The 101,592-nt window shown below is 42.9% G+C and overlaps 2 protein-coding genes and 1 pseudogene across 8 annotated transcripts; 2 read left to right on the forward strand and 1 right to left on the reverse strand.

Annotated features, from left to right (window-relative positions):
• The first annotated feature begins 11,545 nt into the window (after positions 1-11,545).
• On the forward strand, positions 11,546-14,061 carry LOC147913369 (uncharacterized; annotated as a pseudogene).
• LOC101400836 (heparan-alpha-glucosaminide N-acetyltransferase) lies at positions 13,707-46,499 on the forward strand. Of its 4 annotated transcripts, none has more exons than XM_087418618.1 (18): positions 13,707-13,798; positions 19,153-19,262; positions 25,353-25,489; positions 25,961-26,082; positions 28,717-28,786; positions 32,200-32,269; positions 32,921-33,030; positions 34,945-35,021; positions 35,742-35,772; positions 37,378-37,538; positions 38,674-38,789; positions 41,065-41,186; positions 41,529-41,655; positions 42,571-42,657; positions 44,375-44,452; positions 45,068-45,138; positions 45,233-45,345; positions 46,078-46,499. In XM_087418618.1, exons 2-18 carry the CDS (start codon positions 19,179-19,181, stop codon positions 46,257-46,259), a joined length of 1,758 nt encoding a protein of 585 aa, XP_087274744.1. In that variant the 5' UTR covers positions 13,707-13,798; positions 19,153-19,178; the 3' UTR covers positions 46,260-46,499. The 4 variants fall into 4 exon arrangements, with proteins under 4 accessions (XP_087274744.1, XP_087274746.1, XP_087274743.1 ...); XM_087418617.1 differs by lacking the exon at positions 13,707-13,798 and adding an exon at positions 15,266-17,620; XM_087418620.1 differs by lacking the exons at positions 13,707-13,798; positions 45,233-45,345 and adding an exon at positions 14,872-17,620 and having other exon boundaries at positions 46,078-46,263.
• Positions 46,500-52,178: 5,679 nt separating this feature from the next.
• On the reverse strand, positions 52,179-92,373 carry INTS10 (integrator complex subunit 10). 4 transcript variants are annotated; one of them, XM_014795920.2, is made up of 18 exons: positions 92,210-92,373; positions 91,713-91,780; positions 89,958-90,061; positions 89,121-89,260; positions 86,823-86,904; positions 85,879-86,019; positions 85,273-85,444; positions 84,638-84,807; positions 83,490-83,623; positions 70,460-70,613; positions 69,196-69,278; positions 68,356-68,508; positions 65,211-65,319; positions 60,799-60,878; positions 59,470-59,632; positions 57,956-58,049; positions 54,668-54,745; positions 52,179-52,573 (listed from the first exon to the last, which is right to left on the reverse strand). In XM_014795920.2, exons 1-18 carry the CDS (start codon positions 92,336-92,338, stop codon positions 52,417-52,419), a joined length of 2,211 nt encoding a protein of 736 aa, XP_014651406.1. In that variant the 5' UTR covers positions 92,339-92,373; the 3' UTR covers positions 52,179-52,416. The 4 variants fall into 4 exon arrangements, with proteins under 4 accessions (XP_014651406.1, XP_004444183.2, XP_087274741.1 ...); XM_004444126.3 differs by lacking the exon at positions 54,668-54,745; XM_087418615.1 differs by lacking the exon at positions 91,713-91,780 and having other exon boundaries at positions 92,210-92,278.
• Positions 92,374-101,592: the final 9,219 nt, after the last annotated feature.

The following is a 101,592-nucleotide window of genomic DNA, read 5'->3' on the forward strand; positions in this document are numbered from 1 at the left end:
GCCCAGGACCTGTAGGCTTTACTGGTGAATTTACCAAATATTTAAAGAAGAATTAATACCAGTCCTTCTCAAACTCTTCCAAAACATTGAAGAGGAAGTAACACTTCCAAACACATTTTATGAGGCCAGCTTTACTCTAATACCAAAACCAGACAAGGACACTACAAGAAAAGAAAACTATAGGCCAATATCCCTAATGAATATATGAACACGAACCAAGGATGGTTCAATATACACAAATCAATCAATGTGATACACCATATTAACAGAATGAAGGATGAAAATCATATGATCTTCTCAATAGATGCAGAAAAAGCATTTGACAAAATTCAACATCCTTCCATTTAAAAACTCTCAACAAATAAGGTATAGAAGTAAAGTATCTCAACATAATAAAGGCCATATATGACAAGCCCACGGCTAAGATCATACTCAGCAGTGAAAAGCTGAAAGCTTTTCTTCTAAGATCAAGAAAAAGAAATGCATTCTCATCACTTCTATTCAACATAGTCCCAGCCAGATCAATTAGGGAAGAAAAAGAAATAAAAGACAATCCAAATCCTTAGAGAAGTAAAACTGTCTCCGTTTACAGATGACAGATCCTATATATAGAAAACTCTGAAGACTCCACCAAAAAAAAAACTGTTAGAACTAATAAATGAATTTAGTAAAGTTGAAGGATACAAAATCAACATACAAAAATCAGTTGTGTTTCTATACACTAACAACGAATTATCCGAGAATTAAGAAAACAACCCCATTTACAATAGCATCAAAAACAATAAAATACTTAGGAATAAATTTAACCAAGGAGGTAAAAGACTTGTACACTGAAAACTATAAGACATTGATAAAAAATTGAGGAAGACATGAATAAATGGAAAAATATCCCATGTTTATGGATTGTAAAAATTAATATTGTTAAAATATTCATACTACCCAAAACAATCTACAGGTTAAGTGCAATCTCTATCAAAATTCCAATGGCATTTTTCACAGAAATAGGAAAATCCTAAAATTCGTATGGAATCAAAAGATCCCAAATAGCCAAAGCAGTCTTGAGAAAGAATAAGAAAACTGGAGGCATCACAATTCCTGATTTCAAAGTACCTTACATGGGGCTGGCCCCGTGGCTTAGCGGTTAAGTGCGCGTGCTCCGCTGCTGGCGGCCCGGGTTCGGATCCCGGGCACGCACCGACGCACCGCTTCTCCGGCCACGCTGGGGCCGCGTCCCACGTGCAGCAACTGGAAGGATGTGCAGCTGTGACATACAACTATCTGCTGGGGCTTTCGGGGGAAAAATAAATAAATAAATAAGATTAAAAAAAAAAAAGTACCTTACAAAGCTATAGTAATCAAAACAGTAGGGACTGGCATTAGAATAGATACATAGACCGATGGAACAGAATTAGAGAGCTCAGTTATAAGCTCAGTTAGGTATATATGGTCAACTAATCTTTGACAAGGGTGCCAAGAATATTCAATGAGGAAAGGATAGTCTCGTCAATAAATGGTGTTGGGAAAACTGGATATCTACATGCAAAAGAATGAAAATGGACCCCTATTTTACACCACTCACAAAAATTAACTCAAAATGCATTAAAGACTTAATCATGAGACCTGAAACTGTAAAACTCCTAGAGGAAAACATAGGTAGAAAGCTCCTTGACATTGGTCTTGGCAGTGATTTTTTTTTGGATTTGACACCAAAAGCACAAGCAACAAAAGCAAAAATAAACAAATGGGACTACATCAAACTAAAAAGCTTCTGCAGAGCAAAGGAAACAATCAACAAAATGAAAAGGCAACCTATAGAGCGGGAGAAAATATTTGCAAACCAGATATCTGACAAGGGGTTAATATCTAAAATATATAAGGAACTTATGCAACCGACTAGCAAAAGAACAAATAATCCAATTTAAAAATGGGTAGAACAGACATTTTTCCAAAGAAGACATACAGATGGCCAACAGGTACATGAAAACGTGCTCAACATCACTAATCATCAGGGAAATGCAAATCAAAACAGTGATTGGGGGCCGGCCCCATGGCATAGTGGTTAAGTCCAGCTTGCTCTGCTTTGGCTGCCTGAGTTTGTGGGTCTGGATCCCAGGCACGGACCTACACCACTCATCAAGCCATGCTGTGGTGGCAACCCACATACAAAAAATAGAGAAAGATTGGCACAGATGTTAGCTCAGGGCTAATCTTCCTCAAGCAAAAAAAGAGGTAGATTGGCAATATATGTTAGCTCAGAGCAAACCTTCCTCACACAGAAAAACAAAACACAAAAGAACACACAATGAGATATCACTTCATACCTGTTAGGATGGCTTTTTATAAAAAAGACAATAGATAACAAGTGTTGGCGAGGATGTGGAGAAACGGGAACCCTTGTGCACGGCTGGTGAGAATGTAAATTGGTACAGCCACTCTGGAAAACAGTATGGAGGTTCCTCAAAAGATTAAAAATAGAACTACAGTATGATCCAGCAATCCCACTTCTGGGAATATATCTGAAGGAAATGAAATCAGTATCTTGAAGATATTTTCGGACTCCCATGTTCATTGCAGCATTATTCAAAATAGCCAAGATATGGAAACAGCCTGTCTGTCGAGTGATGAATGGATAAAGACTACACACACACACACACACACGATATTATTCAACCATGAGAAAGAAGGAAATCCTGCCATTTGCAACAACATGAAGCTAGAGAACATTATGCTAAGCAAAATTAGCCAGACAGAGAAAGACAAATACTGTATGACCTCATTTATATGTGGGGTTAAAAAAAAAATTAAACTCATAGAAACAGAGTGGAATGGTGGTTACCAGGGGCTGGGGGTGGAAGAGATGGGGAGATGCTGGTCAAAGAGCACAAGTCTTCAGTTATAAGGTGAATAAGCTCTGGAGATCTAATGCACAGCATGGTGAGTATAGTTAATAATACTGTATTGTGTACCTTGAACTTTCTAGGCGAGTAGAACTTAAGTGTTGTCTCTACAAAAAAAAATGTAACTATGTGAGGTGATGGATATGTTAATAAACCTGATTATGGTAATCATTTCACAAAGTATATGTATGTCAATCACGTTGTACACTTTAAATATATACAATTTTATTTGTCAATTATACCTCAATTAAGCTGAAAAAAAAGTTAGAACATTTTCACCATCATCTCAAAAAAAAAAACAAACAAACCCATATCCATTAGCTATCATCCCCTTTCCTCCCAGTCCTCCTCCTTCCCTTCCAGCCCTAGACAACCACTAATCTGCTTTCCGTCTTTATAGATTTTTCTATTCTAGACTTTCATATGAATGGAATCATATAATATGTGGACTTTTGTGACTGGCCTCTTTCACTCAGCATGTTTTCACAGTTTATCCAAGCTGTAGCATGTATCAGTACTTCATTCCTTTTTTTTTTTTTAATTAATTTATTTATTTTCCCCCCAAAGCCCCAGTGGATAGTTGTATGTCATAGCTGCACATCCTTCTAGTTGCTGTATGTGGACACGGCCTCAGCATGGCCGGAGAAGCAGTGCGTCGGTGCGTGCCCGGGATCTGAACCCAGGCCGCCAGCATCGGAGCACGCGCACTTAACCGCTAAGCCACGGGGCCAGCCCCTTCATTCCTTTTTATAGCTAATATCCCAGTGCATGGATATACTGCATTTTGTTTATCCCTTATTCCATTGATGGACACTTGGGTTGTTTCCACTTTTGGATATTATGAATAATGCTCGTATAACCATTTGTGTACAACTTTCTGTGTTTTCATTTCTCTTATTATATACCTACAAGTGGAATTACTGGGTCATGTGGTAATTCTACGTTTAATTATTTGAGGAACTGCCATTAAACAGACAGTTTTCCAAAGCAGCTGCACCATTTTACATTCCTATCACCTATGTCTGAGGGTTCTGATTTTCTACATTATCTGACTTTTTGATTATAGCCATCCTAATAGGTGAGAAGTGGTATCTCATTGTGGTTTTTCTTTGGAGTGAGTTTACTTTTATATATTGTTACATGGGGCTTCTGATACTTGCTGTTAAAATTAGTCTCACAGATCCTCTCTTTCTTATATGCAAAATAGGAATGACAATAGCTTTCTTCTAGAGTGGTTTTCTCCTCTTTTTAAATTATGGTAAAATACACATAAAATTTACATTTCACTATTTTTTAGTGTTCAGTTCAGTGGCATTAAGTACATTCATATTGTTGTGCAACCATCACCACCATCCATCTTCAGAACTTCTTCATCTTCATCAAGTGAAACTCTGTACCCATTTAACACTAACTCCCCATTTACCAAGCCCTACACACACACACACACACACAGAAGTCCCTGGCAGCCACCATAATGGGTGTACAAATATTTCTTTTGAGTCTCTGCTTTCAATTCTTTTGGGTATATAATGAAAAGTGGAATTCCTGGATCAATATGTCAATTTTATGTTTAATTTTTTGAGGAATAGCCATACTGTTTTCCACAGTGGCTGTACCATTTTACATTCCCACCAGCGATACACAAGCGTTCCAATTTCTCCACATCCTCGTCCACATTTGTTTCCTGTTTGTTTTTTTTTAATAGTAGCCATCCTAATGAGTGTGAAGTGGTATTGGTATGCATTTCCCTAATGATTAGTGATGTTGAGCATCTTTCCATGTACTTATTGGCCATTTGCATATCTTCTTTGGAGAAATGTCTATTCAAGTCCTGTGCCCATTTTTGAATCAGGTTGTTTGTTTTTGTTGTTGTTGAGTTGTAGGAGTTCTTTATACATACTGGATATCAATCCCTTATCAGATATATGATTTGCAAATATTTTCTCTCATTCCATGGTGGTCTTTTCACTGTTGATAGTGTCCTTTGATGAGCAAATTTTTAAATTTTTCTGAAGTCCAATTTATCTTTTCTTTTGTTGTCTGTGCTTTTGCTGTCATATCCAAGAAATCATTGCTAAATCCATTGTCATGAAGGCTTTCTCCTGTTTTCTTCTAAGACTTTTATAGTTTTAGCTCTTACATTTAGGTCTTGGATCCATTTGAGTTAACTTTTATTTACAGTGTAAGACAGGGTCCAACTTCAGTTCTTTGCACGTGGGTATCCAGTTTTCCCAGCATCATTTGTTGAAAACACTGTCCTTTCCCCATTGAATGGTCATTGCACCCTTGTCAAAAACCATTTGATCCTATATGCAAGAGTTTGTTTCTGAGTTCTCTATTTTATTTCATTGGTCTCTATCTCTGACTTTACCACTCTACCAGTACCACATTGTTTTGATTACCATAGCTTTGTACTAAGTTTTGAAATCTAGATGTGTGAGACCTACAACTTTGTCCTTTTTTTTTTCCAAAATTATTTTGACTATTCAGGGTCCCTTGTGATTCCATATGAATTTTAGATGGCTTTTTCTATTTCTGCAAAAAACTCCTTTGGGATTTTGATAGATATTGAATTGAATCTATAGATTGCTTTTGGGTAGTATTGACATATTAACAATATTACGTCTTCCAATCCATGAACAGGGGACTCACTGTGGCTCTGATTTGCATTTTCCTGATGACTAATGATGTTGAACATCTTTTCCTGTGCTTATTGGCTATTTGTGTATCTTCTTTGGAGAAATATCTATTCGGATCCTTTGCCCATTTTTTTTTCTTTCCACATTGTTAAATCAAGTTGTTTGTTTTGTGTTGTTGAGTTGTTGGAGTTCTTTATATATTCTTTATTCTTGTCCCTTATCAGATATATGATTTGCAAATATTTTCTCCCACTCTGTGGATTTTCTTTTCACTTTCTTGACAGTGTCTTTTTTTTTGTTTTGTGAGGAAGATCAGCCCTGAGCTAACATCCAGGCCAATGCTCCTCTTTTTGCTGAGGAAGACTGGCCATGAGCTAACATCTGTGCCCATCTTCCTCCACTTTAAATGGGACGCCACCACAGCATGGCTTGACAAGCTGTGCGTTGGTGCGTGCCAGGATCCAAACCTGCGAACCCCAGGCCGCCAAAGTGGAGCGCACGCACTTAACAGCTGTGCCACCGGGCTGGCCCCTTGACAGTGTCTTTTAAAGCACAAAAGTTTTAAATTTTGATGAAGTCCAATTTATGTATATTTTTCTTTTGTTGCTCATACTTTTGGTGTCCTACCTAGGAATCCATGGCCAAATCTAAAGTTGTGAAGAATTACCCATTATTTTTTCTTCTAAGAGTTTTATAGTTTGTGATCTTACATTAAAGTCTTTGAGAGCCAGCCCTGATGGCCTAGTGGTTAAAGCTAAGCACTCTCCAATTCAGCAGCCTGGGTTTGGTTCCCAGGTGTGGAACCACACCACTCGCCTGTCAGTAGCCATGCTGTGGTGGTGGCTCACACGGAAGAACCAGAAGAACTTACAACTACACACAACAATGTACTGGGGCTTTGGCATGGGGGATGGGGAGGAAGAAAAAGGAGGGAGATTGGCAACAGATGTAGCTTAGGGTGACTCTTCCCCTGCAAAAAATAAAAATAAAGTCTTTGATCCTTTTTGAGTTAACTTTTGTGTGTGGTGTAGAGTAATGTATAGTAAGTTCAACTTCATCTTTTGCATATTGCTCTCCCATTGTCTCAGCTCCGTTTGCTCAAATGTCTGAGCTTCTTTACATTCCTGACTCGTCCACCCACTGCTGTCTGACCTTTGCTGCTGCTGCTCCCCTGAAACTGCTGTCGCCAGGCCATAATAACCTGACAGCTAAATTGAATGGAAACTCCTCACTCCTTTCCTTCTGGAAATACCCCTTGACCTCTGTAATATCACTCTCTCCTCCTGCCACTCCAGCTTCTTCTCAGTCTCCTCCGTCCTAAGGGCTCCTGGATGTTCTATTCTCAGCCCTACACACATTGCCTGGGTGATCTCATCCTCTTCCATGATTTCACTTGCCATCTTTGTACTGATCTTTTTCCAAATACTTAACTCTCCTGACCTTTATATCAATTTTATTTGAAAATCATATATCTGATGAGGGAGTGATATCCAGTACATTTAAAGAACTCCTGGGGCTGGCCCTGTGGTGTAGCAGTTAAGTGCGCGCACTCTGCTTCAGCTGCCCAGGTTCGCAGGTTCAGATCCTGGGCAGGCACCAAGGCACCACTTGTCAGGCCATGCTGTAGTGGCATCGCATGTAAAGGAGAGGAAGATGGACACGGGTGTTAGCCCAGGGCCAGTCTTCCTCAGCAAAAGGGAGGAGGATTGGTGACAGATGTTAGCTCAGGGCTGGTCTTCCTCACACACACAAGACAAGAACAAGGGGCCAGCCCTGTGGCACAGCAGTTAAGTGCGTGCACTCCGCTGCGGCGGCCCGGGGTTCACAGGTTCGGATCCCGGGCATGCTCATGCACTGCTTGTCAAGCCATGCTGTGGCAGCGTCCCATATAAAGTAGAGGAAGATGGGCACAGATGTTAGCTCAGGGCCAATCTTCCTCGGCAAAAAAAAAAAAAAAAAAAGAGGATTGGAATTGGATGTTAGCTCAGGGCTGATCTTCCTCACAAAAAAAAAAAAAAGAACTCCTGAAGCTGGGTAGCTGAGGGTTACTGTAAATATTCAATAAAAACATGATTACCCTTCAACCTTCTTCCCAACACAGACACAGATGAAAAGAAGTTAATCTTGTTAATTTGCTGTTTTCTTGTTTAACCTGAGGGGTGACTCAAGGGTCACAAGGATTTATGAGCTTGTTTTGCAGAAGAAAAAGAATGTCTTCAAAGAAGTTACGACCACCAGATAACCAGCCCCCAGCTGCCATTGATGCCCAGAAGTCAGATTGCCCAAGGGCATGTCTGGAGTGAAAGGAACATGGATTTCCCCTTTGTTTCTCTGAAACTTCTCCTGTGAAGCCCCTTAGCTCTATAAAACCCCTTGCTTTCTTCTCCTGTTAAGGTGGATGTGAGAGACCCTATCCTCCCGCCTTCTCATTTTGGCCAATTCAAATAAACCTTTCTCCATCTCCAAACACCATGTCTCAATAATTAGTTTATTGTGCATTGGGCACATGAACTTGAGAGTAAGAGGTTTGGTATCACTTCTACAACTCAGCAAGAAACCCACAAACCATCCAATTAAAAAATGGGACTTGAAGAGACATTTCTCTAAAGAAAAACATCTGAAACTCAACATTTCTCAAATAACTCTTCTCTGCTCCAAATTTGCTTCTTTTCTAGTTCCTACATCTGTAAATGGCACACCATCCATCTGATTTTCCAAGGCAGAAAACTGGTTTATATATAATGAAGTACAACATTTAAAAGATACATTTCTGGGGCCAGCCCAGTGGTGTGGTGGTTAAGTTTTCACACTCAGCTTTGGCAGCCCAGGGTTTGCAGGTTTGGATCCCAGGTGCAGACCTATGCACCATTTATCAAGCTATGCCATGGCAGGTGTCCCACATATAAAGTACAGGAAGATGGGCACGGATGTTAGCCCAGGACCAATCTTCCTCAGCAAAAAGAGGAGAATTGGCAATGGATGTTAGCTCAGGGCTAATCTTCCTCACCAGAAAAAATAAAATAAATAAAATAAAATATATATCTTGATGAGTTTTGATACAGTTATATACTGGTGTCACCTCCCCTACAGATAAAACACAAAGCATTCCTATTTCTCCCGGCATTTCCTATGTGTCCCATCCCATTCAATCCTTTCCCCACTGCTGGCCCCAGGCAATGACTCCCTGCTTTCTTTTTAGAAAGATTAGAATTTCTTTTCCAGAGTTCCATATAATTGGGACCATACAGTATGGTATATACTTTTTTGTGTCTGTCTTCTTGCATTCAGTGTAATGTTAGTGAGATCCATCCATGTTGTATATATCAGTAGTTTATACCTTTTTATTGGTGAGTAGTATTCCATTGTACATATGTACCACAATCTGTTCACTCATTTATTCTCTGATGGACATTGGGTTGTTTTCAGTTTGAGGCTATTATGAATAAAACTGCTGTTAATATTCAAATACAAGTCTTTGTGTAGACATGTATTTTCATTTGTCTTGGGTAAATACCCAGAAGTGGTCCTATCATCATATGTAAGTGTATGTTTAGCTTTATTAAAAACTTCTAAACTGTTTTCCAAAGCATCTGTACCATTTTACATTTCCATTAGCAATGTATAAGGGTTGCATTTGCTCCACATCTTAGCCAACACTTGTTATTAACAGCCCATTTAATTTTAGCTATTCTAGTGGGTGAATAGTAGTATCTCGTAGTTTTAATTTGCATTTCCCCAAAGATAAATGATGCTAAGCACCTTTTCATATGTTTATTGGCCATTCACATATCTTCTTTGGTGAAGAACTCAAATCTGTTGCCCACTTTTATTTATTTATTTATTTTGAGAAAGATCAGCCCTGAGCTAACATCTGTTGCCAGTCCTCCTCTTTTTGCTGAGGAAGACTGGCCCGGGACTAACATCCATGCCTATCTTCCTCCACTTTATAGGGGATGCCGCCACAGCATGGCTTGACAAGCAGTGCCTCAGTGTGCACCCGGGATCCGAACCCCAGGCCGCTGCAGCGGAGTGCACGCACTTAACTGCTACGCCACCAGGCTGGCCCCTGTTGCCCATTTTTTGTGTGTGTGTGAGGAGGATCGGCCCTGAGCTAACATCTGCCAATCCTTCTCTTTTTGCTGAGGAAGACTGGCCCTGGGCTAACATCCATGCCCATGTTCCTCCACTTTATATGGGACACCGCCCCAGCATAGCTTGACACGTGGTGCCTGGTGCGCACCTGGGATCCGAACCGGCGAACCCCGGGCCGCCTCAGTGGAGCACACGCACCTAACCGCTTGCGTCACTGGGCCGGCCCTCCTGTTGCCCATTTTTAAAGTCACTTGCTTATTATTGAATTGTAAGAGTTGATTACATTTTGTGTGTGTGTGTGAGGAGGTCTAGCCCTGAGCTAACATCTGATGCCAATCCTCCCCTTTTTTCTTGAGGAAGATTGGCCCTGGGCTAACATACATGCCCATCTTCCTCTACTTTATATGGGACGCTGCCATAGCATGACTTAACAAGCAGTGTGTCGGTGCGTGCCCAGGATCCCAACCTGTGAAACCCTGGGCCGCCGAAGCAGAGTGCGCGCACTTAACCACTGTGCCACCATATTCTGGAATTAAGTCTGTTATCAGATACATGTTTGGCAAATCTTTCCTCACAGCCAGAGGCTTGCCTTTTCATTTTCTTAACAGTGTCTTTTATTAAGTGTTTTTTTAATGGTTTATTTGCTATTTAAGAAATTGTTGTCAAACCCAAGGTCATGAAGATTTTCTCCTACATTTTCTTCCAGAAGTTTTATAGTTTTAGCTTTTATATTTAGGTCTATAATCCATTTCTAGTTCAGTTTTGTGTATGATATGAGGTAAGGGTCAAGGTTTATTCCCAAATGTTCTAGCATCATTTGTTGAAAAGAGTATCATTTTCACCATTAAATTGCTTTGGCAGCTTGGTGGAAAACCAGTTGTGTGGGTTTATTTCTAGGCTCTCTATCTTATTTTATTGATCTATATTGCTATCCTTATGCCAGCAACATACTATCATGATTACTATAGCTTTATAGTAAATCTTGAAATCAGGTAGTACAAGACCTGCAACTTTGTTCTTTTGTCAAAATCATTTTGCATTTCCATATAAATTTTAGAATCGTCAATTTCTACACACACACACACACACCCTCCTAGAATTTTGATTTGGATTGCACTGAGTCAATACATAGATCAATTTGGGGAGAACTGGTATCTTAGTAATGATTCTCCTAATCTATGACCATGGTAGATCTCTCCAACTATTTAGGTCTCCTTTAATTTCAACTGATTTTGTATGTTGACTTTGAGTTTTTATTCTGAATGAATAAGTTCTAGTAGCTTTTTTTTTTTTTTTTGGTATATTCCTTAAGATTTTCCACATATACAGTCATGCCGTTTGAATAAAGCCAATTTGTATGCTTTTTATATCTTTCTCGTGCCTTATTGCACTGATGAGGACCCCCGGGACAATGCTGAGTAGAAGTGGTAAGGGCAGATATCCTGTCTTGTTCCTGATCCCAGGGCGAAAGCATTCAATCTTTCAACTGTCATGTTAGCTGTAAGTTTTTCATAGATGCCCTTTATCAGATTGAGGAAGTTCCCTTCTAGTCCCAGGTTGTTGAGAGTCGAATAGGTGTTGCATTTTGTCCGATGTTTTTTGCTGCACGTGCCTTGGCCAGTGAACTGTGAATCAGTCACAGGCATCTCTTCTGGGCTGCAGCTTGAAGATCCAGCCTGGGATTTGCTCCATCATCTGCCCACTGCTGCAGTAACGGTAGAAGCTCTTGTCGAGACGAAGCATTGTATATGAATGTGAGCAAGAAATGAACTTTTGTTGGGATAAGCCACGAGATTTGGGGCTGTTTTTTAGTGCATTATAGCCTAACAGAGAAGGTTCTTGCCCTCAGGACAAACTTTTTGCCTTCATGGAGCTTACACTCTAGTGCAAGGGAAGGATGAACAAATACACATTGTAATGTCAGGTAGAGATGAGTATGATGAAGAAAACAAAGCAGATACAGCAGGATATGGGCATGAAGAATGTTTTAGTTTAGCTAGGGGTACTGGGGAAGGCCTCCTTGAAGGAGGTAACAGTGGAGCTCAGAGCCAAATGAAGTGAAGGAGGGGGCCTTGAGGTATCTGGGGGAAGGGTGTTCCACGTAGAGAGAACAGCCATGCACAGCCCTAAAACAGGAACTACAGACTCTCCAGGGCATGGAGGATTGTGACAAAGTGGAAAGAGCTGTCCTCTCACAGGGAACAGAGAAGGGCACATCCACCCAATCACCCCCGTGGCCCCTTCTGGTTCTGTGGGGACCAGAAGTGGCTGTCGGACAATAGACAACTAGTTGGCAATGGTCTTGCCAGACTGCTTAGACACCAGTGTCCCCAACTCCTGGGATTTTGAACAGTGGGGCAGGGGCAAAGGGGAAAAAGGGGGTAACAACTTCCTCCTGACATAGCAGCATAGAGGCTTGTTTTCTCTGAGAAAAATCACGTGACTGACCTCTGTGAGTTCATGACCATTACTTTCCTGGAAGTTATTCTCCACCTTAACGCTCATCAACAGCTTGCTGCTGTCCTTAGGAAGAAGCCGAAACGCTACCCTGTGGTCTTGCTCACCTCCCCTCACATCCCTCCCTTCACAGAATTCTGCTTCAGTCACGCCGGTTTCTTTCAGTTCCTGCACTGAGCTCTGCTTTCTCTGAGCCTTTGCAAAGGCTGTCCCTTCTGTTAGGAACACTCTTCCCGTGTCTCTGTGGCACAGTCGTTTTGCACGTTCACTGTTAACTGAAAGGAACACTCTTCCTCCTTTCGCCTGGCTAACATCCCTCAGGACTCAGTTTAAATATCAGTCCTCCTGGGAGCCTTCCCAGACTAGCTTAGATGCTTCTGTCAAATGCTATCTTAGCATCTTGTTCTTCTATGAACATAGCACTCATCACCCTGTATTGTAACTTTAAAAAATTATCAAGTAATTCAGACACTCAAAGAAGTATAAAAAATAATATAGGGAGCACCCATATACCTATCACCCTAGTTAATCAATAAAACATTACCAGCTGAAGCCCACTGTGAAGTTGGCCCTAACAGCCTGCTCCCTCCCTACTCCCAACCATTACTTGAATTTAGTGTTTCTCTTTCCATGTGTCTTGATACTCACATATGCATACATCGCTAAACAACATACAGTATGGTTTTGCTTCGCTTTACACTTTACATATAAGTTATTAGGAAGGTATTTCTGTAACTTGCATTTGCCCCTCAGCCTTATTTTTGAGATCATCCATGTTGATTCATGTAACTCTAGATCATTTCTACTGTTATATATATTGACCACATTTATCAATTTTCCCCAGGGTGGACATTCAGATTGTTTACAGGTTTTTGCCATTTCAAGCGACTCTGCTACAAGCATTATTGTACATGTCCCCTGATACTATGATAGTTCCTCCGGGTATATAGGTAGGAATGGAACGACGGGGTCATCGTGCCCGCGCGCCTTTATCACTTGATCAGAGACTGGCAAGAGCTCTTCAGAGTGGTGGTACCACATACCGGCTTTTAAGTCCCATCTCTCCCTCTGGATAGTAAACGCCTTGGAGGCTGGAACTCTGCTGGTTTTGCCTACCAGGGCATTTCCAGAACAGTGGACAGAGGACACGACACCCGATTGCATGATGAATGGCTGGACGCAGGAATTAGCAGAATGTTGCTCAGGGGAGTGGTCGGGGATTGGGGAGCAGCGGCTCGCGGCCTGCAGGAGGCCTCTCTTCTGGATGTTTCTCTTCCCGAGGACAAAAAGCACTGCGCAACTGGACGAGAATCTTGGCGCTCTACTTAGGCAGCCTGCCCCCGCGCGGGGCCGAGAGGGGCCCTCCCGCCCGGCCGGCGCCGCCCTCCGCGGCCGCGTTCCCCCGCCCCCGCGGGCGGCTCAGGGGCGGTGACGGCACCCGAGAGGCAGGCGATGACGGGCGCGCGACCGAGCGCCGCGGAGGAGCGCAGGGCCAGGGAGCGCGGCGGCGCGGGGCCGGCGGCGGCGGCGGCGGCGGCGGCGGCGGCGGGGCGGCGGCAGCGGCGGCTCGGGGCGGCGGCGGGCGGCATGAGCGGGGCGCGGGGCGCGGGCCGGGCGCTGGCCGCGCTGCTGCTGGCCGCGTCCGTGCTGAGCGCCGCGCTGCTGGCCCCGGCCGCGCCCCGGAGCGCGGCGCCGAGCGCGCGCGGCCGCGAGGTGAGTGCGCGCCCGGCTCGGCACGGCGGCTGGGCGCCCCGGCGCCGCTGCGCCCCTCCGGCTGTGGGGCTCGGACCTGGCCGCGCGACCGTGCCCTCCCCGGGGCGACGCGCCGTCTCCTCGCGGCTCGGGACGCGCGGCGGGCGGGCGCTCGGGGCAACAGTCCTCCGGAACTGGAGTTTTCCTTTCCGCCGGCTGGTGGGCGCCGCGGGCCGGGAGTCCGTGTCAGCAGCGCGCGGGCCGCATCGCGGGCGGGGGCCTAGCGCAGTGGAGGGGCCCGGCCGCGCTCACCGGGGAGAGCGGGACGGCGGCGGGGGCACCTGGCGTCTTCAGGCGACTCACGTCCACACAGTGAAGTGCCTCTGATCGGGAGGCCTGCTGCTCCCCAAGGCGAAGCTAAAGGAGAGAGGGACTGGCCCAGAGGCGTGTGCCCGACAGCCATCCCCCTGCGCGAATGCAGGCCGTGCCCAGCGGCCCGCTGCACGCGGCACGCTGCGGGCGGGACAGCGGCGCCGGGCACGCCCGCCCGGGTCCGAAGCTGGACCGGGCAAGGCCTCCCGCCCGCTGGGATTCAGCTCCCGAGTCAGTGTCCGACGTGCAGTAAAAACTGGGCCGGCGGCGGGGAGGGCGAGGGCTGCAGGAGCGGGTCGTTAGAACTCCACGTCCCAGCTCGAGCAGAGCCCCGCCCCCGCGCCCCGCCTCCCTGACGCGACTCTCCCCGGTGACGGTTCGCTGGCGCCCTGCGGTTTGCTGGGAAGCCGCAGACTGAGGTTCGCGGCCTGGGAGGGGCCGGGCGAGGTGTTCTTGCCGGCGGTGATTCTAGGGTGCGGCCGGGAGGAGAGGCGCGCACTCGTCTGGGTTGCCCTAGCTTCCCCGGTCTCCCGGGTCACCAGAGGAAATGGGGAAAGATACACGTTCCAGGGCCTCTCCCGGGACCCCCGGAACGAGGATCCCAGGGCCCTAGAAGATCTTAGAAGCAAGGCCCGCCCCAGGGGATGCTGTGGGATCAGTCAAGTGCAGCAAACGCCGTTGGATCAGTTTGGGGGAAGGTGTGACTGTCACCTGCCTCTCTTCTGCCTCCTCCCACCCCCTTTTTGGTATCAGAATGCGGGGGTTTGGGTGTCAGTGTGTGTAGTTCAAACTGTCCCTCCTCTCCCATCAGAATCTTGTCGGGCGACGACTAAATGAACTGGGAAAAGACAGCTGAGCGCATTCGGCTGTGTGTGCTGCTTCCCCCTCCCCCCACCTCAGTGCCTACCTTTATGGTTGAGGAGACAGACCCCCAGAGGGTACCTCACCTGCCCGGTCACAGCTTGTCAGCGCCAGAGCCCGGACAAGGCTCTTTCGTTGTATTTTAGTGCCAATTAATAACCATGATTATTTTAGGAAAAAGGTGCTTTGTAAATAGTAATTCTATGTAGTGAGGGAGAACATACGAGTACCATCCACCCTGGAACCTTCAGGAGGCTGTGTTGAGAGGACAGCCAGGCTTTTAGTGCCACCTGGAGTCAAGGTTTGGGGTGGACAACTTCCTACTAAGAAGTCTATCTTCATATGATTTGAGGACTCAAGTTTACTTGAAAAAAAAAATTAAGTAGAATATGTCTTTTAAAATATTCCCAGCAAAGACATTCATAAGCAGAGACTAGAACCAGAAATTAAATGTTTGGAAATGAAATAAAAGTCTAACACAAACAGCACGGTTACCCCAGGACTATTGAAAGGTGACTTTATTTGGTTTATTTCCTCAGGAAGACATTGTGGACAGGGAGAGGAGGAGGGAACTGTTCTTTCTATATGATGCTTCTTGAGTGGTGTCCTGGTATTTCTAAGAGCAACTGCACCAGAAGTTGGCAGCTTTTTCTTGAAACTGAGCATCGGGTTCAATTTCTAATGTCATATTGGATGCCTTAGGAATTGCTTCCTGTGTGTGTGTGTGTGTGTGTGTGTGTGTGTGTGTGAGTGATACAGACTCATTGATTTAAAAAAAAATGTTCAAATGATGCAGAAAAGTACAAAGGTGTCAGAATGCCCTGGCCTTGCCCTCAGAGTCTCTCTGGTTGTTGTCTTCAACCTTGGCTGCACATTAGAATTATTTGGGGAGGGCTTTGTTGTTGTTGTTTTGGGGAGGAAATTTTAAAAATCATGATGATTAGGCAGAGATTCTGATTTAATTGGTTTGGGATGGGACCAGGGCATTGGTATTTTTTGGTTTATTTTTTGGCTTCCCAGGTAATTCTAATATTCAGCTAGGGTTAAGCTCCTCCACACACTCCTATATAAAATAATTAGTATTGATGACAATTAAGAGCTTTCAAAGTCTGCAATTAATATGGAAAATCTAAACATAAAATAAGAACATTACTCAACCCACCACTAAAGACTCATAGAAATATGAATAAAAACAGTCGTTATACAGAGGGATGTTGATGTACACTCATCCCTTTATCCGCAGTTTGAATCCTGATGGCTGGTGTGCTTGAACTCCAGGCCTCGGATATGTCATCCAGCGAATGGAGACACCCACAGGTCTTTCACAGGGCTCTTGGGGCGTGGCACACAGTGAGTGTATAGTTATTTGTATCACCTGGGAACTGACAGGCACCACAGCTGTTATAAATCAGCACAAATAATTGGGCAGCTATTTAAAAAGCTATTTTTGGTTAAAAATTTCACTCCTGGAAGTTCCTTCTTTGGGAACTATGTGAAAAGAAGAACATGTTAATTTTCAGATATATATAGCATCATTTCTTTCTTTTTTTTTTTGTGAGGAACATCAGCCCTGCTAATCCTCCTCTTTTGCTGAGAAAGACCGGCTCTGAGCTAACATCTATTGCCAATCCTCCTCCTTTTTTTCCACAAAGCCCCAGTAGATAGTTGTATGTCATAGCTGCACATCCTTCTAGTTGCTGTATGTGGGACGCGGCCTCAGCATGGCCGGAGAAGCAGTGCCTCGGTGCACGCCTGGGATCCGAACCCTGCCTCCACGCGCGCACTTAACTGCTAAGCCACGGGGCCGGCCCTATAGCATCATTTCTTATGATAGGAAGAAGTAGGAAATGGGGAGAAATTGGAAATAAGGCGACATGAAAAAGGGAGAAACAGCTTTTAAAAATATTTAAGCAAATGTTCCTAATCCTAACGAAGCCCCTGTTGTGCCTGCATTGATTGGATGTGTCCTGGGTCACTTGCATCATTTGTGTCAGGCTTTGTGCCAAGCACCTTGCATATGTTTCAGTTTTAGCCCTCCCACCAATGCTATGAAGTACACACTGTTATGACCCCTAATTTATTGACCAGGAAACTGAGGCAGGGTGGGATTCAAATTCAGGTTGGTCTGATTTGGAGTCCACGTACTTAGCTCACCATGTTATTATACTCCTGGTCCCAAACCCTGCTTCCACTGGAAGCTGTCCAGAAGGACGCCAAAGAACAGAAACAGTGGTTGGTAAAGCTTTGTTGAGCCCTGAGGAAAAAAAGCTTGAGTAGATTATTAAGAGTTATACACGGTGTGTTTTAGCTAGCCCTAGCGGTCTAATGGTTAAGATTCCACCACCACGGCCTGGGTTCATTTCCTGGTCAGGGAACCACACCACCCATCTGTCTGTTGTCATCCTGTGGCAGCTGCGTGTTGCTGTGATGCTGAAGGCCATGCCACTGGAATTTCAAATACCAGCAGAGTCACCCATGGTGGACAGGTTTCAGCAGAGCTTCCAGACTAAGACAGACTAGGAAGAAGGACCTGGCCACCCACTTCCGAAAAAACTCATCGTGAAAACCCTATGAATAGCAGCGGAGCATTGTCTGATACAGCACCGGAAGGTGAGAGGCTGGAGCGAAAAGACCGGGCGGGGCTCTGCTCTGCTGTGCACAGGGACGCTAGCAGCCGGAGTTACTCGCCGCACTGACAACAAACTGTGTGTTTTGTATTCACTAAGAACTAAATAAGGGTAAATTAGGATAGACTTAAAAATGAAGGATTTAGGGCCGGCCCCAGGGCGTAGCGGTTAAGTGCTCGCGATCCGCTGTTGGCAGCCCAGGTTTGGATCCTGGGCCGCACCAGCGCACCGCTTGTCAGGCCATGCTGTGGCGGCGTCCCATGTAAAGTGGAGGAAGATGGGCACGGATGTTACCCCAGGGCCAGTCTTCCTCAGCAGAAAGAGGAGGCTTGGCATGGATGTTAGCTTAGGGCTGCTCTTCCTCACAAAAAAAGAAAAGAAAGAAGGATTTAGGCTGGCTACAGTGAAGAGTTTTCTGAATTAACCCTTCAGATGAGTTACTGGGAGCCCTGAAGGAAGCTTTCATGTTACAAAATAAAAGAGGCTAGATTATTACCTTTCTAGTTGTGTTATTAAATAGTTTCCCTATTTTTCTTTTGCCCAGAAGCTAGAGGGTAAATTAATTTCTCTTTCATATAATATAATAGAAATGGCCTAGTTGATCTAAATGAAGCATTTTGCTTTAACTTTAGCCAGTAATCACCGAGGTGATTGCTTTATATCACTTTGATGTGGAGTTCTAAATCTTCTGGTTTCTGTGGCAGTTTTGAGAGGGCTAGGGAGGGAGGTTGAGCCTCAGTCTGAAGGCAGAAAGACCCACTGCTCCGTGTTCCCTTGGCTTAGCGCTCACCCCATCACCAGATGCTCTAGGAGGCCACATAGATGGTGCACATTCTAGATTTGTCTGCCAATTTGGTAGGAAAACAAAGTCAAGCTTCTCAAACTTGAAAGGTGGTGCAAACCCCCCCGGGACCCTGCTGACCTGCACGTCCTGACCCAGTAGGTCTGAGGTTCTACAGGTCTCACGAGCTGCCCACGCCATGCTCAGAGCCGAGGAACACGGTCGAGAAAGCTTGGGCTTTGGAATCACACAAATTCAGTGATTTCACAGAAAACTCTGTGGCCATGGGCAATTATCTGAGCCAGTGAGCCCTAATTTCTTCATCTGTGCAATGGAGCAAGTGCCTAGCTCATGAAGTTGTCATATTATCAAATAGAGGCTATGTGGAAACTGCTGAAGTCAGTGCCCATCGCTCCTCTGCTTTGATGATGTGAGTTCCTTACGTGGTCCTCGTACATACTGTGTGTGAGTGGGGTTGACCGAATCCTCGCTTGTAGGAGAGGCACCTGTGTAAAAGGGGACCTGGGTGTGTGTGCGTGCGTGTGCATGCGCGTCCGTGTGTCACCGAGTAAGGGATTAGAGACCCTGGAGACCCTGGAGACTGAGTGCAGGCATCCGGGAACACAGCTGTGAAGCCACTGTCACACAGGTGCACTTTGTCTCCAACACAGCTATCGAGGGCCTTGTTTTTCTGGTTTTTTTTAAAGTATTTTTCTAATTCTTTTCAAACTTAGACAAGAAACGGCATGTAGAGCTGAAGATGGACCAGGCTTTGCTGCTTATCCATAATGAGCTACTCGGGACAAACCTGACCGTCTACTGGAATTCTGAACGCTGTTATCATGTAGGTATTGACTTCCTGCTCACACTTTTGTGTGCTTTGGGGCTGGTTTGATATGATCCTTGATGCTCTCATACCTGAAGCCCTTCACCTGTTAACTTCAGTTTTATAGATAAGGAAACAAATAAGCTACATAGTCAGGAGAAATATAATCAGGAGAATGCGTAGCAGTGAGCAGCATCAGTTTCTTATCTTTTCCCCTACGCATCTTTTAAAAATCCAGTTCTCAGTGATGAGAAAAACTGATAGACCGTGTTTTATTTTACTCCTCTGCCTAATGCAGAACCTTCTCGCTGGACCAGAGAAGAAGTGAGACGTCTGGGTATTCTCCAGGGGCGAAGGTAGTGAGGACAGTGAGGAGGCTCAAGTTGAGGCCGGGGCCGTTCTCCCAGGATCTGCCCTTCTGATGATAAAGAATTTATTTTTATCTGAGGTGTTACCCCTATTCTAGGCCTCGTTGCTTTTTAAGGACAAGGCTGTTCTTCCATGTAAAATAAAATGTTCGTTATTTTCAAATTAAGAGCTTCAACGTGCCTCCTTCAGAGGAGGAATTTGAATGTATAGGGACCTGTTTACTGTAAATAGCTTTAAAAAACAAACAAATCCCCAGTATGGATGAAAAGATTCTGGAGCAATACATGATACCTCCTCTGTAATTTGATTAAACCCATTGAAAGCTCTGTAAAGTAATGTGAAACAAAGAAAATCTATAATATTAAAAAAGTAGCTCAAGACAAAGAAAAGATTTATCAGCCTTTAAGGAGGACCTAGAAGAATCCTGGAAAAAATCAACAACAAGTGAATTAAAAAGCCACAAGAATCACACGTAACTCTGAGAATGGGAAAAACATTTTCTGAAAAGACTTTAATAAAGGTCCAAAATCCTCAGGAAAACACGCTGAGGGGGAAAAAGATGCATTGTCAAGGTATTAGCCGTAGGGCAAGTAAGAGCGTCTTTAGAATTAAAAAAATGTAGAATCATTGGTACAAAACAGGGACGCTGGTGACATTAAAAAATCAAAAACCAGGAAGAATTGGCTACAAGACACCAGTTCAAGGAAGAAATTGCTAATTTATTTAAAAGAGCATGGAGATGATTATGTCCTAGGAAAATGTGTAAAGGAGAGGTACAGAGTCTGTACTTAAACGTAATTGTAAAAAATGTCTCTAACTGCAAAAAAGACCTTAGCTTGGAATTTGCGAAGAAGACACATATGATCCTCTAGAGGTTAAACACCCAGAGAATGATGCCTAGACGCGAACTGTTTTAAAGTTTGAACTTTAATGATAATTTAAAATCTTTAAGCAAGTATAAAGAGAGAAGTATTCAAAGGAATGCCAATTATAATAACTTCGTATTTAGTAAACCAAGTAATAAAAATCTGGGAAGGGTGGACTAACATCTATAAGATATTTAAAGGTGACGGTACCCCCTAGAGATCAGTTACCTCGCTGCATTGAAAATGTCCTTTCCTCTTTGTCTCGCGTCCCTTAAAGTAGAAAAACCTAGAGATACATAAACATTGAAAACATGGGTAGACCAGATGTCACAGCTTCAAAACAGAGATCCTTATAATGTGTTAACAAGGTCTTTGGAAAAGAGAACAAGAGTTGGAGAAAAGTTATTACTGTAATGTTAACTATAAGTAATTATTATAATTGACTAATAAAAGTAAGATGTAACTGACAAAAAAACCCAGAAAATTGCTTCTTAGAATACTCAACAAAATTCCTTAGGGGATCTAGATCTGGAGGTGGAGAGCATGGAAAAGTGGTGAGTGGGAGAGGAAAACAGAAATACTGCACTTTCATTGCCTGGAAGGCATCCGAAGTGGTTATCTGTTACTTTTGACTGTTTATTATTTTTAGACATAAATTAGAATAAACAAGGACATTTCTTTTTTTAAGTAGACATGTTCTAAGTGTGATAAATATAATAGTTAATGTTACTGTATCTTTAAAATATTAAAAAAAGAATATGCAATATGGAAAATATATAAATGAGAAAAGAAGACAAAAATAGAGGAGGAACTTCAGGGTAGGTAAGTCTAGACTAATTATAATAAATGCAAATAGACTAACTTGTATAAGAATAAGACTCAGAGAGCCAGCTCTGATGATCTAGCGGTTAAAGTTCGGCATGCTCCACTTCAGTGGCTCAGGTTCGGCTCCTGGGCAAGGACCTACACCACTCATCTTTAGTAGCCATGCTGTGGTGGCAACTCACATAGAAGAACTAGATGGACTTACAACTAGAATATACAACTACGTACTAGGGCTCTGGGAGGGGGAAAAAAAAAGAGGAAGATTGGCAACAGATGTTAACTCAGGGCAAATCTTTCCCAGGAAAAAAAACAACAACAAGACTCAGACTGTATTAAAAATTGTGAATAGGGCCGGCCCCGTGGCTTAGCGGTTAAGTGCGTGCGCTCCGCTGCTGCCAGCCTGGGTTCGGATCCCGGGCGCGCACCGACGTGCCGCTTCTCTGGCCATGCTGAGGTCGCGTCCCACATACAGCAACTAGAAGGATGTGCAGCTATGACATAACAACTATCTACTGGGGCTTTGGGGGAAAAAATAAATAAATAAAATTAAAAAAAAAATATTGTGAATAATTTAAAATTCCTTTTGGAAAGAGGAAAGTTATACATACATACATTGATTAGGCTGAAAGAGACTAAGTAAATACAAAACACAGAGATTATACATTCTACGATCTCACATCTCTGCACAACAAAAACAAACGACTGTAATAGGAATATAATACAAATTTTTCACAGAAAAGTCATTGACCTGGACAAAGCAATTCTTATGAAAAATTTTATTTAAATGTTTCTAATAATAAAGACGATGAGGGGCTGGCCTGGTGGTTTAGTGGTTAAGTTCATGCACTCTGCTTCAGTGGCCCGGGGTTCGTAGGTTCGGATCCTGGGCGCGGACCTACACACCACTTATCAAGCCATGCTGTGGCGGTGTCCCACATAAAGTAGAGGAAGATGGGCAAGGATGTTAGCCCAGGGCCGATCTTCCTCAGCAGAAAAGAGGAGTATTGGCAACAGATGTTAGCTCAGGCCTGATCTTCCTCACACATACACAAAATAAAGATGATGATAGTAGAAGTTGCAGCTACTGCTTAGTGAGGGCCGGCTCTGTGTCTGAGATATGTTGTATCAGCAATCCAGTAGAGAGGAGACATCTGGATATGTCTTCAAGTTGGGGTACTGATATTACGAGAAGTCAACTGGCTTCTCCTGAGTTCCTCGTAACAGGTTACCTGCTGTTCTGTGGTAGTGCTGGGACTCGTGCCCCTCGCTCTGGCTTCAGGACTGTCAGGATCTGCTTTCTGTTAATCAGGAAGGAAAGGGACATGCAGAACTACTGCAGAGAGATCTCAAAGTTTTGGAAAAAGCATGTCATCATCCAAACCAGAAGAAAAAAGGAAGCAATAAAAATAATAACTAAGTAAACTGGAAGATGAGAGAAAAATTGAAATAAGAATGAGTCAAGACATGATTTTTTAAAATAAAAGTCACACAATTGATAAATTACTGATAAATTTAAGAAAACAATGGAAAGTAATAAAATTAGGAATTAGGATATATATAACCACTGTAATTAAAATAGTTATGGTCCGATGAACAGTTATAAGGTGATAAATTTGATATTCAAAAGTTGATTGATTTTCTTCAAAAAATATGGAGTGATTCAAGAAATTGAGAGCACAAATAGATCAGCAACCGATTAAGAAATCTAGAAAGTTATAACAGATTTCTCCACCTAAAAATAGTTAATGTTTTCCTACATTTTTCAAATAAATGATTCTCAGTCTGTATAAACTGACCCTAAATATAATTTCCCCTCCCCCCCAAAAAAGGATGGCTTGACATCTGATTTGTTCTGCAGTATAGATAGGATGTTAATCTTAAAATCTTGCAAAGACATGAAAAGAAATCTGACAAAAACATGAAATTCTAATTAGTATGGGCGCAAAAATCTTAAAATTCTATCAAGTAGAATAAGTTAGCATATTGAAAGATTTATTTATGATGACTTGTGTTTTTATTCTTGTGGAATCTATAGAACTTACATATTAAGAAAATGAGGGGCCGGCCCAGTGGCGCAAGTGGTTAAGTACACGCCCTCTGCTGCAGCAGCCCGGGGTGCGCTGGTTGGGATCCTGGGCGCACACCTACGCACTGCTTGGCAAGTCATGCTGTGGCGGCGTCCCATATAAAGTGGAGGAAGATGAGGCAAGGATGTTAGCCCAGGGCCAGTCTTCCTCAGCAAAAAAAGAGGGGGATTGGCAGATGGTAGCACAGGGCTGATCTCACAAAAAAAAATAAAAAAGAAAATGATAAAATTTTAATGGGAAAAATATAGGTTAAATGGAGAAATAGCCAATTCACTCTGGTATTAGGCTAAGCATCGGAAAATGACAGTACTTCCCAACTTCATACATTTAACACAGTTGCTGTTAATATGTCAATGGATGCTTTGTAGAATCTGTGTAAATGATTCCAAAATTCACATGAAAAAGTAAATGAGCAAAAGAATCAAAGGATGGCCCAAAATGAGAGTGGGCAATATGGAGACTTGCTGTACTGGACAAGCTATATTACAAAGCACAGTCATTTATGTAGCCACAAAAGAGAACCGAAGACCAACGGACCAAAATAAGTGTAAGAAGTACCATCTAATTTACATAAGAATTTAATGTATTACAACTAAAACTGTGGGGAAAGGTATTTAGAATTGTATACCATCTATCACATACGCCAAGTGGATTCAAGTTAAAAAAACCTCCGCAAACTTGAAAAAGACTAAAAAAGGCAGAATACATTTTTAAATTAATGAAGCAATAGAAAAAATAACAAGCCAAATTAGTACGACTATATCAAACTTTAAAAAAACTTGTAATTACAAACAGCAGAATATAACAAGATGAGAAAGAAAGCACTAGAATGGGGAAATATTTGATATAGTTAAGAGTTTAATATTACAATGTATGAGGACATATTTCTAAGATTATGTTCAAGGGAATTGGGTGTCTAACAGATGGTTCACACCAAAGGAAACGTAAAATAGCAAAAGAATATTGAATTATTTCATCTACTGATAATTTAAAATGTAATCTTAATGCTGTGATATTATAAGTATCTAGTACTAAAAGAAGAATGATTTTTAAATTCTAGTAAGACTAATGAGAAATAAATATATTGTAATTTTTCTTATTTGAGTACTATTTGGCCACATGTAACAAGAAACATTAAAATGATTATTTTTTGTCCAGTAATCTCATTTTTGGAAATTTATTTGAGGGAAAGAATTTAAAGGAATAAAAACATCATGTGTAGATCTTTTAAAACAATATAATTTATATAAATTATATACAGGGCCGGCCCCGTGGCTTAGTGGTTAAGTGTGCGCGCTCCGCTGCTGGCGGCCCGGGTTCGGGTCCCGAGCACACACTGATGCACCGCTTCTCCGGCCATGCTGAGGCCGCATCCCACATACAGCAACTAGAAGGATGTGCAACTATGACATACAACTATCTACTGGGGCTTTAGGGGAACAAAAAAGGAGGAGGATTGGCAATAGATGTTAGCTCAGGGCTGGTCTTCCTCAGCAAAAAGAGGAGGATTGGCGTGGATGTTAGCTCAGGGCTGATCTTCCTCACAGAAAAAAAAAAAATTATATACAAAAGGATGAAAAATTGAGAGCAACCTAAATAGTCACAGTTATAGTATTTGACGGAATATAATGCAACCCTTAAAAATTATAAATATGCAAATTGGGTAGAATCATAGAAATTTATTTGTTAAATAATATTAAGTAAAACAATAGAATGCGAGATTTAAGGTATGCTGTATTTGTTAATTATGTGAAAAATTTACCTATGAATAAAGATTGTACGGTTCCTTAGCACCACATAGTTATGTAGGCAAATTTTATCTAAATTATTGAAATTTAAAAGCATTTTTGTAAGTATGAAGGAAGAGTTGTCTCAGGATCTCCAGTTGGATGTTCATGCCCTCGGGCAGCCTGCAGACATGGGGACGCCTCTGACAGTTGGCTTGTGCTTTTGTCTTGTAGTGCCTGTTTCAGGTTCTGGTAAAAGTCTCCCAGAGTCCAGGGCCCGGGGAGCCCGGCGTGGCCGCCGTGGGCGTGAGCACTCAGCACAGCGTCGTCCTGCAGCTTAATGCCACTGCGGAGGAGAAGGAAGTGTGCAGGTTTGTGCCTGTTTCCATGCGACCTGCTGAAGGCTGCATTTTCTCTCTGCTCTTCTTCCTGTTTGGTTACTAGCTTTTCCTTCCCTTTTTTTTTTGTGAGGAAGATCAGCCCTGAGCTAACATCTGCCAATCCTCCTCTTTTTGCTGAGGAAGACTGGCCCTGGGCTAACATCTGTGCCCATCTTCCTCCACTTTATATGGGACGCTGCCACAGCATGGCTTGCCAAGCGGTGCGTCGGTGCGCGCCCAGGATCCCAACCGGCCAACGCCAGGCCGCCGCAGCGGAGCGCGTGCACCTAACCGCTTGCACCACCAGGCCGGCCCTAGCTTTTCCTTCCAAACTTTAAATATTTTTCTGTATTTTGCCTGGTCTGCACCTTCGCCTGTCACTCTGTCTCGATGACATTACCAAAATCCAAACTCTTATTTTCTAATCTAACCATTTTTCTTAATTTTACCTAATCTTCCTAGGCTGGAATACAAATTTGGAGAATTTGGAAACTATTCTCTCTTGGTAAAGAAGGTCCAAAATGGAGTCAATGAAATTGCGTGTGACTTAGTTGTCAATGAGAATCCAGTTGACAGTAACCTTCGTACGTATATGTTCTTTGTTGATTTTTATATTTGTGTTTTCTTTTTTTTGTGAGGAAGATCATCCCTGAGCCAACATCCATGCTAATCCTCCTCTTTTTGCTGAGGAAGACCGGCTCTGAGCTAACATCTATTGCCAATCCTCCTCCTTTTTTGTTCCCCCAAAGCCCCAGTAGATAGTTGTATGTCATAGCTGCACATCCTTCTAGTTGCTGTATGTGGGACGTGGCCTCAGCATGGCCGGAGAAGCGGTGCGTTGGTGCGTGCCCGGGATCCGAACCCGGGCCGCCAGTAGCGGAGCACGCGCACTTAACCGCTGAGCCACGGGGGCGGCCCTATATTTGCATTTTCTGAAGTTTAGTTTTTAAGTACTGTTTGCAACACTTCATGCAATTTAAAATCTGGGGTATAGGTTATCCTATTTAGTTATGGTGTATTTATAGTGTGTTTATTGTGTCATTGGAGTATACCAAGAAAATTATGTGATATATAAAAAATCATATGATATATCATTATATTCTCATGGTTGTTATTTAGTTTAATTATGAAGCATAAATAAGCCAAAAAAGTTAATGCAGTAGAAAGAAACTAGAAATAGGGAAGTTGACTGTCAAGTATCTTTCCTTGTTTTAGGATTTAGGGTGTAATATTTCCCATATGTGTTTGGTTGACAGTCCAGAGGTCCCCTTATGTTAAGGAGGGACCATTTATTCTCTAATAACTCCACTGAAGAAAATCTGTCCCCCTGAGTCCTCCATTAGACAATATAATAAATCCCTAGGGCATTAGTAAGTTACTGTTCACGGTGAAGCTATTGAAGACATTGGGCCATGTCAGAAGAACGAAAGAGCTGATATGAAAGGGCCAATGTGGGATAATTTAAGCATTAAAAAGAATAATGCATGTAATTGATGGAAACGCATTGAGTATACACAAGCCAGTGAGTTCATTATGAAACTAAAAAGAGTGAGTCCCCTCCCCAGACAGAAACAAAAGCAGTACTTTGGTTGCCTTTGGAGATAACAGGGGCACCTCATGGTAACTAGCGTGATTTAAAATTGTCAGTTGAAAGGAAAGATTTAAGCATTTATCCTGCCCTTCCTGTTTTAAGTGTATTTTAGGATAACCAAATAGTCCTAGATGACGAGAAGAATTGCAGCTAGTAAATGTGGCAGCGTGGCAGAATATTTGCAAGCCCTAATGAAATAATTGAGTTAGGCAAAAATCATGAGTGGATGAAACCATGAGGTGAAAGGGGAACTTGACACGGGAGGGGCGGGCTTTCACAGCTGAGCACAGGCATCGGCACGAGGTCAGTCGCCAAGGTGCTCCTGACGTCATGCAGTGGGAAGGCACAGCACCACCTGGGAAGCATTCTTGCTGAAACAAGTTGAACTTTCTTCGTCAAGCCTTTACAGCTAATTTCCCGTTTGGAGGTTATAGCAACAAGTTTGGTGACACCACGAGGAAGCAAACAGACAGATCTAGAACGTGAGACATACTAATTGAGGAAAACTGACTAAAACAAGTCAGTGGCTGCTTACGACTGAATGAGACTTGAGGGACATAATAAGCAAATGCAAGACATGAACCTTGTTTGATCCTGACTTAGACACACTAACTACAAACAATGTTGTTGAGACAACTAGAGAAATTTGAATATGGACTCTTTTAGGGAATTACTGTTAATTTGGTATGACATTGTGGTTATATAACAAAAGGTCCATTTTTAAGAAACTTTTAATTTTGAAATAGTTTTAGACTTATAGAAATGTTGCAAAAAAGAATTCCTATACACCCTTCACCCAGCTGCCCCCAAACCCCTAAGCTATATAATCATGGTACAATTATCCCATATACAGCTATTGAAACCAGGAACTTAACATTGAGACAATACTAATAACTGATCACAGACTTTTCAGGATTCTCTGATCATCCCTTCTAATGTCCCTTTTCTGGTCCAGGATCCAATCCAGGGTCCACGTTGCATTTAGTTGTCAGATCTCCCTCATCTCCTCTACTCTAGAACTGTTCCTCAGCCTTTCTTCATCTGTCAGGACCTTGACACTTCTGAAGAGGACAGCCAGTTATTTTGTTATTTGGATTTGCTTGCTGTTTTCTCAAGACTAGATTAAGGTCATGCATTTTTGGTAGATTACTGCAGAAGTGATGTTGTGCCCTTCTCAGTGGGTCTTGTCAGGAGTAAGATGATGCCAATATGTCTTTCACGAGGCCCATGCTTTAGACACGTATTGAAGATGTACAGGTGAAATAACATGATGTCTGGGATTTGCTTAAAAATACTTTGGGCAAAAAAACAGAGGGGAGAGTAGTAATAGATGAAGCAGGAGTGACAATACCTTGATAATTCTAGCACCTAGGTGATGGGTATATGTGGGTTTATTATACAATTCTCTGTACTTTTGTTTTTGTTTGATATTTTTCATAGTGAAAATTAGCACTCCCCTCATGAAGAGTATCCTCAATTATAGGAAATTTAGTATAAGAACATAGGCTTTTCCCTCATCTGTTTCCATTTTTGTTTGCATTTTTCATTTATGGATTAAATGTAATGTGACAACTTTGATGCTTATGATGACATTTTTGGTGATAACGTGTTTCTTTTGTTTATATAGCTGTGAGTATTGCGTTCCTTGTTGGTCTGGCGCTCATCATTGTGGTGTCCTTTCTAAGGTTCTTGCTGAGGTAAGCAGATGTTCAGGAAGGACACAATTGAGTAAAATAGAATACAGAGGTAATATATTCAGAAAGGTAGTTTGCCCCTTCAAATGACCATTATTCTTTGATTAAATGAATACTTCTTGTGTCCACCATGCCCAGTCCAGTCCTAGGCAGTGGGGACTAAATGTAGAAAAAGAGATGGTCCGTGACTTCAGGGAAATGATAACTTGGTTCTAATGGATCTTTGCCTTCAATCCTCCCACATGGCTGAAAAAGTAGAAGAAAATGCTTGAGAAATGATTATTTCTTTAGAGGATCTCACATCCTGCTTCGAAGAGAGTGGAGGTGGCCTGTGATGATTTTGGGAGGCGGCTGCTGTACTGGACCCTCTTCATCATCTCGGGCTCTGAGCCCGGAGGCCATCCCCTCTAGCCCCAGCCTCCCAGCTCCTCCCAGCTCCTCCCAGCCCCTCCCAGCCCAAGGACCTGGCAGCAGAGATGGAGGAGGAGATGTGGTACCTCCAACCTCAGCGTGGACTCGCTTTTCCTTGGTTAGGGTTAGCTGGGAGGGGGAATTCCTTCTCCTCTGCCTGATTAACAGCAATTCTGGGGAGAATGAATTAGTAGCCTGGAAAAGAAAAACAAAGTAAAGTAGATCAGGCCTGGTAAATCACCTTTCAAAGGAAAATTCTTTCATGTTTTAAAGGGAATAAGATTGATTGAATTTTCATATGCCCAGCCTGTTAGGGTCTCAGGAAAGATCGTAGATTTTATTGATGAGCTGTATCCAAGTTGGATGAAAGAACCTAGCCTTTAAGTCTGCTAGCATGGGGAAACCCTGTGACTTTGGGGAGTTTAGGCACTCTGACCCTCTACCTTGTGTGTCCTAGAAATAGTGTAATTCCTATAGCACAGGAGAAGCCTGACTGTGTGAGGGTAAAAGAACTACTTGCCGCTCAGCAGACGTTTAACCTAACTGCTTTTTAGGGAGAGAGCATAAGCCTAGCAGAGGAGTTTCATTTCTTTGAATTAAGATATTATCTTGTCAATCTTTTGATAAGATGCAAATGATGTTCAGGTTCATTAGGGTGTTTTCATTTGGTGCTTTTAAGATGAATGGATCTATTCCATCATGTTTTAAAGTAACTGGTAGCTGATATCAAGCTCTTGCTAAGGGAAGAATTCCACCCTTCTCACTGTGGAATTGAAACGCCTTTTTGCATGTGATTCTGCCTTGGCAGCCTGCTTGGCAGCCTTGCTTTGTTGGCAAAGCAAGAGTCCCTTGTACATTGCCCTGTCACTTTCCAGCATGCCCACGAAAGTCTGGGGAAGTTCAGATTTGTCTGAACCAGAAAAGAATCTGAAAAAGTAGTAAGAATAAAGCATCTCTTTCCTTTTCACTTGGAGAACAAGCATGTTCAAGAAAATTAACTGCTTTTTTTTCCATTTTAATTTTTAAATATCTTAACTTCTCCTTTTAACTCTTCCTTAGATGGCTCTATTTTAACGTTTTTCATGTGATGGTGATGTTATTAGTGCTGAATAAACTAGAAATGGGAGTTGAGTTGTGGGGAGAAAAACAGAAGAAATTAAAAATGTATGCATTGGATATACGGATCACATCTGGATACTGATTTGAACAATTAAACTGTAAAAAATCTATGAGACAGGGAAATTGAACTGGCTATTTGATGATATTAAGGAATTATTAATAATATTTTAAAATGCAGTAACAGTATTGTAGGTATGTTTAAAAATGAAAAGAGTCCTTATCTTTTACTGATGCATACTGAGGTATTTATGGATGAAATTATGTGATGTCTGTGATTTTCTTTAAAATGATCCATCCAAGGCAGGACAGAGGGCAGTGGGTGGGGTATAGACGAGGTCAGATGGACCGTGTGTAGGTGCTTGTTGAAGCTGGGTGATGGGTCCATGGCGGCCCATTATACTAGCTTGTCTACTTCTGCGTATGCTTGAAACTTTGCAAGACCAAAAAGAAAAAAAGGAAAGAAAATCCTATGTATTGGATAATTTAAATGTGCAAATTTTATGCAAAACATGTTTTTCCTGGGCTAAAATATACTTTTTTTTAATTAGAAATTTATTTTCGACTTCCTAAAATCTTCCATAGATGAGCATGAAATTGATTGCACTTTTCAGTATGAAGAGAGCTGGAAACACAGAACATAAAAGAACTTGCATTAAGTTAGAAATGTTATATTTGATTTCCACTAGAAAGTCCTTGATGATTTACAACCAAACTAAGATGTGCATTCTCTTGATTTTCTAATCAAAGAATTGTACTTACCAAAACTAAACATTTAATTATTCTCATATACCAAATAAAAAATACTAAGTATTCATTATTATTTGAAAAATAATAAATTGGCCTATGAGTTCTGAGTCCAAAAACACCGGTTTGCCGAGGTTGTTGGGTTGAGAAAGGGTTCTCTGTGGACTTCAGTAATCAAAGGTGGGGACATAGACCTAGAAAAGTTCTTGTTCTTATCGGCACGACAAACAAAAGAAAAGTGAAACCATCCGAGAAAATTTCGGGATTGTGAATAACACACAATATTATCACATCAAATCATTCAACAATCTGTAATGTATTGAAAATCAGGATCATTTCCACTTAAAAATGAAAAACAGGGTAAGTGAACCAAATCAGAATATAAATATTATGTGAAAGAGCTAAGATACACTTTTTTAAAGATTTTTTTCCAGGTATAAATCTCATTTTAAAGAAAAACCAGTAAATATATTTATCTTTTGTTAATCATGTAAATCAATTTTATATCATCTGGATATCATTTTGAACTAAAGCACCCATCTAGGAAAAAGAACCCAATGATGAACTATTTGAATCACTCCAAAGTTACTTTCAAACTTTCTCAGTGTGCATATATGCATTTTTATTTAGTGATAATCGCATCTGCGTATTGGGTTTTGCTTTTTGTATTTAATGGTTTATATTCGTATTTCTTTGTATGGACAGAGCCCACATTCTTGTGATTTTCCTAGCTGTATCTCCTCTGTCACCAGCTGCCACATACTGTGTTTAGTCTTCCTGTATTGAGTGCATTTGGTTGTTTACAATTTTTTGCTATTCTAATTTTAATAGTATTATTATCAAGAATTCCAGCCACAGGGAATGCTGATCCCATTTCACTCGCACAACAGCTCTTGAATGAAGGCACTATCATTATTCCTATTTCATTGATGAGGACACTGTGCTGTAAACGTCAGGCGTTCATAAGTACTGCTGCTATGAACTCTGATTTCTATTTTTGTTTTGTTAAGAAACTTTAAAATGTTTAATTCTTTGACTTGTATAGAATACGAACTTTAAAATTTTCTTTCAATTTGACATCCAATCATTTTGAAAATTCTGCCAAATGAAATATATTAACTGAGCCTTTTATTTGTTTACAGTTTGGATGACTTTAATAATTGGATTTCTAAGGCAATAAATTCCCGGGAAACTGATCGCCTCATCAATTCTGTGAGTTATTAGAATGTGTCGTCTGTGGTCTGGGTGGTTTTCTAGATTTGGAATGTGCAGTTCCCTATTTAATCATCACTGTTATCTGGCTTACTTAGTCTTATCTGTATTGTGGAAGGCCAGGTTGTGTGTCCTGCGTGCCTTCTCCCAGCTCCGGGAGGGCGCATCCCTTCTCTCTGCGGTGTGGCTGGGCCTCCGGGCTCATGGGACGCATGCTGTGGAGATGTGCTTCACTCTGCAGGCAGTTCTGTTGGACTGGTCCAGTTAAGTGGAGAGAGCGTCAAGATTAAAACAAAAGCATAAGAGACGTCAATGTGAAATCTATAAATATGATGGCCTGCTGTAATGATTGGAACATGTTATTGGTGTTAATAAATTCATATGGACATATTTGCTGGTACACTTGTACCGGGTGCACTTCTGGACCAGTTCTCTGTGGTCATTTATCAATATGGCCACTGCAAGCACAGCAGGAGACACAAAAATCAAAGTGAAAAACCAGACCTCTAGATGGGATCTGTACAAGAGGAAAGTATTCAGACCAACGGTCTTTAGTTTTCCGCTCTGTTAATTTCTTCCCTAAAAAACAGGAAAATGAAATTTACTCCTTAGCATTGTGAATTGTCATGTCTTTCTCCCCTTTCTCTGAAGGAGCTGGGCTCTCCAAGCAGGGCAGACCCGCTTGCTGGCGCTCCCCAGGTGGAGGCGTGGGCTCCGTCTGCAGCAGCGCAGCGCCTCCGCTGTGTGGACACGTTCAGGGGGTACGTGGGGCTCCCTTGTAACACGGTGTGTGCGGGTAGTCTAGGACTACACATAAACACACTTTTAACTTAAGATATTTTACATATCTTTTGCTTTCTAGGCTAGACAGGATTTCTTGCTGTAGACACAAATCAGTGGCCTCTCCCTCCTTGAGGACTGTCGTGATAGCCAGTTCATATGTTGCTAGAGAGGAGTAGTGGGACAAGGCCTGAGCCAGCGGCCACTGGTGTGTGGATCCTGCCGAGTTAAGGTCATTCACATTTGGGCACGTAGCTCTACATAGGGGCCCCTGTCCTTCTGCGCCCCTGTGTCCAGTCAGCAGCCTGACAAATGAGAAGATGTACCAGTCTAGAAACGAAACACCAGCCTGCGGAAGAGTCAGTCCTCATCCTTCATCCCTCTAGCAAAACAGCTGGATTGTCAGGCCCTTTAGATAGCAAATCCACAGAGTCATACAGTACCCTGTTGCTATTTTATAGTTCTGGTAGAAGAATGAAGGCTAGGACCAAACTCTGAAAATAAAGTATAAAACTATATAGCTGAAAATAAGTATCTAGGTATCAGGTCTTCCATTTCTACCCACTGAGGCCTTTTAAACCCCGTGGTAACCATATAATCCTGTCCCAGCCTCACCAGAGCTCTGAGTGCTCCTGGTGTGTGTATTTGAGGCCAGGTAATAATAGCAATAATGGTAATAATAATCATGACAATTGCTGACCAATTTTAACTTCTTACTGTGTTCCAGGCACTGTTCTAACTTGTCTTCATTTATTTAATCTCTTAGCAATCCTGTGAGGTATCTACTTTTTTTTTTTAATTTTTTTAATTAATTAATTTATTATTATTATTATTTGTTTTTGTGAGGAAGATCAGCCCTGAGCTAACATCTACCAATCCTCCTCTTTTTGCTGAGGAAGACTGGCCCTGGGCTAACATCTGTGCCCATCTTCCTCTACTTTATATGGGACGCCGCCACAGCATGGCTTGACAAGCGGTGTGTCGGTGCGCGCCTGGGATCCGAACCTTCGAACCCTGGGCCGCCACAGCAGAGCACGCGCACTTAACCACCATGCCACAATGCCAGCCCAGTATCTGCTTTTAATGTACCGGTTTTATAGGTGAAGAAATTGAGCCACAGTGTTAAGTAACTTGCACAAGGTCACTCAGGGACACAGTGGGACAGCCAGGATTTGATTCCAGGCAGTTGGGCTCCAAAGTTCCCACAAATTACGCCATAAACATACTAAAGTCTTCATTCCTGCGTTCTGTGGAAACAGCATCCAATAGCATATTCACAATCTGTTTTATTGTATTCCTCTTTCTCTCCAGTTCTCATTGCCGCTATTGGAGATGACATGTTCACAGGTGGAAAGGAACTAGCATTTATTAAGTACCTGAAATGTGCTGAGCACTGGTTTGGTGCTCTAATATACATTATCTCCTTAATAGTCCTGATGGTCCCTAGGTAAGGGGTGTTCCCTCTTTTACAGAGAAGCGTTCTGAGATAATTGATGAGAGTCCTGCCCAAGGTCTTATGGCTAATGAGAGAGAAGGACCCAAGAGTTGAGCCCTCAGCTCTGACTCTAATGCCTGCACACCTTCTACGACAGTTCTTTAACCTGAGACATCTGAATAATTAGCAAAAAATTGAGTAACCGGAAATGTTTTGCTTTGTTTTCCGGTTATACAGTTTAGTGTCACTGTACGTTTTTCTTAAGACATCATGTTGTAAACGTTCGCAACAGAAGGACTGTAGTGTAGGGCCCTGTTGTGGTGACTAGAAGCAGTAATTTCCACTCTTGAGGTGTCGTCTTGTGTCATGACTGCACCTTGTGAGTGTAAGTGTGTCTCCTGCCGGGCCACTCCTTGTCACAGGCACCAGCCCTGAGAGCCTGCTCCTTGTTGCTTTACAGGATAGCTCTCATCATCATGGTCTTCGTTAACTACGGAGGAGGGAGATACTGGTACTTCAAACATGCGAGTTGGAATGGTGAGACATTTCCTAAAGGTAGCATTGCTTACATAGACCCCTCAGAGAACTGTGGGTGGGACAGTCACTCAGCATTGCCCCTAGGAGCTCCAGAGATGAGGCCCCACCAACCTCCTTTGAGCCGCTGAGCTCCTGCCCCCTGGAATGACCTTCATATTCTTCTGTTGGCCCTTTAGTTTCATTCTCCCCTTTGTGTGCTGTGGCTCTCTGATGCTTCACTGTGAGAACACGCTGGCCCAGAGGTCTCTGCAGTAGGACTGTGAGGCTCTGCAGAGGATGTGAAGAATTTAGTTGTAAATGACCCTTGTCATATTCTAGGTATACCTTTTATTATAGCCATGTGGGAGTTCTGCCTTCTAAAACTCATGGTCCCCCTTGGGTTGCCATTGAACTGGGGTTGGTCTGAGTGGTGCTGAGTAATGGCTTTGAGTGTAACTCAGTAGTTGGTTTAAGAATGGGTTTTGAACAGCTCCACTTAAAGATAACAAACTTGTCCACAAGCTTCTAGTATGGTTCTCCTGTGCCCAGTTATGTTCTTAGGTAATTCCCCAGGCCCAGTGACTGGTTGCAGAGTCCCCAGGGAGGTCTCTGTGTTTCTTCGCAGTGAACTCTCTGAGTTTACTTTCCCTGTCAGTATGTGATGGAATCCATTCTAGATTTAGGAAGCACTTACATTCCAGAGTCCTTTTCCTCACTCTTTGTGCTTGTGTTATTTTGCAGGACTGACAGTGGCTGACCTTGTGTTCCCATGGTGAGTTGGCAGTCTACCACCAGCTCATCTGTAGGTCATCTCCATTTTTTTTTTCAGCTGATGCTGGAGCCTGTCTCTGAGACCAGCCTTGATTCTGGGCTGCAGGCCTGTGTTGCTCACAGGTCTCTGCTCTTACAAGGTTCTTCTTAAAGCTGTGTTACCGAATAGTTCTCATACTTGGCATAGTGCTTATCTAAGACATGCACACATAGGGCCGGCCCCGTGGCTTAGCGGTTAAGTGTGCGTGCTCCGCTGCTGGCAGCCCGGGTTCGGATCCCAGGCGCGCACTGATGCACCGCTTCTCTGGCCATGCTGAGGCCGCGTCCCACATACAGCAACTAGAAGGATGTGCAGCTATGACATGCAACTATCTACTGGGACTTTGGGGGAAAAAATAAATAAATAAAATTAAGACATGCACACATAAAAGATGAGTGATTTGGGAACACATTTTGTTAGTGTAGATTATAATTTACAAGATCTGGGAATCTTGTAAGAAATCATAAATTCTGAATATGTAGTTAAATTCCACTAATCCTGAAAACAAGTATTTTTAGGAAATAAAATCATATTTCCTAAAAGAAATGCAGTATGTTGGTATCAGGGCATTAGGATAAGTGTGAACAGGGCAGTGATAGTAGCAAATCACAGTGTGAAATTAGAGTGCAGTCACCAAACCCTGTGTCTGATCATCGTGGCTTGTTCACCTTGCTGAGGGGCGATGCCCTCCGATACAGTGTGGAGTGGTGTCTGCTGTGGTGCTCGGAGCAACTTTGCTCCATCGTTAGGAGGTGGTGCTGGCCGGTGGCTTGTGTCTTCGGTCCCTTGTGTTTCATGGCTAATATGAACTCAGGTTTTGGGGAGAGTTCCTTTTTGAGACAGATTTGGGTAGGAGGAGTTCTGTGTGCCTGCAGGCCTGGTAATGATTTATGTGCATTCTCTGTGAGGTTCCCTGCAGGAAAGTGGCTTGGTTCCTGTTCCTGTTGCTACAGTCTTTTACCCCAGTTAGGTGTCTCCAAGAAGGGAAGCCAGGAGACACGGAGGAACACAGCCAGAGCAGACTTTCATCTCTGTTAACCCCTTGCCAAATAATTAGACATATGAGTGTTCTGACTTTTTTTCAAAAAGAGGTAATTTAGTACAGTGAAAGAAAGCAAGAAAAGAGATGTGTGGCTGAGACAAAATCAGAAAAAAAAATGTAGCTTTCATTTTTTTTCAGGAGCAAGAGTGGGTTAGAAATGATTGAAATGTTGTGCTTGTTCCTCGAGGACTCTGAGGGTGACCCAGTGACTGGGGAGTTATTTGGATGGCAGCATCCTCATCATCATTTCTCTTTGAGAACTAAATGGAGGTTGTCCGTGGAAGTCGTGCTTAGTCCTGAAGACTTTCCTCCTGAGACAGGACTTGGAGGCCACAAACTTTACAGCCCAGCAGGGCTACTTTCTGACTCTTCCTCCACTATTAACCCGATGTTATTGCAATAATTGGCTACTTTAAAAAATCATGTGTTGCTTGTGTTATGTAGTAGATTATAAAATATTAGTGATATAGAGACAAAAAAAATTGGAAACGGTTACCTTATATTAATAGCTGTGTTTTTTTTAGGTTTGTATTTATTATGGGATCTTCGATTTTTCTTTCAATGACCTCCATACTGAAGCGGGGATGTTCAAAATTCAGATTGCTGGGGAAAATTGCGTGGAGGAGTTTCCTGTTAATCTCTATAGGAATCATCATTGTGAACCCCAATTATTGCCTTGGTCCATGTAAGTGTTTTTCCCCTCCATTTATATATATTCAGGTTGAAATATGGAAACTACGTGTTATAATTTGAAAGAAATGTAATTCCTTCATCTCAGATACCTGCAAAAAGTTATTAGAAAAGTGTATACGATGCTGGTATAACTTGGGGCATTGTTATTATTATCTTGGAATTTTAGACCTGGGAGGAGCCTCCAAGACCACTAAGACCCTTATGTTGTGCAAAGGAAGACTCTGAGGCCAGGAGAGGTGGAAGTGCTTTCTCCAGACGGTCTAAGTGAAGTGAAGGGCAGAGTAGGGACGAGAGCAGGTCCCCTGGTTCTCAGAGCCTCCCTGCTGCCACTTGAGTCTCATCAGCTCTCATGACAAGGCTGTCGTGTGGTAATGCAAGATCCCGCCTCTGTCGTCTCCTGTGTGCCAGCAGGGTGCCGGAAGGAATGACGTTTTTGCCGTCATTTTAGCGGTGCGAGTGAGACAGGAAAGCTGAGGGAGGGAAGTCCGCCCTATGCTGGGACCCAGATCAGAGTCGGGGAAGGCAGTGGTCGCTGTCCTCAAGGGACTCTCAGTGTCATTAGCAGAAGAGGACACAAATATCTAGACAGGAGCCAAATGAAGCCCTCAGACTTGAGGCATGAGGGGGAGTAGATGTCACTTCGAGTTGGGGTCATAAGGGAAGGTGTCACATGAGAGTTGATTTAAGTTATCTCCAAAAGTGGGCCACTGTTCCCAGTAGGATTCGTTATAGGGTTACACTCTTCCAGTGAAAGTCATGTAGTCTGTCGGGCAAGGAGAGGCCGTCAGTGGCCTGTGCTGGATCTTTAAGTTCCTGGTGGATGTGAGAGTTGAATCTGTGGTCCTAACGGGAAAGGGCCGGAGATGAACTTCAGGGCCAAGGGTCGTCCTGGCTCTGTGCCCACACGTGAGGAAGACACTCTTGTTCTTATCCCAGTCTCCCCGCTGGCCAGCTGTCTGCTGTGAGTCTGAGCCATGTCTCCTGACTGTATGTATTTCCATCTCCAAGAGCCTAAAAAAGACTTACTTAGGTGTAACAAAGATATGTCTTCCCCCTTAGAAACAGCTGATGTCATGGGTGAGATGAGAAGTGCTGGCTGACTCTTCACCTCACTGTCCCTTCTGCAGTGTCTTGGGACAAGTTGCGAATCCCTGGCGTGCTCCAGCGGTTGGGGGTGACGTACTTTGTGGTTGCCGTGCTGGAACTCCTCTTTGCTAAACCTGTGCCTGAAAGTTGTGCCTCGGTGAGAAACCTATTTAACAAAAGAGGGGAGGGGCCGGCCTGGTGGCTTAGCGGTTAAGTGCGCGCTCTGCTGCTGGCGGCCCAGTTTCGGATCCCAGGCGCGCCGACGCACCGCTTGTCAGGCCATGCTGTGGCGGCGTCCCATATAAAGTGGAGGAAGATGGGCACGGATGTTAGCCCAGGGCCAGTCTTCCGCAGCAGAAAGAGGAGGATTGGCATGGATGTTAGCTCAGGGCTGATCTTCCTCACAAAAAAAAACACCAAAAACCCGGGGGGGCGGGGGGCGGCAATCATTGTATGGTTTTTAGAACTTTCTTTAGTCCTGAGTGCAGTACTGTACTTCAATAGACTTTAACTCTGTTAGTCAAATGCTTTTTTTTTTCCTTTAATTAGTTATTTTTATTTAGTCTTTACATCATTCATTTTTTTTATTGTGGTAAAAAACACATAAGATTTACTCTGTTAACAAATTTTTAAGTGTCCAGTAATCAAATGCATTTTGATGGCATTAAATAATATCACCATCATCCATCTCTTGGGGCATTAGAGCCAATTTTTCAATTTCTTTGTGGTTCAAGATATACAAAAAACTTAGAACATTTCACTGTCTACACAAATGCTAGAAAGGTGCAACTTGGAGAGGAAGTGCCAAGATAGGGATGGGAGAATGACAGAGTTGTCCTGGGCTATTTCACATTTCTTCTTTGTAAGAAGTATGTGAGAGGCTCACCACTTGGTGATTACTTTTTGTCTTACTATAAACTGCTGAGTTGAGTTTACCAAGGTGACAGCTATTTTGTTTTCCCCAAGCAGAAATAGAAATTCAGGTGGAAATGTTTAAACTCTTCATTTGGGGTCCTACTTCACAATAAATTAATAAAGCTGTATTCGTTTTCCAGCTTCTTTCATATATGTAACTAGCAAATTCATCACTGAATCCCGAATTCTCTTGGTTCTTCCGGTAGTGAGCGCTCGGTTATATGTTCTTGAGGTGCATTTAATCATTATCCCTTTACCTCCTCTGCCCTCCCGTTGGTGTATCCTTGCCCTCTGCCATAGATTTCCTGAAGGAGGGGTGAGACTCGACATGGGCAAGTGAACACAAGCTTGTTGGCCGCATGTGGGGCCTGAGGGTCTGTGGAGGCTTGTCCGCCATGGTGGAGCAGGGGGTCGGGTGGGACACCAAGAATAGGTGGGCTGCACCCTTCCTCCTCCAACCAGAACAGCTCTGAATGTTTAAATTTCGTTTTCCTTTTTTAAAATTTGTTTTTAATTTCTTTTTTTTGTCAGCTTTATTGACATATAATTCACTTACCATAAAACTCCCATGTTTCAAGTATCCAGTTCAGTGATATTTAGTATATTCACAGAGTTGTGCAGTGATCACCACTATCCAATTCTAGAACATTTTTATTACTCCAGAAAGAAAGCTCATACTCACTACCAGCCTCTCCCCATTCCCCCAGCCCTAGGCAACCTCTAATCTAGTTTCTGTCTCTATAGATTTGCCTGTTTGGACATTCCGTTTCATATAAATGGGATTATTGAGTATGTGGTTTTTTGTGTCTGGCTTCTTTCACTTGGCATAGTGTTTTTCAAGGTTTATCCATGTTGTGCCATGTGTCAGGACTTGATTCCTTTTTACTGCTGAATAATATTCCATTTTATGAGTGTACCACATTTTGTATCCATTCATCAGTTGGTGGATATTTGACTTGTTTCCACTTTTTGGCTGTTATAAATAATGATTCTGTGTACATTTGTGTACAAGTTTTTATGTGAATGTATTGGGTAAAGGATTAGAATTGTCTACTGATATCTTTTTTTTTGTGAGGAAGATCAGCCCTGAGCTAACATCTGATGCCAATCCTTCTCTTTTTGCTGAGGAAGACTGGCCCTGGGCCAACATCTGTGCCCTTCTTCCTCTACTTTATATGGGACGCTGCCACAGCTTGGCTTCACAAGCGGTCCCTCGGTGCGTGCCTGGGATCCGAACCTGCGAACCCCGGGCTGCTGAAGCGGAGTGTGCACACTTAACCGCTGCACCACTCGGCCGGCCCCCACTGGTTTCTTTTTAACTAATGTTTTACTGTGATATTTCATAGAGAGGGAGCATCTAAACAAGAGAATACACAAGGAACAACTGCGTCCGTTGTTGTCTTAGTACCCTAAAGGCCAAGAGAAGAATCGCAGGGGATCTCCCAAATACATATACTGCATGTTATTTTTGGTTCTCCTTGCGTCTGGTCCATATATGTTTTCATGCCCTCCCTCAGGAGAGGGGCTGCTCTTCTCTTCGAGACGTCCTGTGCGGCTGGCCCCAGTGGCTCTTCATCCTGATGCTGGAAAGCATCTGGCTGGGTTTGACCTTCCTCTTGCCTGTTCCTGGATGCCCCACGTAAGTGAGCCGCGTAGGTTATCCCTTTTTGCATGTCGTTTTCTGCCAGTCAGAAGAATTCTCTTCCCCTCTTTCTTCTCCTTTGAGGCACACTTCGTATTGGGAGAGGAGTCTGGTGTGTGTCCAGAGAAGTGTCTCAAGGAGGTTTTTTTCAGGGTCAGTTTGAAGGGAAGGTGGGCTTCCCGCCTTGACATGCCAAAGCAGCCTTGGCGAGCGCGCAGCGCTGAGGGCTCTGGGGCTGGCGCGTGCTGGAGGCTCGTCGCTGGGCTGCACGGGTAGTCGGTATATGCCCTGCTGCCCTCTGAAGTCTCGTCGATTGAGCCCCTGTTCTCACCCCCCCAGTGGTTACCTGGGCCCCGGTGGCATTGGAGATCTGGGGAAGTACCCGAACTGCACTGGAGGAGCTGCCGGCCACATCGACCGCCTGCTTCTGGGAGAGGGCCACCTTTACCAGCGCCCTTCCTCGACTGTGAGTGAGCCCGCCTTATCCTTGGAGCTGGACACCTGCAGCTCTGAAGTAAAGGAAGAGAGAACTGGATGGCCAGTTTTGAACTGTGTCCATCTAATAAGCTATGATGGGAACTAACTTGTGTTTGAAGAGCTGGTGACTTTAGTGACTTTAATGTTCAGGAAGGGGCAGTGTGTAAACATCACTTTGGATTTTAGTGAGAGCACATCGTATCAAGTGTGTAGCGTGGTGCTTTCTGTCTGTCTCGGGTCGGATTTCCTGGCAGCAGACCTGAGACAGAGTTCATCTGTAGGACCTTTATCAGGCAGTCCTTCTGGGGTCAACACTGCCGGGGAACGAAGGGAGCAGGGCTGGGCCCAGGGCGCAGTGGAACTGCGTTGCAGTCACACGAAGGCCTCAGCGGATCTCGTGGGAGGCTGGGGTGGCCCTTCAGAGCTGTTCTGAATTAGGGTGAGGGATTGGGCCCTTGCTGTCCCTGGGTAGGTGTGGACTGCCCCCAGCAAGGGCTGTGGCTCCTAGAGAGGCAGCTCTTCACTCAGGGATGCGTCTAGAAGAGGGACTTGGCTGAGAGCTTCTGGCCGTTAATCATTCTAGCAGCTGGGGAATGAGCGCTTCCGTCCTGAAAGGGGCAGGCGGGGTGTCTGGGGTCCACGGCAGTGTCCACCACACTGGACAGTGCCAAACTCCGGCAGTTTCCACAATAACAATTTCGTTTATAATACAAGAATACAAACGTATTTTTAGTGATTTTTGCCTTAGAAGAAGATAGGAAGCGTTGATGGTACGCAAGGTTGACCAGATAGTGACCCTGAGGATGGCGGAGGTGGGTGCCCAGTGTCTGACCACGTGTGGTCTCGGGCTGTCATGTGCATGTGCACGTCAGTGAGGGCATGCCCCTCTCGCCTGTCTTGTCAGGTGCTGTATCACACCCAGGTGGCCTATGACCCGGAAGGCATCCTGGGGACCATCAACTCCATTGTGATGGCATTCCTAGGAGTTCAGGTATCTCTTCATTTCATTAGGATACATTTTTCTGACAGTTTGTGATGACTGATTCAGTGTTCATTCAAAACCTATTTCATTAAAGTATGTAATTGGAAGCATATCTTCTTCTGTGTATTACAGGTCTCATAAATTCTGTTTGTGTTTGACAGATTGTCACAGCTAGAAGTTACTAAAATTCAGCACATTCAAATAATTAGGTATAATTTGTATATCTCAAAAAAATTCTTATTATTTGTATGGCTTATCGTAGCAGTGGAGGCCCAGCAGTTTCTGGGTAAAAGATTTCCCCGCTGGAGTGTGCAGTGTTTGTGTACTGGTGATGAGGGGAAGTCACTTGTCACGCTTCTTTTGTACACGTTATGTGGTTTCAGGTTGTGCATATTCTATGCCAGAGTCAACACAGGTATTCTTGGTTTGTCTCAGATGCAATTTTGTTAAAATTCTGAACACTCTAGATTTTTCTTTTTAAAGTTCTCCTAATGGGTGTTTGAAACTGTTAGCTGAGGGGAGCTGAGAGAGGAAAAGACATGTAAAGCAGCACTAATAGAACTTGCTGTGATGATGAAAGTATTCTGTATCTGTTCCGTCCGCGTGGCTATTGAGTACTTGAAATGTGGCCAATATGACTGAGGAACTGAATTTTTAATTTTATTTAATTTTAATTAATTTAAATTTAATTTTAAATAGTCACATGTGGCTAGTGGCTCCCATATTGGAGTGTGCAGGTCTAAAGCATATACATTTTGGTGATTAAATCATTTCATCTTTAGAAATACTGCCCTTATCTCTACAGCACTTTACAGTTTACATTGGGTGCTTTTACATATATTCCTTCAATTGCTGCACGTGCTCTCTGGGCAGATCTGCGCCTGTGGGAGCAGCCCAGGGTGGGGTTAGAGTGCAGACCTGGCCGCCCTGCCGCTCACCAGCTGGGAGCCTGGCCGGGTGCCCTCAGCCCTCTGCTTCACTCGCACCTCCGTCGTAAAGGCGTTGAGAGGATGCATTAAGTTAATTCACGTGAAGTTCTAAGAACTGGCACATAGAAAACATTCATACGTTTTAGCTATTATTACAAATTGTTATAAACACTTTCTTACCCTTTGATGTTTTCAGAAATTAATTCCTAATTTCGGGGGATTTTCATGCAAAGGCCGGATTTGACTGTTTTTAGAATGTTTCCCTGCCCACAGCTCCACCCTGTCCCTGTCCCTCTCCTGTACTGCTGCCAGGCTGGGCCATCTGGCAGGCCAGTCTGAGCTCGTCCAGTGGTACTTTTTGGGGGAAACTAAGTGACTTTCCTTGGCTCCCCAGCACCGATGGAGAAAGCCCGAGCCTCTTGGTGAGACCTGCAGGCCCCCCTGCCCACACGTATCAGCCTCCCCACCCACCAGGTGTCTGCATTGCCCGCAGCACCTCGGGGAAGCCATGCTTTCTCTCTGGTTTTGACATTCTTCTGTGCATGCTGTTCCTTTCTACCCAAATGCTCCTGCTTTGCGCTCACACCCTCAACTTGACGGCACCTTCTCTCTCTTCCCCGCGTCCCTCCACTGTGCCTCTCTTTGCTCCTAGTCGAGGGCAGGGGTTCCGCTCCATTCCTCTTTGTTGTCCAGTGTCCCGCAGAGTGCCTGGCAGATGACACGTAAGACATGGATGAATATGATGTGAGAACATAGCTGCGGTGATTCTCTTGCTCATACTGTGTTTCCTTTTCCAGGCAGGAAAAATACTCTTGTATTACAAGGATCAGACCAAAGACATCCTGATCAGATTCACTGCCTGGTCTTGTTTTCTAGTAAGTAACCGACGTTCCTCACTCAGGTTCCATTTCTTCACACGACATATTTAAAAGAAATAAAATGTTTAGCAACTCTGGTATGGCAGCTGTCACCACGTCACAACAGTGACATTCTTCACTTGAATGACAGAGAGGAACAGATCTGTACACCTAAATTCTCAGGTTTGTATTCTTAGGAAAACGTCTTTATAAGTAAGTCAGTGTTTGCCATCAGCAGCCAGTGGGGAGCGCGTGCATGGGTTCTGGTGGCGAGCCGTACCCGAAAGGCCAGGCAAATGGTCACGGTTTCCAGACACCAGCTTCCAGACTTACAGGTGACAAAAGAGTTGTGAGGTTGACTGTCCCTTTGCCCCTGACATAACCGGTCTTCTCAGGACTCGCTCTGATTTATCAGTTAGTTTACCTTCAACTCAGAGGAATGCTGACAAGATATTTTTTGGAGAATATTTTTAGTTATGCATCTTAAAAATATTTTTCCACTTAAAAGAATAAAATATAAGGCACAATTTTCAGCCCTCCCTAAGCAATTCAATAACTAATATTTTTCAGTTTTGAAACACAGTTGTTTTTTGAGATAGTATAAAAAACTAACATCCTTCTCCCCCATTGTAGGGGCTTATTTCTGTTGCTTTGACGAAAGTTTCTGAAAATGAAGGCTTTATTCCAGTAAACAAAAATCTCTGGTAGGTATAGATACTGTCATTTTAGCTCTGGCCATCGAACAGGCTGACACCGGTCGCGCTCGGGAGCACTGAAGCCCTCGTTCCCTCCTCCCAGGTCCATTTCCTACGTCACCACGCTCAGCTCCTTTGCCTTCTTCATCCTGCTCGTCCTGTATCCCGTCGTGGATGTGAAGGGTCTGTGGACAGGAACCCCCTTCTTTTACCCCGGCAAGTCACCCCTCACCCCAGACAGAGTCGATGATGGTGACCCCGTGGGCTGGCCCAGAGACAGTGGAGTGTGCCCAGTGCAGAGGCCTCAAGCCACAGCCCAGGTGGCCTGTTTCCAAGATGCAGGCCTCGGAGGGAGAAAGCATGCTGTCCCAGGCCACGCACGATGTCACTGGCCTGTTCCAAAGCAGTCCGCCCCATTTCACTCACTTAGACCGTGGGGTCATAAATGCGTTCCACTCATTTCTTCAGGCGATACTGAATTGTGGGGGATCAGAAACGATCTGGGGCATATCATCCTGTTTCTAATACTTGAGAAATGGGGCCATACTTTCTTTCGTAATGTAAACATACTACCTTACAGATTATACATAAGAAATATCGAGACACTATCAAGAGAGAAACAGTATGGCCTAGGTGCAGTTCTGCCTGAAGGCTGAGAGACCTGGTGGTTTCAGTGGCTCAGGTCAGCCTCTGATTCTAGTAAAGCCACATTCTTTGGACCTCAAGTTTTCTGTCTAGAAAGTTAATAATTTTGGCTTTCCTTTCAGATTTAGTATTTAAGAATTACACTTATAAAATAAGTATTTTCTAATAATTTTTTGATATAGTTTACACTTAAGTATAAGTGTGGGCTTTCTGTTTTCTCACTGAATCAAAGTCAAATTTCAAGCATTAAACAGAGGATCAGATGTGACTCAGGCGAACACTCTCTTCTGCGTCTCTCCCTAGGAATGAATTCTATCCTGGTGTACGTCGGCCACGAGGTGTTTGAGAACTACTTCCCCTTTCAGTGGAGGCTGGAGGACGAGCAGTCGCACAAGGAGCATCTCACTCAGAACACAGTTGCCACTGCTCTCTGGGTGCTCATTGCCTACATTCTCTATAAGAAGAAGATATTTTGGAAAATCTGATGGCTCCAGCTGAAATGTGTTACTGGCAGATTCTGGTGCGCCTGGGACTTACTAAAGGGAATCCTTAATGATACGACAGGATGTGTATTTCCAGATTACTGGGGAGATGCAGAGTCCTCGGGCTGGTGGACTGGGACACGGCTCATCAGAGCTCTGCCTGAGTATCTGGGACTTATATATTTGGAATGTAATTGTCTTTTTTCTCCATCTTCTGTATAAATGGATGTATTTGGAACTTCATTCTAAGGATTTCTCATTTAATTTTTCAAAAGGGTGTTCCCACAGGCATTTTGCTCTGTGACGGATAAAACAATCTAAGGTCTGAGTCTCATTGATGTTGTTTTCCTGCAAACTGCCTTTCCGTGTGTGTACGTGCCAACCAGGAACACCATCATTTCTGCTGGGCTGACTACAAAGCTTCTCGAATGCGATGTGTAGTATTGTAGTCTAATATCTTTTGGTTAAGTGCAGTTTAATATTTCAAGAAAGTCAGAGCAATTTCCTTTTCAGATTTGCAAGGCATTGGTGGGTCCAAAAAATGCCTTTCTTTTTTTTGCAAGGAAGATTAGCCCTGAGCTAACATCTGATGCCAATCCTCCTCTTTTTGCCGAGGAAGACTGGCCCTGGGCTAACATCCGTGCCCATCTTCCTCTACTTTATCTGGGACGCCACCACAGTGTGGCTTGACAAGCGGTGCGTCGGTGTGCGCCCGGGATCCGAACTCGCAAACCGCGGGCCGTGGAAGCGGAGCCCGCGCACTCAACCACTGCCCCACCGGGCCGGCCCCAAAAATGCCTTTCTATCAGAAACCATTTTTTCCTTTTTCCCACTTAAAAAAGTTAAAATGTAGTTGTGTTATTTCCAGGCACTCTTGCTTGTATTAGTCATCTGCTAACATCCCTGTCTGTCTGTCCACCTATCTATCTAGTCCATCTATCTACCCCTCCCCCCCCATCTGTCTGTCTCTCTGTGTGTCTTGATGGCAGCTGGCACTTAGACATGTGGCTGTGGAGGACAGAAAGGCCGCTGCTTTGCTCCTGGCTGCAGCTTTGCCGTCCTTGCTGTGTAAGATGCTGGGCAGGGCCCTCCGCCTGTCGGGGCCTCGGTTTCCTCGTCTGTGAGTGAGGGAGACAGTGATGCCCTCTCAGGTCCCTTCCAACTCTTGGACGCAGTGAGGTGGCATACATCAATAGCTTTTCTGAAATCCTTAGAAAAAAAATTTTATTACAGAACACTCTTCAAAATGAATGATAATGAAAAGTTTAAAAAACTCTCATTAGAGTAAATCTTTTCAGAATGACCCTCCACAATGGAGGCAGCTTTCCTGCTCAGAATCACAGAACTGAAGAAATAGTTTCTCAAGAGTGAAGATGGGAGAACACACGAAGAGAAACAGCAATTTTCATACGATGCACATCATTCTTATGAATTTTCTGTGAGAATTCCATTTCTGATGACAATGTGACACTAGGTTGTCCTTTAGAGCATCTTCTCCGGGGTGAGGTGGAACCATCTCAACATTGCTTGAGCTGTCACCACTGTGTGGACGACTCTCTAGTCTGTGTCTCCAGCGTGGACCTGCACCCGGACTCTCATCCCGACTTGTGACTGCTTGCCGGACCCTCCACCTGGACGTCCGCCAGCGTCCAGGCTCACCTCTTCCTCTCCTTCCTCTCCTTTTCTCCTTTGTCTTTTCCTAGCTCTGTGACTGGATCATTCTCCATCTCTAGGTGTAAACACTGCTGTCATCTTTTGCTCACCTTACCTCCTCTATCCCCTTTTTCCCTATTCAGCCATTGCCAGATCTTCTCACTTCTGTCTCCACCTTTCACCTGTAACTTCTCATTCTCATGATCACGGTCTTCTATCTCTAGTCCACACTCCCGTACTCATTTTTAAACTGGCCTCCTTCCCTCAATCCCTTCTTCTGTGAAGTCCCTCTCCATTGCCACCAGATTACGTTTTATAAAGCAGAGCTCAGATCAAATCACCTCTTTATAAAAACTCCCATGGAAGTTGAAGCAGCTTTGCCAGCATATATCACCATCCTCAGTGGGGCCCAACACGCCTTTCCAGCTTTCTCACCCCACCTGCCTTATGCCCACCCTGCCGATCCCAGCCCAGCCAGACTCCTCCCATCCGTCAAATAGCCAGTTCTCTCCTGCTTCTACCTCTGAGTAAAGTCTTCCTTTTTTTTGTCTTGTGTGATGGTTATTTGTGAATCATCTAATTTCCCATGCTAGACTGTGAGCTTGTTAAGGGCAAGAATTATGCCTTGCTTATCTGCATATTCTTCATGGTGCACAGTGCCTTGTACATAGCAGGCACTAAATAAACATTTATTTAAAGCAAAGCAATAGTGGCGGTTTTTATGTTAAATATATAAGAAGTGCTGATAAAATTAGCATGTCTGGAGTGCCCCATGATGTCCACGGAGCTACTGTGTACGGGACAGTCATCTGAGGAACCCTGCTGCTGCTCTTTGGCAGTGAGCCGTTATGGGTGTCACAGCTGTGTCATCCCAACACCCAGCAAGTAAAGCTGAGCTGGGCCTCTCCAACTCACAATGAGTTATCCAGAAGCATTTCTCCAACTGGGGAGCATGTCAGGATGTCTTGACCCGTAAGGAACAGGAAGTACTGATTCAGCTGGGTTACAAGGAAAACATCTCACCTAAGAGGCAGGCGGGCTCCAGCACATCCGCTCGCTCCCAGCCAGCTCACTTCACGGCTGAGATGACCGCCACCGTGGCAGCCACAAACTCAGCAGAGACACTGGAAGGAGAGGGCACCCCCCCTCTGGGTGTCTTGTCATTTTATTAGCCAGAAAACCCTCGCCAGCAGCAGTTATTGGTGCTTTGCTTGACTTTCACAGCCAGCAGCAAAAGGGAACCTGGACTGACACAGCACAGGGCTGTGTGGAGGACGGGGACTACCTCCCTCTGGGAGGGGAGGAGGGAGTGTGCTGGGAGGGAGGGGCAGAGTGGGAAGGGGCTGTGGGAGGAGAGGGACAGAGGACAGGGAGGACAGCCCAAAAGGCTGCAGCAAACACAGGGCACAGTTGCATCTCACAGGGAAGTCGGGGGGTGGGGGTGGTTCTTAGTAATAAAGCAAAAGAATACTATTCTAGAGTAGGGATGTAATAACTCGACATTGTTTATTCGTTTTTTGGTACTTACTTATATTCCTAACTCCTCTTTATAACTAAGTGAATAAACTGCTGTCTTATACTTTACTTCTTTTCACTCTGGGCAATAAAGGGCGTCGTCTATAAATACGTACAGTAATCCAGTTTGTATCAAGAGTATCAGCTTAAACACAATGCCAACATACTAGTTTTTATTTTTCCTTCAATGTAATTCTATTATTTTCCAAATAAATGGGGAGACAAATGGACTTTGAGATAATTTCTCAACATATCTGCCTTTCAGAAACAGATTTCTGTATCAATTATAAGAAACAGGGATAGATCTTTAAAAATGCTAAACAATATGCTGTAGAAGCCATGACCCTGCTAACAATGCAGCTTCTGGTATAATCCCAGCTTTTGAGATTTTTAACATAACTTTTTAACTTTGAAATTAGGTGGGAAAACACGTGGCCGGTGTTTGTCGTTAGCTGCGTATCTTTGTAATCTGTTTTCACCCGAGTGCAGCGAGCCAACAGTCTTCTCTTGGGAATCAGTGTTTGTGGGGCATGAATTCCAGAACAGTGTTTTTCTTCAGGCTGCATGCATTTCCAAATTCAAAGCTGATGGACATGCTGGATGTCTGCATTATGTCCTAAAATGCCTCAGATTTCATAAACCCCTTACCCAATGGTGTACGTCAGAACACTGCAACAGACAAAAGATGCCATTATCTTGCAGGCTTCCGTTTGCAGGATTCCATCCGCAAGGCTAGCTGTACGGACCGCTGCCCTCTCCCCCCGGCGCCGCGCACGGCCTCCCGCAGCGTCTGTTACCCTGTCGGGTTCTGGTGGAACGCTGTCCTGACTGCTGGGACTCCCACTAGGGAAATCAACAATTTTTCAGATTTCCCCGCCTTCCGTGGCCAGCTGTTGGTCCTTGTATTTTATCCTGTTTGTAGCTACGCCCTTCCACTTCAATAAGCAAGACAGTTTTTCTTCCATTTGATTAAACTCCATCATTTGGCTCATAAACTGGTACCTCTGTCTATCCAAATCCTGTCTGCTACAGCTCTGCCCAGGCGACAGCCTGTGTCAGTTTAACAAATCACAGGTGACGCCTGCCCTGTGTCAGAGACAGACAAAGCCAGACACTGAGAATGGTGATGGCACACTTATTCAGTAATACGACGGCGACGGGAAGAGGGTCCAGCGTGAACCAGAGCCTCCTGAGGCGAACGGCTGGGTGTGCTCAGGGGTGTGAAGGGGCTTGGTCCGTGTGACTAGGCCACCTGCATCTGTTAGCTGGGCTTCTCCTACCTTTATGACAGGAGACAGTGCGCAGGCTGAAGCAATGTACCCAGGAAATGAGGCCCTTATCCTCCCCAGATGTTTGCATTTCAGACAACTCCTTGAAGTAACAGTTTTGGGTGGTAGTTTTACACCTCAAAGGGCAAAGGAAGGAACTGCCAGCTCTAAAGCAACTGCACTAACGGGGTGCAGGGACTCCTCTGCTCATCACCATGTTTTGGCTGGCATCAACAGTCAGTTCTCCTGGCAGCACCCAGCTTTCCCCGGCAGGCATTTTAGGGGGCGGGGCTCATCCGGGGACATGGCCTTAAGCTTCTGGAAGGAGTCTGGAGTGTGGTCAAGTCTCAGTGCAGGGGCTTGGAGTGCTCAGTGCCCGTGCCAGTGGTCTGCAGTCCCCTCCCAATCCCTTTCTCGGTTGCAAACTCGGTCTGTCTCCACTGTATTTAGGGCTCTCCCCTGCGATTCTGCACACAAGAGTGGCACCACTGACGAAAAAAGATGACTGGTCCCTTTTTATCTGGTGCCTACACTTTTGGGTAACAAGTCTTGTTCTGATATGTGCTGTCCCAAACACCCATCTAGGGAAGGTGTTATAAAACCAAGAGGTAGGAGAGGGTTTCCTCTGACAGCTGTCGGGAACACACTCCACAATACAAACAACAGGCCGGGTATCCATGTGTAACCAAGTCCTACTCCACTGACGAACATTGAGAACTAGTCGTTTAGAGCTAGTTGAAATACTTTGAGATCAGATGCCTATTACTTAAACAACTTAATATATCTATGAAAAGGGTCTTATATAGAAAAGATTTCTAAAACTTTTTATGCAAAGTAACTGAACTTCTCAGCTCTTTCATTCTTAAATGGCCCCTAGAAACAAATGTTTGATGTTTACCTGATATATTTCAGGAACAGCAAGAGAAACCGACACTGACACCTGACACTGGTGGCACCCTCACGACGTGCGAGTACTCTTCTAAGTACCTCATACGTCACACGCAGTCTCCACGACAACCTGGAGGGACGAGCCCTTATCTCTGCTTTTCCGCCCTGCTTTTCCGCCGACGAGCTTGAGGCACAGAGAAATGAACTTGTCCCCGGCACGCGGCAGGTGAAGGGCAGGCAGAGCCAGGGTGGAAGCCCAGCGTCTGGCTGGCAGGCCTGGGCACACACCACCGGTAGCTGCGGCCGGGCAGCGGAGCAGGGAGGAGGCCCCTGCCTTCCCTTCTCTTTCCTGGGCTGTTCCGCAGACCCTACCCCCGGCTCCCTCAGCAGAAGGTCGCTCAAGTTCATTCTGGCATCAAGGTTTTTGGTTAAAACTTGAGAATGAAAAGGTCTACTATTATGTTGATATGTCATATCTACCAAATCCTAACCGTGGAAAGGAAAATCTTGAGGTCATGGAAGGAATAAGGTCTTTTTAAGTAAAGTGCACCCTTGTTCAGAAACTCATGAGAGTTAAAATAAGCTAAAAAAAAAACCCTCCAATTTAGGATAATTTTTATTTACAAAACAGGTCGATTCTTTTGTTTTACAAAAATGACAAAAATAGAAACAGCTTCTCAGACTCTTCGGAACTACTTTGAGGCAACTAAGGAATTAGAACTCAGATGGTTTTCTTAAGAAGAAACTTCTTAGGAGTTGTAACAGCAACACTTATCAGTGCTTTACGTCTTCCCCCAGCACTACACGGCTAAGAGTCGTCTCTGGGAGGCCTCCAGTCAGGCCAGAGTCTGAAGGAGCAGGATCTTCTCGTTGACGCAGAACCTGTGCAGCACGACCAGCAGGTTCTCCCCGCAGCGGGACACCTGGCGCTCCATGGCCAGGCGGAAGTCCTCCTTCACGCCCTTGGTGATGCCCCGAGTGACCGTGTGGTGCCTGAGGGCAGCGACAGGGAACAGAGGGACACCATGGTTAGCACGGCATCACCGGTCAGGGGCTCTGGGGGAGGAGTAAAGCCTGCCTCAAATCTAAGTGTCAGTAAGGAAAACATGAAAGAAAGAAAGAAAAGCCCTAAGCAAACAAGCCCCTTTGCCCATTCCTTCTCAGAGACTGACAACTAGAGAGACCTCTTTCTCCCTCGGTTAGTAACATGCCGCCTGCTTCGCCTTGGAGCCCTGCAGCTGACACTATGCACCCCAATGCTGACTGTACACAGTGCAGCCACTGGGGCTGACTGGGACCAGGCCACGCTGGCCTTATAGATGCGGCAGCAGCAGGAGGAGGGAAACCACAATGAGCCTGTAGCCAAACTGGGCTTAGCCTGTGCCCCTCGGGCCGGCATGCCGTGACAGGCTGAGGGAGGCTCGGGGCTGTGCACAGCGCCCCATTACAAAGCGCGTCTCTGCCCGCAACGCCACAGCAGGACAGGCAGCTCCCCTGTCCGAGAAGCAGCAGGATGAGCTGGGGGTTCCGAGAGGAGTCTGGCACAGGGGCGGAGAGAGACGCAGCCTCGCTGAGGAGCAGCCAGTGGCCTGCAGAGTCCTAGCGAAGACCAGATCCGGTCCTCGTGCCCAGGAGCCCGGCACAGTTGTGGAAGGGTCGGGAGGGCACAAGCAAGGTCTCTAACTACACCCCAAAAGGCGTGCTCTAGAGAAGGAAATCCCAGAAAACTGAGGACACCAAAATGAAGAGAGGAAAAGAAAAATCTAGCAAAATTCAATGGGTTCAGTTAAGAGGAAAGGAGTTCTAACTACTAGTACAGTAATTTGGTAGATTAGAGAAACAGAAGTCACCTCCATTCCCCACCCCCACTGCCTAAGTGCCCTCAGGCTGAGTGACAGGGATTTAAGATGAGATCTTTCTGTACTGGCCAAAACAGAACTGTTGAAACCACTCTAAAATGTTTCTGTGTTTTAAAACTTGTATTATCAGATAAAATAAGTAAAGCAGAAGTCGTAAAGTTGCAGTACAACAGAAGAAACCCCCAGGCTTTGTTAGACTAGTAGAGATATTCCAGGACACCCCAGTGCCCAGGCACATTTTAAGGAACTACGCAGTGAAGCAGCAGCGCCACGCAGAAAACACACTGTTCTCCGTGGACAGATCTAGTCAAGCCCACTGGTTACCTCAGTCATAAGGACACAGTGTCAGCGAGGCCAAGGCTGTCAGTCCCACTGGGAACAGACACAGACCTTTCTACGCTGCCCCGAGATGCTGCCCTTCTGGGTCCCAGACTGCAACCCCAAAGGGGAGCTGACCCTCTGACCAACCGCAAGTCACTGGTATTTGCAGACAGTAAGCTCAAGGGCACTGACGGTTCAAACTCAACTCTCCCCTTAATACCAGAAAAATATAATAAAATGCACCTGTCCTGCTGATCATGCTCAATGGTACTGTTTCCATTCATAAAGAGCAGCATAACTCAATCACATCTCTATCAGAGCCTCTACCCTTTGTAAGTTCGGATGAAGAAGAGAATTAGTTAGCTTTTGTGGTCCAAGAACAGGATAAATCAGCTAATAAAAGTGACGTTCCACCCTACTACATATTTCAATTCAGAAGGGTGAGATCTGAAAAGACAGGATCCAGGCAAGAAAATCCTGTGCTAACACGTGTCTAGACCAAACCTCAGCACTGGTCACTGATAGGAAAGTCCATGAACAAAAAGTTACTTAACATAAGCCTCAGCATCCTTAAATATTTACGACTGAATGCCTTATGTTTTATCAAAAGAGAATCACAGCTTAGTGCCTAACCTAATGTGCACTTAATCTAACACAGTTTTATATAAGTTTCATTTTTTTCCAGATCCATAATGATTTTTAAATCGAACACAAAAACACTGGCAACTTATGGAAAAAAATAAGAAATGTTACAATAGTACAACCAGATGGTTTGCCAAGGAATGCAGAACAAATTAAAAAAATAAATAAAGCATGAGAAAGAGCACTGAGAACAAAGAGCTGAAAACCATGGGCAGTAAACATGTGACAAACAGCACACTATGAGCAGGTGTTTTCCACTTGGTACCTGTCAGCAGTCTGTATGCTGGGCTGAAGCACAGGTAAGAATTCCTGCGGCAGTAACCCCATGGGAGGGCTAGAAGGCCTTTAGGAAACAGCAAACAGCAGCATTCAAACACCCACACCGACTCCCCCTGCACTGCAAAAACAACACTCCAGAGAAAATGCACGAGACGGGAAGCAGACCACATAGAGCCCTTGAACCTCCACAAGCCCCTGGCCGCAGCCGCGCTGCAGGACGGGAGAAGCTAGCGAGCACCCGCTCGCGGGGTGCGTCCAGAGGCAGCGTGGTTCCTAGTCCCCAAGCTCAGCCCAATTGAGATTTGGTATAAAAAGCAACCACTGGGGAAGAGGACGATGAGATGCAACTGAGGGCCGTGGGGAGAGGGCTTAACATTTGAGAAGCCACATTTTCAAATCCAGCCTCCTTCACTCTCCACCCTATGCCCATGCCAACCCAGAAATACACCTGTAACTTTGCAACCATCTTTGACAGGACTGAAGCCCCAAACTGAAGAGGCCCTTCCGAGAGGACTAGAGGGGCTGGTAACGTCTTTGATAAAGAAAGGTTGAGTTTGAATTTCAAAAAGTATGAGAAAAGGAACAGATGGGGGAAAAAAGACTATGGGACCCACAGCTTTGCAGAATTCTGTAACAACCAAGATTTAGTACGTTAGCTGGGTGATCACCTCCCAGAACATTATCACCCACTCTATACAGAGCATACATGCACAGGGCACTGTTGTCCATTTTCATCCAGTCTAATGCAACTAAGCTACTGCAAATATCAACATAAAAATACTTCTCTATTTTAAATACATAAGAGCAAAATGTTTATGTAACAAATAAAGAGCTTATCCCTCCTGCTGGTGGTAGGGCCCCAGCACCCTCAGTGTTGGTACCGTACCTGCTCGTACCCGAGACACCGCAACTAGGACGGACCCATAACCTTACCCACAACATCTCTGCCACTCAGCAGGAGGAGACACCCAGAAGGTCTGCAGTGGCTGCAGAGAATTTATTTGGAACCCAAAGGGAAAAGGAACACAGTTTTACTCAAGATTCTAACCATACCTCAATTAGCAAGAGCTCTTGGACTTACGCAGCTTGCTTCTCCCGCTGTAGTTTAGGCATAAGTAATTGAAACGCAGGTTTCAAATGACTTTGAGACTCACACAGTGAAGACTAGGTAAATTCCTACAAGGTCAGCTCACTAGGTAACAGTCCCTATTCCTGCTTCCAAACTGACGGGACAGCAGGTTTCCTTAGAGGCTTAATGGTCTTCTACAGGGAGTTAGAAGAAATTAAGGGTTATATTGACCCAGGTGGGGAGCGTGGAATTATTCCTCAAAAGGCTAGAAATGCATTGCCTATCTCTGCCTCTACAGTGATGTCATCTGGGTGTTCCACACCCCCTTGCTTTCATTCCTTGTCCTAGGGGTTGTCTCTATGTATCCATGTCACTGCTCCAGCTCAACAAAAACCGGCTAAAGATGGTTCAGTACGATGAGGTTTGAGATTCAGCTGTTGATTTTTTGACACTCCACTCTCTCACATTTCCACAAATGGTTAAGCATTATCTAAGTAAAGTGAATATCACTGTAGGTTTAATCCTAAATAAACAGAGTTGATTCTACTAAGGCTGTCTCTATATCATGATAATTTGTATGGTGAGTGTTAATGGAAATTAACTAAAAAGCTATCAAAGCTATGTTTGTATATCCAGCCTCAAAACCTAGAAAAGAAATCACAACACAAAAGGGGTTACCTAGGCTCTCATATCAAAAAGTAATGTTTATTCTCAAATACTGTTAAGAATATTACTTTTCCCACAGTTTTTATTCACAGTCTTAGGGAAGTAAATGGAGATGGGAAGATGAGCATGTTCAGTCCACCTTGCCTCAGCAACCCAATGTATAAAGGTCTTGTGTTTTCTTTCTTTTTTTTTTTTTGTGAGGAAGATCAGCCCTGAGCTAACATCTGCCAATCCTCCTCTTTTTTTGCTGAGGAAGACTGGCCCTGTGCTAACATCCGTGCCCATCTTCCTCCACTTTATATGGGACGCCGCCACAGCACGGCTTGCCAAGCAGTGCGTCGGTGTGCGCCTGGGATCTGAACCGGCGGACCCCAGGCCGCTGCAGTGGAGCGCGCACACTCAACCGCTTGCACCACCAGGCCGGCCCCAGGTCTTGTGTTTTCTTGAGTATTTGTTCTTTTATGGTAAATATTTAGAATATTTAATAACATTTACAAGATGAAGGATAAGAACCCCACTTAATCTCCCATTCTTTAGAATGGATTCCACAAGACCCAATTCTTGATAGGACATAAAGTAATGTTTGCTATGCACCAAATTACGCAGGTTATAGAAATCCAGAATGAACATCTCCTACTTCCCTCTCTCTACATTTCTAAGACTCTACATAAAGATAGAACAAGATGTGGATTTTTGCTTTCAACAACTGAACACTTGTTCATTTCATAATTGAGGGAAAAAGGAAAATGTTTTCAGCCTTACCAACAGTTTCTTCTCACTCAGAGTTCAGTCTCTTGCGTGACTAACACTGACTTACAGACACGCTGAATATGCAGGATGCAGAGGAGGAAATATGGAAATAAAACTACATGCGGCATTTACAGCACAAAGGATATATCATCCAAACTACAGTGAGTACTGAAGGATAGAAGCAAGATCTATGAGCTATTTAAAAATCATAAATGGTCACTAACTTCATCTGGGTGTGAGAGGGCATGCCTGAGACTTGACACCCCACCAACATTTCCTGCAGCAGGTGTGTTCTTCTTGGAGGCACTAGATGTGGCTACTTTTCTTTGTGCTATGTAAGCAATGAGGACTGCTGAGGAGGGCTTCCATTAAACACTGAAATCCAGGTACAGTCTATAAAGTCTCCAGTTTTTCCTAATGAATTCTCCTAATCCGGTACAACTTTAATTATGTGTGGCTTTTCTTAATTAAAAGCACTCTACGTCTAATCAGAAATTGATAGAATCAGTCATAAATTTTGGAAAAGATACCGTGAACGAGACTTTGTCTAGTGAAAAAGTTTCAAAAGTGACAGAAATGCCCCAATTTAAACAATATTTTAAGAGATACAGTTAAGGAAATGCCAAGTGTTTCAAAAGGTACCCAGAACCAAATCTACTTTTAAAAGCAGAGACCAGGTTTGGATTCCTCTCTATTAAATTTCTGAAAGGCAGAGAAATTTACAAATATTTCCTACGAGCACACAAAGGCGAGCACGCGGCGCGGAAGGGCGAACTACAGCATGCTTACTTGATCAGCATCCCTTGATTGGGCAGTAATTCCAGATGAATTTTCCCACCTTCCTGAGTTCTTAAGTAGGCGAATTCCTCTAGCATATCAATATCTGCAGGCCAGATTCAGGTCAACTGCACATGAAAACAAGGAGCCCACCCTCTTGGAGGAGGAGACAGGCTTGCAGCAATTGGGCAAGTTGCCCATGGCCAGCCCACCAACAACTGTAGGGTCAGTACTGGAACCCAGGTCCATCTGACTCCAAAACTGATGATTCTTATACCAGCCAAAGTGCCTCACAAAGATAAGCATGTTTTTCATATAGATGATAATTAGACAGATTCTACACAATCATAAGAACAAAATCTTTTGTTTTCTTTCTTTTTTTTTTTTGCTGAGGAAGATTCGCCCTGAGCTAACATCTGTGCTAATCCTCCTCTATTTTGTATGTGGGTCGCCACCACAGCATTGCCACCAACGAGTGGTGTGGGTCCACGCCTGGGATCTGAACCCGCAAACCCGGGCCAGCAAAGCAGAGCCCACCAAACTCAACCACTACGCCACCAGGCCGTCCCTTTTGTTTTCTTAATAAGAAACGAAAGAGGCAGTGGGGGTGTGGTATCCCCCAAAATGGCTAAGAACTATTGCTCGGGCCGGCCCCGTGGCTTAGCGGTTAAGTGCGTGCGCTCTGCTGCTGGCGGCCCGGGTTCGGATCCCGGGCGCGCACCGACACACCGCTTCTCTGGCCATGCTGAGGCCGCGTCCCACATACAGCAGCTAGAAGAATGTGCAACTATGACATACAACTATCTACTGGGGCTTTGGGGGGGAAAAATAAATAAATAAAATCTTTAAAAAAAAAAAAAAAAAAAGAACTATTGCTCTAGGCATGTGGACAAGGATATTAGATTCCTTGCAACTCAAAATAATGTACCAAGACACGCAAAGAAGTATAAATACCCAACTGATGCATAACCTTCTATTCTAAGGTGGTCTTTCCTTAATAAACGGTATGAAATATGACACTCCTCATAGCTGAAAGCAACTGCTGGGTTGGGCAGCATCTGTGCTGAGCACTCAGCAGCAGCTATGATGGGTAGGGCATGGTCCGCTAACAACTGATCCCAGGGGACAGCCAACACCCAGGAGAGGCCACAGGAAGCCCTCTTCTGATAGATGAAAGTCAATGAACCATTATATTCTATGGCCAAACCAGCCACTTGGAGCCTGTTAGGAACCTGTAGGCTATTACTTCAGGCATCTTGCATACCTTCCTAGAAGTCGCTGGAAGTGGAAAATGGAACAGGGTTGGTGATATTCCCGATTTCCTGCATTACCTCTTTGAAGCCTTTTATGACTTTCAAAAGACCAACTGCCACAGTCCCATTTTTAATCACCATTCTTTTTTTATGCCCCAAAATAGCAAAAACCACTATTTCTACCCTGAATGGTTCATTCTTTTTTGTACCATGCGTTCGTTCTAAAAAAAAAAAAAATCAGAATTTCTTATGCTTAAACAAGAAAAAGGATACTTGTAACATAATTGAAAAAATTCTCATATTGGAAATTTCCGTGCTGGCAAATCTTATTGACGGCTTTCAGGAAAAGATTCTCTCCCCGTGGCCACTCTTGCTGAAGCAATACGATCACATGCCCCAGGGCCATGTCGTCCCTGCTGTCAGTGAAAGCTCTGAGCTGTAAGACAAGGATTTACGCAGACACACAAGGAGAGGAAATCATGGAATAATCTAAAATACACCAAACATCACTTTCTAAAAAAATGCTGTTCATGAAAATGTGGGACAAAGTTCACCAGAGTGAGAAGGGAACAAAGCAGCAAACAAGCCTGCCTTGCAAACATCACAGCTGCCTACAGAGGAAGGGAGTCCTTGGCTCCCCCACACTGGGACCAGGGTCGCTGGCAGTATGTTCACATGAGCATCTTGATGGGAGCTGGACATGCAGGCTGGGCCCGAGGCTATGAACTTGGGAATAAAGGCAAGAGAAAGTGGAGTGGTTCTGTGTGACAGAGAGAGGAATTTGGGGACTTCTTTTAATGAGACAGTTAGGGGAGGAGGGTGGGTAAGAAGCCATTGAAGGGAGAGGGGTTTCAGAACATGGGGCTGGGAGAAGAAAGTGCGCAGGCAGGAAGGAAACAGGAGAGTGAACTGGAGAAAAAGCCAAAGGACTTTCTCTTTTAAATGAGCAGCTAGGCGTAAAAGCACACTCCAAACTGTTTCTGTTGCCCCAAGTGCTCCTGATGATGAGTTATGTGTGGGAATTACCGCCCTGAAGTGGAGACCCGCCATTGCTGCTCTCCCGCTCACAAACCTTCATGAGACAACAGAGCCTGTCGACTCTAAGGCTCCCCTCCACCTGCAGCCCAGGGCCTGGCCTTCTTTCAATAGTTCACGAACTCCTCCAGCTCTGCTGGGCCTCTGCTGGGGTTCATCCTAATGCCTGCAACGCTTTCCCCCACCCTATCTTCATGGTGATAAACTCACCACCCCTCTATGAACCCAACAGCATTTGAATTCCCTTCTTTGGCAGCTAATATATTCTGACTTGTATATTAATTCATAAAATATTTACTGAACACGACCGTAGGCAAGGTTATTTGCGTATCTGTCCCGCTAGCGTCTGCAGACTTCTCGAGGATGGGGATGGTTTCCTACCCCTCTCTGCCCAGTGCAGTGGAGACTAGCAACATTCGTGAATTCCTAGGCCGCGTGCCTTCCCCACTGCACCACTGAAGGACTAAACTAACATCCCTTCTCAAGGCTCTCGAGTCAAGCCATTCCAGATCATCAGAACAATATTCTAAATTAAATTTCTTTCACACTAATCAACTTGACGCTTACCTTAAAACAAGCTAACATCAAATGCAGGCAGTACGGCATGATGGCCTTGCTGGTACAAGGCAGAAGCTTCAGATCCGAACCTAAAACAAAAGTCCACAATATGCTTGTTATTATCAAAGAAAACAGCTTTGAAAAGTAAATGTTTAAGATGCTTTACTTAAAAAAAAGATAAGCAACAGTCACATGATTTCAAACATAAACCACAATTATATTTGGTGATGGTGAAATTGGTTTTTGAATGGTCTCTTGATTTCATTATCAACCTTCTTTCCTAAAGTTGCTTAAATACTTTTTATTATAAAACATTTCAAATATATAGAAAATTATCTAGAGAATATTACAAACACCAGTGTGCTTACCACTCAGCTTTATGAAATGTTAACATTTTGCTTTAATTTTTAAAGATTTTAATATAAAGTATCACAAATTCAGTTGAAGCCTCTTGTGTACCTTTTCCAATCCCATTCTCTTCCACCCTCCCCAGAGGTAACCATTGTTCTGAATGTGATGTTTTTCATTCCTATGCATATTACATACTTTTAACACAGAAATTTGTATTCATAAACAAGAGGAATGCCTACTACATAAATGGTGTCACATGCTATGTATCCTTCTGTGAATTGCTTTTTTGATACTAATACCTGTAGCTCTAGTTTATTGATTTTCAATGTTATATAGTATTCTGTTGTTTATATATACCACAATTGATTTATCCATTCTTTTATGGTAGACACTGTGATTTTCAATTTTTCACTATTACAATGCCGAAATAAACAATCTTTTTTTTTTTTTCCTGCTAAGGCAGATTCGTCCTGAGGTAACATCTATTGCCAATTTTCCTCTATTTTGTATGTGAGCTGCCCTCACAGCATGGCTGCTGATGAGTGGTGTAAGTCCGCACCAGGGAACCAAACCTGGGCCGCCAAAGCAGAGCGTGCCGAAGTTAACCACCAGGCCATCGGGGCTGGCCGTAAACATTCTTATATCTATTTTCCTGTGCACTTGTGGAAAAAACTTTAGGCAATGATTTTTCAAACCAAGACCTTAATCCTTTCCTTTATGATGTGTGCTCTTTACATCCTAAATCCTTCTCCACCCTGAGGGCAAAGAGCAAAAAATGAATACACTTTTTACATGGGGGTTCTGTACACACATACTTACACATGTTTATACATCTACAACAAAAGGTTGATGAAATAAAATTTACTCTTTTTACTGGAGATGCACTCATCTTAATAGTATTAGTATAGTCTATCTCATTAAAAAGAAAATTTCTGGTAATTTCACCAGAAGTGAATTTCACACTTCCCAGAGGGGGAGGACCCAGGTTTGACAATCACTGATCTAAGAAGTATAACTAGAAGAGGCGTATCACCAGGTAATGAGATGTTCAACCTGGTACTGCTAGACTGGTGTCCAAAGCAACTGTGTGATCTGCACACCGTCCAGAAGCACATGGGCAGCACGTGTCCCCACACGCTGACAGTCAGCACTGCTGCTCCTCAGCCTCTGCACTGTGATGTCTGTGACATGGTAGCTTGTGGTTTTAATCTAAATTTCCCATTACTAACAGGTTGAGAATCTTTTCAAATAGTTTCTGTCCATCGAGATTTTTGCTTCTGCTTCTTGTTCATAATTTTTGTCTGTTTTTCTATGAGGGGTTGGTTATTTGTTTCTTACTGGTTTGAAGCAACACTTTCAAAATTCTGGATAGTACATGTTTTTGATTATATGTGCTGGACAACTTTCTTGTAGTCTATGGCCTATCTTTTCACTTGGATCATAGTATCTTTTGTTGGTATTTTAATTTTAATGTGATCCAATTTACTAATCTTTTCCTTTATGTTTTGTGCTCTTTGTAGCCCAAATCCTTCTCTAACTAGAAGGCACAAAGATTTTTTTAAGTTTAAAAGTTTTAGTTTTCATGTTTAAGTCTTAAAATTTGAAAGATCTTTGTATATATGAAGGAGGGATCTCATTTTTGCTGTTGTTTTTCCATTTGGATCATCCATTGTCCCAGTACCACTTACAGGATAAATTCACTCCTCCCCCATTGAACTGAAATGCCACCTGTTTCTCTATTCTGTTCTACTGGTCAATCCTTATGCCAATACTATGCTTTCTTAATTAGTGTAGCTTTAAAGTAAGTCTTCACGTCAACTAGGTCAAGTCTTACCCACCAGATCTGTTTCTGTTCCACAGAGATACTTAAGTTTTGAAGGAGTCTGGGCCATATTTTTTTTTTGTTAAACCTTTTGTTATGGAAAATTTCGAACATATACAAAGTAAACTGAATAGTATAAGGAACTCCCCTGTACCTCAAAGAGCTTCAGTAATTATCAAAACTGTCATGCTCTCATCTTCTAGAATCCTTTTAGTGTCCTAAGAAATCTACCTGCTTCCAGTTGCAAAGATATTTTCTTCTAAAAAGTGTTATTTTAGCTTTTTTATTTAGTCTCTGCTCTATCTCAAATTAATTTTTGTGAATAATGTGAGGTAGGAGGTTTCCGTTCTCCATTAAATTACTTCTGTGCCTTCATTGAAAATCATTTGCCCATAACTGTGTGGGTCTATTTCTGAATTTTCCATTCTTATACCAATAACATCTGGATAACTGTAGCTTTATGTTAAGTCTTCCCATCAGGTAAGGTAAGCTGTCTAATTTTGTTCATCTTTTTCAAAACTATTTTGGCTATTCTAGATTCTATCTCTATATACATTTTAGAATCAGCTTGCCAATTCTACTGGAAAAAAAGTCTGCTGGGATTTTGACTGGGATTGCACTGAATCTATAGAAACATTTGGGGAATACTGGTACCCTAACAATACTGAGTCTCCTGATCTACAAACGTGATTTTCCACATCTTTCATTAAATTCACCCCTATGTACTTTATGTTTTTGATGTTACTCTATTTGGAGACTCCTTAGGCTTTTCTGTGTAGCCAAACATGTAGCTGTGAATTAAGGCAGCATTTCTCAACCTTGATTTCTTGTTCTTGCCTATTGTGTTGGCCAGAATCTCCAGCATGTTGAAGTGGTGCAAGCCGACATCCCTGTATGTTGCTCACCTTGGGGGAGGCACTGAGTGTTTCATAGTTAAGTATGACGAAGTTTTCTCCTATTTCTAGTTTGCTAAGTTTTGTTTAAATCATGAATGACAAACACAGACATGACTGAATTCTGTCTGCATCTATGGAGACAATCACATGACTTTTCCCCTTTAACCTGTTAATGTGGTGAATTACAGTGATTGATTTCCCACGTTAACCCTCCTCTGCCTTCCTGGTGTACTTGGTCACGTGTATCACCCTCCTTACGTATTGCCATATTCGATTTACTAACATTTTGTTAAGGATTTTGGCGTCTGTTCACAACGGATACTGGCCTTTAATGTTCTTTTCTCGTAATGCTCTTGCTTGCTTTTGCTCTCAGGGTTGTGTCGGCCTTACAAACTGAATTGGGAAGTGTTCCCTGTTTCTCTATTTTCTCGAGTATGCGTGGGACTGGTGTTAATTCTTCTAAATGCTCGATAGGATTCACCAGTGCAGCCATTTGGACCTGGAGTTTTCTTTGTGGGAAGGTTTCTGATAACAAATTTAATGTCTTTGACAGATATAAGAACATTCAGATTTTCTCTCTCATTTTGTGTCGGTTTTGCTAAGTTGCGTTTTTCAAGGAATTTTTCCATTTCATCTAAATCGTTGAATTTATTGGCATAAAGTTATTCTAACTTATTCTCTTAACGTCCTTTTGATTTCAGTAGGATCTGTAGTGACAGTCCTTTCATTCCTGATATTGGTAATTTGTGTTCACTTCTGCTCGATCAATCTTACTAGGGGTTTATCAATTTTTTTCGAAAAGCAACTTTTGGCTTTATTAATTTTCTCTATTTCATTTTCTATTTCATGATTTCTGCTCTTATCATTATTACTTCCTGTCCTCTACTTTCTTTGAGTTTAATTTACTTATCTTTTTCTAATTTTTAAGGTGGAAACGTAAATCAGTGACAGTGAGTCTTTCTTCCTTTCTTATATGAGCATTACAACGCAATTTACATAGTTTTCAAGCAATGTGTGACTTGGGGTGGAGGCTCAAAATAGTCCAAGAGGGAGATGCCAAGAGCTACTTCTTAACTAGTCATGTATGAATTTTCCTAGAATTTGTAAAGATAGAAAAAGGAGTTCACTGACATTCTTCACAGAGATAAACTCACGAAGTGAAGAGAGCTGTGGAAGAAAGACGTTTATAGCTGCTCATGAAATCAGAGCCAAGGAATAGCTTGGCAAGAGATTCTCTTTTTATACAACTTGTCAAGCCCTGCAGATCACACACTATTATCTTACCAGGAATTGTAAAAATTTCCCAGCTTTGGGTCCGAAAGCTATTTTTACAAAATAACTTGTCACAGTACCTTTTCTAAACTTGGGCTTTATTTTTGAGGGTTCTTCCTGTGACTTGCCTCCATCTTGAATGGGGAGTACCATGTAGCACATCAAATCAAGGACTTTCTCACATGTCATCTATAGAAGATAAGAACAAAAGGGACTAATATAAAGTTTTCTGACTGAACCAAATCCACATAACACTGATGCATGCGCAGCCTACAACTGGGCGACCTGTGCTCCGTACACCTGTACTCAGAGATGGGCAGCACTTACGTGGTCAGCACTGGCTGCTCAACAGCGCAGGAAGAAAATATAACCAAGGGTAAATCTAAGTACTAGGACTTTGAGGGAACAATGACTCATTTCTTGCTAAAAAATAAGAAAACAAAACTTAAAAATTAATCAAGTATTAAGTAAACTACCAAGGTGTGTCACAGCCCAGCCGTATCCAAAAGAAGCATGTCCTTGTCTCAAAGACATTTACTAACTCACTGAAGAGAAACATTAACAGAAGGGGACATACAGTAGAGGACCGAGCGGTGTAACAGAGCATAATCCACAATGAAGCAGAAATACACGCAGGCTAAACCAGCAGGAACGGTTTCAGGCAGGAAGGTTATGCTGATGTAAGCCTTAAAGAGGAGAAGGATTTGGAGTATGCAAAAGAGAAAAAAGGCTTTCAAAGGAGGAGAGAGAGATGTGAGGGAGGGTTGCTTATTGGTTTAGGTGATTTACTTGGTGAGGGAGTAGGTTTAGGAAATACAGACACAGACTGGACAGATGCAGTGCTGGGGACAAAGGGAGGCCTTGAATGCCACACTCAGCAGGCTGGCCTCGATCCACACAGAGGAAGGCATCACTGCTCACCTTCTGTCCACCTATTCAAATTCTAGTAGTAATAATCTGATTCCATTTAGGAGCATCTTCTACGTGTCAGGCTCAACCCTCTTATTAAGAGGAAGCGGAGTCTTAAACCCATGCTTCCCAACTTTTTTCATGTCTTGGCACATCCAGAAAAGAATATTTGTCAGGTTGCTCAGAGCTGGCAGCAAACAACCTGGGGGCTCTGGCCGCCCAAAGTCAAAGCTAACTGCCCCAAGGGCTGAGGGGGTCGGTATCTGGGCACATATAGAACCCCTCCATGGCCACAGGCTATAAAGCTCTAGCTTTGAGATCGGCAGCTTGGTAGTTAAGAACTTGAAGTCTGGAGTGAGCCGGTCTTGAGAGGTAACCTGCTTCGGGTCACAGAGCTGGTTAAGTGGCGGGGCCACTTGTTGCAGGATGGCTAAATGCCACCATGCTGCAACGCCCACCTCCAGCCGATCTTTTCTTTAAGTCTTTCCTTGACTACAGGGACCCTGGTGAAAATGCCCTTCCCTGAATGCCTACTGTGCACATGTCTGAAGCACACTACTTTATACTGGATTTTTAACTCTTATATAGATCCTTGCACTTCTCTCTCTAACTCAGATTATATGCCCTTGAATGTAGGGGTCCCACCTTGCACACACTCTGCTTGTCTTCCTCCCCCACACATAGTTCACCTCTGGGCACAGAGAAAGTCCATACTTCAGTCAAGTGCAACGATGACAGCACTATTTTAGACAGCAGTGACCATCATTCATGGGGTGGGGAAAAGATTACACGCAGAAACCTCAGTTACAAGCCATGGGTTAGGGTGGTGGCCATGGAAATACAAGGCAGTACACCAAAGATACTAGAATTGCACTGGAAGAACCAAAAGGATTAGCTAGAGTAAGAGTCGACCAGGATTCGACAGGGCCCAAGAACTAAGGAAATGCACATCCAGACATGTTGAGTCTGAGCTGAAGACACACAGTTAGAGACCCAGCAATCAGGTTAAGTTAGAAACCACAGACGTAGGCCTAACAGTGATCAGCTAAGAGGAGGTAACTGAAGCCCTCAAAAAGGAGTTGGCGCTTCATCAAATCTACCAGCTTATTTTATAGTCCCCATTACAATGCAGAACAGTAGCGCACGGTACAGCTGTCTAATTCTACACGATATATGTGTATCTGTGGGTAAATATGGGTTTTCTTTTAAGTTCTCAGAAGGAATTAATCGAAACTTAGAATTACGTAACTGATAGTTACATAAATGATGGTAGAAAAGCATTTTCAATTTTTAATGCACATACTTTACAGACTAATTGTTTCTTTCTAAAAATCATCATGGCAAATTATATACCATATTATAAAGTTCAAGTTAAAAAACTTACTTTAGGGTTTTTAATCACAAAGTAATCAACTTACACATAGAGAGATGAGAAGTAATCAGAGTTTGCGTGTTAAAGTTGTGGCCTTGGGGGCCGGGCCCGTGGCGCAGTGGTTAAGTGCGTGCGCTCCGCTGCTGGAGGCCCGGGTTTGGATCCCGGGCGCACACTGATGCACCACTCGTCAAGCCATGCTAGGGCAGCGTCCCATATAAAGTGGAGGAAGATGGGCACAGATGTTAGCCCAGGGCCAGTCTTCCTCAGCAAAAAGAGGAGGATTGGCATAGATGTTAGCTCAGGGCTGATCTTCCTCACAAAAAAAAAAAAAAGTTGTGGCCTTGATTTATCTGGTACCTACATATATAAAGAATGTGCTTATCATTTCAATTGAATTCAAGCATCTACTGAGTATCAATGCTGGGCAAACCCCTGTGGCAGGTGCTGTGAGAGATTCACAGTGAACGAACACAGTCCCCAACCCGCAGGAGGAGGGCTCATAATCAGCAAGGAAATAGACCCGTTTATACATCTGCTCCTGCAACACTCCTAGGAGGGGTCATCACCATGTAAAAAGAGAATCTGAGCTTCAGATAAGCCAATGTCAATCCTCCATTTCTCACTTGGTAAAGGCCTCTTCTGTCCAAGTACAACAGGACTGATCCCACCCTAAAGGGATTCCAGGCAAGAAAGTAAAAAAAAAAAAAATCATCCTCCAACAAAGTGGAATAATGAACAGGAAATGTGAAAAGTAATAAAGTCTAATTTCAGGTAAGCTATAGCAAAGAGAAAATTAAGTAAAACAAAATCAAGATTTTTCACCAGCAGGAAGATCAAATTTCAAATAAACATGCACTGAATTAAAAAGCCACTCCAGGAAGAAGAGAAAGCCCCAGGGTAGCTGAGGGCACCTGAGGGCCCCGTGCACGGTGCATACTCACTCTGTACTCCCCCAGGGCAAAGTGGCAAGTCGCCAGCTGGATGAGTGCCCTCTGATGCTCCAAGGTCCCCTGTCCCGTGATCTGCGGCTGAGGAAGCGATCCTTGCAGAGCTGCTAAGTGATGCAGGCTGGCTATTGCCTTTTTATATTGACCCTTATAAAGACAAAACAGTAAGGAGGGAAAAAACACAGCCATTAAAAAAAAAATCTTGAGTTAATTAATCAACTAGCAAGCAAACAGAAATAAGATAGCTCTGCTCGATCATCTGAGGAGGAAAGCGGAGACTTAGCAACAGTCTTTCTAGTCTAATTCTTAAGACGAAATAAAATTACACAAGCCCTGTGATAAGTACTTTTGGATACACCATTTCTTTATAAATATTTTACTCCTAACACCACTTCTCACTCCTGAAGGATGGAAGCAGCAACCTGTCCATTTCAACAACAAAGGCTGGAAGCTCTTCATCTCGTTAGTGAATGATCTACTCTCTCCATTCTAGACCTGAGCGGCTCAAGAACAGTTGAGCAAGGCAGAAAGACTCCACCAGAGTAGAGAGGAGAGGTGAGAAACACTCACCTTTTACTGAAAAGTAAAAATCTTACTTTTACAGAGGAGTGTGACTAGACACACCAAAAGTAACACAGAAGATGTGGCCTTGTCATTTTGGAGTTATTTTGAGATGAAAGTGGACGATAAACCCTCTGCCACTGAAGGCAGAACATCCGTCTTCAGAGCACAGACTGGTCCACAGAGGGAACATACACAACTTGCATGCTGAAGACAGCTCACAAGAACATCATCCTGGACAGACACAGGAACTTACAACATGCATTACTCTACCTGATAGATGATCATATCGGTGAGGAAGACTCTTAACCAAAGCCAAGTATCCGTCTTCCATGCCAAACAAATTCTTGTAAATTCTAAGCAAGAATTCAAAAGAAAATTTACCAAAAATATGTAACATGGAAGCAGAAAACAAGACTTAACAAATCCAGCAAGAGAGAATAGCAATCAGAGAGGCAAATTACCAAAAAATGGATGGTAACTTTAGACCCTGATTTCTAAAACAATGGTCCAGAATCTCACTCAGACAGTGAAGTTACAACACGCTACTTACCAGTAATTCACAAGCACTATTTTTATTAGGCACCAACATTTACTAAACACATGCCATGTGCCAAGAGGTGTTCAAAATGCTTCACCTATTACCTCATTTATCTTTTAAAGTACTCTGCTTTCCGCAGAAAAGGGTCTTGTCTTATTCTCACCTACTTAAAATAATAAATATATGATATTAAAAGTTTTAATCAATTTTTAAAAAGTCAATTTATAACTAAAGGAAAATACCCTCCAGAACTCACACACACGTTCACAATTTTGGATGTGACAAGGAGAAACCGAATGACGCTGTGTTTACTTAGAAAATACGACATGACACATCTGAGCAAGGGCTCTGTGTAGGCAGAGACAGAAGCAGACAGGGGACGAGTGTCCACTGGCTAAAAGGAAGGTAACAGGCCTGATTCCAAAGTAGAGTAAAGATGCACTGGTTAGCAAAGTGCTACTGATCTCTAAGTAACGCTGAAATACTCAACAGTATAAATATTGCACAGAAAATAACTCCCTCCAGCTTTATGTCTATACTCAGAAGAAAACAGGCTCTCTGTAGCATTTGGATTTTGAGTTTTTCAGGCAATGGAGTTAATGCAGATAAAAACAGCGTTATCTTTTGTATTCTCAGTTACGTGTGGCTTAAGGAAGACACAGAGCAGTAGGACAGACTAAAAGCACAACACAAACAAATTTGTATTGCGCCAGCAATACAAATATTTAAAAGAAAGACCCCAAACTTTCCCTCACACTGCACCCCAACCCTGATTAGAATACACACCCAGAGCAGGAACTAAGAGGTAAATGGCTATTTGAATATTAATAACTGATTAGCGATCCTGCACAAAAAAGAGTCCTATACAACGTGTGAACTACTGTCATCAATCTAATTAGCCATAAGTGACCTGACGTTTCAAGTAGAATGATTTTTTTAGCATAATTATTTTATATAAAAAATTAAACAGCACTAATATGACAAACATATTCTTACCCTTGTCAAGGAATTCTAGGGAATAGAGCAACTCCCAGCTCTCTCTGGCCAATTTAAAGCTTTCTAACACTTCAATGGAGTTAGCAAGTTCTGCTTTATTGACGACAATGTGACGATTCCTTCCTTTTGCCGAACAGTCTTCGTCATCTGAACTCTGCATAGAAAATGTGAAGAACATGACGAAAGTTATAAGTATAGTCATATACTGGAACATTATTAAATTTATTGCTGCCAACTCTGGTTATTATATAGATTTTATATCAAAGGATACTATCATGAGTATAATAAATTTTTTTTAATTTAACAATTTAGCTTTAAAAATTAACATAAATTTTTCATCTTTTCACTCTCACACCTTCAATTTTTACTTTTAAAATTAAGTTTATGTGGCAAACAAAATACAGCAATACATTAAAAAGATCATACACCATGACCCAGTAGGATTTATACCAGGGATACAGGGATGGTTCAACATCCGCAAATCAATCAATATGATAGACTACATTAACAAAACGAGGAATAAAAACCACATGATCATCTCAATAGATGCAGAGAAGGCATTTGACAAGATACAAAGCCCACTTATGATAAAAACTCTCAACAAAATGGGTATAGAAGGAAAGCACCTTAACATAATAAAGGCCATATATGACAAACCCACAGCCAACATCATACTCAACGGGGAAAAACTGAAAGCCATCCCTCTGAAAACAGGAACAAGACAAGGGTGCACACTCTCGCCATCCTTATTCAACACAGTACTGGAGGTTCTGGCCAGAGCAGGTAGGCAAGAAAAAGGAATAAAAGGAATACAAATAGGCAACGAAGAAGTGAAACTCTCGCTGTTTGCACATGACATGATCTTATATATAGAAAACCCTAAAGAATCCATTGGAAAACTATTAGAAATAATGAACAACTACAGCAAAGTTGCAGGTTACAAAATTAACTTACAGAAATCAGTTGCATTTCTATATACCAACAACAAACTAACAGAAAGAGAACTCAAGAAGACAATCTCATTTACAATTGCAATAAAAAGAACAACATATCTAGGGGCCGGCCCGTGGCTTAGCGGTTAAGTGTGCGCTCTCTGCTGCTGGAGGCCCAGGTTTGGATCCCGGGTGCACACCGACGCACTGCTTATCCGGCCACGCTGAGGCCGCATCCCACATACAGCAACTAGAAGGATGTGCAGCTATGACATACAATTATCTACTGGGGCTTTGGGGGGAAAAAATAAATAAATAAAAATTATAAAAAAAAAAAACAACAACATATCTAGGAATAAATTTAACCAAGGAACTGAAAGATCTATACAATGAAAACTATAAGACATTATTGAGTGAAATCAATGATGACATAAAGAAATGGAAAAATAGTCCATGCACTTGGATTGGAAGAATAAATATAGTTAAAATGTCCATACTACCTAAAGCAATCTACAGATGCAATGCAATCCCAATCAGAATCCCAAGGACATTCTTCACAGAAACAGAACAAAGAATACTAAAATTCATATGGGGCAACAAAAGACCCTGAATAGCTAAAGCAATCCTGAGAAAAAAGAACAAAGCTGGAGGCATCACAATCCCTGACTTCAAAATATACTAAAAAGCTATAATAATCAAAACAGCATGGTACTGATACAAAAACAGACACAGAGATCAATGGAACAGAATTGAAAGCCCAGAAATAAGACCTTACATCTACGGGCAGCTAATCTTTGACAAAGGAGCTAAGAACATACAATGGAGAAAGGAAAGTCTCTTCAATAAATGGTGTTGGGAAAACCGGACAGCCATTTGCAAAAGAATGAAAGTAGACCCTTACCTTACACCATACACAAAAATTAACTCAAAATGGATCAAAAACCTGAAGGTCAGACCTGCAAGTATAAAACTCCTGGAGGAAAATATAGGTAGTACACTATTCGTCATCAGACATAAAGGGATCTTTTCGGGAGGGGAGAAGTCAAGATGGCGGCGTAGGCAGACCCTGAACTCACCTCCTCCCGCAGACACAGCCAATTTACAACTACTCGTGCAAAAATTACCCCTGAGACAGAACTGAAAAGTGGATAAGAGGAACTCCTGCAACAAACGACAATCCTAATTGAGGTGGAAGAGGCAGAAATTCCCTTCTGGAGAGGAAAAACGCTGCCTTCACAAGCCGCAGCGCCTCACAGCCGCCGGGGAGCAGCACAAAGGTACGCAGCCCTCCCTGGAGGAGTGGGGCCCCGAGCCAGGGAGCGCCCCCGCTGTGGGCATTCTGTGGACCCAGCACAATCGAGACAAGTGGCATAATATCTGACTTTGCCTGCCACTTTTCTGGGAGTACCCCCAGAAAAGCTGGTTCACAAAGAAATTAAAACCGGCTCTTAAAGGGCCGACACGCAAACTCACCCGTTTCAGAAAGCAACCTAAAATCACCAGAAAGAAAGGTGCACAGTGCTTTGGTGAAAAGAGACTCACCTAATAGGCCCTGAGTACATCTCGGTGAGAGTTGAGACCTCTCCAGGGACTGGGACATTGGCGGCGGCCATTGTTGTGGCCTGGTGTGTGCGTGCTGACACAGACGCCATTGGAGGTCTCCCTGAGGCCTGCTAGCCCAGGGTCTGCCCCACCGATTTAATCGAGCTCAGCCAGGGCAGGCAACCCACCCTAGAGACTGGCCCCACCAACAAGCCCTCAGGCAACTTGTGGGCCTGCACAGATTGGTGACTGGATTCTCTACAGCCTGGCAACTGAGCCGACTTCAGTGGGGCAGGGCATGCCCAAGGAGCGGGTGGAGAGTGTGGGGCGGTGGTGGAGTGTGTGGGGCTCCCGCCGTGGAGAGACTGGGCCTGCTTCGGGAGGTTGGGGCGCACACACGGGGCAGGACTGTGTTGGCTGTGTGTGTGGACCTGTGGGTGGCAAGGCTTGTCAGCTGCAGAAGACTTGTGCTTCTCAAAGACCCACATAGGGGGTTTGCCCCACCTTCCAAAGCCTGAAACAATTGGGTGCTCCTGTGCCTGAGGCCAGCCCCACCCAGCTGCAATCCTCAGAGAGCTGACAAGAGACCTAAAGGCTGGAGGCTTATAGCAATTGTAAGGCCCTGAGCCTAACAACCTGCCAGCTGGGGGCCTACTCACTTAAGAGAAATACTGCAACACAAATGTGGTATTAGAACTTGCAGCCAACTGTGCTGGGGCTCCCCACACCTGATAAAGAGACCAAAGGGCCCACAACAACTACAAGCAGCTGAGCATTACAACAGCTGGCCAGGAGCATAACTTGGCCTCCCTGGGCACCTACAGGGAGAGCAAACAGGCCACAACCGAAGGACACACGTAGCCCACATAGGGGTCACCCCTGGAACACTGAGAACTGAGGGAAGCACACTGCAGGCATCCTAAGACATCACTTACATAAGGTCACCTATCCAAGAGCATGAGACGTACCTAACCTACCTAATACGTAGACACAAGCACAGGGAAAGAGGCAAAATGAAGAGGCAAAGGAATACATTCCAAGTAAGGGAACAAGACAAAACTCCAGAAAAGGAATTAAGTGAAACAGAAATGAACAACCTACCCGACAGAGAGTTCACACTAAGAGCGTTAAGGATGCTCACTGATCTGGGGAGAAGAATAGATAAACTCAGTGAGAATGTCAACAAAGAAATGGAAGATATAAAAAATAACCAATCAGAAATGAAGAATACAATACTGGAAATGAAAAATTCACTAAAGGGACTCAAAAGCAGAGTAGAGGATACGGAAGAACGGATCTGCGAGCTGGACGAAAGACTAGAAGAAATTACCCAAGCTGAACAGGTAAAAGAGAAAAGAATTAAAAAGAGTAAGGACAGCCTGATGGGACAACATCAGGCGCACTAACATCCGTGTTATAGGTGTCCCGGAAGGAGAAGAGCGAGACAAAGGGGCAGAGAATCTATTTCAAGAAATAGTAGATGAAAACTTCCCTAACCTAAGGAAGGAAACAGACATCCAGGTACAGGAAGCACAGAGAGCCCCAAACAAGATAAACCCAAAGAGGCCCACACCAAGACACATCATAATCAAAATGTCCAGAATTAAAAATAAAGAGAGAATCCTAAAAGCCGCAAGAGAAAGTCAAGTTACATACAAAGGAAACCCCATAAGGCTATCAGCTGACTTCTCAGCAGAAACCGTACAGGCTAGAAGAGAGTGGCATGATATATTTAGAGTGCTAAAAGAAAAAAACTTACAACCAAGAATACTCTACCCAGCAATGTTATCATTCAAAATGGAAGGAGAGATCAAAAATTTCCCAGACAAGCAAAAATTAAAGGAGTTTGTCACCAAGAAACCAGTGCTACAAGAAATGTTAAAGGGACTGATTTAAGGGGAAAAGAGAAGACCACAAATAGGAAAAATCATCTATTTCCATGATTAGAACGTAATGGATACAAATGCACAAAAAAGAGGTTAGATATGATATCAAAAACAGAGTAGAGATTTCAGACAGAGGTCAAACTAAAGAGACCATCAATTCTGTATAGAAGAAGAAAGGAACAGAGAAGGACTACTAAAACACTGAGGAAAAAAAAAAAGTTAACAAATGGCAGTAAGTACATACTTATCAATAGCTACTTTAAACGTCAATGGACTAAATGCTCCAATTAAAACGCATAGGGTGGCTGATTGGATAAAAAAACAAGACCCATATATATGCTGCATACAAGAGACACACTTCAGACCTAAAGACACTCACAAACTGAAAGTGAAGGGATGGAAAAAGATACTCCACGCAAATGGCAATGAAAAGAAAGCTGGGGTAGCAGTACTCATATCAGACAAAATAGACTTTAAAACAAAAACTGTAAAAAGAGACAAAGAAGGGCATTACATAATGATCAAGGGAACAATCCAACAAGAGAATATAACACTTGTAAATATCTACACACCCAACATAGGTGCAACTAAATATATAAAGCAATTGTTAACAGACATAAAAACAGAAATACACAGTAACACAATAATAGTAGGGGACTTTAACACTCCACTTACACCAACGGATAGATCATCCAAACAGAAGATCAATAAGGAAACACTGGCCTTAAATGACACACTAGAACAGGTGGACCTAGTAGATGTGTACAGAGCATTCCCTTCAAAAACTGAAGAATACACGTTCTTTTCAAATGCACATGGAATATTCTCCAGGACTGATCACATATTAGCCCACAAAACAAATCTCCATAAATTTAAGAAGATTGAAATGATACCAAGCATCTTTTCTGACCACAACGGTATGAAACTAGAAATGAACTATAGGAAGAAAATCAGAAAAGCCACAAATACGTGGAGATTAAACAAAATGCTACTGAACAACGACTGGGTCAACGAAAAAATCAAAGAAGAAATCAAAAAATACCTGGACACAAATGAAAATGAAAACACGACATGCCAGAATTTATGGGATACAGCAAACGCGGTTCTAAGAGAGAAGTTTATAGCAATACAGGCCTATCTCAACAAACAAGAAAAATCTCAAATAACCAATCTAACAAGGCACCTAAAGGAACTGGAAAAAGAAGAACAAACAAAGCCCCAAATCAGTAGAAGAAGGGAAATAATAAAAATCAGAGCAGAAATAAATGAAATAGAGACCAAAAACAATAGAAAAAATTAATAAAACCAAGAGCTGGTTCTTTGAAAAGATCAACAAAATTGACAAACCTTTAGCTAGACTCACCAAGAAAAAAAGAGAGAAGGCACAAACAAGTAAAATCAGAAATCAAAGAGGAGATATTACAACAGACACCTCAGAAATACAAAAGATTATAAGAGAATACTATGAAAAGCTATATGCCAACCAATTCGACAATCTGGATGAAAGGGATAAATTCTTAGAATCATACAACCTTCCAAAACTGGATCAAGAAGTAGAGAATTTGAACAGACCAATCACCAGTAAGGAGATCAAAACAGTAATCCAAAACCTCCCCAAAAATACAAGTCCAGGACCAGACGGCTTCCCTGGTGAATTCTACCAAACATTCAAAGAAGACTTAATACCTATCCTTCATCGAACTCTTCCAAAAATTGAGGAGGGGGGGAAGCTCCCTAACTCATTCTATGAAGCCGACATTACTCTGATACCAAAACCAGATAAGGACAACACAAAAAAAAAAATTACAGGCCAATATCACTGATGAACATCGATGCAAAAATCCTCAACAAAATACTAGCAAATCGCATAAAACAATATGTTAAAAAGATTATACACCACGATCAAGTGGGATTTATTCCAGGTATGCAGGGATGGTTCAACATTCGCAAATCAATCAATGTAATATACCACATTAATAAAATGAAGAATAAAAATCACATGATCATCTCAATAGATGTAGAGAAAGCATTTGACAAGATACAGCATCCATTTATGATAAAAACTCTGAATAAAATGGGTATAGAAGGGAAGTCCCTCAACATAATAAAGGCCATATATGAGAAACCCACAGCTAATATCATCTTCAATGGTGAAAAACTGAAAGCTATCCCTCTAAGAACAGGAACCAGACAAGGATGCCTACTGTCACCACTCCTATTTAACATAGTACTGGAAGTCCTAGCCAGAGCAATCAGGCAAGAGAAAGAAGGAAAAGGGATCCAAATTGGAAAGGAAGAAGTGAAACTGTCACTATTTGCAGATGACATGATTTTATATATAGAAAACCCTAAAGAATCCACCAGAAAACTTTTAGAAATAATAAACGAATATGGTAAAGTTGCAGGATACAAAATCAACATACGAAAATCAGTTGCATTTCTATACATTAACAACGAAGTAGCAGAAAGAGAACTTAAGAATACCATCCCATTTACAATTGCAACAAAAAGAATAAAATACCTAGGAATAAACTTAACCAAAGAGGTGAAAGAGCTGTACACGGAAAACTATAAAACACTGCTGAAAGAAAGTGAAGAAGACACAAAGAAATGGAAAGATATTCTGTGCTCTTGGATTGGAAGAATTAACAGTTAAGATGTCCATACTTCCTAAAGAAATCTATAGATTCAATGCAATCCCTATCAAAGTTCCAACAACATTTTTCAAAGAAATAGAACAAAGAATCCTAAAATTTATATGGAACAACAAAAGACCCCGAATAGCTAAAGGAATCCTGAGAAAAAAGAACAAAGCTGGAGGTATCACACTCCCTGATTTCAAAATAGACTACAAAGCTATAGTAACCAAAACAGCATAGTACTGGCACAAAAACAGACACACAGATCAATGGAATAGAATCGAAAGCCCAGAAATAAACCCACACATCTACAGACAGCTAATCTTTGACAAAGGAGCCAAGAACATACAATGGCGAAAAGAAAGTCTCTTCAACAAATGGTGTTGGGAAAACTGGATAGCCACATGCAAAAAAATGAAAGTAGACTCTTACCTTACACCATACACAAAAATTAACTCCAAATGGATTAAAGACTTGAATGTAAGACGTGAAACTATCAAACTTCTAGAAGAAAACATAGGCAGTATGCTCTTTGACATTGGTCTTAGCAACATATTTTCAAGCACCATGTCTGACCAGGCAAGAGAAACAATAGAAAAAATAAACAAATGGGACTACATCAAACTAAACAGCTTCTGCACAGCAAAGGAAACCATCAACAAAACGAAAAGACAACCTAACAATTGGGAAAAGATATTCGCAAATCATACATCTGATAAGGGCTTAATCTCCAAAACATATAAAGAACTCATGCATCTCAACAACAAAAAAACTAACAACCCAATTAAAAAATGGGCAAAAGACCTGAACAGACATTTCTCCAAAGAAGATATACAGATGGCCAACAGACACATGAAAAGATGTTCAAAATCATTAACTATCAGGGAAATGCAAATCAAAACTACAATGAGATATCACCTCACGCCCGTCAGAATGGCTATAATTAACAAGACAGGAAAGAACATGTGTTGGAGAGGATGTGGAGAGAAGGGAACTCTCATACACTGCTGGTGGGAATGTAAACTGGTGCAGCCACTATGGAAAACGGTATGGAGATTCCTCAAAAAATCAAGGATAGAACTACCATATGATCCAGCCATTCCACTGCTGGGTATTTATCCAAAGAACTTGAAAACACCAATGCATAAAGATACATGCACCCCTGTGTTCACTGCAGCGTTATTCACAATAGCCAAGACTTGGAAGCAACCTAAGTGCCCATCAAGGGACGAATGGATAAAGAAGATGTGGTATATATACACAATGGAATACTACTCAGCCATAAGAAACGATGAAATCCAGCCATTTGTGACAACATGGATGGACATTGAGGGTATTATGCAAAGTAAAATAAGTCAGAGGGAGAAGGTCAAATACCGTATGATTTTCTTCATTAAGTAGTAGATAATAACAACAATAAACAAACACATAGAGACAGAGATTGGATTGGTGGTTACCAGAGGGGAAGGGGGAGGGAGGAGGGCGAAAGGGATAATTCAGCACATGTGTGTGGTGATGGGTTGTAATTAGTATTTGGGTGGTGAACATGATGTAATCTATGCAGAAATAGAAGTATAATGATGTACACCTGAAATTTATACAATGTTATAAACCAATGCTACTGCAATAAACAAAAAATTAAAAAAAAAAAAGAACAATTCAAAGAATTTTTGAAAAAAAAAAGGGATCTTTTCGAATTCCATGTCTACTCAGATAAGTGAAACAAAAGAAAAAATAAACAAGTGGGACTTCATCAGATCAAAGAGATCTGCGAGGCAAATGAAACCAGGATCAAAATGAATAGGCAATCCACCAGCTGGGAAAAAATATTTGCAAACCATATATTGGACAAGGGATTAATCTCCATAATAGATAAAGAATGCACGCAACTGAACAACAAGAAAACAGACAACCCGATCAAAAAATGGGCAGAGGATATGAACAGGCACTTCTCCAAAGAAGATATATAGATGGCCAACAGGCACATGAAAAGAAGCTCAACATCACTAAGCATGAGGGAAATGCAAATCAAAACTACACTAAGATATCATCTTACACCTGTCAGAATGGCTATAATCACCAAGACAAAAAATAACAAATGCTGGAGAGGCTGTGGAGAAATGAGAACTCTAATTCACTGCTAGTGGGAATGCAAACTGGTGCAGCCTCTATGGAACACAGTACGGAGATTCCTCAAAAAATTAAAACCAGAAATATCCTATGGTCCAGCTATCCTACTACTGGGTATCTACCCAACGAACCTGAAATCAACAATCCAAAGAGGCTTATGCACCCCTATGTTCATTGCAGCATTATTCACTATAGCCAAGACATCGAAGCAACCCAAGTGTCCCTCAACTGATGACTGGATAAAGAAGATGTGGTATATATATATACCATGGACTACTACTCAGCCATAAAAAAGACAAAATCGTCCCATTTGCAACAACATGGATGGACCCGGAGGGTATTATGTTAAGCGAAATAAGCCAGAAAGAGAAAGAAAAACACTGCATAATTTCACTCATATGTGGAAGATAAACCAACACATGGACAGAAAGAACTGTATGGTGGTTACCAGGGGCAAGGGGGGTGGGGGGTGGACACAAGGGGTGAAGGGATGCATTGATATGGTGACTGACAAACAATAATATACAACAAAAATTTCACAATAAATAAAAATTAAGCTTATGTTTTTCTGATGATAAATTCTAAGCTCATGTTGGCTTCAGAGCAAAGCTATCAAGTTAAAATTTCCAATAATTTAAAAATATATCAGGGCCAGCCCAGTGGCTTAGCGGTTAAGTGCGTGCGCTCTGCTACTGGCGGCTCAGGTTAGGATCCTGGGTGCGCACCAACGTACCGCTTCCCCGGCCATGCTGAGGACGCATCCCACATACAGCAACTAGAAGGATGTGTGCAACTATGACCTACAACTATCTACTGGGGCTTTGGGGAAGAAAAAAAGGAGGACTGGCAATAGATGTTAGCTCAGAGCTGGTCTTCCTCAGCAAAAAGAGGAGGATTAGCACAGATGTTAGCTCAGGGCTGATCTCCCTCACAAAAAATTTTAAAATATCAATTTTATAAAAGGCAAAAATTCGATTTTTACAACGAGAGACACAGCTTAAGAAGCACCTGTTTGATAGTTTACTTTTTCCCCCATATGGGTATTATTTAATTTGCTGCCAAATAGTTTGTCATGTAGTAGAATAAATTAAAGCCAGAGTCGCCTAAGAAATAATTCAGATGGGGCCGGCCCCGTGGCTTAGTGGTTAAGTGCGCATGCTCCGCTGCTGGCGGCCCAGGTTCGGATCCCGGGCGTGCACCGACGCACCGCTTCTCCGGCCATGCTGAGGCAGCGTCCCACATACAGCAACTAGAAGGCTGTGCAATTATAACATACAACTATCTACTGGGGCTTTGGGGAAAGAAAGGCGGAGGATTGGCAATAGATGTTAGCTCAGAGCCGGTCTTCCTCAGCAAAAAGCAGAGGATTAGCATGGATGTTAGCTCAGGGCTGATCTTCCTCACACAAAAAAAAAAGAAAGAATTCAGAGAAAGGACCGTCCTTCTCTCTCGTGTACCACACACAACTTCTCCAGCAGCCACCCCCTCTGCAGCTCTGCTCTCCCTGTGCAAGGTGTCTGGCCGGGAATTACATTTGTCTGCACTTGTCTACTAATGCCCTCTGTACTTTACAACAAAGATTCCTACTTTCCTTGCTCTTCTTCTCAAGGAATATAAAGCCAAAGAAAGGAGAGGGTCTCAGAGAAAGGCAACTATTGCAAATGTCAAAAAACAGTAAAGGCAAAACAGCTCCACTTAATTTTATTTTGCTGAGAATTTCTTGAATCTTTTATTCCACTAGGTCATTTTACTAATTCAATGACCCAAATTAAATTCTCCCTGAAATATTCACCCCAGTAAGATCATTCAAAAAAATATGTATAAATGTTTAACTAAAAGCTTCATTCCTCAGGCTAATCTCAGAAAATATAAGAACCTCCCTCCCACTACCCACCTTTCTCCCCCACTTTCAGAGTTCACTATCCTTCCACTATTGATGGAATGGGGATGCTGGGAATGCTGGGAGACCCTTGATGCTGGGACCCTCCCCTGCCCCACCCTGTTTAGCTTCCATGTTCTTATCCTCCCTCAGCAATGACACACACCCAGATCCCTTTCACAATCAAACCCATCCTATTTCATCAGGGTCCAGTTCCTTGTGACATGCTGGCAATCTAATAAGATGCACTAATACGATCACTAAGGCTGTGGGTAGAGAAGAGACTGCAGGCAGCAAGAGTGAAAGCCGGGAGACAAGATGACGATGCTGATGATCCAGGAGAGAAACAGTGATGGTTTCAACATGGGGAGTGTGAGAGACCGAGAGAAACGGATGATGGGGCTATGTTATAGACACTGAATAATACGGGGACATGTCACTGCTTTGAGTGAAAACCAGGAAAGTACAACCTATTATCTACATGGGAGGAAGAAGTGTCTGTGGTCTTAACGTCAAGGACCTGGATAAACCATACACCATCAGAAACCAGAAGGGAGAGCTGGCAAGCGTTACCCCACTGGGACTGAAAGGAAAGAAAGTGAGTCACTTCCCAGCAGCCTTAGTGACCTTTTTATAACCTAAATCAGGGGGCATCTGGGAAAGCCTGGTTAGCGCAGTTCTCAACCTGGGGTTCATGGTTGGATTTCAAAGCATCTGTCAACCTCTGAAATTATTTGCAAAATTGTGCATGTGTGCATTTTTCTATGGGAGGAAACAAATTATTTTATTAAAAAGGTTCATAACCTTACAAGCATTCAGAACGGCTACAGCTTCCCCACTCCGATCCACTCTGTATCACGCAGTCTACGAGACATTAGACTGAGCTGATCTTAAGGCACATCTCTCCTCACGCCAGGGTCTAGTACAACGTTACTCAAGGACTGACGCAGAGGGGGTGAGGGGACTGAAAGTGGGAGAGGAGAGGGGAAAAGACTGAGAGACTCCAGGCTCCCCTTGGGCATTTCAACTAGAGCAGGGTTAGCAAACGGTGACCTGCAGCCAGAGCCTGCTTCTGTAAACAGAGTTTTACTGGAGCACAGCCAGGTCGTTTTGCCTACGGCTACTTTTACACTCTAGCAGCAGAGCCGAGCAGCCACAACAGAGAGTATATGGCCTGTACAGCTAAAGGACTTATTACCCGGCCCTTCACAGAAGCAGTCTGCTGACCGCTGACCTAGAGCAGCTCCACTTCCACTTTACACACTGGGCTTCCACCGAAGATTTATTGAAAGAAAAGATTCCTCTGCTTTAAACAAGCTTAGAAATCGCTGTCCCGCACCGACAGGTCGCCTGCCTGGCCAAATCGGAAGACCGATGGTTCTTTCTCCGGCCTCTTGCACCTGTGAGCAAACCATCCCCTCTTGACAAAACCTACCTCCCAATTCTGAATGACAAAACCCTGTACACCCTGCCCAGTGCTGACCTCCTTCACGAAAGCTTTCCAACACCTCCCCTTGGGGTATGACTCCTTCCCACCCTGACCACCCAGGCACTTTCCACGCCGAGGCCAGCACTCACCACAGCATCCTGCTCTAGAGGTCCAGTGGAGTTTGTGTGGTTTTGCTCTTTACACTGAACCGATGCCATTCAGTCAGAAGAGGTATAAATCACTTCCACCAGGGTTTCTCCACCTCGGCACTCCTGGCCTTTTGGTCATTCCTTGTTGTGGGGCCCTCCTGTGCACTGTAGCATGTTTAGCAGCATCCCGGGCCTTTACTCACTAGATACTCATAGCGCCCCCTTCCCACTGAGTTCTGACTGTCAAAAATGTCCTCGGACATTGCCAAATGTCCCCAGGGGGCAAAATCTCTAGTTGAGAACCACTGATTATACAGTAATTATATTCTGTAATGAAAAGACCTAAGCTTTATCAATTTAGCTCCAAAAACATATTTTACAAAGATTCATTTCTAGCAAACCATAAACATATAACCTGTTAGTAAGTATATCTGAAAGGATTACCATGGTTTTTTCTCTTCCTTCAGCCAGTTTCCTCTTTTTATGTATGTGTTTATTACGATCAATTTCTACATCACCATACACATTTGATACATCCTCAAGAAGAACCAGTGGAACTTGGCTCGGGGCATTAGGACCTATGGATGGGGAAAATACCAACACTTAAAATAGAGCAAGAAAAAGAATACTTAATATCAGGTGGAAGTTTAGTGAACTGTCGTGTGAAAATATAGGTCATTAAAAAATATGTTAAGGGCCAGCCCCGTGGCTTAGCGGTTAAGTGCGCGCGCTCCGCTGCTGGCGGCCCGGGTTTGGATCCCGGGCGTGCACCGACGCACTGCTTCTCCGGCCATGCTGAGGCCGTGTCCCACATACAGCAACTAGAAGGATGTGCAGCTATGACATACAACTATCTACTGGGGCTTTGCGGGAGGAAAAATAAATAAATAAAATCTTAAAAAAAAAAAAAATACGTTAAGCATGATCCCAATGAGGTAAACAAACAAGTATACATGTACAGAAAAAAAAAAAACTGTACAGATATACACCAGATTGTTAATAAAAGTTCTCTCTTGGTGCTGGATTACAAGTAACAGTTCCTTCTTTGTATTTGTTCTTACATACCTAAAAATTTTTTACAATGATCATGAATCATAAAATTACCAAAAAGTAAGACTATGAAGTACATGTACATCACAGCTACAAATCCCAAACAAATCTAAATATACGAAAGACGGTAAGCAATACACAAAAATGAGAGCTGTTTCATGCTGGAAGGATTGTGGGTGACTTCACTCTCTTATTTTTCTATTTTTCAGATTTTCTAGAATTATATGCATATATATATTATTTAAAAAATCTTTATCTATTGTGAAGTCTCTGTGAAGCCCACTTCAATACTTGGCTACGTCTGCTGCTTTTTCAAAATAGTGGTATTCAATATCTGTATTTAGTTTTGATGTACCACTACATTCTTTGATATAGAAATTTTTAATGAAAATGTACTTACATAAAAACCCAACAAGAAAAAAAAGCACTGGCATCGCACCGCAGTTATTTGGCTCCAAGAACAATGTTAAGGTAAACATTTCATCTTCCTCACCCTCCCAGCCAAGGCCAGTATTTTGGGACACTAAAATTCTTAAACCAACCTTGGAAGAGAGACGGTTGTATGCTGTTCACATACTGGAATGCATTCTTAAAGAAGACCAACATAGTGGAATAAACCACTTGGTTTTTATATTTTGCATGAGCTTCATTATCAAAGTTGTTCATGTATCTGCAGAGATCCTTCATTCTATGCAAAACATCACCATAGCTTCTGAAAGATGAAGGATGATAAAAATTATTTAATTACTCTGGGCATGTCAGCAAAAGGTCTAGAGTAAAGCCCCAAGAGGACCATTATGTTTACCAAATGTAGCTCTAGGCATGTAAATTATTTTTCATTGTCTGCATATGGATGCAAATTCCCCTTCTGAATTAGAGCAGGGATCAGACCAAGATTTGAGGACACAAACATACCAAGTAGCTCCTCTTTCCTCTGAAAGCCAAGGGGTGCTTCAAACTCAACTCCACCTTCAAAGTGCATACTTCTGCTGGGAATCTTTAATACAGTGAAAATCCACCCTCTTCTGCATAAATACTGAGTGTTACAGAATTTGCCCAAGGAGAAGTGTACTATACATCATATACTTTAAAAAAAAAGTGTTTTTATTTTTTGGGATCCTGAGATTATGCTAGCAAAAGATTTGATAGGCAATTCTGGAAACGAACAATTTTTTACCGTCTTCCTTTATCCATCTGCCATTCACATCTCATTCCAACGACATTCAAAATCTTAAACAACCTCTCCCAAGGGTCCACAATCTGGGAAGATTTTTCGGTCAGTCCTTCTATTATGTACTTCTGAGAGCTACGTTTGCTAGGCGACATTAAATCAGATGTTTCTTGGGTACCTGAGATGTGAGAAAAAAGTAGCCTACAAGTAACATTACTACTTACTATTTATGTGGTATTGGATAGAGAAAGAAAAAGTCTGACTCCCCATTCAAAAGGCAAGAGCACAGAATCTCAACTTGTGTGCTTTCTTCGAGGACTCACAAGCGGCCACTGGTTTAAGTAGGAAGTGACTTCTGAGCTGTGGTACATGTGTGAAGCTCAGGGTGCTGACGTTGTAGTTCAGCAAGTTGAATGTCTTGATCAAGGGGTAAAACTGGTTCCAGAAAAGTCTCATCTCTTAACTGTAGTATTTTTTTCCAGGGACCATCCTTTAGAAACACTACCAAACTGGTATGTATCCAGAGGAGAATAATCAGAATGATAAGGAATTTCTGAGCATGCAGGTTTACTAAAATCTGTCTAAATAAAATTGTAGGATATTCCCACTTACCTTGATGCTGATTCTCTAATTGAGTCGACCTTGTGACATAATTGATATAAAATTCAGCTGCTTTGTTCAAGTACTTGTATAATAAGTTGGCAGGCAATCGAACATCATGGTTGTTAATTATTAGAGGAAGGACATCACAAACTGTTGAAGAGGAAAAATAAGAAAAAAACTGATTGTCTGTCCTAGAGTTCTGGCAAAAACAAAATTTATTGTAAAGTTCATTTAGGGGGACCAGCCCCGTGGCACAGCAGTTAAGTGCACGTGTTCCACTGCTGGCAGCCCGAGGTTCAGATCCTGGGTGTGCACTGATGCACCGCTTGTCAGGCCACACGGTAGGGGCATCCCATATAAATTGGAGGGAGATGGGCATGGATGTCAGCCCAGGGCCAGTCTTCCTCAGCAAAAAAAAAAAAAAAAAAAAAAGAGGAGGATTGCCATGGATGTTAGCTCAGGGCTGATCTTCCTCACCAAAAAATAAATAAATAAATGAAGTTAATTTAATGTACTATCTAAAACATATAGGAAAAAAATCCCTTATGGCACATTTTTATTTAAAATTGCAGTGCAGAGGGACACCAGTGGATGGAGTCAGCAAGGAAACAAACAGGCAGATTCCACGTTTGGGTCAGGGTCCAGTTCTTACGTTGGGTGGTAATTCAGATGTTTGTTTACATCATGCTTCATACTTACTACTAACATATATACACACATACTAACATACTGAATACATGGTTACACGTATTCTTTTGGAGGTATCAAATATTACATATTAAAAATTTAGAAATTATTTAAAATGCTTTCTGCACTGAAAAAAACAAGGATTTAAATTCCATAATATGAAAAGTTCCTTCGCTTTCCACAAACAACCTTATCCTTGAAATGATACTTACCCCAGTATATTCTACTTAGCATAAAGAATTAATACAAAATATAATTTTTCTTACCAAATAATTTTCTAAAGCAGTTAACAGGAGATTCTTGTTCTTCAATAGTTTCAGCCTCTAATAATGCCTCCCCAAGGCCAACCTATTTCAAAATACAAGTAATCATTTAAATGTCTTACAGTTTAAGATGTCAGAATTATATGAAGAAACAAGGTATTTTTTAAATTTATGACATGGTTTATATATTCAAACTTCCCCGAGAAACAAATGTTCTCTTTTTTTTTTTTTTGTGAGGAAGATCAGCCCTGAGCTAACATCTGATGCCAATCCTCCTCTTTTTGCTGAGGAAGACTGGCCCTGGGCTAACATCCATGCCCATCTTCCTCCACTTTATATGGGACGCCACCACAGCATGGCTTGACAAGCGGTGCATCAGTGCACAACCGGGATCCGAACCTCCAAACCCCGGGCCACTGTAGCGGAGCGCGCGCACTTAACCACTACGCCACCATGCCGGCCCTCAAATGTTCTCATTTTAAAGGCTAGGGAAGAAAAGAACGCATCAGCAACACAGCCCAGAAGGGAACCCCAAATTCACCTGACCACAGACCACTTTGTCTTGGTTATTCTACTCTCAACTAGTAAAATTAAAACGCTAATAAAATGTTTAAGAAACTTAAAGGAAACATTGGATCTAGACTGATAATAGAGATGTAGAGGTTTTCTAAGAGATGCAGAAACTAACTTTATACTCTATATCAGGATGTACTATGTAGACGAAACTTATCATTTCAAGAGTTGTCAGGAGTAGCCAGTCATACAGCCTGGGCTAGGCCAGACAGGACCATTTGAGTTTCAAGGCCACCTTTCCATTACTGATGCCCTAGCATAGGGGAAAGCTGGCTGATCAAAATCCACAAAGACATCTGCGCGGTCTTCCTTGCAACCACCTGGGGACGCATGGGGTAGGGGGCGGAACAACGTGAAAGATTACAAAACACAAAAAGTTACAAATCAGAGTAATGATCAGGGAGTGTAATGGGTTAAACTGTGTCTCCCAAAATTCATGTCCACTCAGAACCTCAGAATGTGACCTTATATATATTTTATCTTATAAAAAACGTCTTTGTAGATGCAATTAGTTAAGATAAGGTCAAAGTGGATTAGGGTGCGTCCTAAATCCAATGACTGGTGTCCTTATAAGGAGGTCACCTAAAAACACAGGGACACAGACACACAGAGAAGAAGGCCACGTACAATGGAGGCAGAAAGTGGAATGATGTAGCTGGAAGCCAAGGAATGACAAAGATTGTCGGTGACCACCAGAAGCTGGGAAGAGGTATGCAGGATTCTTCCCTAGAGCCTTTAGAGGGCACGTGGCCCTGCCCACACCTTGCTTTTGGACCTCTAGCTTCCAGAACCATGAGAGAATCAGTTTCTGTTGTTGTAAGCCACCCAGTTTCTGGTACTTGGTTACAGCAGTACAGAAACTAATACAGGGAAGTATAGAGAAGGTTAACTGAGGCCAGAAGCCAGAAAAATAGAGTGGGAAAGAATAAGCAACAGAATTTGAATTAAAAGAGTTAATGATGCGAATCCTGACTCTCCCTCTTACTGGCTATGGGAAGATACTAACATATTTAAGACTGTTTCCTCATCTGTAAAGTGGGATACTATCTATCTCAAAAGATCTGAGGAATATAAAAAGAGACAGCTAACACTTACCAATGCCTGCCAGTAGCACTCAATAATTATTACAGATACAAGGAAAGGGCAGGAAGAGAGGGAAAACAGTGTCCATATGGCAGAAGCACATGAAAAACATGTCTGAGAGTGAAAGGGATAATTCGGTACATGTGTGTGGTGATGGGCTGTAATTAGTATTTTGGTGGTGAACATGATGTAATCTATGCAGAAATAGAAGTATAATGATGTACGCCTGAAATTTTTACTATGTTATAAACCAATGTTACTGCAATAAACAAAAAACTAAAAAAAAAAAAGAAAGAAAAACATGTCTGTTAAGCCTATAAACTATGGTTTTCGTTTAAATTCAAATGCATTGCTGAACACAATGAAATAAGATTATTTTTTAAAACTTCACTATACTTTACCAACTGCAATTAATAGCACTGTCAAAGCTTGGTGACTTTCTTTACACTGATAAGACAACTTTTACAGGAAATTTATGTTTGATAAGACTGACAGCCTTTTAGCTTTACTGACAGACTCCATGATTTAAGTTCAACCTTATCCAGTGCTCCTCAGAATAATACACACTATAGCTCCTAACTCTACTGATGAATCTGTTGATCAATTTTATTTTTTTTTAACAAAAAGGAAAGGATCAAATCCTACCCCATGTTGCACCACTGTTTCAGGGAAGCGTCTCAAAAGTAGAAGCAACATTTCTGATCGTTCCAATGTGTTGAAGCATTGTTCCGTAACCTTCAGTAACATTTCGCACTGGACCCGACCAGGAAGAGTTTCAAACAAACCTGTACACAACAAATTTCACTGTTAAAGTCTCTTTCAGAAAGAAAATACCAAAGCAAAAGTGGAAGTAAGGCATTTTCACATACAGACCAGTAAATACTACATGAAGAATCACTGGCGTTGGGTTTCACCCACACCCTGAAGGCTTTTGGGTCAGACAGTATTGGGCATAAGATGTTTGCTGAAGGACCATAACCACCAAAACATTCAGAGGCCTTAATGAATCCAGAAGACAAGAATGATGTACGTGAGGGGTCACAACAGTGCTTGTTGCTGGCTGAGATAAAAAGCATGCACTTGTTTAAGTTGAAACGACCTAAACCATCTACTTTCTTTTTCATCCAGAATTTGAAATCTTGGGTTGGCTATAGCAAAAAGGTTAATAAGAAAGGTCATATATTACTAAAAGTCTCCTGTTTTGTGGAGATCTGCCTAATCTACAGATGCTTTCTGATTCTTATAAAACCTGTTAAAAATATATTCAGTTCCCTGGGCTAACTGATAAATCTGTAGAAGCTTAAAGGGTTCTAAGCAAATGCTCAAGGGCCCCAGTGACATCATTTATACCAACTTCAGTTGCCAAAACAAAACATACATACGGGTACGAATACCACAGATAAGACTTTTTTGTGAAATTACTATATAGAAGTTGGTATTCCAAAAATGGTAATTTATACATCATTATCACTCCATTCTTACTTCTTAAGAATTGGGTTTGTTTATCCTGTGAATCGTTCCTCAATGCTGATGTAATAATGCTGATTTCTCTCCACACCACCGGCTGATCTGGGAAATTCACAAACCTATTTTTAAAATGAATGCATTAAATTAAAATGTCAGATTCTATACAGTATCCAAAAACGAAGTAAAAACATTAGCATGTTTAGCAAAAGTAGCTAGCAAACATTAGCAAAAGTAAAAACTAATTAAGAAAAATGAAAGTAACCACAAAAGTCTTTTGAGTTTTTTATAAATGAAAAGATAAGCGACCATAATATGTAAAGCAATCCTAAATATCAACAGGAAAAAAACTACGCAAAAGAAAAAACGGGCAGAAATAGAAGTATAATGATGTACACCTGAAATTTATACAACGTTATAAACCAATGTTACTGCAATACACAAACAAAAAAAAGAAAAAATGGGCAAAAGCAAATAAAAGAAAAAATACAAACAGTCACAGAAAGCATTTGAAAAGATACTCAGTGGTATAGTAATACAATGAACACAAATTAAAAATAAAAAAGGAGGGGCTAGCCCAGTAGTGTAGTAGATAAGTTCACAAGCTCTGCTTTGGGGGCCCGGGGTTTGTGGGCCCAGATCCCAGGTGCAGACCTATGCACTGCTCATCAAACCATGCTGTGGCTGTGTCCCACATACAAAATAGAGAAAGACTGGCACAGATGTTAGCTCAGGGCCAATCTTCCTCACCAAAAAAAAAAGGTAACATTTTCTCCCGTCACACTGGCAAAAATTTAAAAGTGATAGACAGACTGATAATATCCAATGTTGGCAAAGAAAAGAGGAACTCATACACCATTAGTGGAAATATAAACTGGAATAGTACTTTTTGGAGAGTAATTTGATAGTGTATCAAAATTTAAAATGTGCATACTCTTTTTTTTTATAACTTTATTTATTTATTTATTCCCCCAAAGCCCCAGTAGATAGTTGTATGTCGTAGTTGCACATCCTTCTAGTTGCTGTATGTGGGACGCGGCCTCAGCATGGCCGGAGAAGCGGTGCGTCGGTGCGCGCCCAGGATCCGGACCCGGGCCGCCAGTAGCAGAGCGCGCGCACTTAACCGCTAAGCCACGGGCCTGCCCTAAAATGTGCATACTCCTTGACTGTGAAAATCTATGTCTAAGAACCTGTTCTACAGAAAAACACCAACATATAGGTACAAAGTTGCTTACTGACACTCTGAATATAATTTCAAATAATTGGAAACTATCTAAATGTCACCAATAAAAGAGTGGTTACGAAATGCTGCGGAGACATGAAAAAGAATGAAGATCTCTACACACTGACATGGAAAGGGGTCCATTACAGTGGGTGAAGAAAGTAAGCTGAAGCATAATATGAGTAGTAGGATCTCCTCCCCGCAAAACCTATTTACACGTATTGTGTCTATATGTATACACACAGACACACACAAAACTTAACTCCGTTTGCGTTAAGGAGGGGCTTTCACTTGTTACTCTCTATACTTCAGGATTGTCTGAACTTTTACAAAGAGCATGTACTATTTCCAAAATAAAATAAACTACTGGATAGGAAAATTTTAAAAAGAATAAAACACAAGACGAAGCCTGTGCAGAAGGCACGTCAGCCACCAGCGGAAGGCCTAGGCTCTTGACTGAGCCGTAGGCACCAGAGGCGGAGGCGGACTCGGAGGTCTTCCCCACCCCGTCTGCAGGCAGAACAAAACCCCGGGGGACGCAGTCCACTCACATGTCGTAGAGCAGCCTCCCGGCGGTGGCGGTCCGCTCTGCGTTCCGCTCGATGCTGTACATCTCGTACTGCGACACAGACGCGCGCGGTCACAGCTCGGCCCCCGCCCCTGCGCCCAGCTCGCCTGCCCCGGCACCCCCGCCGCCCGCGGGAGGGGCTGCGAGGAAAGCACCAGCTGGCGACGGTGCCACGGGCGTAGGAGTGTGACCCTCGGCGCACTCAAAGCCCTGCTTCCCAGGACCAGTGGAGCAGCGTCCCCAAGTAGCAGGCGCTGAATAAACGGCTGCCGCCGGGACGAACGAACGGGCGCGCGGCCTCCCGCGGCGGCGCGGAGGCGCTGCCCGGGCCCCACAGGGCACAACGGCCCCCGCGCCCCCCAGAGCCGACCCGAGCGCGGCCCGCGGGAGGCTGTGAGCGGCGGGGAGGAGGGGGGCGGGGGGGGGTAGGGCGGCCCGGGCCAGCAGCCGGGGCGGGGGGGCGCACGGCCCCGGCCTCACCTGGATGTTGAAGTCTGCGGGGTAGAGGCTGCGCGCCGTGATCAGCCACGCCTTGGCCGCCCACAGGTCCTGCTGCACTAGCTCCCGGGCCCGCTGCACCAGGAACTCGCAGTCTCCCTGGGCCGACATGGCCCGGGCGGTGACCGGCCGCCGGCCTGAAGCGCCGGGCACTTCCGGCTCCGGGGACGACGACGGCGCCGCCGCCGCCGCGGGGGAGGCTACTGCGCATGTCTGGGGGCGCTCGGACGCCGGCAGAGCGGATCGGGAAGGGTTTTCCGGGTTTTGTGAGCAGCCTGCTCCACTTCGCGCCAGGCCCCTGCCTGCTCTGAGAAGCTCGTGTTTTGTACCGGCTCTTCCTAAGTCACCTCCAAAATGTGGAGAAGTGGATTGTCACCCTTGCCGGCCCAGCGGGACTCTGGTCACGCCAGGGAGCGCGCCCGGGGGCTGCCGTCGCTAGGCTGCTGGCCCTGGCCCTGCGTCCCCGCCGTGCCCTGCGGTGTTCGGAGGCGCGGGCAGACGGGCGGGCCCGGGAGCGGGCTGGGAGGAAGTTTGAGAGGAGAAGGCAGAGGGTTGGAGAGGCGGCGGGAGGGAGCTTCCTGGGCTCCCGCCGTGTTGCCGGACCGGCCCTTGGGATTAGATTGACGGGAAAAGCCTGGTTAGGGTCCTCGGCACAGAGGGGACTGGTAATGCATGGGGTTTGGTCTGGTGCTTTTAATTTTTCCCGAATACGTCTACATTTTGTTGTTGCCCCTTTATTCGCTGGTGTCTGCAACAAACATTTATTGAGCATTTGCAGAAATTAGTTCTTGGAAAGTGCTTTGCTGCATGCCATGGAAGATACGAAGATGATTATCCCTGTCCTCGCGAGGGCTTTACAGTGTTAGGGACCTGTGACTTCCAGAAAAGGGTGCTATTTTAATTATCTCCTCCAACCAGAATCAATGTCATTTGCACCAAAACTCCAGATTTCTCTTCCATTTGAGCAAAGGAAAACAAAATCTCCTGGCTCTGGTGAAGGGAGGCCGCATTTAAGAGTCAGAAAAAGCAGTATTTACCTGCCTAATAGGAAGAATGAACCAAAATGTGGGTTCATTAGAGTTTTCAGTCCAAGTTCTATATACAAAAATTTTAGAAATTTCTATTGCCACTATCTCTTTTTTTTTTTTTTTTGGTGAGGAAGATCAGCCCTGAGCTAACATCTGCCAATCCTCCTCTTGTTGCTGAGGAAGACTGGCCCTGGGCTAACATCCGTGCCCATCTTCCTCCACTTTATATGGAACGGCGCCACAGCATGGCTTGAGAAGCGGTGCGCCGGTTTGCCCGGGGTTCCGAACCGGGGAACCCTGGCCACTGCAGCAGAGCGCACACTCTTAACTGCTTGCTGCCGGCCTCATCTATTGCCACTATCTCTGATTTAAAACCAAGAGATTAAGGATTCAAAACTGATCTGCTTGTAAAAAAATAGAAATTACTATGTACATATATACATGAAAAAATTATATATACTTTAAATAAATATGAATATATACATTACTATTTATGAGTAGATGTAAAGTTTGCTTATTAATTATAATAATTTATAAATAAACAAATAATCTTAAAGTTAGTAGTGAGTTAGTGTGCTAGCTTTAGAGATAAGTACCAAAAAGGGCAGGCTCAAAGGAACACCATGTAAAGTGCCAATGGTATCAAATCCGTTAATGTCCCAGCTCTTTTATTGTGCTATTTTGCTTATGATACCATTCTTAAAATGATAATTTTAAATGTCTTCCCCAGGCCGGCTCCGTGGCTTAGCGGTTAAGTGCGCGCGCTCCGCTACTGGCGGCCCCAGTACGGACCCTGTGCGCGCACCAACGCACTGCTTCTCCTGACATGCTGAGGCCGTGTCCCACATACAGCAACTAGAAGGATGTGCAGCTATGACATACAACTATCTACTGGGGCTTTGGGGGAAAAATAAATGAATTTTAAAAAATTTTTTTTAAATGTCTTCCCCTTTACTCAAATTTTTTAAAAATTTGATTTTGTTTCATTAGTATTGTCAATAAATAAGAGGCATAAACTGCATGAGAAGCAAAAAAATTATTCAAGTTCTCAAGAATTGTAATTCGGAGAGCACAGTTTCAGGTAGAAACCCAAATAGTGTCCCACTAGGAAGTAAAAGTTAGGGGCTTTTAAAGGCAAAGAAGGGAGGTTGTATTACAGAGAGTTTTAATTGGAGTTGGAGGCAGAAGCTAGTCATGGCTAAACAGGGACTGACTATTGATTCTGTCTTAAGAAAGTCCACAATCATCAGTCTTTCTGATCAGAATGTCCATTTTCCTGCTGACTTCTCAAAGAATTGCTTGTAAAACAATTGCTAGTTTGGCCCAGTCCAAAGATTCAAGACAGCAAGTCAGTTTCTCTGGAGAGGCAGCTCTGACTCCATTTTAAAGTGGCTCCATTATAGTTTTGACAGTATCTTCAATGATATCTTTAGCTAAGATTCACTGCATTAACCTGTCATTCTGGGATGTATCGGTTGTGGTCTTCACACTTGAGGAGGCATTATGGTTCCTAAGGTGCTGTTTAATGTCCCCTGATTATGCACAGGAGCAGCCCAATTGTGTGATCACTTTGTAGGCTGAGATTGCTCAGTGAGCAGACTGAGGACTGAGGACTTTCTGAAGATTCTATCAGTGATAGAATTCTTTTGGCTTTGTAGAAAAGAAGGTAGAAAATTAAATTGAATTTAAACAGGGATCAGGATAATTTTTTTCAAGTATACACCTTAAAGATAGATTGTCAGCTTAAGTATTTTCCCATTAGCTCATTGATTTCAATATGTGAAATGTTATATAAGGATTTTCAAATGGCAAAAATGAGTGATTTGGTCATTAAACTTTACATTTTGGGTCTGGATTACCAAAACCAAAACAAAACTGTATGCTTGTTTCTGAGTCTTTAGTTCTCTAGTGTTCTATTGAATAACAATTGTAAATTAAAATTTTAAATCTAGGAGCTGAATAAGAGAACTCTGGATGTATTTTAGATGCCAACCAATTGAGATAGCCTCTGACTTTTTGCCAGAATACAACATAAGATTTGTGACTATTTTCTAGCCAACTTCTTAATTTTGAAAAGTCTCCAGCTAAACGTTTCTCCTAAGGTATTGTGCTGGCATCTCAAAGTACAGAAGGGAGGTACCACACCAAGTGAGTTTACATCTTTTGGCCTCCTTGCCCTGACCTTGAAGCCTTAGTGAGAATCTGGGCACCTGGCTCACGTTCTTCTCCACCATGACTTCTAAGTCATGTAAGATGCCCAGCATCCAGCGCTGTAGCCTCAAGTTTCAAGAACTGGTTCAGTGATTTGTATTAAACTCTATATTGCTTTTTACCTTCCACCTCAAAATCTTAAAGCTCACCAGCACAACCTTTTTTTTTTATTGAGGTATAATTGAGATATTAGTTTCAGGTGTACAATGTAATGATTCAATATTTGTAAATATTGCAAAATGATCACCACAATAAGTCTAGTTAACATCCTCTTGACTTCCACTAAGCCAATCTCTTAACTTTTACTAATACAACCTCTTGACTTTCTTGCCTTCAATTCCCCCCTTGGTTGTTTTCAGCAATTTCCTTGTTTCTCTTCTCCCTGATTGTAGTTTCACACACCTCTATTCCCTTGACACCCACATTTTTCTCCTAATGTGTCTGCATCCTCGGGCTTGCTCCTTTCCCAGTCATGGTAAAACTTGTGCTTGGACACTCAGCATGTTCAATCTCTTTGCCTTCTTATCCTAGCACTGTATCCAGCCTTCAAATGACCAACCTGGATCCATCCCACGGTACATTTTCCTGGATGTTGTGACTGGCTTGAAATAGGTGTTCAATAAATACATATTCAATGAATGTTGAGGAGGCTGAGTTCTGTTGGAAAATAGCACACAAATGTGCAGATTGACACTGTAACAAATTCCAGGTTTTCATATCAATCTGTGCTCTCGGCTGCTCCACTTCCCATTCTTTCACCAGCTATTTCAAGCCTCTGTCATTTTTCTCAAGTGCCTGTACTCTTCACCTTGAGCAGATGACTTCGCCTTTTGCTGAGAAGATTGAGGCCATCAAGCCTTAAACTCCTTCAATTTTGGAGACCATGGCCCTATTTACTTTCAAGACCGAACATCTGATCATGTGTGTATTCTGAAACCCCTTGATGGTTTCCAATTGTGCTGATATCCGGCTTGTGGCTATCATGCTGCCTTATCTTTTGCTACCACCCCGACCCAGAACTTCTTTCACTTCTCCAGTGTGCTGTGTTCTCTGTCATCTCCAGCCATTCATGTCTGCTATCACTTCTGCTCTGCCTAGAACACTCCCCACTGCCAATGTCAAGGGGCTAATTCTTTGTGTCTCAGTTAACACTTCCTCAGGAAGGCTTCCCTGACCCCACCCCCTTCTGTTCCACGATCTGTATACTGCTTTATAACTGGTGGTGTTACCAGACATTAAGCTCTATCAGATCAGGGACTGTCTTTTATACTTTTACTTTCCCACCCCTTAAGATATGCCAGACGTGTATTAATAGTAGGCTATCAATAAAATTTAGGCGTATTTTTAATTTCTTCACCTTTTGCTTACAACTTTGCATAAAACCTCTAATTTTACACAAATTTCATTCTCTAGTTTCAGAGATAAAAGGTCCCTTTTGTCCAAAGCCAAAATCTTCACCTGTGCTCAGAATCCTATACCATTTGCTTCCAAGAATCTGTCTTGTCGGTTATCCCCGCATCTATAGTTTCAGTGTTTCTACTGGTTCCTTCCAGTAGAGGACATGTTTTTATTGGGTTGCTGCAATTTCCCATGGATTCTAGCAGATGCTGTGTGCCTTGCTCAGGTCCCCTTTATAGACGGTACACCCATCCCCTACTGCTGTGAGAATTGGCTGTTAACTGCTCAGAGCTGCCCCTTCTCCAGAGAATTGACTTCAGCTTCCTTGAGAAGTTAGTCACTCCCAAACAGGTGACAGAGGGTACAAATAGTGCCCCTGCCCCAAGGGGGGCAAATCTATGGCATAGACTATGTTCCAGAGCTAGATTTCTCTGACGCCACATCCATGCTCAGCTCTTTCCACTTCCCTATCCTGCTTCCCTCCCTTATAGGTTTTTCTTGAAGGCACTGCCTCAATAAATCATGTGCTCCCAAACCCCTGTCTCAGGCACTTCTAGGTAACCCAAATTGAGACAATAGTTATTATCTGACATGGAGGTAATATGAGGTACCTTATGAATCCTCTGGATTCCAGACATAGTCCCTGTTAAAAAACAATATTTCCACTGAGTAAACTTGCAGATCTCATTGGCTTTCTTCAATGATTCGTGCATCAGGCAGCATCTCATCTAACAAATAGAAGGGCACTCAGAGGACCTGTATGAAATGGAAGGTTTTTATAGGCAGAAGGATGATGGGGTAAGGAAGTTATTAGTAAAAGAAAAGAAAAGATGGGCCGGCCCCATGGCTTAGCGGTTAAGTGCACGCACTCCGCTGCTGGTGGCCTGGGTTCGGATCCCAGGCGCGCACCGACGCACCACTTCTCCGGCCATGCTGAGGCCGCGTCCCACATACAGCAACTAGAAGGATGTGCAACTATGACATGCAAGTATCTGCTGGGGCTTTGGGGAGGAAAAATAAATAAAAAAAATAAAAAATAAAAAAAACCTCTCAGCCTAACTGAGAGATATGATCAAGAGTTAAGGGATTAGTGCCGCTCTCAGCTACTACTCTGCAGTTCTCATGGCTTTTTCTGATCCTGTATGTGACATTCACAAGTCATGATGTTTTTGCTTAATCTCTTTGATACTCGTAGGTCATGGCTTCAGGTTCACAATCTTTAAGTGGGTCATTCTCTTCATTCCTTCTCTAACGTTCCAGTCTTAGGGCGATCATTTGCCTGGCGGTCAGCAGCTGCAAACGTATTTAAAGATTTTGAGGGCCGGCCCCGTGGCTTAGCGGTTAAGTGCGCGCACTCTGCTGCTGGCGGCCCGGGTTCGGATCCCGGGCGCACACTGACACACCGCTTCTCCGGCCATGCTGAGGCCGCATCCCACATACAGCAACTAGAAGGATGTGCAACTATGACATACAACTATCTACTGGGGCTTTGGGGGGAAAAATAAATAAATAAAGTTAAAAAAAATACTTCCTTTAAAAAAAATAAAAAAATAAAGATTTTGAGAGGATACAATGTGTCAGGGAGATTATCATAATTATAATAAGCAAGATCATTCCCGATGTTTGGAGTGCACTTCAGAGCCATAGTCCCCAAGACCCAAACCCATCAAAGAAAGAGTCACCCGTTGAAGGAGTCACCCTTTTAAGCCAAGTGACTTGCTCAGTGATCTTATGTAACTGAGTTTCAACTTCCCTAGGAGTGTTGATCTGGGTATAGCAGGTGGAGTTGGCCACAGCAGACACCTCCTTGCTCAGCTAGAAGGTAATCAAGGGCTATCCTGTTATCAAGAATAGCTTTGGCCAGAGAGTCTAAGGACTTTTGTTGGACAGCTATTGCTTTAGCAGTGGATTGTGCAATATTTTTGAGTTAAGGAGAGGTTCCTGATCATGGCCTCAATTGTATTTACGCCTAACCAGGGAAGTAGGGCCCTGCCAAAGGAAGTGAAACCTGAATCATGAAAGCCTCCTGGTAGGTCCTTTCTAGAACAGTTAGGGGCACAGTTACATAACCTAAGAGGCATTGTCCAGCTGTGCACCAGCCATCTAGGCATTTATAGGTCCAAGGATGATGATAATCATCACAGGCAAAGATAAATCTTGTCAGATCAAAAACCACTTCCACTAAGGTAGCATTGTTAATGGATTCATTCACAGGAATTGTTGCATTTGCCAGTTCAAGTCAGGGGTCAGTTAGATTTTCTTTTAGCCTGAAATAAAAGTTACTCTAAATTCCAGAAGTTACCTCTTTTAGCAATGGTCTGGGAGATATGGATGATGGCATTATCTTTCCAGGCCAATGCCAGAATAAAGGAAAGAAAGGAAAGAAGAAAGGGTTTTATGTTAGTTAAAGTATGAAGTCACGATCCATCATCTTGGGCGGAAGCAGTCTACCTCGATGTCAGCTACTTCTCTCCCACATCAATTTGATTCTAAGGCCTCCAGCATATGTACAGGACCGGATGTCAGGTGGAGCCTTTTTTAGCTGTGAGATGTGAACCCAAGGGTCAATGCCTTCTAGTTTTGCAGCAGTGTCCGTGGGCAGGAGTATTTAGTGAGGTCCCTTCCAACAGGGCTCGAGGGCTGTCTTCCTCCGATGACATTTCCAGAATGCCCAGTCACCAGGCTCTAGACAGTGACCAGCAGGATCCTTTGAATTGGGATCTGGGAAAGCTTCTTTAACTTGTTGATGATAGGCTTGAGCATAATATATTAAAAACTTAGAGTAGCTAGTCTTAGCAGCATGAGACAAGGGATCAACAGTGGCAAGTTTAGAAATTTTAGGTTTAAGGATCCCATTAGTTCTGTTGACCTTGCCTGATGACTGACAGTGATAGGGACAGTGATAATTCCAAGAAATTTGCAAGATTTTCATTAATACTGGCATGATTTGCCCAGTGAAGTGAGTGCCTTGATCACTGAAGATTGTGGGAGATACACCCCAAGTGGAAAACACATTTTCTAGTAGTTTCTTTGCCGTTGCAAGGGCATCAGCCTTGTGGTAGCGGAATGCTTCAACACATCCAGAAAACATACAAGCAATAACAAGAACATATTGATAACCCATACTAAGTGGCAGTTGAATGAAGTCCAGCTGCAGGTGTTCAAAGGGTCCAGAGGGAGGCGGTTTGAGGCCTTTGGGGACAAAAATAGTTTTTCCAGGATTATGGACTTGGCAGGTCAGACATTGCAGAAAACGAAAAATGGGGTTTGCCAGGGAGCCGGGAAGAACCAAGTGGCTGTATTGGGTTTTCCATAGCCCCAACTGTTTTGTTTGATTTACAGCCATTGTTTACTCATCTTAATTTCTCTGATTCAGGAACAGACCGTTGCCATGTTACAAGGGCATCAGGAGGGCAAAAGTCTGGCAATGACGGGTTACTTTTTGCAGAAGCAGAACGGACTTCATCCACATGTGCCACAATCTTTGGATTCTGTTGCTGCTGCCTTTGCATGAATGTTCAGCTGGGGCATTTTCCTGATACTCAGATTCAGTCCTTTTAGTGTGAGCCTCAATTTTGATGACAGAAAACGTTTTATGCCAGGACATACCAGAGTTCCAGGAATTTTACACAATTCCTAGAACATTTATATTAATAACATATATCTGCATAAATATAATCAAAGAAGGTTTAGCATCACTTATTTGACAATGCTTCCCATGCAATTTAACATATCAAATAAGCCTAATTAGTTTAATCTCTCTCTTTTTATAAGGGAGAGAGAGAAATCCTTTGAGATTTTCCAGGGGCCCTCTGGGGAATCTAAAAGTTAGCTTGAGATAAAAAAGACTTCTTTTAAAGAATTTGATTTTTGGAAGCTTGTCAAAGATATCAAAAGGTCTGAACACTTTGTCAAATAGGATCATAGGTCACTATGAAACAATACTTCATTACCTATTTGACCAAAGTGACAATTAAAGACGTCACAGGCAAATGTAGAAGGTTACATAGCTCTAGGCAAAACTTAGCTTTTTTAACATGGAGAAGACTAGGTTTACTTAAGTATTCAAAGACTTGATGATAAGGATAACATGCACAGTAAATTATTTTGGGAAAACACAAAATCTTTGCATTCTAGGCAGATTACTTACGAAGTAAAGAAACTTTCATGATCTGTTACCAAAACCCCAAGAAAACTTTGTCTTTTTAGCACGTAAAAGAAAATTAAGTTCCAGTTTTCTATAAGTACATTATTGATATTAAAGCTTAATTTTAAAACCCTTATAATAACAACTTAATTTTTGCCAACTGGACTACATGAGGTGAAATTCTCTCTCTCTCTCTCAAATCTCTATACCATTTTTACTTTAGGGCAAGCTTACTTTCTTTTCCCTTAACAAAAATGCACCTTCATTCTTTATACCTATTCTTACCAAATACACATCGTACTTTACTTGCATACACAGTTGTTTCCCTTATTATTTCTAATAGCTTTAATTACATATATTAATTATAATTCTTAACCTTTAGAAGCCTTAATTTCTGGTGAAAACTAAGAAGCAATTATGAACTGTCTTTTACATTAGCATTCCGGCTTGACAGATTTTTATAAATGCTTTTTATAATTTTTAGAAACATGCTTTTGAGTGTGACATAAAACATGTCTATTAACAGACCTAAATATCTTTAGTTCCTCTGTAATAAGAGGTCAAATGTAGGTAAATTTAGA

This window comes from Ceratotherium simum, chromosome 28, assembly GCF_057802395.1.
Source record: "Ceratotherium simum simum isolate JZ-2026a chromosome 28, ASM5780239v1, whole genome shotgun sequence".
NCBI lineage: Eukaryota > Metazoa > Chordata > Mammalia > Perissodactyla > Rhinocerotidae > Ceratotherium > Ceratotherium simum.

Bases quoted from the DNA above. Each gene is read 5' to 3' on its own strand.
- LOC101400836 (XM_087418617.1), top strand. From the start codon at position 17,581: ATGAATAGCAGCGGAGCATTGTCTGATACAGCACCGGAAG. The intron at 35,022-35,741 runs GTGAGACATTTC...GTTATTTTGCAG, and splicing joins CAAACATGCGAGTTGGAATG to GACTGACAGTGGCTGACCTT. The intron at 35,773-37,377 runs GTGAGTTGGCAG...TGTTTTTTTTAG, and splicing joins GCTGACCTTGTGTTCCCATG to GTTTGTATTTATTATGGGAT.
- INTS10 (XM_014795920.2), bottom strand. From the start codon at position 92,338: ATGTCGGCCCAGGGAGACTGCGAGTTCCTGGTGCAGCGGGCCCGGGAG. The intron at 58,050-59,469 runs GTATCCTTTTTC...TCTGGCCTGCAG, and splicing joins TTTTTTCAATTATGTTACAA to ATATTGATATGCTAGAGGAA. The intron at 54,746-57,955 runs GTAAGCATGCTG...TGTTTCCTAAAG, and splicing joins AATCAAGGGATGCTGATCAA to GCCTTCTAGCCCTCCCATGG.